We start from the raw sequence: 121,896 nt of genomic DNA on the forward strand, positions 1-121,896 counted from the left end.
AATTACAGAAAAAAGTAAATGTATATTACTTGTAAGGACCAATTCACAACCTTTTGGGCAAGAAGCTGAGAACTTAGGCATATTGCAAAAACAAACGTTTTAAACATTAGGCCAAAAAAAAAAAGTCTCCGGTTTCTGGTATGCGCGTGCGTCGCCGTAGCCATGCGTGTCGGCAAAATGAAAAAGTTTTTGATGTCTCAAAACCGCCAAACTCACTGGTTTGACTGGAATCCTGCTGCTGCACAATTTTAACGTGTTTTTGGATTGGGTTATGGTCGAGAATAAGCTTTATGTGGCCTCTCTGGACTCCCATATATTTGCACTAAGTTTAGTCGGGCACCATTTGCAGTCATCAGCCGACATTTGAAGCAAAAAAATCAGGTAAAAAAAAAAAAAAAAGCCGCGTCGCCGCACCACTTTTTGGGCAAGCTCCATACCAGAAACCGGAGACTTTTTTTTTTGGCCTTAGCTACTCGACCCAATTTTAATGAGAAAAACTGAGCGCCATTGTACCAGTATATCTATCAAGTTAGCCAGGCTTGGCCTTGGCTGTCTATATGCAGAAACCACTTGTGGAATATCAAATGGCTTCTGGTTTTGTTTTTTATATGCTGCTGGATATGCATGGCTTAGCTTTGGACATGTAAAGTGAGACAGTGAAAATAGAGATGATGATGGTAGGAGTTGAACTGTAGGGCATTTTATTGCATCTCGTTGTTGGATATGAAATTGAGAAGACTTGAAAATGTATTAACACATCCCCAGACAAAGAGAAAATGCTGTGTATGCTGTGTGCAGACTGCAGACATTAAACATTGCCTTTAAATGCCCAACAAGGCATGTGAGTCCCTTGTTCTTTTTTTAGAACTCTGAATAACTCTTAAAGATAGGTCTCCACAACCTTTAGAAATATCATATCTTTAGATTTAATAATAATAATAATAATAATAATAATAAGGGAATAAATGTGCGCTTGGGAGGTGTTAAACACTATGTTTAAGACTGGTTGGAGTCTGGAATGCTGATAATTACCCAAGGCGCGGTCCAAAAGTCAAAACAAGTCAAAAATTGAAAATTTCCAGCGAATTTGTTCAACAATTGTTTTTCAAAACACTCCTCCAGCTATATAATGGAGTGTCAAGCTCGAGAGTACGATGTAAACTCCTTTTATGGAGATTGGCACGCGTGTCGCACGTACTGCGCAATGACGCACAGATGCAGCTGTGGTTAGTGCATTGCAAATTTAGGACTATGAAATGCTGACTCACTGGTAGTATTGCGCATGCCCACGTGAGGACTGTGAACGTTCACCAATAAAACGGTAAGAGGCACTGGATTTCATAGGATTCCAAATTTCATGTGACACTGCAAAAGTGTTTAAGACCAGCCAGCAATGTCTTTATCATCCATTTAAGAGTGGCCACGTGACAGGCTCTCGACCAATGGGAAAACTGTCTAAATATCGATTTATATAGCACACGCATCAACTAAACCGGTTATCAAGGCGTGGTACAATATTATTACCCCTGCTCACCGGGCCAATGAAAACATTCCAAAGATATCTCAGCTCCCTGGGGAGTATACAGCTCAATACTGCCTTATCGGGGCAATCAGCTAAATCTAACACAAACATTTTAACCATCTCTATCCTCCCAGGTCCTCATTTACTCCTGGGTGCAGGCGGGGAGAAGCAATAAGCGACAAAGTGCCTTGCCCAAGGACACACGCACCACAACCCCAGGCTGGACTCGAACCCACAACCTGCAGAATTACCCGCAGACCACGAATTCAGTGCACCAGACCACGAGGCAATGGTACTCCTCTCAAATCATGCTTTGGCCTTCACTTTTGAAAGCTGACATTTTTTGTACGACATGACATTTGGATATGGTTGCATATTTCTGGAAGGCCTACAACCTAGTGATGAGAAATGCCAATTTGGCTTGGAAGTTCATACAATAAGCGGACAGTTCAATTTTGATTGATATTCATGGTTGAGATGCTGCAAAAAAAAGTCCCCTGTATCAAACAGGCACCAATCCTGGAGTTGCCCTTTAGGTTTTTGTTCTACTATGCAGATGGCAACTATCCAATACATAGTATCTATTACGTTCGCGCCAGTCTCTGTTAACCAGTACTTTATACTTTGTGTTCACTGATGCACAGTATTAACATATGCATCAGCATAATGCCCGCTGATACCAGTTCCAACTACCAGGATATTTTCCAAAGTCACTCCATATGCAAATATGGCTAAGTCTGCACTGCGGTTTTGCATATTTACGATCAGACACCCACAGCCAAAAAAACATATTGGCAAGAACCGCTATACCAACTGTATCTTGTAAATTCAACTATTACAAATGCAGGTTTTGTCATTAAATGTGCAGGGTGTTTTTTAATTTTTGTGAAGAAAAAGCGAAAAAGAAATGAAGATTCTATACCCAAGCCAACTGGTCCATGAATTTTGCTTGTAGATTTAGTGGGAAATATATTCAGTCGAGCTGATCTTATAATAGTAGGGCAATTCCATACATCCAACGCACGTCCGACCGAATGATGTTACATGTTCAAGGTCGTTAAGGGTGGTGGTACCTTAGTTTGGTCTGTAATTGTTTTCTACTCATTAGATGCCACATTGTTAGTGATGTACCCCTTTCACTTTTCCAACAGCAGCTCATAAACGTGTGACATGTACGTTGAATTTACTGAACTGCCCAGTATGTTGATGAAAATTACAGGCTTGAATTGTGTGTCATGTTTGGGTAATACAAAGATAAACTGGCTATGCCATACATTTGACACGCAGGTGGAGTGCTTATACAGAAACTGAAGAAGGGACGCACTGCTGGTGCACACCATATGCTACATTCAGTGTTGTTTAAGAACATATCATGACACCAGTCGTTTTACCCATTTGTCAACCGAATTCTCCTGATCTCCCTAATCAGACTGAACACTGTTGACGGACACTGCACAACCCAAATAATGATACTCTGGGATCAGTAATAAATATAAAGCCCTGAGTTTTGATAAAGATGAGGATCTTTCCGAGGAGAAATTGCAAGTCATCATCAACGTTGGATAAAATGCATTATTCACAAAATTGCGGTTGTAATACAGGATGGGCTATGCTCCTTAACCCTACCGGTAACTCCCCACTGAGTTTGACTAAGAACGGTACCAAGTCCGCCAAAATCCATCACTGACTCTGCTTCACATAATGCTTCGGGGCCAAATCCGCCAAAATCCACCACAAATCCACAAATCGATGCTATAGGTGGATTTGGATGGACTTAGTACTCATGCCTAAATAAAATCCCCCCCCCCAAATGGGGGGATGGATTTTGATGGAGTTGGGAAGGTTACAGTTATAATGCAATTGAATGTACCATACACGATCCTAGTCCAACAACAGGCATGCAACTGGGAAATTACCAAAAAAAGAGGAAAATCAAATTTTTCCCAGACTTTGTACAGTGTTTTTCTATTTTCAATGGCACACATGGGAAGTAATAAAGAGGAAATCAGCTGATCCGAGGAAAAGTTGCATGCCTGCAACAAGCGGCAAGCTCACAGCATCATGTGAGTTTGTTTATCCAAAATAATGTCCCGCAGATTCTGAACTCAAAATTGGAATCGTCACCTGTTATTTTTGAGGAATCGACCCCCCAAGGAAAGCCAATGTAAAGAACTTAAAAGCATTTTCTATGTGGATGATGATTACCTATTAGACAGATGGATTGCATTGTTTACCCCCCATTCATGATCCCTATAGGGTGCAGACCAGTAAATCGGTCCGAAATTGCCTACGCCGGCCAAATCACAATTTGCATGCCCTCAAAATCTTCAGTATTTGAGCATGCTGTGGGCCATGAACTTGAGGGTTTGTAAAAAATATGGGTGGAAGCCGTGCACAGGACTGGGAGCTTGCAGTTCTGTGTAATTTGGATGTACTTTGGACCCTAAAAGCGCTCTATTTTGCAATGGAGTGTAGGCATCATTTTTCAAAATGGCGATGGGCTTCAGGACTATTTTCAGAGGTGATCATCTTCAGATGGAAATTTCTCCTAAAAGTCATCAGTTGACCCCCCCCGAAAATTGAAAAGAAAATGAAAGATAATGAAATAAGCTTTAATTTGATGTGTGTCTCGAACACCTTGGAGAGTTGTGAGTATTTTTCCTGAATTTCTGAAGTAAGTGGGAGCATTTACCATTGGGGTCTATGGAAGTTTATTTACTGGTCTGCTACCCTAAGCATTTTATTCATGATGTTGTAGAGGTTTTCCCCAATGCTGTTTTGCTGTGTCAAAAATCGATTCATAAAGTCATGCAGTTGCTCAATGTATGTGGGAAACATGGGTCGATGGAATCTCGGTCAAAAAACTGTGACCCCAAGGCTTTAGTCACGCACTGGTGCACAGACAATGCGGCGCTCGAATAAAATAATTGCAACCAGTAGGTTTTTCAGGGTAAACGTAGAGTTGATTGTGGACAGGATCAAAAAATCAATTCACAAAAACGGTTGCAGCTGCATGCTCAAGCCTAGTAGAAAAGGTAAATTGAAAACATGGATCAAAAGAGTCTCAGACAAAAATTGGGGCCTCTGGGTTTGTAGTCACGCACTGGTAAACAAGTTGTGCAGCACTCGATTACTTGCAACCAGTATGTTTCTCTCCATTTATGGACACAATGCGCACAGATGATTGGAAAAAACAACAACAATAAAATGGGTTGGAGCAAAACCGTTTCGATGTTTCCAAAGATTTATTGAGTCAAAAAGCCACGCTGCACACACCACCAGCATATCTTCAACTGGCAATCAATATATATTTCTGGAAGCTGTATGGCAGACCAATTTGCATATTCATAGGTGGAGAAATGCCAGTCAATATATTAACGCAAGTTGGATGGACAACAAAATTAGCATATTCATAGACGAGTGGTGGGTCACATGTACATGATGCAGGTGGGCTATTTCATAACCCTTTGTGTTAGTTCTAAGGATTGGTGTCCCATTCTCTCATGCAACGTATGGCCATAAAATATGTACATACATTCTATTTTATTAAGTAGTGGACCGTACAAGATTAAAGCACCGACTTTGTACATAATGAGGCTTTGTCCCACAACGTAATTCTACACGCACTGTCTATTCAGTGCCATCCGAGAGCTTGCACGAAAAAAACCAACAAGCTCGCTCAGGTGGGACTCGAACCCACAACCTCCGATCCCTTCGATCCCTGGCGGTACAACGATGGGTCGTGTTGCAGCAGCCTAAGGCGCCTTTACATGCCTTCGGCTCGACCACGTTGTAGCCGCGTCTTTCACAATTTAGCTTCTCATCTGCGAGTAAGGACGTTTAGGCCCCCCTCCCCCCCCCCCCCCTTTACTAACGTAGGCATCTATTAGAGCATTAGACCACGAAGCTGACCAGTTGGTTGGCCAGTTTGAACCTGATATAGCAGCCGGAAACGCATTCAATATCTATGTTATAAAATTTGCATCATTCATTTATACATCTCCCAACTCAATATTCCATGAAACAAAATATCCATAGTTTGATTCCTGAATGGCAATTCCATTCTAAATTAAAAAGGGATGTCTCTTTATCCTCCATTTCTTCAAATCTAGTCCTAGGTTCAACTAAACTTTTTTAGAGCACTGTCACTATTACTGTAGATGAAGCTTGACCCTTTAGCTTCTGGTCTCCACTGTATTAAGTTGTTTCACCGATGAATTAAAAAAAAAACGACAAGTATTCGAGTGGTGTTGTTCCCTACAGGGAGCACATGTAATAGGCAGGGCGGTTTGGGGTGGTACAGTGAATAACAGGCTAAATGTCTTTATACAACGCCTGAATGAATCCCCGTCATCTGATTGGAGGGTCGTTGATCATGTGTCATTTAACTATTCGTCCCAACACGCGGTGCGGCCACACAGCAAAAATAGAAGTTCCATTTCACGGTGAATGGAAGTGTCATTGTACGGTCACACTTTTGGTGGCTCTGACCAATAAGATGACAAGGATTTATTTAGGTGTTGTAACAAACCACTAATTAATGTCTCATATTTGTGCAATGGAAAGAGTAATTTCATTCGGTGACAGATGGATTGTTCCATTCTATGAGGTCACTTTCCATTTGTCACCTCATGAAATTATTCTTACCATTGCACTCATAAACATTCACTATTTGTGTACTATTACGCCATTGGGTTGGGTTACTACACAGCCACATCTGTGTCTTAAACTCCCAAGAAAAAAAAACTGACCATGGCATATAAAGTTAAAGGACGTATTTTAAAACTAGGAGTAGATTGTCTTGTACTTACGCTAGTTTCCATCAAGACAGCATCCAGACATCGATGCAGGGCACTCCCCACGACCTCATCCAGTAGGAAATGAACCAATCTGAACAGATGAAACACCAAGGTGCACAAGATTGCTCAATACATGTACAAAGACATCTGTTTAGATCTGTAAATACATGACTGCCTATGATATGTGAGGCGGTCTGGCATAATGAGACGGAACTGGGCACAGGAAATAGTGGGCGTGATTTGTTTGGATATTCAGATTTATTGATATTCATCATCTTTGATATGTCTGCTACACACGTGTTAAGGAAAGAGTATACAAACTGTAGAATAAAAGTGTCTTTAAGGAAACAATATGCATTTTTCATTTTTCACAAATACAAAACATCGAAACTTTAGGGGCCTCTTTCTCAGTATTATACTTACTTGACATGTTGATAAATGCAAACTTTAAACAACTGACTCTCAAAAGAGAAGTTGGTTTTGAGTTAGTAACTTGGAAGTTTTCGTGAGTATGTTGTGAGGGTAATCAGGAAAAAAATACCTGGTATTTCTTATTCCTCTCAGAACAAAACAATTCTCTTAAATTTTCTTTTCTTTTTTGCTTCACATACTTTTACAAACTTCTCTTAAACTTTTTGGAAAACTCAAAGTATATCGTCCGTGAACAAAACTCACTTTTCATCGGACACGAAGCGCCAGAGGTACAAGTTGAGATAGTGGGTGTCCACCTGGATCTGCTGCAGGCCGTAACGGCCAAACGTCCGCAGTCTGATGCACTCTAGAAATGTCTGGGGGAAAAAGAAAAAGAAAGTGACGAACTGTAAGGAACTAATCGCCATGCAGTGACAATTAATGAAACAGTATTTGAATTACTTTTAAAACGAATTCCTCTGTACAGAAACTTTAGTTGGTGCAGTGTAGTCTACTTAAAAGAGCCAGTGTAGGACATCACAAGTCCTCACAAGTCCATTTCAAGTCAAGCACAAGTCATCGCAAGTCCATCACAAGTCAATCACAAGTCATCACAAGTCCATTTCCAGTCAATCACAAGTCCATCACAAGTCAATCACAAGTGCATTTCAAGTCAATCACAAGTAACAAAGAGTCCATATCAAGTCAATCACAAGTCATCACAAGTCAATTTCAAGTCAATCACGAGTCATCATAAGTCAATTTCAAGTCAATCACAAGTCAATCACAAGTCATCGCAAGTCCATTTCAAGCTAACCACAAGTCCATCACAAGTCAATCACAAGTCTTCACAAGTCCATCACAAGTCAATCACAAGTCATCACAAGTCCATTTCAAGTCATCGCAAGTTCTTTTCAAGTCATCACAAGTCATCACAAGTCAATTTCAGGTCAATCACAAGTCCATCAAAAGTTTATCACAAGTTCATCACAAGTTCATCACAAGTCAATCACAAGTCTATCACAAGTCCATCACAAGTGAATCACAAGTCAATCACAAGTCAATCACAAGTCAATCACAAGTCAATCACAAGTCTTCACAAGCCTATCACAAGTTTAATTCAAGTTAATCACAAGCAATTCAAATAAAGCCGTGACAGAGGTAGTTCCTAGTTATTGTTCATCTCATGTTGCTTGTGACTGGACTTGTGACGTGCTTGTGACTGGACTTGTGACGTGCTTGTGACTAGACTTTTGACAGACTCGGCTACCACACCGATGTCTTGTGCATACCTTGAGACTGATCTTGACGATGCCTGTAAGAATGGACACCTTGGAGAACTCCACACTGCTGAAGATCTCAATCCGCTCCGAGAAGAGCTTCTGGATGTTGCTCATCAAGCTGGTGTCAAAGTTGCTACTGCAAAAATACATACACACACAAAAAATATAAGCCGTATCCTCTCTGAGTGATCCCTGCTAGCTACTTCCCAGGTTTGCAGCACTGGTAATGTCGCTAGCATCGTGCCTTAGGGCAATATCCCTGGCTATGTGGTATATACGGGTTTGTGGCTGAACAACATTGACAATCTGGGGATCTGCCAAAATAGGTCTGGATAGCTCAGTTGGTAGAATACCGGTATGGTATTCCGGAGGTCGCAGGCTCAAACCCCGCTCCAGTCAATATCTCTGTTCAATTTTGTAATTAAAAAAACAATCATGAAAAAAAAGGGGACTGTTAGTGACCTCCGACGATACTTCAAATTTTATGAAAGTCCAAGCAGTAGCCAAATCAATCGTTTCTGCCGCTGATCAACTTGTTAGATCCCTCTGATCTGAATATCCAGGTCGAACACTAAAAAGTCAGTTTCCGGTGGGTGAAATTGACCGCATACCTTGATGCGTAGCTTCTCTGCATGCGCTGCTGCTGCTGCTTGGACACGCTGTAGCTCAGCGCTCTCCGGCTGGAATCGCTGCTGTGGGCCTTGCGTATCCCTTCCTCGTAGAGCGCCCCCACTTGGCTGTCGATGGTGGTGATGTCTTCCACGACACGCTTCATGACAGCGCGCACCGTGCGTGGCTCTATGGTGTTCAGCCAGTCACGTGTTTCAACACTCTTCCTGAGCATCTGTGTAAAACCCATCAAAAATAACGTATTTATCGCTACTAGGTAGTGCTGCACGCCGAACCAAACCAAACTAAAACTTAACAAGTTCGTAAAAACAATTGAAATTTTGACAAACCTGAGATATCTGGAGCCCCTGGACTTTGACGTAATGATTCAGTAGGGTCTGTGCAGCGCTCTGGGCTTCAGCACACAGTACTGAGGTCTGGGTTAAGCTACGCCGATTGTCAATAGGGAACAACTCATCCGTTAGCACTAGCTGCAAAAAGGAACGAATAAGGTTAACGGTTAGACGAAAAACCTTGTGTGTGTATCTGTGAAGTCATTCCTATGAACCATCTTGTTAAATTACAAATTCATATCAACAATGCCTCTTATCAGGAACAGTATTTCATCAAACAAAAAACTCTTTCCGCATAACACATGAACCTTTCTCTCTGCCTTACAAACAAATACTCACAACACTTGCATTTTGCATGTAAAACGACTACATAAAATCCACAATTTTAGCCCCCCACCACCACCCCTGTTTTTGAACAAAAATACACATTACCCATATTCCATTTCACTGCCACATCACTCAAATGAAAGGCCTTGTTGTCCCCTATAATCTGATACCACATTTGGAGGCTGTGATGTTTGCAGTTTAAATAAATTTAATAAATTTGTGATTTTTTCTCCATGTCTCATGGAATTGCCCATTGTAGGAAATAATAGGAGAAAAAGCGATTGTGATTGCGAATCTCAGGTGCATTTGATGTCAAGAAATGCGCCGGATTTGCTGGATTTTTTTTTTTTTTAACAGCCTTTGCTTATTAGGAACCTGCTCTAACCAATACCCAAATATAACTGAGAATCAGTGTTGCACTTTGATACACATGCAGTTGCTCACTACAAACACCTATAGATATACCATTGGGTTGTCCCATGGTAAATTATATTCATTTTCTCACCATAAGTCCATCATAAGTCTATCACAAGTCCAGTCACAAGTAACAGTGGTTGAACAATACCAAAGGAATGCCTATGTCAAAGCTCATTTGAACAGCTTACTGATTTTGAATTGGGACTGGAGGACTTGTGATGGACTTGGCAGGGCCTTGCAGGGTCTAGTGGCAGACCCGACTACATCCCCGCCCTGAACCTGTTGGAATGGAACCTTTACAAGTTGGAGAAGAGTTTAGAAACGATCGCTCAACTCACCAGCTGGCTGATAGTGGTGGATTCAAAGTCTAGCAAGAGTCTGGACAGGACTAGAATGAGCGCTGGTGCGGTGGTGGATCCTTTCTCCCCAACACCATCACACAGATCCTAAATTGCATCAACATATGAAGGGTTTACTTTGAAGTGCGATACACGCTGTTTTGTTACCTATTAGAATGCCGCCCTCGCCTGGCTGCCTGAAGTCAGTTTCGATGGGTGGTACATAATTAAAGGTAGATCATTTGTCATTTGTGCATTTTTTTCATTTTAAGCAACCAAAGTGCTCAAAATCTAAAGAAGGGTGCTTAAAAAATCTAAAGAAGGGTGCTTAACAACAACTAAGCTGACAAATTTTCAGCTCAGTGAATGCTGCATATTCCGAGAAAAACAACATTCTAGAATCTCATTTTCAATTCAAAATTTGCGTCATGTCAACGCTTGCGTGCACTCATTCACGGCTTCGCCAAATTAAAAGCGGACTACGAACGGAAATTTCCAGAAATGCGTCTTTAGACCTTTTATTGTTTTCTTTTCCAAAATAATAGCATGCCAGAAAAAATAATTTCACAGAAAGTTTAGTATCATTGCCATCTTTAAACCAAGTATGCTTTTCAACAATAATTTCGTCAGTTACTTTTCGGAAAGCTGAAAATGATGTACTCTACCTTTCAACACAATTTTAGAATACAATCAATCGAAAATGAAGTTTAGAAACAGTTTTTTCTTTTCTTTTTTTTCTTTAAAGATTTATAACCCTGCAAATTTTTCACTTTTTTTTTAAATGGATATATCACTTGAAATAAACCTTCCAAATACAACAGGTATGTTATCAAGGATGAACAGGAAAAAAGTATACCATCTGAGAAACAAATGCCATCATTTCTATTTTTTAGTTTCGGTAACACTTCTGAGCACATCATCATAAGGCAAGTCAAGACCACTCACACGCGAAGCTGAATACATGTGCCTGAAGAAAGCAACAAGAAGCCCCTCCCTGACGTCATCTTGACAGAAGGGACCCCGGAAATATGGCGTCTGGGAGAACGTGATGTCGCTGGCTATGAAGGCCTAAGACAACAAATAGAGGCGAGAAAACATGTATGATATCCCGTAGTGAATTCCACTTTTTTCCTGTCCCTGTTACATCTGACATCGAGGATTTTATAATTCTGATGCACTCCTTATAACTGCAGTCATCGTCCAAGAGTGATAATGAAAAGCAAACTACCTACTCAACAAATAAAAAATTATTTGAAGCCATTATTGATGGCAAATTACTAAGTACAAAGGTAACAGGGACAGGAAAAAATGTCACACGGTGGACTAAATTTATAGAATGGCCACCCCAGATAAGCAGTTGAAAGGACTGCTACGCTTAATTTGGAAGGGATCCGCAGTACCTTGAGGTTAGTGAGAATGACTTTGAGTTGTTCTACGACCGATGTGGTTGTTGTGTTGAGTAGGTCCACCATGTCCGGCTTATCCTTCTTGCCTGCTATTCTTGGCGCACACAGAGTCTGGCGTATGTCCGTCATGCACTCTGAAAGTCAAACAAATAGACAAATAATGTCTCCTCAATTTTTAGGCATCTGCCTCTGAAATAACGTAAACTTGGTTTTTTTAGACCACTCTGTATAGAAAATATTTCACTGTCATGCGTGACTGGGCCCAATTCTATGGAGCTTGTGTAGAAATTTGCTACGCACCTGAAAAGTGACGCTTGAGACCATCAAAGTAGAACAGCGCCCTCTCATGGCCACACTGAGCTATGATAGCCGAGGCGCGCTCGATGATCTTGAGCTGTGGGACAAGGCGGTCGGTAGCGAGGAGCCGTCGGTAGAAGCGGTCAAGCGCCCGGACCAGGAGGGAGTTGTCTACTGTGCTTTTCTGCGTGATAAGGATGACGACTCAGTATTATCATCAATAATTCTTAAATTTGTCTAAACATTAGCCAAATTACAATGAAAATAGAGGAATTGCCAAATTACCGAAAAGAAGTACATGTCGGCATGTACATGAGGCAAATGCTCCTCTCGGGTGTTAAAAAAGTCATATCCAACATGACACAAAGTCAACAGTTGTAAACTTTCCATTTATCAGGAGTTGACTTACTTCTGTTTTGATCCTCTCGTCTACATGTGTGAAGTACTGCTGCATGCGTGAGTTGACAAACTCAGCCAGCTTGGCATGGGCAACCTCTACCAGCTTCTCCTGCTCCTGGGAGCTGTGACCACAATCAAAGCATTCAATCGGTTACTATGCGAGGGGTTTTAGTTTAGAAAGGAGATGCACTGTAGTCAAGTGGCTTAAATCCATGGTGCTTTGGGGACCAGTTGGTCACGATTTCGACCACTAGCCACCTGACTACTGCTAATTGGCTTCCACGAACCAGTCACAATCTCGAAGAGAGTCCAACTTGTCCCTCCCCAGAAAGGTCTAAATAATTGCCAAAAATTTTCTAAAAAATGATCCAGCACATCACGTTTCCAAATACTGGATTAAGGCTGCTTAACCTCACAAACAACTGATACAATACTCTTCCAGAAACTCTGAAAGTCTCCTTTTATATGAGCAATCCACATTTTTTAATCGATCTGTGCATTCGTATTTTTTTTATCCAATAAATCCCTCTTTTACAAACAATAAGGAGATGTATCTATGAGGCTCCTTAATGTATGTATTTGTATTGACGAATCCTGGTCAGTGATCACTGTACATTCATGAGGCCCCCTTCAATGGAGAAACCACTGTGTATGCTATTGTACAAAGCAACTGCCCCATGACAAATTATCTGAACAATAGCTAGCACAGTGCATTCGCCATTGAAGGGGGCCTTCGTGATAGATTTGATTGTGAGCCCGGATCGATGTATAATGATTATTATCTGCAAAAAAGTATGCAGGGCAAGTTAACAAGTTGAGAAATGGTCACAGCGCCATTCAAGGTCAACTGTGGGTGGTGCAATGAATTTATGAGTTCCCTGATATGCACCACTAGCTGTGTTAACTGTGTGATCTGTGCTTACTCTGTGGCTTGCCTGTCCACGAACAACTCCTTGTAAGACGCAATGAGGAGGCTGATGTTACTCAGAAAACTGTTGCAACTGCTGTCTATAAACTCTAAGATATCCTGTGGAGAAAATCAAAGAAAGAGGAACCATTTCAAGACTTTATGATTTCAAAACTTACATCCAAGTAGGGCTGTGCATTGGAACCAGGTACCCGAGTATCCGACCGATGATGTCAGGAACCGTTCCAGGTTATAGGATCGGGTAATCGTAACAAACTTTACATATTACTTAGTAACTTCTCGGACAATGAAAAAGAAAGGTTTTAAATGTCATTTGTGGAGAATTTTCAAAATGAAAAACAGGCTACATGGAAAAACAAACGGATTCACGTTTATGACACTCGCGAAAATGCAGTCTACACCGTAAAGGCTACATGTATCAAGCTCGCTGTACACACTTGTATCTTGCTGTATGGACTCACCGATGTGGTAGTATTATCGTGAGGACCTTTATGAACAATCTGTACAGCAACTTCTGAGATTTAAAGTTTGGGGTTAGGTTTCTTTAACAGGTACTTGATACCCGTTTTGTTTTTTTTCACTTGGGTGCCTGATCGCCATACTACCTGTAAATGCACACCCCTACATCCATGTACAGAATTACTGCCTTTTTTGACCTACCATGTACAGAATTACTGCCTTTTTTGACCTACCATGCACAGAATTACTGCCTTTTTTGACCTACCATGCACAGAATTACTGCCTTTTTTGACCTACCATGCACAGAATTACTGCCTTTTTTGACCTACCATGCACAGAATTACTGCCTTTTTTGACCTACCATGCACAGAATTACTGCCTTTTTTGACCTACCATGTACAGAATTACTGCCTTTTTTGACCTACCATGTACAGAATTACTGCCTTTTTTGACCTACCATGTACAGAATTACTGCCTTTTTTTAACCTACCATCGGTATATTCCGCATCAGCTTCTCGGCAGGTCTGGTCTCATCGGTACCCTCCATGGCAGCGGTGCTATCAGGCTGCTGGGTACCAACTAGGGCGGGGTCCACTTGGGAGGCAATTTCAGCCAAGTCCTCATCCAGCTTCTCCTTAGCGCTGCACAGGGTGGAAAAAAAGGTAGTTGTTCTGAAATGCTTCGCCCCCAATGAGTTGAGAAAATATGTAAAACAGGTTTCCAATAACATTCCCCTGCTAAAGGTACAAAGGATCATTTGCTTTTTGTTCATTGCTTTTCGTGTGGCAAGACTGTAGTATCCAGACGCCACTTCTTTGGTTGTGTACGAAGCCTATGGAGGGTCAAGTGGATTTTCAAAGTATTTTCTAACAAAATTGGAAATGTTTCTCAGTCCCAGATTCACGTCTTTTCAACTTTTTTTTGCAATGAGTGACCTTCATTGAGATAAAATATAATTAAAAAAAGTGGCTTCAGGATGCAAACTTTATCCTTCCTATTTTTTGAAGCAGAAACATTGCTCAAAATCCTAAGAATGGATGCATAACAACCAACTTGCTGAAGTTTCAGCTCACGAGCAACTTTCAAACAACGCATAACAGATTTTTCTATTGGTTGAAAAACGACACGTGGCTGGTTTTTCATTTTATTTTATATTTCATTTTATGTTCCAACACAAAGATTTATTTTTCTGGCCTGCGAAGAGATGAAATGCCGGATTTCCCCCCAAAAAACACACAAACGTTGGAATTCCACCTAAAGCCGGAAAACTGCCATCCCTGAATATTACTACAACTTGTTCATACAAAAAGGATACAAATTGTGAAAACAAAACAGAAATTTGAATTTCATCAGCACATGCGAAGGTTCTCAGATTCAATCACAAAATTGTTGGCTTACTGCGAAAGAAATTCGTCGCAGAGTTCGTCTGGCGGCTCTTTAAGCTGAAGTAGCAGATCCACACTCTCTGCCAGCTGCTTTGCGCTAGACTGCATCAACAAATACAAACAAAACAGGCCAAAAAGAAAATTGGTGGCAATATTTTTTGTGCAATGAGATTTCACAAGGCCCTTTGTCCAAAAAAAAGGCAAAAAGGGCATTGTATTGGAACCTTTTACAAACGCCTGCTTTTGTTGCTCCAAAGGAATGCCAAGTTTTGCAAGGACAGCAGTCAGAGCAATTATCCACATCAAAAACCATTTACCATTCAGGAAAATGACAAGATATGTGTAGACGAAAAGTTCAAGTCTCCACGTAAAAACTCAGCCCAATTTCATCAGCTCAACCTCATCTTTTTAAGTTCAATGATTGTGTTGTTGCATACCTCTCTGTTGCTGAACTGTTCCCTCAGTATCATGCGTAGGTCATTGACTATCTCGTTGCAGTCTTGCTGGATGCCGTGGAAGGATGTCATGTGTTGGTACTGGAGCAGTACAGCCCGGGCTTTCACATAGTACCTGGAAATAAAAGTGTACATATGAAGACTTGAAGGTTTGCATGGTGGAAAGATACTAAGACAAGATAAGTTTGTGGTTGCACCATGTGAATAAATCTCTTTTGTGAGTATAAGTGGTTCTAAAAAGAACCGGAGGGACTCAACGTTTTGAACAGTATGCTCTGCCCGTCGTCAGGAGAACGGGATTTTGTTACTTTTTAGAACCCCCCCTTCCCCTGGTTGCCCAAAATCAGTTTCAACAGGTTGAATGTAGTTAACTTAATATAAATTGAGTAAAAAAAAAACCCAGTTGATCGTCCCCGCCCACATCCTGTTTTGAAGCCGCATCCTTTTTTTTTTTTTTTTTTTTTTTTTTCACCTCCAAAATGTAACTTTTTCTTGCATTTATTTTGCTGTAATAAAATACATAGAACATGGTTAACATGAATATTTGCGGTCAAAGCTTGCGGTCACTTTGAACCGAAGTTGGCAGCCATTTTGAATTTAAATACTTGCCTGCCATCTTCAAAAAAAAAAAAATATGGCAAATTTTAAAATATCTTAGGAGGTCTGGTAGAGACTACATCTAACAGAAAAATTACTTAAACAACAAAATTGTATGCGCGGAATGCAGGTATTTATAGATGTTGACAATAATTGGATACCTGACTGCTTGGCTGTACGCTTTCATCTCAATGCACTTCTTCAGTCTGGCCGGAAGTTCAAACAAGAACTGAAGCTGTGGACAAAAGCAAAACAAATCAAAATACAACAGGTTCATAAACCTAATACCAACATTGCAATGTCCGTACTGGTTGATAAGACTACTGTTGGCAACTAATACGCATTTTGTCATGAGTTTAGCCTGAGCCACACTGTACTCAACCCTTGGATTAATTTTAAGGAGTTACTACATGTGTGGAGTGCCATGAACTCATGCTCTGGAGCTCAAAGTCTGTGGGTAATTTTGCAAATTGTGGGTTCGAGTCCAGCCTGGGGTTGTGGTGCGTGTGTCCTTGGGCAAGGCACTTTGTCACTCATTGCCCTCCCCACCCAGGAGTAAATGGGTAGCTGCGAGGGCAGAGATGGTTATTATGGTTTATTTAGCTGCTTTGCGCTGAATTGGCAGCATCGAGCTGTATACTCCCCGGGGTGCTGAGATTGTCTTTGGAATGTTTCATTGGCCCAATGAGCAGGGTAATAATGATGTAGCGTCTTGAGCACCAGTACTGGTGGATATATGCACTTTATAAAAACACATTATTATCATTCATGGGAATACTTCTTGGTCATCCAAATTACAAGCCAAAGTATTATGTAATGTTCCCGACTGCTTCTCAGCTGATTTTTGTCCAGTTCATAAACCTTGCTAAGCGATATCTTCTGCTTAGCAGAGACGGGGTCTTGTAACACACCTTCTTGAGTAGCATATGAACGCTGCTTAGTTTGGTTATCTGCTCTCGTCTGTCCTGCAGTGTACCGCTGATCTTAGCGCTGAAGTCGGTGATGGCGTCCATGTTGGTTGCTAGGCGATCCATCTCTTCTTCCATCTTCTTGAAGTCGGTTTTCATCTGAGAAAATAAATATAACAAATATAAATGAATTTGACTTTACATGGGATCTCACTTTTTTGGCAGAAACTTTGGAGATATACAAGACAAGCATACGCTACCAATATGTTATCTCAAATTTAAAAAAAAGATATTTTGTCACTTTCCAGAGGACTAGCATCCCTGTTCTCTGGCAACAAATAAAATCATGAAGGTTAACGTCACCGGGCCGTCACCGCGTTATGAGTAAGTTTTTTTTATTGTTAGGCAAATTAGGACCGAGTTATGGGGACTTTCTGCTGTCCCCACAGCGTCTGCAGTCCCCATAGTACCATGGGACAACTCGTGTGTAGTCCCCACAACTACGGAGCAAGTATGTGTGTACTGGTTCACGCGTGTATGGAGATAAGTTTCGCACAGCTAATTTTATTCCGAGTGTGCTAAACCGGTTGCATATTCTCATAGGCGTCATCAGCAATGCGTTGGATGTCTCTCCAAGTGGTCTCCTTCAGCTCTCTCTTTGCTTCCAGCTATAGGCTGCCTACCAGGGGTAGTCAATTTGCTTAGCGGTTCTTTCTCGACCTCGGCTCGAGTCCCGCCTGGGCCATAATAATGATTACAAGTTTTACACACCTTCCTTATTGTGTCAGTTGCACTGATAAACTTGTTGTAGTTCTCATAGACCAGAGTCTGCATGTCACTGTCGAGGGAACGGATCTCTGCAAAGAATAAAGTCAAACGTGTTACAGTGAGATTAAGTTCCAAATTATTCCTACATTATTAGAAATGTTCCGCTATGCTTTGACTGTAGGAGATTGACAAGCCAGCTGTGCCTACCAGTCGCCGGCTTTTGTCTGTTGATGGAATTTGACTGTCACAGTGCCTACAAAGAAGATGATCTGACTGGTGGTGACTAGCGTGTGTAAAGAGCATGGTTGGGGAACAGGATTGAAAAGAGGGTTAATAGAGACATCAGAACATACGTTTGACCATGTCCACCTCCCGGTCCACTAACTCAGTCAATCTCTTCTCCCTCATGAGTCTGGCCAAGTAGACGTCAGGGTCAAAGTGCGCCCCGTCGATGTCGATGGGGTCTGTGGTGGCCTCTTTGCCTGCCTCATCATCCAGGCCATAGTACATCTTCAGCATCCCGTGCTTACGCCTCCGTCGCTGCTCGCTATCCATGTCTGAAATATAACAGATAGGAATGGCATTCGTTTTATATTGAACTGCTTTTTTTCCCCCAGTTGATGCCATGCACATCTGTGCACTTTTGTGCATTCAATGTGCATTGTGTGGCACTATTGCCATAGCCATCTTCATTTTGATGTTGTGTTTTGGGGATTTTTTTGGTCTCTGTCAAAATTTTATTTTATTTTGGAAAGAATTCCATATGGCCATCACTTATTGGTACTTGGTACTTGGTTAGGTTCCTCCTGAAACATCCTCTAGGGATCTTGACTAGGAGGTCATTTATTGTTCCCGGCAATCACCTATCAACCTTCATAAAGCGATAACAATGTCCTAAGGCCCCCCCCCCCCCCCAAAAAAAATAGTTTTCCTATATTTCAGACAAGTCTCATAGTCTAGAGTTTGTTTCTGCATTCAATAGAGGACGTTAAACAATAGAGGACAATCATGATGGCGATCGTGTACAAAACATACAGGAGTTTAGGACTTTTTAGGACGATTGTGAAGTGTAGGGCCCCTGTTTGTTTTGATCAAATTGTTATTTATTGCTCAAAAATCACCTTTACAATCAAAAGCAGACTTTTTCAATTCTAACGACACCCGTTTTGCAATTTTGAACAGATTCTTGGGGTAGAAATCACGATTTTCCTGCGTGGTTTGTGCCTTATGATTCTGCGCGCCGTGCGTGCTCACGGTATAGTCGGACTCCCTATTATCGCGGCATCCCTATTATCGCGGCATGGGAAATTTCTCTTTTTACAGTGTCAAAACTCCTTCAAGTGGCAATTTTTATCCAGTTCACCAGTCATCAAGGATTTTCTACCGAGTTGTATAAAAAGGACGATTAAAAAATGTTGTGTCTTTCGGGACTTTTAAACGATTTTAATAAATATTAACGTTTTCCAAAACTTGCAAAATTTTCCCTCACCGTGTCTGCTAAAAGGTACCGTTTGTATTTTAACATAAATCTTTAACTGCGCTCTGTCCATGAAAGTTCCATTGTCTGGTTCCCATTCTTCAGCTGCAAATGTAAAATGAAGTCGAACGACGATATTTGCAGCGCGAAATCTTAACAACTTTTACGGGATCAAAATAAGCACCGCGCGTTAGCGAAAATAAAACGGCACACCGTGTAAAGTGAATGGCGCCCTCAATCGCCGATCAGTAGACTTGCCTCAGGGATTTGTGTTCTCCTTTCGGGGAAAGGGCAGGGTCTTAAGAAATCATCCTGCAGACATTTTGTCTTTAATCAACTTGAACGTTACAGGGAAAATATCAGACTTTATTCAGGGGTGTTTTGGTCAAACATAAACTATGAACAAAAAAGTTGGGATCATTATAAAAACCACTTCCCGCATACCGCGATAATAGGGAGTCCACCTCCGTTCGCACACGCCGCGCATGTCTATTTTCACAAGCATCGTACACGGAATAAACCACACCACCCGTCAGATTTTTTTATATTAATTTAAAAAGGAAGAGTTATACTACACATAAGACAGGACAATTCTGGAAGGTTAGTGGGCAATCTCTATTCCGAACGAGAAACGTGATAAGTACCGCGATAATACGGCGTTCCATCCTACATTGCGCAGTGATCGCCATCTTTGTTTTCGGGTCGCGTGTTGTCGCCGCGCTATCATCGTCATTTTACCCCCAAATTTCCCTCAAAAATGAAAACCCTGACCTCTATCTATGACATACCACTTACCAGTTTATTGAGAATGTCACCAACTAGTTTGGTAGGTCAAATAATTTTAAAATGGATTTTGTTCCCTAATAGGAACCGGGCCCTACACTACACGATCGACCTTTTTTTTTTGGAAGTTTTCTTAAAAAGTGTAGCCTACAAAAAGTACAACTGTACAATAAACAAACGAAAGAGGGACGAATGGGGTCGCCGATTGCAGGCAAATACACACTTATATGGGTTTGTGCACAGGGTGTCAAGTGATGTCTAGGTATGGAATTTCGTTCCCCTTGAATTCATATACTAACAACAACAAAAACAATACAGAAATTCATAAAATGATATTGTTTTTAACTAGAGTTAAAAATCCATTACCATCTCTGCTGGGAGCCGCCATGTTGTATGAAAAGCGCCCTCGTGCGTTCCATTTTGTGGGCGTGGTCCAAAAGCAACTTTGTAAACCAAGCGATAATAAGAACAAACCTACGGTCTTAATATCGCTTATAGGCGTGCGTAAACATTTAACACATCACTAAATTATATCAGAACACATTCTGAGATATTTGCAAGTGTATAATAACTATCAAAAAAATGTTGAGCTCTTCAGTGTTTAAAAAAAAAAGGTCAGAAAGTGAGAAGGCTCAACTACATGAAACTGAACATATATTTTTTTTTTTTTCAAATTGAAAAATTTAAATAGCCATTCAATTTTCAGGGACTACTCACACTTATTTTGGTAATTCAAAAATGTCATTGACCTCACTATTTTGTTTAGGGGAGGGGGGGGGGGCAAGAAATGGTATAAATTCTTTTTTTTTTCAATTATTCCAATGCACCTTATTAATAAAACAAAGACTCTGATATTCCAAGAGTTTGATATTCCAATTGGATTTATTTATTGGCGACATAATTAAAATGTACAGTTATATTTATTTACAAGATGTGACTAATTTGGGAGCTATGAAACAATTGGAATTACAGCAGTTTCTGAATAATGGTCGATAGAACATTAACAAGATCACTTAACTGATCAAGAAATTATCACTATGTTTGTGGAAGCATTAAGGCGAGTATTTCATTATAAACAAGATTTAAGTTGTTTTTTTTTCAAAATATTTTACAAATAACTTTATATGTGCGATTATCCTGTTGTACTTTTATGAAGACTATTGACATTTGTACCATTTTTTTTAGCTCAAAGGTTGGAAAGAAAATGGCAACAGATTTTTTTGGGAAAAGAAATTTCCCATAAATTTCTTTCAATAACAGAAATCTATTAGTGACCTGGTCAGAATTATAGTTTTTGTACAAAACAAAAATGGAAAATAATTAAGTGTACAATAATTGTTTATATCATGCATTCAATTGAAAAAAAAAATTAATAGCTAAAGTTGATAAACCAAAATAAACATAGACTTTTAATTAATTTGGATTTTAATATGATTTATCACATATTTAATTACTTAAGAAACTGCCTTTATCATTTTTGTTTTTGTTATTTTCACAAGTGTCTTCACAAGTACTTTGCTAAGGCCAAAAAAAAAAGTCTCCGGTTTCTGGTATGCGTGCACGTCGCCGTAGCCATGCGCGTCGACAAAATGAACAAGTTTTTTTTTCAATGAAAGATCATGTCTCAAAACCGCCAAACTCACTGGTTTGACTGGAATCCTGCTGCTGCACAATTTTAACATGTTTTTAGATGGGGTTATGAATAAGCTTTATGTGGCCTCTCTGGACTCCCATATATTTGCACTAAGTTTAGTCGGGCACCATTTGCAGTCATCAGCCGACATTTGAGGCAAAAAAAATCAGGTAAAAAAAAAAAAGCCACGTCGCCGCACCACTTTTTGGGCAAGCTCCATACCAGAAACCAGAGACTTTTTTTTTGGCCTAATAAAGTGTGAACAACATTTGTATACAATATCACTAGGTAAGATTTCAAGATTCAAACAAAATAATACCAAAACTTAACAGTTAAATTATGTTTAATCACTTAAATTCAAATTTTGCAAGTTCTGTAAGTTCAAAATCATAAATGTTATTATCTGTTTCACCAATGGGCATTATCATTTTGCAAATATATTCAAATATTTAAGCATTGAAACTCGGCAGCAATACTGAGTTGAATACAGCTGTATGACAATGACAAAATGTCCCCTGTTTCATTTGGGGGGGGGGGGGGGAGATAAAAAAGAATCTAATAAAAAAATTAATAACAACAATTAAAAAAAATTCTACAGGCTTCCTGTATCTGAATCATCACAAAATTATAATTGTTGGTAAATTCAAAACCAGTTTCATTACAAACACAATTTATAGGGAGTCAGGTTGGCGTAGCGGTACTTTCCTCGCCTTCCACCGCCGTGACCTAGGCTCGAATCCCGCCTGGGCCAATATGTGGACTGGGTTTTCAGTCCTCGGCCAATGTTGTCAAAATTATGACAATTATTCTTTAAGAAAAAAATGTAAAGTGAAATGCTATTATGCCATAGAAAGGTTATGTCAAAAATAATGATTCTGTGGAAAAGAAATTTCTAACAAAAGCAAAATGCAAAATATTTACAATTTATTTTTAGGTTCTATGATTTACTTGGAAGAAAAGCCAATAAAACCTGAAACACTTTATCCAAATAAAAAGAAAAATCGCAAAATGGTACTCAATTTTGGTATTTTCAAAGCCACTAATTTCCATTTTCTGTATGTGTCTCGCGGTTCAAAGATTATGCAATATTCTCACAACAAAATTTCCAAACGATAAATGAAACATAACTACAAAAAACCAGGAAATGCACAAATTAATTAAAAACTGATACAATTTAAGGACAGCAAATTTGTCTTTAGCAAAGTCTGGTAATCTTAATTAGGTGATGCATATGGTGTCCAAGTGGTGCCTGGCCATTTAGCTTCAGCAAATGGACTCGCTATGCAGTGAAGTAACAATGAAATCCCCCCACCCCTTGCACTCCCCCCTCCCCCTTCCAACCCCCCCCCCCCTCCATCCCCACATGTGTCTGTGGTGACTGAAGAGCATTAGTAATCGGGCTTCATGGCACACCATGAAAATTAAAGAAGAAAACAAAAAATATACTGAGATCCTTTTGCTCGTCAATCGTTCAACACAATCTGTGAGTACTCAGCGTTAAGCTGTACGGCGGATCCTGCTTGCGATTTGGAAACTGGAATTTTCAGGGCAACTAATTCAGAATGAGTTCAAGTAAAGGAAAAGTATGGGCAAACCTATTTTAATGGATTCACAGCATGTGATAAATCACACCAAAAAAATACAAACTTCTTGCAGTTTAGCCTCTCGGTTGAAAAAAAGTTTCTTACATTCTGTTGTTTCAACTTTTTGTCTATAAATTCTTTCTCGGGGAAAACCAGCCCTAGTTAAGTTTTAATGGAATGAGAAACAAAATCATTACACCGTAGAAGATGAACATTTTGGATTTTCCAGATGTCATGTTAAAAATTTGCAATTCAGTAATTGAATAGCTAGGCTGGGCTCAAACCTTTTCATTTCATCTTAGTTTCTGAATCCTTCTGATTGTCCTTTTCCTTAATTTTGCAATCACCTACAGCGAGCTTGCGTAATTTTCCGGTTGACAGCTATTTCTTGGGGGAAAAAGCAAACAAACAACCAAACAAAAACATGAACTAAACCAAGATAAGTCCCTAGTGTCCAATAGGAGAATTGGATAACATTTCCTGAAGCCCCTGAATGTAAACATCGAGTTGGAAAGGTCTTTTTGTTTGTTTTTGTTTTTGCTTATGATGGGACAAGCACAATGAGCACTCTTCCTATCATCACAAAACAATCAACATTTGTGATGCGATCAAGCTAAATGAGTCGTTTATCAGGAACTTTCACTTGGAGATTTCACTTCATCACGTCTCTTGGTGTGCCGACTTCCATAATTTTTGAACAAAAAATAGTATCAGCATGTGGTTTTCACAGCAGTAATGCTGAGATTGTGCTCTTTTCCAAACTGTAAGAATTTTTTTTTACCAGGGTCGACAAACGACTCACTTAGCTTGATGGCATCACATTTGTAGTTTGGGCAGATCACTCATTAGTCATTGGCACTGTTACAAAAAGTCTAAAAGTGTGAATCTAAATTGATCAAAGTCCTCCATTCCCACAATTTTTCGATTACTCGTTTTCACCTCTGTGGTGCAATTTCATAAGACATTGGTGTAACTGTGATTCTTACTGAACGGTCATGTGACACGAGTCAGGTGACTGCGTCAGGTGACTGGCTAGCAGGCACAATCCGCTTTTTTCGGCTTGTCAGTCAAGTTAAGAGTCTTCGGGACTTCAGGCGCTACAAGAAAGGTAAAAAGGAAAACAAAAACAAAAGAAAATGTACGTGATGTTTTTAGCCGACGACACGGGGTTGAAACGTTCAAAACTCTTATTGCTCAAAATGGATTAACCCTTAACCAGAGCCCTCACATAGGGGCGGTGGGATAAGCGAAGCAAATACTTTTCTCAATATCAAGAAAAAATTGGACTTTCATACAAGTACAATGAGGTGTTGGGGTCAAGCTCAGATCCAAAACTAAATATACTTTGCATGAACTTGATTAAAGACGTTTCAAATTTAGGTCAACTTTATTTTAGATCAGAAAGACATGTGATGTTTAATTTTTAATATTAAAGGTGAAATGCAAGGCATGTCTAAACATTTTGTGAAATTGTCAATTCTCATAGTAATATGAATTTTTGAATTATGCCAAAAATGTGAATTGCTGTCTTTTTTGCTGAGAAGTATTTGATTTGTTGTAACCAAACAATTCTGAGTACTTACCTGCATCATTATTCCTAGGTTCTTTGACGTAATCTTGAGCTATTTTAAAGAATAGTTCTTCTGCAATTAGAAAAAAAAACAAAAAAACACTTCAGTAAAAACAGCCTCAATCCTCCAAAATCATTCATTATTTTGTGAATTTCTTCAGTGGAGGGATGACTACTGCCTCAATAAACCTCTGTACTGATGATGCCAGACGTTGTTTACATGTAAGCCAGTGGGGGCCCACGGTCCACTGAGCGTCATAGGAAACACACGTAAACAAAGTGTGACATCATCAGTACAGAGGCTTATTCTTCAAAATCTTCCTATTATAGTGGCGCGGATGATATCTAGAAGCAGTGCAGAACTGCAGATAATGTCTAGCATAATGAAGGCTGGACATAAAAGTGCAGGGAACAGCTTAAGATATTGACACAATGCATCCTCCAAAATCATCCGACACTTTTCTTGGCACACGGTCTCAATCTCCCAAAATCCTCCAAAACCACCTGGCTGATTTTGGAGGATCGAGGAGGCCGAAAAAAAGTGTTAAAGGGAAAATACATCATTTGCTTTTGCTGTAATTTTCAGAAATGGATGGAATTGGGGGGTTGGAAATATATAGCAAATATAGTTACACTGACTTTTTTGAGGTTTTGGGTTCGAAAATGCAATAAAAACCAAGAAAAACAATCATTTTCCTGTAGTCTGGTTCCCCGACTCCATATAAGAAGAAACAGAGCAATTTACATACATTGGGGAATTGTAAGGTCAGGGAACCAGTCTAGCTGGCTCGTACCCGTTCATATGTTTGTAATCAATTGCAAACAAGTGCGATGGTCAATTGGGGCCAGTATTTGAAAAAAACAGTTTTTTCCAACGCTGATCGGCCGATCAGCGTTGGAAATTGATACAAAAATACCAGCTTTCTTGAAAATGACAGTACACCAGGTGCCATGATTTTACAGGATGCTTTACACTGTCATTCACTAACAGTCCAGCAAGGTATTTCAAAATGATTTGGTAGTTTTATTTTTTGATGTTTGCAAATGTTGTATTTTCCCTTTAATAAAATATTGCTATGAGACAATACTTACTGATTTGGTGACCAGTTTTACTTGATGTTTCAAAAACTTCCGCCTTGAGTTCTGTGCAAAAAAAAAATGAATTCCTAAATTAGTGCATAATGTTGTAGACAAAAAATACTTTGTTGGCAATACTTGTTTTGGCACACAAAGTAAAAAGATTTCTTCATTCTCTGGATGATCCCAAACACCAACAAGAATTTGACCCAACACAAAATAAGTCAAAACGAGTCTCCAAAACTGTTTTTGATGCAAGAGACCCCCCCAAACAAAAACAAAAACAAAAAAAATCACAAATAAAGCCAAGCACATAATGTCCATATTCATCCGATGTCAGACTAAGTGATATATCACAATCTAAGTATGCTCCATTGATAAACAATTACATAAAACATTAAAAACTGTTCCTAGTTAATACTCATATTGTGGTACCTGATCACACCCTGTATGAACACATCACGATGTAACATTTTTAACTATTGCTCTAGCAAACGAGGTCAAAAAGCCCACCACATGGGAAGGGGTTAGCCAAGTATTGAAATACCTTCTGCATAATCCGTTACACTGTGATAATCCACCTGTCGCCTGCTCTTGTCATTCTCCACGAGGTCAAACTTGTTACCGGATAAATAAATCTTGCAGAACTGGAAACAAAAAAATAAAATTGAAAATTAATAGTCACAACCAAGCCCAAATTTACTGGTTAGCTAAATACCAGTGTCCATTTTAACACTGATGTAGGATCAGTTAAATATAAAAAAACGTGCAATAAAAAAGTAATAAAGTAGTTACACACTAATTAACTATTTTTCTTGACCCTCAGATTTTGACCAATCCATGGGCATCTACTGTCAGTGACTCTGGCACCTGACAGCAATCAACCAATCAGCAGCCTTGTCAGTTCTCAGGAACAACTCTGATTGGATGTCGTGCAGGGTTGGAAAACTTTACTTTACAAACCACTGTCAAGTTTACAAACAATGTATAAACTTTAAAAAAAAAAAAAGTATTACCTCTTCGTTCCTTTTCAGCTCTTCTACCCAGAACTTTGCCCTGTCAAAACTTGTTCCATCTGTTAAATCTGAAAAAGTAAAGCATACAAATTACTTTAACATCAACGACGAAGGATTGCCAATATAGGACCAGATTAATATACTAGCAATTTGGTAGGAAAAGCGCTGATGTTGTTTTCCTAAGGTCAAAACCTTTAATGCCATTTCAATCTGTTATTTTTGTTCAAACAAACTGACTGGTGGTGAACAGGAAAAACTAAAAAGATTTAGCATTTTAATAAAATGGAACAAATAGGAAACAGTCAGTAGACGGTTGTCCACAACGGCAAGTCAAGGAACATTATCTTTGAAAAAAAATATATAGAGAGAGAGCTTTAGGGGTTAGAAAACTACTGATTATTCAAAACGTTCATCTGCGTAACAAAATTAATTTGGTATTGTGAAATTTGGTATTGTGAAGCATGTTAATTTGTTTTGAAAATGTAACAAAGCACTAAAGAATTCAAGCAGTCATTTCACTGTGTTGAAAAAGAGCCAAAAAATTCCCAGAACAAGTTTTTCAATTTTTGTTTATCCTATCTCCCTCCACAATTCTGTTTGCCAGAAGCATTCGGCTAGGTAGCTATACCGTGCAGTAAAAAGAACGACACATTCTTTGTATTCAAACAAATATTTGAACCTCAAGGGTTATGGGGGGCCGGGGCCCAATTTCATCACGTTCATGGATTTGCTAACCACAGAATTCTAAGCTTATCGTCACAATTCTGTGTTAATAGCGCCAGCAATAAATTCTGTGTTAATAGCGCCAGCAATAAATTATGTGCTAACCAAAAGCACAGGTAGTTACGCAATGTAGGCATATAAGCCAAAATCCCTCGCTAACCTGTGAAATATGCTAACCGTAAGCACCGAATCGTCTGTTACAGAAAGCAAGGATTTTTTTGCTTATTACGGTAAGCAGAACCACGGAATTCAGATCAGGCTGCACAATCTTGAATTTACCAAAACATTCGGAAACTAGAAATATGATTCTGGTATTTGCAGGTGAAAAAGGGTTCAGCAAAATTGCTTAAGGAGGTGGGTAATTCTTTAAATAAACCCAGACAAGGCTTTTGGAACTTTGCACAACTACACTTTACTGACCTTTGTTCCCATAATTGCATGCACATGCATACAATAGTATTGACTTGGGAACAGCGACAACGAACAAGGTTATCAAACCATTTGATTAATATCATGTTATAGTTTCATATTTTTCAAACAAATTATGAATCATTCCTTCATGTTACTTATTCATAAAAAGGTTTTTTTTTAGATTATCATGGTAGTTTCATATTTTTCAAACAAATTATGAATCATTCCTTCATGTTACTTATTCATAAAAAGGCTTTTTTTTTTTAGATTATCATGGTAGTTTCACAAGTAGTTTCAAGTGTATTTTGAACAAATTGTTTCATTTTGCATTTGCTATTTCCTCCTTGTCCAGTAGTTGACATTTTTTTTGCGAAGAAACCGTATAGATGCCATCACCGTTGTGCAAACAAGCACTTATTATCATGTTTAATCTTGTACAAAAGCATAGATACATGTACATGTATATGTCATTATGCTACCATCTTCAGTCAACACAGTCCTTTCAAATGTTTTAATGACTACATGTACACGAACATGAGAATTTTGTTATTGTTCTCTTTTCAAATTATTAAAGAAAATGCATTTATCGGTACTGGGTTGTTTTTGTAAGTTTTTAGTGTTTTAAAATTTGTAAACTGCAACGAAGAGAAATACAAACTTTTGTTCCAAGATGTTCTTGCCCCTTATCAAGTTTTCTATTGACTTATTTGATTCACTGTTTCTTTATACTTTGTAAGTATGAAAATGCTGATCCAATATTCAACACAACTTGCTTTCACTAGGTTTGATTTTCTCTGCATTTCAATGGAACAGCTATACATATGAGCAGGGAAAGGGAACATGTGGAACTAGTTATTTTCTTCCAACTGGTACCAATATCCATTATCCCATTAATCAAAGTGATCTGATTCCATTACTGCTGATGGATGTCACGAACCTATAAGTTTTAAAGGAAAGATTAAACGCGACTCCATCTCACATTTATTTTTGGAGGGGGAGGGGGGAGGGATGCAGTCACTTACCATAACATACTATGGCAGCCTTTGCTCCTCGGTAGTAAATTCTACTCATGGCTTCGTAGCGTTCTGATCCGGCTGTGTCCTGATAATACAGAAAATACGGGAAAGAAATTCAGAAATCCCAAATGATTTCGCAGATTATATTCAATACTGCCCCCTACATGAATCAAATGCTGACTTCGTGAATTCACAGCACACTGTACAATAAACACAAATTATCACATGTAATAAATTAACACATTAGATTTCATACATTTTTAGATCATAAGGACAGCTCTTGCACACGCTTTTGCTTTGTTTGCTTTTACTTTGAGATTTATTACGTAAGGTTCTGTTATTTTTGTCCTGCTGGTCTGACAGCCCTGGTCTGTGTAATCCATGCATCACAATGCATTTGTGAACTACGTGAAGTTAAGGAGATCCAACTTCCTGTCAAAAAGGAAATATTCAACCATCAGGATGTTCACACAGTATTTTATCCAATTAGAAAAATCAACCTTGGCTTGGGAAATGTAAATTTTTCCCAATAAAAGGAAATGTGATAAAAAAAATACAAAGGATTTTGATAGGTACAATACAATCTGAAACGGACATAAATATGCGTCTGTGTATCTGGGGCTGTTTTTTTGTCAGTTGAATGGCTTGCTGAAAGTTACTCTCCTTTGCTGTTTTTGAGTTTTACACCGAAAAAAAAACCCTTTAATTGCTATTTTTCTAGCAATACAAAAGTAATTCGCTCTGAATGCAACATGAAACAAAACAAAATCAGCTACAGTTTAGTTATGGAATATTTACTTCATAAATTTCAAATTATTTGTGACCCGATGATAATTCAGGTGTACCTTTTTGTGCAAAAGCAACCCAAATTAAAAACATATTTTCAGAGGGTTGAAAATGCTCAAAATAGATAGAAACAAAAAGCTTTTTCCGTTTAAATAAATTATAAAAATTGAAGTTTCTTTAAGAGAAAAAAAATTGAACAAGTTGGAAAGCAAGTAAAGAGATTTTGTAACATAAAGAGAATAACTCACTAAAATAAATTCTAATAATGACATAAACCGTTAAAGAAAACTTGAATTACAAACATGACATATTGACAGTACATTGTATAATTTATTTATCAGCCAATGAGTATCAAGGGGGAGGGGCTGGGGAAGTTCCTCCTCCCCTCCTAAGCTCCTCCCCTTTCCATCTCCTTTCATCTCCACCCTCCTTTATAGGACCAGAACTTACCCATATTCCCATGGTAACTGTTCTGCTGTCCACCTCAATTTTCTTAGCACCGAATGCTGCACCAATTGTCTGTGATAAAAAGATACTTGTTAGCAACACGTTCACATACCGAAATATTAAACTTGAGAATAATGAACAGTCTTCTTAGAACAAAACAGCGGGCTTGAGGACAGAGGAGGAAAGGGTTTTTTATTCGTTTGGAATCGAAATTAAACAAGATATCCAAGAAAGAATGCAGACTAAACAAAAATTTGCTGGGACGTTTAGAATGCAAACTTTTCCCACTCTTTTCAATGAGCCAAATATATTGAGTGCCATAATAAAATCATAAATATATCTTCAAAAACCAAATTTACGGTTGAGCAAAGAAAGTGATGGAAGCCAAAATCTGAAATTTGAATATTCATAGCACAATGAACATTGTTCAGTTGGTAGAACAATAAGTATGATGTTCCAGAGTTGGCAAATTTAAATTTCATTCCGGACGATTTTCAGGAATTGTAAGTTTCCCTATGTAATTTATTTTACATTCAAAAGAAGATGGAATATGGCGATTTTGAATTATAGCAACTTCCGCTGGTATTAAAAGGAGGCAAATGGATGAGAAAGAGACTTGTATGTGCAGTAAGTGACACAGCTCTTTGGGGAAAATCTCATTGGGAAAAAGCTCCTTAGGAACAATCTCATTAGGAAAAATCTCATTGGGGAAAATCTCCTAAGGAAAAAAATCCCATTGGGCAAAATCTCTTTAGGAAACATTGAGAAAATCTCAATGGGGAAAATCTCCTTAGCAACTTCCACTGGTATTAAACGGAGGCAAATGGATGAGAAAGTGACTTGTATGTGCAGTAAGTGACACAGCTCTTTGGGGAAAATCTCATTGGAAAAAAGCTCCTTAGGAACAATCTTATTGGGAACAAAATCTCATAGGGAAAAAATCTCATAGAGAAATATCTCATTGGGCAAAATCTCCGCAGGAAAACCTCACTGGAAAAAATCTCCTCAGGAACAGTCTCATTAGAAAAAAAATTTGGGAAAAAATCCTTGGGAAAAATTTCATTAGGAAAAATATCAAGCGGAAAAAAATCTTCCTTAAACATGCAATTTTAGTCTTGGTTCAAAGGCGGGATTTTGATTTTGCTACCCTTACTGCAGCTGGTGTCAAGTAAGTGTGGTCAAGCCGCTGTGGCAGTACAAGGCATTATCAACAAGATGAATCAAATTCTGTGCTGGGATTTTGGGCTCCCGCTCCCAAGATATTGCACCCATTATATTGCGTGCGTGTGTGTGGGTACGGGTCCAAGTGCCAAAGTTCCCAAGACTTGTTTTGCAAAGGACTGGGACCTTCTGCATGATGATGGGAAAAATAAAATTCCAGTCTTGAAACAAGACTACATATAATGCAATCCCTGCTTTACAACCATTCTATCTGTCAGTTGAAAACATTGAAAAGTTAGCCATGCTTTTGTCAAATTTGCTTGTTATGGTGAGGGGGGGGGGGAGGAAGGGGGCAGGAACACAGACTTCCTCATATGCATGTTTTGAAGACGTGAGCACTATTCCTAATATGACTAAGCTTTGACAGTGCACTTATCTGGAGTTGAATTCAAACAGAAAGATTACAACCCATATTATAGAATTAGAGTAGAAGTACATTGTACTTGGGGTCAGTTTGGCATTCTTGGCTGATACTTTATATTTGTAATGAGAAAGAGGAACTACATGTCCAAAAAACCACCCCCACAAGCTCAATAAAATGCAATAACATGTGAAAACAAACAACTTCAAAACAGAAATGAAACAAACAAAAAAGAAGGCCAAATAACGACAGTTCATCAACAAAACTTGTTTAAAAAAATGACTTTGTACAGGAGGATTGATATGCAGAATCTTTCTGCAAGTCCAACTTTATTCAATTTCTTTCTAACTATCCCAAATCCTTCAAAATCAAACATTGGTTGTGTAGTATTTTGATGGACTGAGAACTTGCAGCATTTCAAGAACAAAATATACATGGGCCGTGATGCATGTGCTCAATAGTACCCTTGGTTAGCTTGCATGTAGCTGCAGTGTAGGATTTTGAAGAATTTCAGAATCCCCTGCCAAAATTGCCTTGGGGGGATTTCAAATTTTGCAAAATCCTACTTTGTGAAAGAAATGTTCAGTCTTCTTGTTTGCTGGTACACATTTTCAATGAATCCAACCAACATTTCACAATTGATGATCTCAAGAAACAGTGGTGCTTTGGATAAACTCCACTAATCCGTTTACTGTACATGAAACCCTATAAGCTGTGCAAGGCAAGAAGAAAACAAAATCATGTCTCCCTTTCATGCTAATTGGCACACTTACTGGTGTATAAAATGGCCTTCCTTTGGAAGTTCTCTACAAATCAAAAGATAATAAATGACGTCAGTGACAAGAAAGCCTATGAGAAAACTTCTCACAGGATTCGTTCCAAGTGCTGTGAGCATTATACATGTAGTTCTGTATTACAGAAATTTTTTTTTTTGGTGATACAAGTTGTACTAACTCCCTGCTTATGTCCTATAGTTTTGTCAATCTTTATTTTCTTGAAATTAACACATGGTGTTTTCAGAGCTGAAATTGTTTTAGTTTTCTTTTGTTTGCACAAACAACAAGCATACAATGTATGTGAGAAAAATTAAATTCAGTTAAAATAATGCCCAGACTCCAAACAATGAACACACTATTTCTAAGCATGGTAATGATTTAAGATGGCACTTTCTCAATCAATTGTGACATCATGCAACTTACTACATGTATATGAATATACTTATTAATTTCAATCCAACATGCAAATCTGTCTTCAGACAGGGCTACCTGAAGTCAGTGTGCAGTGTGAAAGCATGCCAGACGATACATTCAAATAAAGTAGACGTGCTTTACAGCTCATACACTATTGGTTTTGAATTGGATTAGTCCTTCTGTTTTAGGCCAATTTCACACAAATGTCCAGAATTAGTGCAAAACAAAGTATACCAACAAAATATCTATAATCTAGGCTGTCTTTTGGACATCAATGAAAATTAGCACACTTTTGCAGTCTAGGCCGGTGAAAGCTACAGTGCTGTAGAGGCTACAACTAGTTTGCAATAACCAGGCATTGGCCTTGGGCAAGTGTGGAGAATAGACTTTATTCATGACTCAGCCATATTCAATTGAAAGCGAGGTGACTTCTTCATTTCTGGAACAAGCGAGCAGAAACAAAAGCAATGAAACAAAGGATCATTTACAAATTAATACCACTCTGCTCTGTCAATAATGTAAAATTTGCGATTAATCATACCCTAATGTTTTAAGCCACATTCAAAAATAAATTGAAGGTGAGGCTTGGAACGCACTCCACTCATACAATAGTCTGTCACCATCCCATTCAACAGCTTAAAATTCATAAAATAGATTCAGAGAACACGATCAAAAATGGCCTCCTCATGAGTAAGGTCTATTGGAGGTGGTTTAGGGATAATTTACTTACATTTTGGTAAGGAACATCTCCGTGGAATCTGTCGTGGAGATATCTCTCCACCAAACTTGTCTTCCCTCCATACTCTTTGCCGAGTAGCACGACTTTCAAATCCACACGACTTCCACTCATTCTGGCCACTTCTCTTGCTTGAATCCAGACCAAAATAAAACTATGTCGTCTTGTTCATACATGTAGTTCATAAAATGCACACTTGTTGGAATGCTTTTGAAGTTCAACTCAACTCAGTTGGATGTCTTCTGCCGATTGATCTGAATTTTTTTTTGCTGTCAACAGTGGTCAGGTATCTTCAATGTGACAACACGAACAGGCAAATATTGAGAATTCAGTTGGTGAACTTGATGTTAAGTTTGTTAAATTACTGTTCAGACATGGTGAATGTTTTCCTACTTTTAATTTCCATTTTTAAGTTTTAATTCCAGCGTTCAGTTCTCATAGGCATGATAGGTTTTGCACGTCACAGCAATCATATGGCATGTCAGGTGACAAGAATTAATCTAAATGGCACTTTACTTTTTTTCAGGCTTAATTGTTACTTGAGAAAAAAACCTATGGGATAAAAAAAACACTGTAATTCATACGTGCAACAAGAGTTGTTTGATGAGTCATCACCATGCACACACCAACTTGTACGGAATTACGAAAATCCGAGTGACAACTGTTCGTTCATCTGTCTACGCATTCACGTGTCGAAACGAGAGATTATTTCTTGCCTTTTTCTGAGTCGGTTGACAATTCCAAGTGGCTTTCAAGATGGTAAGGGGTCTCTGCTCTTTCCTTCAGCCATATTATGAGAGTCAAAAGAGTGGCAATTTGTTCTGAAAACGTAGCATTTCTGTGAAAGTTTCGCATCAGACCGACGACTCGCCCTCTTTGCTCGTGTCAAAGTTCAATTGGCAAAGTTACCCAAATGCGCAAGCGCAAGCGCATGCAAAGGTCGTTGTAATAAGTAGGTGAAAGGTGAATGAACTCTCCGTTGTAAACAAACTGCATTTAAGTCTGGCCCTTTGGTCCATGAAAATTAGCCGTCACCGCAGTGCATGGTTAAGTCCAGAAAGCAGACTTCATGTGTGTAAAGCATGGTGGTGGTTGGTTTAGCACTGCGGTTGTGATCCACTCGGTCTTCGGCTACTGTGTGGAAAAGGGAACAGTGAAGTGTGTTTCATCGGGCCCCAGAAAGAGAACGTTGAGTCATGGCCAAAAGCAAGTTCGAGTACGTCCGTCAGTTCGAGGAGGTTGACAAGCTGCTACCGAATTGTTGGATTGTGATGCGTCTCGATGGCAGAGGTTTTCACAAGTAATTTTGTTTGGACCATAGAAATGATGGATGGTAATGATAGATGGTCACATGGTCACATTGATCAACTGTCACACTAGTGATCAATTAACATGATTAATGATTAAACTCAGTTGTCTCGTAGTAGTAGATCCATGCGAGAACAAGAGAGGGCGCTTATTTACCACATTCGAGAGCACCGTGGATGGCCATGCATGACGGGACACACCGCGAAGTACGCACGACTGATTTTATTCTGACTGTGCACAAAGCCATAACATCTTTGCGTGAGCGTCAGACGTCATCAACAGAGCGTTCGAATGTCACTCCAAAATGGTCTCCAACTAACTTCCTTATCATTGTCGAGAGGGTACTTGTGTACGGAGCAGATAGGTTTTTCAATGGAGGGGCAGAGTTGAGAATGAAATGGAGAAAAAATATTGCATCAAAAATAAACTTTATTTTATATGGGCCCTTCGCCAATGTATTTTATAAACACTGTTTACTCAGTGATGTCCGAGGGCTTGCGAGAAAAATTCACAAGCTTACTTGGGTGAGACTCGAACCCACGATCTCCTGCTTACTAGAGCAGAGGTCTTACTACTGGACCGCTAAACTTGCCAGGGTCGGTTGGCCGGTTCGATTCTGATGTAGCAGCAGGAACCGCAAAACGTGATCTTTTCAGTTTTCCAACATTACTGATGTCATCCCCATTTTTTAAAATGTGGCTAAACTTTGAATCCTTTTTGTTTTCTAGATTTGCTGATGCCCATCATTTCACCAAGCCGAACGACACCAGGGGACTGGGGCTGATGAACTTCTGTGCAGCATGTGTGATGGAGGAATTCAAGGACGTCGTCCTTGCCTATGGGCAGAGTGATGAGTATAGCTTTGTGTTCCGCAGAGAAACAACACAGTTCAGCAGGAGAGCAAGGTCAAGACTTCATCCCAGTCTCATTTTAACTCTTTTTCTGGTGCTTTTTCTTATTTGTCATTTGAAGGTTGAGTAGATCATTTCTCATTTGTGCATTTGTTTTTTTTTGAAGCAACAAAAGTGCTATTTGGGGGTTAACACCCAACCTGATGAAGTTTTAACTCTGTGAATTCTGTATATTGCGAGAAAACAATATTCTGGGATCTAATTTCAGGGCCGTATCATAAGTCCGACGCCTCATAGGTCCAACGCCTCATAAATTTCGGACTTATGAGACGTCTGACTTATGAGGCATAACATTTATTTATTCCGCCTCATAGGTCCGACGCCTCATAAGTCCGACGCTTCATAAGTCCGACGTCAGAAAAACGAGGCGTTTAGTTTGTCGGACCTACGAGGCGTCGGAGCTATGAGGCGTCGGACTTATGAGGCGTTGGACCTATGAGGCGTCGGACTTATGGGCCTTTATTTAGTTAGGGGATGCGATTTTGTCGGACTTATGAGGCGTCGGACCTATGAGGCGTCGGACTTATGAGCAGACCCCCTAATTTCAATGGAACAAATATATGGCAGAAAGTTTTTCCATAAGTAACTTTTTACTTTTTGATTTCCATACAGCAAGCTGATGACCAACATGGTCTCCCTCTTCTCATCTTGTTTTGTGTTCCACTGGAGTAAATATTTCCCAGACCAACAACTGCTGTATCCCCCAGCCTTCGATGGCCGCATTGTGTTGTATCCTAGCAACCAGAACCTCCGAGACTACCTCAGTTGGAGACAGGCAGATTGTGAGTGCTGCACATGTGATTTCTCATGACTGTAATTTTGTTTCATCATAGCTTAAAGGCCTCATTGATGAGCGAATGTGGGCGCAGTAAGAATGCCATAAAATTAGGAGTAAAAACAGATGTGATCTGATACACTGTGCCCTCTGGAGACATGCACACAATAGGGAACAAAAGATTGCATACGTCTCCACCAGGCAATTTCTATAGATGAATACGTCTCCACAAGGTTTTAACGAAATAGATATATGGATTTTACTCAAAAACTAGGAATTTCCAAGGTATGTTGATCCGTCGCAAATGGTAGAGTTTTAGAAAAGGGGTATTAAGTCCGAATTTCAGCCAAGGAAATTAATTCTGGTTAAAATAAGTGCATTTTGAAACTGTACTTTCCAACTCGAAAACTTTAGTACACGAGAACAAAGAAATGTCTCCACAAGGATACAAATTTTAGTATGTGTGATTTTAAGGTTGGTACAAGTTCCCTCAAAGCTGCAGCTCAGAAATTAGTTTTTGTAACAGTCTGTTGTTTTTCTTTTACCCAGATGTCATTACTGCACTCCCATTCGCTCATACTATGGCCTAATGATCACTAGAATGTTCAGACTTGAAACAAGTTTAAGTGAATATACACTTTGGGGTGCAATTTCATGTTTTTAGACTTGCTGCTAGTCTCAAACTCACCTATGTCACTCTATTCCAGGCCATATCAACAACTTGTACAACACCTGTTTCTGGAAACTGGTTCAAGAGGGCGGACTGACCAATACGCAAGCTGAGGAGAGACTTAGAGTAAGTCTAATATCACTGCATCGATGTGGTCAGAATTTTTAATTTTTATCAGACTTCTGACAGCTTTGGTTTTGTATATTTTGGAAGTTGTATATCACCTAGTTATATCACAAATTCAGATATTTCACGCATTTCTTCTGAAACTGCAAAGATATTTCAGCATCTTTTTCCTGTTTGTTGCAGTGTATTTTGCATTCCTCTGACCCTTTTTAATTTTTATTTTTTTCTTCATTTTTTCTTCATTTTTTTCCTTCAAATGACAGGGGACTTTTTCATCAGACAAGAATGAGCTTTTGTTTTCGGACTTTGGGATTAACTACAACAATGAACCTGAATGGTTCCGCAAAGGAAGCGTGCTGATTTGGAAAACAGTAAGTGTTGGGTTGGCCTGGATTTTTTTTTCAATTCACGCAAAGTGTTTTTTTTTCAGACTTTTGTGTGAAATCAGACCTTTTGAATCTGAGAGAAAGACATTATCAGTACAAAAAGCAATGCATCTTTCGGACCTTTTATCCACTTTTCAGACATTTTTTTAAAATTGACAATATCTGATCCCTGGTATGATGAAGCAGTAGACACAAGATCAAAAAGAAATGTTCACAAAGGGTACAGAATCCTGAACAGCATATTTTGAATTTGCTGGGTGGGATTCGAACCGTGGTCAATGCAAAACGTTGTCCATCGGCTTATTGTGGATTTTGCACCCGCGTCACTTGTTTGTGCAGAAATACCCTATTTACCTTGCTCTTTTAGTGTAATTTTTTGGCTAATCAACAGGATATTAACCCCATGCGCACGGGAAGCGGTCATGGCCGCGGCCGCTAATCCTCATTGGAATGCAGTTGCCAGCTGTGGTATGCCGTGGCACAGGGCTAGTGGGTAGTTCCACAGCTGCTGCTTTTGTGCAGTCCCGCTACCACACAAAGGCTGTGCAGTCATGCGGGCCACTTGCTCTATGTGTGGAGGAATGTCCCCATTATAACCCGTCCTTAAGGGGTTAATCAAATGCGATTTTCATCTGCTATTGTTAAGGCATTGCAAAAACACATTTATAATGACCAATCCAACCAGATCGTTTTGGTATTTTTGGGTAAATGCTCGACTACCATGCCTAAGGTATCGGGCTCGAATATGTGCTGTACCAAAATTTTGTTCTTTTTTTTTTCTTTAAAAAGATTCAATTAATTTGATGTTTTTAATCAAATCCTCCTTTTTATTGAAGTAGATTATATTTTCTTCTTTGTAATCCATGGCTTTGGACAATTTTTTTTTCAAAAGGAAATAAAGTCCGAGAACCCTTCGGTTGATAATCGGGTTCCATAAGTCAACGATCCTGACGTTGAGTATTTGTCAGGTCAGGGAACCAGATGGTCGACTGCCTTAGCGATAATGAGGCTCTCCTTTTACTTATGAGATGATTAGCTCGGCATTCCTTGAAATAACATCTGTTCAGTGTAAAATGGAACATGCTCCATTAAGAAATATTAAAAATGTTGTTGAGAGTGTGGAGGATCAAGTGTTGGGGCCATCATCATTTATTTCAGCTATAAAGATTAGACGTCAAACAGATGGCAAATTTCCAATTTATTTCTTTTTTCAGGTGGATGAGGTGACAGTGAATCGATGCAAGAGCAAAGAAACGGACGAGGAGATCGAACGGGAGGTTGTCCGGAAACGACGGAAAGTGGAGTTGCTTCACACTGACATCATTGGAGAGGAGTTCTGGACCGATCGCCCCGAGATTCTTGCCAAAAGTTGATGTCTGCCGGACCAATTATTACTGCTACTTGAAGATAATTCTAGAAATGAAACTAACGATGCTTCAAAAGCACCTGTGGAACTGTAGCTAGGACTGAAGAAGGCAGCCTGTGGAAAGAAGACAATTAAGAAAAGCTGGGACCAAGAGGTGGTGGAAAAGGAAAATCTCAGATAAATATTCTTTGGAAAATCATGGCATCAGGTGGAGACCGAAAATCCAACTGACATGTCGGCCTGGGTTCGAAGGATTACTTGCAAGTGTCAATATGATGTTGTACATGTAGTTCCCTGAGACCTGAAGAAATCAATGGCCTGAAGACTATGAAAAAAAATGTTCAGATTTTATAGAGGTTAGTATTTTAAGGAAACCCCGGCATTCAGTGCAAGGGACTGAAAACCCAATCCACATGTCAACCTTGGTAGGAATGAACCCAGGACATAGACTGGAAGTAAGGAAGGCAAGGAAAGATCCACTAAGCCAACCGGACTCCCAGCATGGGAAAAGTGTGAAAAATATCTCATATTCTCTGCTTCCTCAAAGTTCTTGATCTGTTCACATTTATCCAGCAACAATCATCCCAGCTTTGGCGGTGGGATTTATCAACACGTGTTCTGTCACGTCATTTCAATCACAACCAAAAGTCACGAGCAGGAACTACAAATTTGGATTTCAAATAAAAAAAGTTTCAACTTACACGTACTAGTTTTCACTGTTTTATTTCAGTGTTCTGAGACAATCCATGTATACGTATATTATACCAGGAGTTAATTTCACTTAAAGAAACAATTGCTACATTTGTACCAATACATATCAAGCAGTATTTCTAGTACTGATAATTTAGTTATACTGTAAACCAAGCTTGTGCACCTCAAGAAGCAGAAACAACTGCTTGATTTTTTTTTAAAAATAAAACCAAAGTGGTGGTGATTAATACAATTTGTACATTTGGAGTTTCGTTTGTACAACTGCATAAAATAAACTATTTGCGTTTACAGAAGTACTGTCCCTGTCCACTTTCATTGAATATTCATCATTTGAAGTCGGAAGTGTCTTGTGGTGCAACAGACGGCGTTGGTTTTGCAGTTATTTTCTTGAAAATGGCGGCTCACTGAAGGACACTGTTGTGGTTGGTGCATCACAACCGAAATGTTCGTACATGGCACGCCCAAGCACCATTGTGTTCTTTCTTGCTGGGCTTAATCCTTACCTCCAACAGGTGAAAGGCACTGATCCTTATCCTCCCAGATCCTTCAAATTCCATCAATTTTGAAGAATTTTGTAGGATGCTTAAAATATGAAACATTACAGTGTCTCCACCGAAGGGGGTAGTCATTGACCCTCATCATCCCAGAACCATCAAACTCCACCGGATTTTGATGGATTTTGTAGGATTGTGGGAGGTATTACAGCTCGGCCACTTGTACATTACATGGGGCTTGAAAGTTGAAATTTCAAAGTACAATGGATGCGACACTGGTTTTTCTGGACAGTTGAGGATTTCAAAGGCTTCAGGAAGGGTCCTAGAAGCAACGACCAGGCATTTGGGGTCAGGTTTTAAGCAACAAGTAATCTTGAAGTGACAATGGTAAAGGCAGCTCTGCTACCCTGTTGATTCTCTTGACACCGAGTAGCCTCCGGACAGCGACCCGGCAGCACTGCTGTAAACTCCTCGGCGAACTGAAGACTTCCTTGAGCCACTTGAGTTTCTCCTTGGCTCTCTCGCTGACGTCTTCGGGACACATGCCGGGTGGTCTGTCCGGGACCGGGAGGATGCAAGCTGCTCGTACGACGGCTGTCAGTAACGAGTCGTCCGCGCCGTCTTGATTATACACTTCCTGTTGGAGTAGCGTCTGTCCCTGGTAGGTGATATTGATATCGGCCCCGTACCGGATCAGGTGGACCGCGCACTGGGGTCGGCGCATAGGTCGCCTGGGGTCAGAGGTCATGAGTTTGAAGGTGCGGCTGAGGCGGAACTCGGCGGTGTGGAACGCGTGCAAGTGGATGTCCACGTCTGGATCGAAGGCTACAAGCTGAAGGGGTTTGATACCTGGGAACATAACGGGAACATAATCCAACAGTATCACAAAATTGGCACTACAAAAACCTATGGCATCTCAAAACTGGGGGGGGGGACACATTATAACCAGTTTGTCACAAGTCAATCTCAAGTCAAGGCTGTTTTAATCACATGTTCCTGTTCTGCCAAAAGAAAGAGGAACATTCAAAATTTAGAGAGCAGAGTCTATAAAAAAAATGAAAATTATGAATAAGAATTCATTTGAACTCAGTTATAAATAAACAAGTACAATAACTTGAAAATAATAACTCAAAATAAAACTGATAACTTATAATTACATGACTAGTAATATTTACTTTCACATGAATGAACTGCTCAAATGTAATGTTACAAATACAGTCGGCTCTCGTTATAACGAGGTCCGATGGACTTTCACAATACTGTCGTTATAGCCGGAACCTCGCTAAAACCGGAGCGCAGTTTTCCCCATTCGTTGTGCACAAGGTACGGTACATGTGCGTGCGTGTTTTAATCGTGTAACGCACGTCCGAAGACATGAAAAGATGGTCATTTGTTGGTATGTACGTCTGTTAATAATGTATATTAACTATTTAACTGATGGTGATGAATAAATGAAATAAATAAAATACCTTTAAGGGAACATTGTTCAATATTTGAGGACCTGAATCCGGAGGAAAAGGCATCATCGCTGAGAAGAATCAGGCAAGTAGGTCACTCGCACAAATCGTGCCGAGTGACATTTTGCTTTCATTTTGCATTTGCTGGAATCGGGCAAGAGAGGGCGCCAATACATGCATTACTTCCGGGTTTTAATGACTCCTGATCCTTAGATGCCTTTTGGTTGTTGACTTTTTGGAACAGTTGGGTATTATTGTTTCTGAAGGGATTCTTTGAAATTGTAATTATTTCGGTTAACTATAGCGCACATTCGTGCCAAGTGACATTTTGCTTTCGTTTTGCATTTGCTGGAATCGGGCAATAGAGGGCGCTAATATTACTTCCGGGTTTAAGTGTCTCCATGTGTAATTTCGCAGCAATTGGTGATTATTGTTTGTCGGGAGGGATTCTTTTAAGATAATAATAATAAATAAACAAAAGTAATAATTTTGGATTAAAATTTGTACAATGTGTATGTGGTGGGGCATTTGAAGATCTTGGAAACCTGTTTTTATTGGGATTGTTTTTTCGGCGGGGCCGGAGGGGTTCTTAATTTGTTTAAGATTTTTATTTTTTTATTCTTCGGATTCTTTTTTGGGGGTGTGAACCACTTTAAACTTTATTTTTCTAAGACAGACTGAATTATCTCTTTTTGGAAGTTGTGGTGGCTCTGAAAAGAGCCGTTTGTTTTGGGATGCTGTGTTCTTTACTTTGTATTTTTTTTTATAGCCACAAGCCAACAATAGGGAGCAATTACGCACCCGATGTTCGGGCGGTAGTACTAAAGGCTATTCCTTACAATGTTAACACTTAACTCCTGAGCGCCCCCTATTGTTAGTTAGTAATAATATAGAAACATGGTACCGCAGTCGTAAGCAAACTTCAAACCTGGTCACGCTAAGGGAAACCGCAGCGGGGGATTAGCGACTAGACCAGCGGTCCACTGCGCCGATTATCACAGTCCCATTGAATTTATTTATAAAGATCGGCGAGATGAAATAACGTTGGGTTGAAGTCTTTACAAAGGTACATTGATGGGTGAAGCTTAAGTGTGTTGCTTGAATTGGAAGACGGGAGCATGATACCCGTTTCAGGACAAAAGTTCTGTCGTTGACAAGCTGCAATGCCCGTAGTTTTGAAAAGATGTCGTTGTAAATGGGTTGAGAACAATGCTTTTCCTCGCATTGGGTCAGCCAAAATCGTCGTAATAGCCGAAGTCTCGTTATGTCTGTGCACGTAATAACCAAATATTTCCCCATAGTAATGTACACAAATTGATTGGGACTGGGAGAATGTGCTCGTTACATCCGGGTTATCGTTATGACCGAGCTCGTTATAACGGGAGTCGACTGTATATTCTGTTACAACCGATCAGTAAACTATGAATTGGATTTGATCATCGAGTCGACATTCCCAAACTGCTCTGCTGCCCTCACCTGACATTCCATGCCGTAATCGTGCAGAGCCACACGCTCCCACAGGTTGATCCACATCCAACTCGTTGGCATACGTCACTAAGGTCTCCATCATCTCTGGTGAGGAGTGCGGCGAAGGGACGGCCGCAAAGTGTAGGGCGCTGAGTCCGATGGCGTTCTGCTGGTTGACATCAGCGCCGCGTAGCAGCAGCTCTCGCACGCACTTAACGAAGCTCCGGCGCACACAGTCGTGAAGCGGGTAGTCACCTGGAGACACCATTTATTTGAATTTCAAATTCTACATTAATGCCAGGTTTTGCAGTATTTTTGACAGATTCTGGACTAAAAAAGACATAAAAACCAGTCTTCATTGCTTTATCTTATCACAAGTACAATTTTGTACCACTGGTAGATTTTGGCTAATTGAGGAAGACTCATACCCAAAACAGCTTTAAATTATGGGCTCCATGTTCCAACATGAGAGGGCTTTTTTTACACAACTTTCAAGAACCCCATGGACTGGACTCACCCACGAGCATGCTGGTCTGCGCGCGTACAGCGTGCACGACTTGCGCACAAAGTCATAGTGTCCTTGCGCGAGTGCCGGGTGTTGTCGGCGATGGGTTCAAATGTCTCTTCCAGTGGTCTCCCCCAACTCTCCCTTTCTAACCATAGAGGGGGTACTTGTGCAAGGAGCCTATAGTTTATGACTGAACATGATTTCAGGGGACCGGGGAGAGAGGTGATATGTGAACCATCATTTCCCAAATAGTTTGACGTAATTTTGGATTTTGTAATTTTGTACGACTAATACACTGACTTTTTTGGTCTAAACTCAACATGTAAAAGATACAGTTGGTCGGCTGTACCTTACTCAATCTTGACAAATTTATCAAGCTTGTGAAATATATTGGATGAGACAGAGTTAGGGTCAACGTACCCGTGCCAGCTACTGAGGTTGAGAAGATCCGTGATCCTTCAGTCAGTCGGAGTATCGTCATGACACATTCCTCACTAGCGCTCTGGGCGGCCCAGTTCAGGCAAGTGCAGCCGTACGCGTCTCGTTTGTTGTAGTCGGCCTGTCCGTGGGAGAGGAGCTCCTCGACGCATGCCACTTGACTGTCCCTCGCTGCTAGGTGGAGGGGAGTGCTTTGCCCTCGGTAGGGCTCTGTGAATTGAACAATGGAAGGGTTGTATTAATCACAAACCAATCACAAGTCAATCATAAGTACGTCACAAGCCAAGTCACTAGTCAGGTCACGAGTAAACAGGGCATTAACAATGACAAAGGAATCATGGTTGATTTGATACGAGTAGCTCGTCACTGAGACTGAGTAACTTGTGATTGACTTGTGATTGACTTGTGATTGGCTTGTGATTGGCTTGTGATTGACTCGTGATTGACTTGTGATTGACCTGTGATTGACTTGCAATTGGCTTGTGATTGGTATGTGATTGACTTTTGATTGACTTTTGATTGACTTGTGATTTACTTGTGATTATCTTGTGACTGACTTGCCATTTCCTTGTGATTGCATTGTGACTGACTTGCCATTTCCTTGTGATTTCCTTGTGATTGCATTGTGATTGACTTGTGATTTACTTGTTATTGGCTTGTGATTGACTTATGATTGGCTTGTGACTGTCATAAGATTGACTTGTGATGATTATTTGATTGCAACCTTGATCCCCCATTCAAGATTTGTAATAAATTTACACTCAATGGCCAATATCAATGGACTGTAAAGAGCCAAACAGATTATTTTTACAGAACAGTTTCAAAGTTATGTTACATTGAGTTAGAATTCAGTCAGTCAATTGATTTGAAAAGAATGTGTGACAGAATTACTTGAATTCCCTTAGGACCTTTCAGCAGTAAGCACATTAATTGAAACACTTTACTAATTTTCTTCATAAAATTGACAATTTCTTGTAGACAACACATTGAATTTGTTATCTTTCTCAAACACATATATGTCCAGGAATGGAAATTATGATCAAGGCAGCATTTAGCATTTTTTTCTTGAAATCCATATTTGTCCTTACTTCGGTAGACCCCTGGTCTGTTGTAGTCCAAGGTGCCAGCGTTGACGTTAGCTCCAGAGTCAATAAACAGCCTGACGCAATCCCTGTAGCCGTTCACGCAGGCAACATGGAGCGGAGTCACTTTGTAACGATCGCCAATGTTCACGTCAGCTGCAAGAAAAATGACATAGAAAAGTCTGGTAACTCATTTTAACCAGAGGATTAAATGCAGAGGATTAATGCAGAGGATTTAAGCAAGAAAGGAAATTCAACAAATGGAGATCTCGGCATACCAGGAAGGCAAACCCTACGTCAAACACCTCTTATGAACTGGTGAGGAGTGTCATGGCCTAGTGGTTAAGAGCACCGGGCTCTGGTATTTTAGAGGCAACAGCGGCGTTGGGCCAGCCGGGTGGACACTTGTGCCCTTAAGCAAGGCACTTAACCATTATTGCTCCATCCTTCGGATGGGACGTAGAGCCGTAGGTCCTGTGTGTTGTGTAATGCAATACACGTAAAAGAACCCAGTGACACTTATTGCTAAGAGAAGGGGTTTGCCCTGGTGTTTCTGGCCTCCTGTTAAAACTCCCACACGGAGTATTTAGAAGAAGAACCAACCAAGAACCAAGATCTGTTTCGAAAACACATCCATGGGTTTATTTGTCTCACCTCCGTTTTCCAGCAGTATGCCAGCTATCTTATGCTGATGCTTGCTGGCTTGAGCTGCCCCCATGAGTGGCGTGGTGTAGTTCTCACCAGACAGAGCCTCATGCTCAGTGAACGCTTCAGCCTCTACTGATGCTCCCTGTAAAAAGAATTTCAATGTTTCATTTTCGGATAACTCTTTGGCAGTGGATATTTGGCCAGAGCCGGCCATCTTCTGGTAAACGATATTAATATGATACCACACTGAACATGCATAGTTACTGTCTTTTTGCGGCTTACATTTTTTTACCGTGACAAATATTTAGTCTGGTTTGGCATCAACATTGTCACTGTGACTTCATATTCACGAAATGGGCATCAGACCGTACAATTTTGGACTTAAAAAAAATCCACCAGAGCCAACAATCAAAAAAACGATAATGTAATACTCTGCAATTAAACGTAAGACTAAGACTAAAAGAGTAAATTAAAAAAAATTAAAGTAAGTTGTATAATTCTTATTTTTTGGAATGAAATTTTTTATTTTTTTTTAAATGTCGAATGGGCACGAGTGGATAGGCCTATTTTTCTCTCTAGGGCGGGAACTGGGCCCATTACTACACGATCCCCCTAACCACTCCCCTAGGCCTAGACCTGCCCAGCAAAAAACAAATGGGGGACAGTTCACGGATTTGTCAAACAACATTGCCAAAAAAAACCCAAAAAAACCAAAAAACCTCATTTCATAACTCACTCAGTCATAAATCTGTACTTCTAGAATTAGAAGTAATAAATCTGTAGCTCAAACAGTAGAAAATCCACCACAGTAAAACGACTAAAATAAGGTTATAACTTCCAAATTTGTTTCAGAGGGAGTCAAAATGAGGGGGGGGGGGAAGAGGGGCGTGGGCTCGTCTCTCGGTACAATTCTTCATGCAGTGATGGCGTGTTGAAATTGAATGTGATGTTTACCTTCTGCAGCAAATCAATGACGGTGTCAATGTCGCCCTCGTTGCAAGCCTTCACCAGACATTTATCGAGAACCAGCTGCGTATTTTGGCCGTCTTTTGCGTTGAACAATTCCAGTGGGTCCCGTTTGCGAGACATTCTCGTGCAATCACTCAAAATTAGTGGAGGATAACAACAAGAAAATGCATGACTTTACAAGATTCTCCAGTTTGTTTTGCTATAGAATTGATTAGACTGGTGCCCTGAAACAAAACCGTTGGTCCAATGTTACAAGACGTTCAGGTGAGAGGTAACTGACACATGAGGGCGCTCTGGCATTTTACGGACACGTACCTTGGAGCGTGCTCCCTCCCCCCCCCCCCCCCCCCCCCCCCCCCCCGCATAGCCTTAAAAGGCATCACGTTATGCATTAAGTGCTTCATTAATTAAAACATTTTTTTTCTTCCTACGTGCTACGGCCGCCCGCGCTCCCTAAATCATTTGATAATGACAGCTGGCGCTGAGAATGTTTTTGCAATAATTGTAAGGTAGCCCGAGGTTCTTATCTTCAGTAAATGACTCGGACGGGGAAGCTAAATCCACCAAAAGAGGATCTGAAGGGATGTGGCTAAAAGAAAGCACGTTTGGCACTCAAAATGTCCCTTTTTCAGTAGTGATGTAGGGCATAGGCCTAAGCATTCAAATAGCGCCAAAATAATAATACACAAAGCAACTCTTAAAGTTGATCTCCCCGTGCTCTTCAAAAGAAGTCGACTTTTTTTCTCTCCCAACAAATCGTCAATCCGTATTTTTCATTTTGAAGGAAATGAACGATTTTCCCTGTCAATATGGGCTTTTATTTTGAGTTGCGCCTCTAACACATGGATCGGCCTGGATCAGGCATATTCATCAGGTCGCAAATAATTCCAAATTAAGAGTGAAAGACATGTATGTTAATTACTAAAAAAAACTTTTATAAACGACCACCCCTTTTCGGGATGTAACTCAAAAATAGCACAGACGCAGCTTTACATAAGGTATATAATTATTATGACAGTAAACAACACATTGGAATTCCGCAGATTTCTATTATTAATTTAATGTTGCTCTATGTACAAAACAAATGCCACAGTTTGATTTAATCAACATTAATAATATTCTGTACATCGGCTTAATTATGTAAAAATATCGAACGGTAAAGACAGCTATAGGCCTATTTAGCTCAATGGGTAAAAATTACTTCACAAAACGACTGATGCGCTCAGATAAATAAAATTAGAAAACAAACAGAAAGAAACGCCTCAGAATTATGTTTTCACTCAATGTTGATCACTCGTGGAATTTTCGGTAACTAAACTTTATGAAAGGATAATACTCATGTGGGGAACCCCTCTGACATATCGATGATAACGGACTCCAGGTGCGGATCTAAAGGGGTTGGTGGTTGCCCCCCCCCCCCTCTCAGCCGCTGACAAAATTGTTATGAAACTAGTAAAATGGGGCCAAAATATTAAATGGAACGCTGTTAGTTCCTAAATTTATTTTTGAATTGCCTTAGAATGCAGGAGAAGTCATCACAGATTTCAAAATAGCCATGGACCCCCTAGCAGGGCATGCGCGGCACGCCTTAAACTTACACCCCCTTAAGATCACCCCCCCCCCCTTCCTGAAAGCTAGACCCGCCCCTGAAAAAGTATGTCCGTTAATTTAATCAATTTTATAAACGTTTGCTCGTTTTGTTATTAATTATTTTAAAAAAATCCACGTCCGCGTACAAGTTTGTGAAATAGTACAAACAGTAATAAACTTGAAATCATATCATATCACTTTATATTTCAAATTGTGCAGTGTCCGCCCATTTCCAGATCGTAGTCATTATTATGAAAAAAATATTTTATATCAAAATATTTTTTACAGGTAATCCGTTCAACCAGTGGCATTAACTTTGGTATCCATTCCGAAATTGAAATGAAACCACCGGTTGTAAAAATAAATATTTGTAGGGCCTAGAAATAGCCGGACGCTGCATAAAGAACAATTACACACATGGCACATTACTGATTCGTCTTTATGGTAGGCTCGGTTATACCCGAATCTCAAGGTTTTTGCCTGAAATAAGGGATCTCATTAATGAACGGCCAAATGTCATACTGCTGAAACTAAATTAGATTCTTGCATCCAATCTTCAAAATGTCCCCCATGATCTTGAATGTTGTGGCTTTGTCTCTCAGTGTCACAAGAGGGCGCCGTTAGCGTAGCAAGCCTACCGTTGCCAGGCGTGTCCGGCGGGTCGGGTGTGGTCGGCGTGACAGTCGTGCCACAGGAATCACCGTCTCTGAAGAGCAAGACTTTGTTGCCGTCTGGATCGGCCGTCTGCCAGCGTTTATCACTGATGGGTATGCACACCCGCGGCAGGAGGGGGACGAGCTGACCCATGTCCCCAACTTTGAACTGCAAGATGGTGGAGTCCAGAAACTGCGGCTTGAAGCCCGGGGGAAGCTTCTTGAGGGCCAGCTGCACCTCTAGGTTCAAAGTCTGGCTGCAGAAGACCAGAAAGTAGCAGAAGTCCGCCTTCTCCACGTGCGTGGAGCGGGACAGCAGCAGGCTGTAGAAGCTGATGCTGTCCGCCCACATCTCGTTCGAGACGAAGAGCTGAAACCGGAGCCGGTCCTTGCCGAAGTGGACCTGACGCACGGCCCACAGCGCCGCATCCGGCCAGCTCGGATGAGCGTAAAAGTCTTGGTTGTTGGTGGGGTAGGGCACGTTGTTGCTGCCCACCTTCCCCCGGTGGTGCAACTCCCAGGGCTCGGTTCCCAGGTACTTCTGAGCTTCCAGGATCCTCTCCATGCCGAACTCTTCTTGCAGGAGCAGCACCACGCCGAGTGTCGGCACGCTGGCGGGTTTGTCCTGGTCCGGCCCACCGGCGGTCTCCCGCTGGTCGCGGGCGGCCGACTCGCTGCGCTCCACGAAGTTGAAGAGTTTGTGCTTGGGCACGATGGACTCAATGAGCGGGCGAAGTATCTTGCGGAGTGGGTGGGATCGGCCTGGGTCCGTGATGAAGTGTAGGGTCAATCCGTACGGGTCCTTGGTCTGTTCTGTCTCCTCTTCAGCTGTTTCGAAAATGAAAGAAAAACATTCAGAGTTATTGGTTGTGGTACTGATGCTATATGAGATTCGACCGTGTCAAGCTTGGTGGTCGAGTGGTAAGACATCTGCGGCTAGTAGTAAGCAGAAAGTCGTGGGTTAGAATCCCACCCGAGTAAACTTGTGATATTTTTCTTTTCTTGAAGGCATTAAAACAACACAGAGAAAACAGTGGTCAAGAAATTAAGTCGAAGAGCAATTTTAAACTCACTGTTGTAGCAATATACACGTAGTAGCGATGCCAATCCCCCTTTACCAAGTCTAATACAAATTTTCCACCCGCATGACTTAAAAGACATAACTAATTGTACGTTCTTCGTTTGACGTATTTAAGTCAAATGTGGAGTGAAAAAAAAGATATACAACTACAAGTAGTTCAGTGTAGTAGACTTTTTGAAAAACAACGATACTTTTGCATCTTAAGTTTTTGAGACACCTTTCAAACTTCTGAGCCTAAGTCGCTAAAAGCCTTGAATCCTGAGTCCGATCCGATCATGTAACCATCAAGAGGCAACTTAACTCAATTCGCGACTTACAACGTCTCCTAGACAACAACCCGAGGCGTGCGCGTAACCCGTCAATTTCCGATTGCATTTAAGCATTATTCAAAAGCCTTAAATATAAAAGGATTCCTCTATCTATCTACGGCTTATCCCTTCTATTTGGTGTTCATTATCTTCTATTCGCAGTGGAGCAAGAAAATCCACATACGTCTGAGCTAGCAGGATAATGATACAGAATCCTCTTATGCATGATGTCTATCGTGTTCATGGTTCAGTTAATCAGTCGGATTTTGATTGTAAGGTGATTAGAGTGTGCCGACCCATAGGTTTGTAGTTCGCGCTTAATGATGAGATTAGAAGGAAATTTGGGACCCCTCACTGACACTCGAAGTACTATAAATCACACAAAAGTAAATAGCAAATAAAGCGCCAATTAGTGGCATTGTTAACTTTAGGTAAATATGGACATATAGGCGCCGCACAAGTGAAATGACGTCAGAGAAAAAAGCCCAGTCATGTGAGATTTCTGGTTAAATATTGATTGAGAGAACAGCAATTGCTGGATGTTCTTTCCTCGTCAAAAAGATTCATCTTCTTGTAACTTATATGTCTTTCGATTGAATGAAAACCTGAAAATCTATCTGATTAAGAATTTAATTAATGAGTGTTGTGAGCAGAATTCGAATCTTTACGATTTTTGGAGTCCCCTCCCCATCAAGTTTATGGCGCTCAAAATATTCTAATACCGGAGAATTTGTGGGCACGCAAATCGTGACTGGTAGGCAATTTCGGGCCTTTTAACATGGCCTGCACCCATACGAGCCGTCTGCCACCACTTCATAATCGTACGATTACGAGACACTATTTTTTTGACCTCAGCAGAACTCACGGTCTCACAAGACGATTCACTGAGGGAGATTTACATCTTTTCTCATCAAGACCCAATTAATTTTGACAAAAGTGGGCGAGAAAATAAAGACATCAAACAGGCTGTAAAAAGTCAGAGCAAAGCAAGTAAAGAAAGAAGTTGGCCCGAATGGCCAAGTTTCCAAGAATCAATTAAATTGGTCCGGGACGGAACTATAGCACCATGGACATTTAGACAGACTGCAATAAAATGTAAAAAAGGAACTAGTTTCACTCTTAAGTGTGCAATTACACGGATGTAAACTCCAAATAAAAGCCGGATGCACAGTGAGTCTGCTAAAAAGTATCTATTGATTAGTTTCACGCGCGGTTTAAGGTGTTACCTTGCCGCAAAAAGACTTAAGTTTTGAAATCTGAAAGGTTTCGCACTCCCCTCAAAAGCACCGTTACTTACAAAGTGTCTTGGTGTTCGAAACAAGACAAAGGTAACACCTGAGCTATTGTCAGGGGACAGACCGCTTAAAAGTTCGTTATCGATCATATGCCTGCTGGCGGTGACAAATTACGGACCACCTTATTTTGTTTTGAGATGGGGTGAACAGCCAGCGTTTATTCCCCGCCTCAGGGCATTCCGTACCTGTTTGTATCTTCACCGTTCCACTTTAGACCCCTTGCATTTGTCGTCATAATATCCGAGGCAGATCATTGTTCATCTGTGATATACGCATGAGTAATGTACTTTCATTGTCAATTAATGTAACTCACGAAAACTCTTCTCAGTGATGTTGCACTGTGTGAGGGTTTATGAAATGCTAAGTGAAAAAGATGTTTGGTCTCTCAAATAGGGCTCATACTTAGCCTAATAATTGGCATAGTAACAACAAACAGAGACTCTGTTTATAATTATTACAACCCATTATTTATATAATTATTACGTGCAATAATTGTATATTTTCTTCTCCAGGCTGAAGCCTGCGCTAAAAATAATAATTACTATAAAACCTATAAAACTGAGTAGTGGCCATCTGACAATCGTTTGATGTTTTGGTAAGGATGCTTTTTCTCATCAGTATCTTTAACGTTTGGAACATTGGTAATGTGTAATTTAGTTAAGCATATTAAAACAAAACGAACTCCAGGCGCATAAGTTTCTCCCATAGAGTAAGTTTTGAAATTTTATTTCGGACACCCTTTGCAAATATTTCAAGATTTAAATCGACCGGTCAGTGAGCACCGTCATTTTTGGCAGTCGACTTGCTTAGACATCTTAGGTTAGATTCCTATCAATTATGCATGTAGTACTTAAAAACACACACCAATTGTCGAGTCTTATTATCAAGAAACTTAGGCCCAAGTGCGAATGTTTGGCGTAGCCACACCAACCACAAGGTACTTGTCTTTTCTCTGAAGAACAGTTTTAATCCGTAAAATTTTACAACTTGTTTATATCCAAATAATTTATTTGCATCAGTTCACAGAATGACCCACAATTTCACCTTTCATGTAATTCCTACAAATTCTTTTGAACTATATAGAAAGCGGTGTTTAGCTACTTATGGCATGTTTACATGAATAATCACGTAGTAATTCAGTTCTCTGCAAACAAGATTTTCGAAACGACATCATTGGTGTAACGAGTCCACAACTTTGGCAAAATGTTTCAGGATGTGTTGGGGGGAAAAGTTACAAAGTACCGGTACTCCCGATGATACCAATAAATCTCAATCCACTTAAAAGTGCATTTTACCCTCATTTTGTTTACACTATAGCGATGCATTTGCGGGGCGGTGGAGGTCGCTACTTTTACTGTTAACTATTTACAAAGATCGTGCTCTATGATTCAAATTGCAGCCCATCGACAACCGTCACTTCTTGTGTAAAAAAAAACTGTGGCAGCGTCCTTAATTAAACGAACCGAGAACATGTTTTTAAAGTATACAGATGCAACCCCGTACTCATCAAAACATGCATTTTTCTCCATGTATATTTGTGTGTTTGTTTTAACGAAGAGACTTCTTTATTCCGATTTTGGGCGTCTGCCGACCCGCCCCGCGAGAGCCAAATTATTGTCTGGCAGCTAATATTTCGATTTTTTATGAAGAAATAATTCAATAACTGAAAGTCGGTGGATTTGTTTTTCGTTCTACGTCTCATTCAAAAGTGAATATCTTTTATATTTCTATGAAAATAGCCAATTGAATTATTTTGTAAAACTTTTTTCGGGATGAATAAAAATATTCCTGATCTTGTTTTTCGTGTCAGAACCTCCTAAGTTCCGAATATAGCACAAATTGTTCGTTACTCTAGTATGTTTAATGAGTAAGTACAGTATATACTTGTAAGTTTATACATGTAATTGATGCAGGATCTTTGCTTACAATTTCGCAGCTGGTATTGCAAGTGATTTTTTTTAGGGGGACCGGAGGTGGATTTTGGTGGTTTTTTTGTATTGTTTTAATTTTTGCCTTGGACGAAAAAAAAAATTCAGCATGTCTTGCTTATAAAATGCTTCTGTTTGATTGTTTTCTCAGCTCTCCGCATTAGCACTTGTCGAATTTTAATTCTTACTTTTGAGAAGTTCTTTTGTGAGGATGAAGTTTTACAAGTTCAATATGTAATGTTGGGAGTTCAGCGTACGGGTATGGTTGAGGTTTGTGTTAATATTTATCATATTTATCATTGGTCACATGCACACCACGTTACACGTTTTGGAAATCAGTACAAAATGTACAAAATCGTCTCAATTTTTTTAAATTAGGTATGAAATGAGTCCACATTATGCTAATTTGTGCACGGTCAGATACTTCTATTACCTCTGTCTGTCGCTACGCGCACATATTTTTTTTTGTCTGACACCCAACCAATTATTTAATTACATTAATGGTTCAAGTGTTTATATTAGGAAATAAAGGGTGAATGAAAATTATGACTTACCGTTACTGCTACCTTCCCGCAAGAGTGTTAGGGCAGAGACTGGAGTCATTGGGATGAGTGGTTCACCTGTCGCAGCCCATGATGATCGCCGACGACCCCTCTTGGACAATTTGGCGAGGATGTCGGCCCTCTCTGCTGGTCCTGGCGCGGAGGACCCATCCTGGGTAGGATGTGAGATACAGATGGATTTTCTGCGAGACTGCCTGGCGGAGAAGACAAGCTTCTGGTGGTCACTCATGGGGAGGATTTTAGCGCGTGAGCCCCGTCTCCTGCGCCGGTCCATCACGATCCTCTCAGGGTCGGTAATACCGTCGTCAGAATCGTCTGGAACTCGAGGGCTAGGGGCGCGGGAGGGCCGGCGGGACAGGCCGCCCCCGCCCAGGGACGAGAATTCAGCTGTCTTGGCGGCGATGTCGGCCAGTGGGGACCCGCGACGGGATGATCGGCGGTCATGATCGGTTGGTCTGGGCGAGCGGGCCCGGTTGGGTTGCGGGGAGCTGGGCCGAGAGTGACTCGGGCCGGGTTTCAAGGAGCGTGGCACCGGTGAGCGAGATCGGGTTCGAGACGGCTTACCTGGAACACCGAGGTTAGGTCGAAGGGATGATGATGTGTTTGGGGATTCAGTTCTTGCACTCTCGGGCTCACCTGTATCACCGGTTGATAAAGAAGGTCTCCTAGATAATCTCCCTCCGTGTCTGTCTTTGGGTCTTGGAGATCGGGAACGCGCGCGCTGATGGGGCGGTACTGTGGTGGAGCTCTGATGACCGATGGACATCATATTCAAAGCAGGAGATCTTGACCGCTCTTGAGATGATACGGTTAGAGACACGGACGATGATGATGACGACGAGAAGGGCCTTGGCGATATGGATGGCGATCGCGATCGTGGTGGAGTCGTGGGTGGCGTACAGGACAAGATCATTTCGATTTCATCTCTTGGTGATAGTGATCTCTGCCGCATCAACCCCGGGGACCGAGGTCTGGGTGACAGTGGCCTGGGAGACAGCGATCTCGGTGACAGATGTCCGGATGACGAGGGGTACACGGCACGAGGAGATACCGCGCGCGGAGCGGTGATATCCTGAGGGTTGTCGCTGGCTGTGGTGCTGAGGGGCTCCGGAGACACTGGACGGAGGTGCATCGAGGAACTCGGGGGAGCATCTTGAGGTGTGACCACCCGGATGGGAGATCTGGGCCTGGAGAAAGAGGCTCTTCTGCCCGAGGGTCCGTGGTGAGGCTGTACTGCCTGGTGTGGAAACAAATGTTGGTTATTCGGTCTTGCTGTCGTGGAGAATGAACGATTTTGGGGACGGCTGTACTTTTCACCCTCTATAGACTTCAGTTTGTCCACGTGTTTTCTGCAACGGGAAGATGATTCGCAGTTCATCTTCTGAAAGCAGTTAGCGCAGGGGATGGGCAGGCCCGAGGAGGATCCACGGCGGTGTGAGAGCAGCATTCTCGTGATCTGGTCCGGAGTGGTGGCGGCTAGGGAGTGCCTGCGCCTGAAGGCGCCGCCGTTTCGGCGCATCGCCGGCAGGGTGAGTTGGGACACCTCATCGTTCGAGTCCGAAGAGGTGTCGTCGCTCGTCGAGACACAAACCTGTGGTGTCTGGAGATATTTTACTTGACGTGGTTTGAAATCCAGACTCGTCTTGTCACGAGACAACTTCCGCGCTTGGGATTCAGACTGAGATGAGTCTACGACGGTACGATGAGGAGGATTTGCTTTCGGTTTACTTTGATAACTGTCCGACTCCTCCCCGCTCACTTCGACAATAGCCGGTATGATGGACCTGAAGACACCCAGGTTGCTGGGAAATATCTGGGACTGATTTCGGTCTTCTGCTCCCGAGTTCTGATCGCCAATCATTGATTCAGAATTCTTTGGTTTGTCATCCGTGTCACGAGTCGTCATTTGGTCGGCCTCTGAATGCTTCGGGTCGTCATCGATGGACAGGACGCTGAATATGTCCCCGAAATCACCAGTGGGGTCGACCATATCAACGCCCTCCTCAAACGCCGAGTCGCAGTCGCTAAACTTGGTTGCCGGGGCGCTTCCTGGGCGGGGAACCACGTCCTTAACAGTCCCGGCGTGCGATGGCTTGTCGGTGCCCGGGGTGATGAGGACAGAACGACCCATCAATGATGTGACCGACACAGAGGACGTTGAGCCCTCTCGGAGATCTGGAGTGCTACTCGACAACATTGTCGCCACTTACTCGATGGATGCTTGTTAGTGTCTCGCGTATAAATAAAACGACCACAGAGGAGGGACGGAACAACAACCCTCTCTGGCGAAAGCTCAACAAATCGTGCTTAATACACAAAGCCCGCAATGAAAGCAGCCAACCGTAAGATGACATCAAGTGATGGTCTCCTTTCCGTAGCGAAGTCCTCACAGACTACTATTTTTGGTAGAGCTCCGTTGTCTGTCATCAGACTGATCGCATGTGATTATATTGTAGAGTTTCAATAGTTGCCACAGAATCAGTCTATTTTTAGGTGTACCAACCCGATTGGTCAACCGAACTACAAATTGCTTCAGCGTTCGATCACGTCGTAGTTTTACCCCCAACGTGGACCTATGAGGCAAAATCTCCTATGCGTATACCGGCCAGTCCCGCAAGGGCACCACCGTTTATCTGGGACGGGCGCATTTATCGATCGCATTTACCGTTATCTGCAGGAGTCAGTCCGGCCATTCTCCGGCCTGACAAAAGCCTTAATAGATGGCCGATCGAATTGCCAGCGTAAGAAGTTAAGCCCATCATGGAATCAATAGGTTTGGGGATCGGGGGGCCTGTGCGACAGTTTAATGCTACCACGCATACTTTTCCAAATTCAGTAAATAATCAATCCAAGGTCTACTTTCTGTTGGAGAAAGTTCAGAATACCAACACTATAATGACCAGGTTTTAAAGTAAAAAAATGCTTAAATCCTACAATTATTTATTGGTACTATTTTACTGAAGATTTACTGGTGCAATAGACCTTGGACATAATGGCGTCAGGCTTTCATGTGCGCTTTCCTAGGGACAAGATCCACCAAGCTCCCATATGCATTGCGAACAATAAACAACGTAATTATGTCTTTAGGTCTATTAAGCAAGGTTGTGAAAAACATTACTGAAAGCCTTTAAGGGTTTATTCCTGCATGGTCCACCCCACAACAATGCAAACTTTATTGCAAAGCTGATCAGCTCTTGTACATGCATGCAGGCATGCAGCCGAAACATAAAGCAAGTAACTCAGCCAAGCTGTCGAGCCACAATTCACTGGAAATTTGCCTGAAATTTGAAATAAAACTGGTGAAACGTTTGGTCGTTTACCACAAGACTCCAGTGGGTGCCGGTTCTATTTGTCATGGTGCGATGGGGATAATTGATCGTTTGCACTTACATCTTGGGCATTCATTGTTAATGAATTAACAAAACAAACCATCCAAGATGGCTGCTGAAATAATCAGTCTCTATACATGTAGTTGCACTGGTGCTTGATTTGCGTCTTTATGATGAACAAAATATGGCAATCGCTCTTAACAAGTGCATGCAGCTAAAACGGCACAACCACACACAATTATTGTTAATGCTCAAACGTTTTTTCTGCACATCTTCTAATGACGCCACAATACTATGACTTTGGATGTGTTGTAAAATGGCTGGCAAGACCCGACTTATCATTGGCCAAACATCCCATCTCAATAAATCCCGCGAACGTGTGAGATGTGAGCTACGTGACAACCGACTCCGATCTACAAAAATCTCCCGCGTTCGATTCCACTTTTCCCTCGGATAACTTTTCGACCTCGGCCATAATTCTAACGGTTGTTTTCTTGAGCAAGCCGACACCTTCCTGGTTACCAGAGCACAGTGCATTACACAGCATTAGCTCGTAATTCATTAGAGAATTACAATAAACTGTGACAAGCGTAATCCCAAGCTTTCTGCCTCTAATGATCGATTCAGTATATCAAAACAGGGTATTTTGACCTCCCTTCTCCAACCCCCAACCCCCAAATATATATATATTTTAAAAAACCACCTATGCATTTGCCTTGGAATGCACGGAAGCTTTATCTCCGATGGACAGAAAGAACAAAACACTACGAAAACAGGAACAGAAAAGAGAAAGAGCACCCCCTGCGCGGGGTACTTCTGGCCCAGGAGAGATGCTCACTACAAGGCCGTTTTTCTTTGTGAGACCCAAAGGTGATGGACAAGCGCATTTAGTGGAGTATCCGTGGGTCGGGAGCGCTGAAAAGCCCGGGGGAAATATGGGCTGTAATTACGGTGCTCTGTCATTCACCGGCAGACAATTAGGGTCGCTTCTTCATAATTGAAGCCGATGGCGGCCACAATGGGCCATTTATAATAGAACATGTCAGTTATCATTGCCAGACTAGCTGTTTGCACGGTTAGGGCGATTGGAGGTATCCTTGAAGGGGCGGGGCATGCTAGAAATCTGTGGGCGGGTTCAAATGTGAATGTTGGTTCGGAAAGACAAAAACTGTTTGTGATGTCCAATCTAAGATCCCTATAATACAATGCTGCATGATATCACAAAAACATAACAAAGTTGGTACCAAAATATTGCTGACACCACTCACAAAAGGTTAATGACAAACTTTTATTTGAGGCATGTCCTCCCTTCAAAAATATAAAACTGCATACAAAATTGATATATATCGTTAGCATTTCACACAAAACCTTTTTCACCGACACGTATCGACATCCTCTGCATTGTCCATCTTCAGTGCTATACACAATTAAGGCATATAGGTTTATGCTTTTGGTAAAAAACAAGTTGCACAATAATTATAAATAGGGGTTTTATACTTTGGAAAACAAAAGCAATAAAATAAACATATAAAGGATGGATAACAATTCAAGGAAAAATATAATGGAATATGCAATGTACACATGAACTTTCGAACTTGTAAAAGAAAAAACAATCCTGTCTCACTCTTCTCGTAAGCAATCCTATTTTGGCCTGATTCCGCTTTATAAATTGTGTATCTCCTCCATGTTCTCAACTAATCATCTCTAAAATATCCCCAACCGTATTATATAGATTAAGGTTTTCCCGGCTATTTTAAAAGATTTTCATTCAAATTCACCAACTCTATCATTCAATTTCATCCACAAAAAAATTCACACGCTTTCAACAATATTAGTCAATTGCCATTCAATTTTAAAGTTTGGTCACCCTCTTTAGTCACCGCGTCGAGAATATTCGTCATTACACATCAAATTCAGTAGCTGTTGCCGAATGGTAGCATTCAGAGATCGAATTCGTCTTATATAAATCAATTAGACGAATTTGAATTCTGAATAACAAGGTTTGGCGTAGACAAGAATTGAATATTCCGTAAAGAAAACGTGTGCTCATTGTTTGAATTTGCTTGAACTGACTTTGAAATTGTATGACAAAAAGACGAAATTAAACATTGGAAGTGCACTAAATCGATGTTGCTGGACAAATTTGAATACTAGAAATGGTGAATTCGAATGATAAACGTTTTAAAATAGCCGGGAAAACCTATATTATTACAGGGTATCTTTGAGGAGTGTTTTTTAATTCGAATCGTGTAACAACGAATACACAAAATGGTTTTCTCATGTGTATCACCTCAAAAAAGGCTCTATTGTATGATAATGGCCAACCCCATCACTGCTTTTGAAATTGTTTTGGTTGCAAAACACCAAATACTTATTTGACCTTCCATGTAGTCTGATTAACCTAGTTCCGCATGTATGCCTTATTAAAAGTAAGCATACGTGCGGAACGCAGTGCTTTATTTGTGTGATTTGTAGGTCATTAGAACAACAAACCTTCGCCAGAACCTGTTTCCATTATCGAATATCTAAGTGGGATACTGGGGCAGTGTTTTGGTTATTAGATGTAGTGGATAAAGTGGGGTGTCGTGGCCTCATGGTCTGGAGCACTGAATTCATGGTCTGCCGGTAATTCTGCAGGTTGTGGGTTCAAGTCCAGCCTGGGGTTATGGCGTGTGTGCCCTTGGGCAAGGCACTTTATCACTCATTGCTTCTCCCCACCCCAGGAGTAAATTGGGTACCTGTGTGGGTAGAAATGGTTATTGTGGTTGATTTTAGCTGCTTTGCACCGATATGGCAGCATCGAGCTGTATACTCCCCAGGGAGCTGAGATGGTATTTGGTACGTTTCATCATACTTTCTCTATGGTTTCATTGGCCCAACATGTGATGTAGCACCTTGAAAACAAATAAATGCTGGTGGATATGTTTCAAATGAAATTGGGCTATATAAACACACCTTATTATTTTTATTATACAGCTAGCTGCTCCTAAATAATTTCCTCCTCCCATTTTCTCCGTCAAACATCGAAAGACAAAGTTGAAGGTTGCGGTATCTTTGAAGCCTGTAACAAGCTCACATCTGCCTCCTTTGATAGATAATAGAAGTAAAGAGGAACAGCTACTGGTGGCGGCTCTGTTAAGATGAGGAGGGATGATTTTTTTACACATGATGAGGAAGTGGGTGTGATGGGTCCGAAATTTTGCCTGCAGGGTGGTTTTCTTGGGCGAGGTGAATGTCGATGTGTGTAATCACTTTGTTGCAAAAACAGTGTAAGGTTTGGCTGTTGGGTTGGTTTCCAATTCCCAAAGTGATTTGAACAGCCCACGGTAATTGAATTTGGCCCAGTTAAGAAACCCTAGTCTAAAATGGGTGTGAGATTTAGGTAGTGTTGAGATCAAAATGAGCCTTTAACTTTGTATCTACTCCTCCAGCAATTCCCCGTCCATGTCTCCGGCAGAGTTGACCCTCATGAAGCTAGACTGTGTCTCTAGCTCGTCTGACATGCCCGTCATGTCGTAACGCAGGTTGCCTTCGATACGCCTCATGCTGCGATTCTGCGCTCTCCTGTTTGGAAAAAAAATAAGAAAGAAGGGAATCAATATTAAGCCCTTAAGACACTTAAGCCCATGAAAAATTTGTCTCAAGCCATAGATTATATGTACCGTTACTGGTGTTCAATGTATAAGCCATAGCTCAATAAATCCTGATTTGGACAAGGCAAATGTCAAAGACATGACTGCTTAAGGGCATTAATCAAGAACACTGGAGTAAACCAGTTCACGTCGGATGACGTGTATACACGTAAAGGTTTCGCGGTATTCGGAATGGATAGTGGATAAACACGCAACGAGCGAGGCTGGAAATATCTGTCTGTGACCCGCTCACAGTGAGCGAGGCTGGAAATATTAGGGCGGGCTACCCGCAGATGATAGCCTGAACCCATCTGGCATTGAGGTTCGTGAAAAACAATCCCACGCCTGGGTCCAGTCAATGTCAAAATAATCCCGGTGCGAAGTGGTTAAGTGGATAAACATCAATCCAAACATCTCAAACAGCAGCTATTAGCTATATTTACAACATTATTACCATGACAAGCGAACACTTTAGATTCAGGGGTGTGAGTGACCACTGATAAAAATAGCTGAAAACAGTTGTAAAAGGTGTAAAAAAGCTGAACTTTGGAAATCTCCTATACTTTTGTACACAGCAAGTGAGGGAAAAAAGCTGAAATCCAAAACAAAAAAAGCTGAAATCAGCTTTAAAGCTGAGATTTCACACCCCTGTAGATTACAGGCTGACTTCGGTTATTATTTCCTGTCAGTTTTCTGCAACAGACCTTGCTGTGCATCCTTCAGATTTAACCAAAGAAAAGTGGAGAGAGGCAAGTGGAGTAAAGTGGCTTGCCCATGGACACAACATATTGCCAGCTGCTGGATTCGAACCCCTGACCCTCTGATCATGAGGCACCAACCCTAATCCCTCGATCACACTTCCCCATTCTCTACCATCTCCGAGTTCAGGACTGAATACGGACGGGCTGGCATGTACCTATATACCTGTCAATATTCTTGGCCAGATTCCGTAGCTTGGCTGCTGTCATTATGTCATCGGCCTCCTCTCCTTTCTGGATATTGGTTCCTTCTGTGACTGCGGCTGCTAATGAAAAGGGAAAATACAGGTGGTGGTGGAAAAAAAATCGTAAAAATAATTCTCGAAAATAGAAAGCCAGTTTGCTTTGTCAAAAGGCTTCTGGAGTTAAAAGAAGTCAGAAACTTTAATAGTTGGCAACATTATAGAATTTATGCATCTATTATTTGCGAAAGAAAATGACCTTTTAACTCCAAGTCAAAGATGCCAAAGCTGGAACGTATCTTAAATGATTTTGCTGATCAGTTACCAAAATGCAAAACAAATTTGAAGTTGGACTAAACAGGCATGATTTATTGAATTCTTCAAAAACAAAATGCCACTTGACAAAACCTTGGTTCCCTGCAGTGTACTCCGGCAAACAAAGTTAGAAGCAATTTTTGAAGTGGTGCCATCCCGCGCATGACCCACGCAATCTAACAGACGAGGCCTGGTGCCACCTCAGAAAATGGCTGTCGCGGGATTAGTCTCTATCTTCAGAACAAAGTTCAGGTACAGAAGGGTATGGCCGAGATAAAACTAAACGATTTCTTGGTTCTGATTAACTTCAACAAAACAGATACAAATTGGGGGCCCTATCCTGATCTTCTCCAATAACAGTCACATACAATAAATGACTAAACATATATTCCAAAAGATTTTTGAAGCAGCAATATTTATTTGACTATACCACAGAATTCAAGATTTGCCAAAAATAGTAGCAGATTTCTGTCAATTTGGTTTCAAAGTGCAGGTGTCATTACACAACTTTACAAAATTTGACTGTTGCATTTCACTTTAAAATCAATCAGGGCATAATCAATGCATAATCAAGCAATATTTATAAATTCTACACAATCAGTGAAATTATCAGTAAAAGGATAACAAATCAATTATTTTGTTGAACAGTGAATATTGAAGGCAGGGGTGAAATTGCAGTCTGATTGAAATATGAAAACCTCAATCTGCACACACAAAAATTACACGTCACGTCATGCCACATCAGAACAGTAGCGGGCAACAGTGACCATCGCTTCAGAGACATGTTACAAACATTTACCTATTTTTCAAAGAATGCGCAATAACTAATGCTATGCAATTAATAACTACTACGCTGCCACAAGACCCGTTTCGATCCTGCCAGTGCACATAAGCTTTCAGTGACTCTTTGTAAAACAGCACCCATGAAGGGGTAAACCCTACTCATTCAAATCTAGCCCCAAATTCAAGTTGATCTGCACTTAAAAACTCCCCTAAATTGCCAATTTTGTTGGGGACCACTTTGTCATGCTGGCTCATTAAGTGTAATCATCTATTAACCTTTCCAGAAGATCTGCAATGCCTATTAAGCCATTACATTAAAAAAATCTAATAATTTGGTGGGGAGTTGTTTACGAAGCTCTCCCAGCTTGACAAAATGACTTTATTACTCTATGATAGAGCCTCCATCTAATGAGTTACCATCTCGATGTAGTTTCAAAACAATGACTAATTACCTTTTTAACTATGCACTTTTGTCCGGAAATTGCCAAAATTCAGTGTCACATACTGTTTACTAGCCATATTTCAAAAGTTGGGTCCCAGAAAATCTATATAATATGGACCATTAGAAAATGTGTGCGTACAGGACACGTATGGGGATCTGGGAAAAGGGATGAATCACCATTTTGGGCGGTCATTTCATCTGGCACAATATGGCCAATGTGAGTGCCCCCTTAATGCTTTTTTGTCTCACTCAAAAACTACTGAGCACATCTTGCTCAAATTAGGACTGATCAGTACAGAAATCCCTTAGCAATCCAGCCATACTCTTTGTTTGGCCCAAAACAGCTATAATGTGTACCGGCACCTTACCGGTAGCTATGCATATTTACAGCAGTGAATAAAACCATCTAACACAGAGCAAACCTGTCGACATTAGTCTGGTGCCACGTACAACAAATTTGAATTCACCGTGTGACATCAGTTCCCGTGCAAGTTTCAGGCTTACAAATACAATAAAACTAGCCGAAGCACATACATTTGAAGGATTTTTATAAAAATATATTATACATATGTGATTTGAATGATGAGTAGCACATCAACGTCTCCATCTTTAAGGACCAAAAGTCTGGGCCCAAAAATTAATTCGCTTAACAACTACGAGTACTGAGATCATTCCAGATGTGAGCTTGTGAAGTTCTGAAAAGAACTGAGGGTCAATGTTTCGGAGAGTTTGCACTCTTGAAACGCTGGTTAAAATTTTGTTGGTTAAAAAAGTTGGTTACAATTTTTACCAAATTTTTGTAAAATTGTCCAATTTTGCCCAACGTTTACCCAACGTTTGGCATATTTTCCCCAACGCTGATTAAATTTACCTGAATTTAACCAGCGTTGGGTAAATGACTAATTTTAACCAACTGTTGCTTAACAGGTGAACAGCCCAACCGTTGGGCAAACAGTCAAAATTGGACAATTTTACACAACTTTGGTTAAAATTGTAACCGACTTTTTTAGCTAGCAAAATTTTTACCAGCGTTTTGAGAGTGTGCTCTGCCCGCTGCTTAGGCCCTAGCCCTCATGAGACTGAGGCGAAGGGTGGTTATGCAAGAGAACTGGAAGCGGTGAGCATTGGGGGGGGGGGGGGGGGTGAAGGATGCAACTCTGAGGACCCAAGCTGGGGGCAGGGGATGCTAGATGATCAATGAGGCGTGTCGGTGCAGAAGATGGGACGATGCGGAATCCCTCAGTCTCCTGAAGATGGGCAGAGCATACTTATACGAAACATTGAGTTTTTCCTGTTTTTTTTTCAAAACCTTGCCAACTCACAAAAGAGATCTGTGTGGTGCAACCGTGACCTTACTCGATCGTATTGCTTTCTTCACCGCACAAACTTTCACATCTTATCTGGTTAATGCTAACAGGCTCCAACCACCTAAGAACCTTTCTTTTGAACTCATAGTGGGAATTACACATTTCTTTACGCATCAATTGCATTTTCTTGATATACATGAGGTGCTCGATTCAAATACTGAGCATGTACAGAAATTTTTTTTTTCTGGCACTTACAGACATTACACAACTATGCATACTGAACATTACACCTTAAGTTTTTTTAACAATCCTACTGTTTTCTTGGTGAAATCTTGGTGAAATTGGAATTATAAACTAATCCGATCTTATATTACTCCACATGCACTCTACAACCTTCAATGCCGAAAACGTTGTGCCAAGTAATTGTACAACAGCAAATGCAACATGAGGGATTATCTGAACAATACTGACATGTTACGCCCCTATAATTTATCAGATTTATTATAAGCACAAACAATGAGTACTTATGACACCAAAAAGTGCCCTGCGTAGGTCTCATAATGTAAAATACATGTATCTGCAGCACTGAGCCAAAATATCAAGAGGTTCTAAAACGCCTGATGCACTCAAAATTAAGATTTAGGCAATTTTGTTGCTTCAAACAAAACAAAAATAATGAACAAAAATGAGATGGTAACAGGTACCTTTCAAATGAAACATACAACTTGAAAATTCATCAGGAAAAAAAAGAGAGAAAGGAAATAATTAAAGAGCAACTTTAAATATGACATCTAACACCTGAGTTTCTGAACAAGAGCTTGCCATGTGCTTTGTAGAACTTTCCTGTGTTCTTCCTGCATAAATGTCAGGAAAAGCGTACCGTACATCAACTGAAAAAGGGACACCAAAAGCAACCCCATTAAAATATCTAGGCCTGTTGCATAGCCAATTTGCCGTGTAAAGATGACAACGTTGAACATAATGGCATAAGGCAACCAGGCCAAAGTGTAAGACCCCAGGTAAAGGATGTATCTGATGGTTTTGTTGGAGCCCTGTCCTAGCTGTCGGACTCTGTTTCTGCCAATGTTTGGCAGCATGTTAAGCTCATTTTGTATTTTTCGCCGCTGTTCTCTGGCAATGCGCAACAAACCCAGCACAAACCCATCAATAATCAGTAGACCCACAACAATGATGACAGTTGAAAATATGGCAAAAATAAGATCAGGAGACATTGATCTTATGTCTTCAAAATAGGAATAGGTACCATAAGGGACATAGGTGTGTACTTCACTAGTGAAATACACAGCAGCAAAACAAGAAGAAACAATAATGGACAATACCCAGCAAGAGCCTATGAGACAGCTGCAAGTCTTATTGGTCATGAAGCCCAAATATCTCAATGGATGGGCCACTTTGAAATAGCGGTCACCAGCAACAACAGCAGAGCTGGACATAAAGGAAACCGTAACAAACACAACAGGAATAAAAAAAATGTTATGTGTCTGTAAAATTGTGGGGCTCGATAATTCAACTGAAACTGGGGACAGAAAGAGACACATTAACAATATGCAAAATGAGTTTGAAAATACAACTGATGTACACAGATTGACAAGTAAGTAATTTGACGCACTGTGCAGAGTTCTGTTGAAAATAACTGAGATAATGATATAGAAATGGATCAATAGACTTATAAAAGCCAGGGGTATAAAAAGTACTTGCAATGCATGAGATAAAGGACCCAAAGGTATATCAGGGGAATCAGTTTCATTAGTTTCCATGGTTCACTTGTTTCTTCATAATCAGTTCATTCTTTAAGTAGTGCACGTTCAGTGAGAAATGAAAACAAAAATATCACATATCAATGTCTCAAAAATCTAAAAAGAATTACAAAAAGGCCATGTGACTTTGTGAATATTGCACAATGGCAAATCGCTGAAAATCAACCAACCAGTTTACTCGTTGAGTTTCTATCATGAAAACCTTCAAGTTTTTGGAGGTTATTTTTTTTACAGCTGTGATGGTTCAGGCAGACATTATTTTCCAATCTTCACTAGGTCCTATGCAATTCTGCATGGAGGAACAAAAGTGCTCAAAAATGACATTTGCAATCGCAATGGCAGCTGCACGGTCATTGTGAGAGACTGCCGGGAAACTGCACGACATCTGTCATTAAAAGTCTTGTGAAGTACCAGTACACCTCTGTTTGAAGTACTGCCGTTACAGAGAAGATACTGATACAGCAAATGAGACTACATCTCATAGAGAACCAGTATGGTAGGTGGTCCAAACTTCCTGGTCCAAGTTTGTGATCAGTGGATCTAGCTTTCTTCATTCATCATACACTCGGCCTCAATCCAAGTGAAGAAGATCAACTGGTGCACAGCGCTGTAAACCTGTCAGGAAGTGTAGAGGTTCTGGGTGTGCCAACTTGTCTGCTTGTCCACAGGAAAATCAAGAAAATTAAACTGCAGTAGAAAGAAATTCAATCGCTCATTGAAATGGTCATTGTTCTAGAGGAGACGCCACTGCAGAACAACTGTACCAAGCATGCCAAGTGTCAACACATTAAAAATGTTCTTGTTGCTCAACTACATGTATGTACAATATGTAGACAACTTTTTCCGAGCAACCTGATGGCTCAGCTGACAGACACGTAAGCTGAAGGCTTACAAATACATGTACATGACATCCTCAAAGACTAGAAGATGACTGATGAAGTTTTTCTCAGACTTTCCTCTCCAGAATACTTGTTTGATTTGTAGAACATGAATCACAATGAATTCAAACGAAGTGTTCATCAGCACTTTGATGACAACATTCATGCTTGTGCCCTCTATGGGTGCACAATGCTGTATATTTTCAGCCGCTACATGGAATGCGAATCAGCCAGCCACCACTGACAAGCTCTGTACGTAGTTGAGCTGAGACATCTCAACCAGTAAGCAGGAGGTTGTTGGTTCAAGTCCAGCCTAAGCAAGCTATTTTATCACAAGCTGTCAGAGTGTACAGTGCTTACAAAGTAACGACGGTGAAGGGCAAAATGCAATATTAAATTGTTGTTCATTGACAGAGTCACAACAACTGGTACCAAAAAGCGTAGATAACAAGCAATTACAATGATAAGAGAAAAGTTCTGATTTTTCCTGCGCAGCGGAAAACATTCTCTCTTCTACGAAATCTCAGTCCCGCAAACTGAGCAATCCTGCCACAACTAGGCATTAATAAACGGCCTTCATTTTGAATGTGTAGCACAGCCATCATTTGTTGTATACACAATGCTTCTACCTAAATTGATGCAGCAACTGACAAAGTCAGAGTGGGGGAAGTCGACTGTCAAATTCATCTTCATTAGTCCCACAGAGCTAATGAGGGAATAAATTTTCCTGCTGTCAACAAGAGAGAGGGCGTATTCTCTAGGAAACTAAATTTTGTGTCCAGGCCATTTGCCATCTGACAAACTGGTTCTAGTCTCATTGTAATTTCCCACTCAATTCCTATTCACTAGTTCTGATGCCTCAAATGCCAGAGATAATTCTAAAAACTTTATCAACTATGGTGACAGTGGTATACAATATTAATTGTGATATCAAACAAGGAGGTAAAATTAATTTAAAGTACTATATTAACTTGTAGTTTAGATCTTTGTCAGAGCAGGGAGTTGGGGTGGGGGAGGGTTAACTCAGGTTGGTGGAGGCTTGGATGAAAACTAATCCAAACTAGGACCATACCACTTTGATGATAGCAACACGGTCAGAATGTTACTTCTTCGAAATGAACAACCCTCAAACAAACCTACATTATAATACCAATTATTATGAGAAAATCTTGCTCAAAGGAAAGAAAGAACTTGAACCAAATACCTTGTGAAGTTACCCACCTAAAATAGCATCATTCCAAAGAAAACAATGACGAAATGGGGCTTTGAAAAGTATGCCAACAGGCACACTTATATTTGACAAACCCTCCCTTTGCTTGAGAGGTCACCAATGGTCAAAATTTTCTTCCTCACCTCCTGGCCTACTGTGTACAAACCAATGGGGGTCTTGACCAATATTGACCCAAGTAATAAGCAGGCTGACAATGCATGTTACCATAGGAGGGTTAACCGACTGAATGAGAATTTTGTCCCGCGAGCTGATTTGGGGTTTGCATGTACATGGGAGATCTAACATCTAACACTTCAGTTTTTGAACAAGAGCTTGACATGTGCTTTGCAGAACTTTCCTGTGTTCTTCCTGCATAAATGTCAGGAAAAGCGTACCGTACATCAACTGGAAAAGTGTCACCAAAAGTAACCCCATTAAAATACCAATGCTTGTTCCCAAGTCAATCTTTGAGAAGATGACCATGTTGAACATAATGGCACAAGGTAACCAGGCCAAAGTGTAAGACCCCAGGTAAAGGATGTATCTGATGGTTTTGTTGGAGCCCTGTCCTAGCTGTCGGACTCTGTTTGCGCCAATGTTTGGCAGCATGTTGAGTTCGTTTTGTATTTTTCGCCGCTGTTCTCTGGCAATGCGCAACAAACCCAGCACAAACCCATCAATAATCAGTAGACCCAGGACAATGATGACAGTTGAAAATATGGCAAAAATATGATTAGGAGGGCTCGATCTTATGGCTTCAATATAGTATGTGGTACTATTAGCCACAGAGACATTTACTTCACTAGTGAGAAACACAGCAGCAAAACATGAAGAAACAATAACGGACAGAACCCAGCAAGCACCTATGAGACAGCTGCAAGTCTTATTGGTCATGAAGCCCAAATATCTCAATGGATGGGCCACTTTGACAAAGCGGTCACCGGCAACAACGGTGGAACTGGACATAAAGGAAATCAAAACAAACACGATAGGAATAAAATAAATGTAATGTGTCTGTAAAATTGTGGTGCTCGAAAATTCAGTATATACTGGGGACAGAAAGAGAAACATAAAAAATATGCATAATGAGTTTGAAAATACAACTGATGTACAAAGATTGGCAAGTAAGTAATTTGACGCACTGTGCAGAGTTCTGTTGAAAATAACTGAGAAAATGATATAGCAATGGATCAATAGACTAATAAAAGCCAGAGGTATAAAGATTACTAGCAATGCATGAGATAAAGGACCCAAAGGTATGTCAAAGGAATCAGTTCCATTAGTTTCCATGGTTCACTGTTTCTTCATAATCAGTTCATTTTTTAAAGTAGCGCACGTTCAGTGAGAAATGAAAGCAAAAATATCACATATCAATGTCTCACAAATCCAAAAAGAAATACAAAAAGGCTTTGTGAATTTGTGAATATTGCACAATGGCAAATCGGTGAAATTACACCAACCAGCAAAAAAAAGAGAATCAAAAGTGCATGGTCATTGTGAAAAACTGCCGGGAAACTGCATGACATATTCTGTCCTTTGTAGCCTTGTAAAGTACACCTCTGCTTGAAGTACTGCTGTTACATAGAAGATACTGATACAGCAAACGATGGTAGGTCATATAGAGAAACAGTATGGTGGGTGGTCCAAATTTCCTTGGTCTGAATTTGGGATCAGTGGATCTAGCTTTCTTCATTCATCATAAACTCAGCCTCATTCCAAGTGAAGAAGATCAACTGGTGTACATCACTGTAAACCTGTCAGAAGGTGTAGAGGTTCTGGGTGTGCCAACTTGTCTGCTTGTCCACAGGAGAATCAAGTGAATTAAACTGCAGTAGAAAGAAATTCAATCGCTCATTGAAATGGTCATTGTTCTAGAAGAAAAGCCACTGCAGAACAACTGTACCAAGCATGCCAAGTGTCAACACATTAAAAATGTTCTTGTTGCTCAACTACATGTATGTACAATATGTAGACAACTTTTTCCGAGCAACCTGATGGCTCAGCTGACAGACACGTAAGCTGAAAGTTAACAAATACATGTACATGACATCCTCAAAAACTAGAAGATGACTGATGAAGTTTTTCTCAGACTTTCCTCTCCAGAATACTTGTTTGATTTGTAGAACATGAATCACAATGAATTCAAACGAAGTGTTCATCAGCACTTTGATGACAACATTCATGCTTGTGCCCTCTATGGGTGCACAATGCTGTATATTTCCAGCCGCTGCATGGAATGCGAATCAGCCAGCCACCCCTGACAAGCTCTGTAGTTGAGCTGAGACATCTCAACCAGTAAGCAGGAGGTCGTTGGTTCATGTCAAGCCTAAGCAAGCAATTTCCTCACAAGTTGTCAGAGTGTACAGTGCTTACAAAGTAACATCAGAGTAACAAAGTTGTCCACTGACAAAGTCACAACGAGGTAACAAAAAGTGCAGATAACAAGCAAATACAATGATAGGAGAAAAATTCAGATTTTGCCAGCGCAGTACAGATCAGGAGCTTCCTGCACAGCAGAAAATATTCTCTCTCCTATGAAATCTCAGTTGTGCAAACTGCGCGATCCTGCCGCATCTAGACATTAATTAATGGCCTTCATTTTGAATGTGTAACACAGCCATCATTTGTTGTATACACAATGCTTCTACCTTAATTGATGCAGCAACTCACAAAGTCAAAGTGGTGGAAGTCGACTGTCAAATTCATCTTCGTTAGTCCTACAGAGCTAATGAGGGAATAAGCTTTTATGATGTCAACAAGAGAGAGGGTGTATTCTCTAGAAAACCAGATTTTGCGTCCAGGCCATTTGCCATCTGACAAACTGGTTCTAGTCTCCTTGTAATTTCCCACTCAATATCCTGTTCACTACTTCTGATGCCTCAAATGCCGGAGATAATTCCGAAAACTTTATTAACTATGGTGACAGGTATAAAATATTAATTGTGATATCAAACAAGGAGGTAAAGTTAATTTAAAGTACTATATTAACTTGTAGTTTAGATCTTTGTCAGAGCAGGGAGTTGGGGTGGGGGAGGGTTAAGTCAGGTTGGTGGAGGCTTGGATGAAAACTAATCCAAACTAGGACCATACCACTTTGATGATAGCAACACGGTCAGAATATTACTTCTTCGAAATGAACTACCCTCAAACAAACCTACATTATAATACCAATTATTATGAGAAAATCTTGCTCAAAGGAAAGAAAGAACTTGAACCAAATACCTTGTGAAGTTACCCACCTAAAATAGCATCATTCCAAAGAAAACAATGACGAAATGGGGCTTTGAAAAGTATGCCAACAGGCACACTTATATTTGACAAACCCTCCCTTTGCTTGAGAGGTCACCAATCGTCAAAATTTTCTTCCTCACCTCCTGGCCTACTGTTTACAAACCAATGGGGGTCTTGACCAATATTGACCCAAGTAATAAGCAGGCTGACAATGCATGTTACCATAGGAGGGTTAACCGACTGAATGAGAATTTTGTCCCGCGAGCTGATTTGGGGTTTGCATGTACATGGGAGATCTAACATCTAACACTTCAGTTTCTGAACAAGAACTTGCCATGTGCTCTGCAGAACTTTCCTGTGCTCTTCCTGCATAAATGTCAGGAAAAGCGTACCGTACATCAACTGGAAAAGTGTCACCAAAAGTAACCCCATTAAAATACCAATGCTTGTTCCCAAGTCAATCTTTGAGAAGATGACCATGTTGAACATAATGGCACAAGGTAACCAGGCCAAAGTGTAAGACCCCAGGTAAAGGATGTATCTGATGGTTTTGTTGGAGCCCTGTCCTAGCTGTCGGACTCTGTTTGCGCCAATGTTTGGCAGCATGTTGAGTTCGTTTTGTATTTTTCGCCGCTGTTCTCTGGCAATGCGCAACAAACCCAGCACAAACCCATCAATAATCAGTAGACCCAGGACAATGATGACAGTTGAAAATATGGCAAAAATATGATTAGGAGGGCTCGATCTTATGGCTTCAATATAGTATGTGGTACTATTAGCCACAGAGACATTTACTTCACTAGTGAGAAACACAGCAGCAAAACATGAAGAAACAATAACGGACAGAACCCAGCAAGCACCTATGAGACAGCTGCAAGTCTTATTGGTCATGAAGCCCAAATATCTCAATGGATGGGCCACTTTGAAAAAGCGGTCACCGGCAACAAGGGCGGAGCTGGACATAAAGGAAATCAAAACAAACACGATAGGAATAAAATAAATGTAATGTGTCTGTAAAATTGTGGTGCTCGAAAATTCAATATATACTGGGGACAGAAAGAGAAACATTAAAAGTATGCATAATGAGTTTGAAAATACAACTGATGTACAAAGATTGGCAAGTAAGTAATTTGACGCACTGTGCAGAGTTCTGTTGAAAATAACTGAGAAAATGATATAGAAATGGATCAATAGACTAATAAAAGCCAGAGGTATAAAGATTACTAGCAATGCATGAGATAAAGGACCCAAAGATATGTCAAAGGAATCAGTTCCATTAGTTTCCATGGTTCACTGTTTCTTCATAATCAGTTCATTTTTTAAAGTAGCGCACGTTCAGTGAAAAATGAAAGCAAAAATATCACATATCAATGTCTCACAAATCCAAAAAGAAATACAAAAAGGCTTTGTGAATTTGTGAATATTGCACAATGGCAAATCGCTGAAATTACACCAACCAGCAAAAAAAAAGAGAATCAAAAGTGCATGGTCATTGTGAAAAACTGCCGGGAAACTGCATGACATATTCTGTCCTTTGTAGCCTTGTAAAGTACACCTCTGCTTGAAGTACTGCCGTTACAGAGAAGATACTGATACAGCAAACGATGGTAGGTCATATAGAGAAACAGTATGGTGGGTGGTCCAAATTTTCTTGGTCTGAATTTAGGATCAGTGGATCTAGCTTTCTTCATTCATCATAAACTTGGCCTCAATCCAAGTGAAGAAGATCAACTGGTGTACAGCACTGTAAACCTGTCAGAAAGTGTAGAGGTTCTGGGTGTGCCAACTTGTCTGCTTGTCCACAGGAGAATGAAGTGAATTAAACTGCAGTAGAAAGACATTCAATCACTCATGGAAATGGTCACAATGTTCCAGAAGAAAGTCTACTGCAGAACAACTGTACCAAGCATGCCAAGTGCCAACACATTAGAAATGTTCTTGTTGCTCAACTACATGTATGTACAATATGTAGACAACTTTTTCCGAGCAACCTGATGGCTCAGCTGACAGACACGTAAGCTGAAAGTTTACACATGACATCCTCAAAAACTAGAAGATGACTGATGAAGTTTTTCTCAGACTTTCCTCTCCAGAATACTTGTTTGATTTGTAGAACATGAATCACAATGAATTCAAACGAAGTGTTCATCAGCACTTTGATGACAACATTCAGGCTTGTGCCCTCTATGGGTGCACAATGCTGTATATTTCCAGCCGCTGCATGGAATGCGAATCAGCCAGCCACCCCTGACAAGCTCTGTAGTTGAGCTGAGACATCTCAACCAGTAAGCAGGAGGTCGTTGGTTCATGTCAAGCCTAAGCAAGCAATTTTCTCACAAGATGTCGAGTGCTTACAAAGTTACGTCAGTGAAGGGCAAAATGCAATATTAAATTGCTGTTCACTGGTCAAGTCACAACGAGGTACCAAAAAGTGCAGATAACAAGCAATTACAATGATAAGAGAAAAGTTCTGATTTTGCCGGCGGTACAGATCGGAAGCTTCCTGCGCAGCAGAAAACATTATCTCTTCTACGAAATCTCAGTCCCGCAAACTGAGCGATCCTGCCACAACTAGACATTAATAATAAACGGCCTTCTTTGTGAATGTATAACACAGCCATCATGTGTTGTATACACAATGCTTCTACCTAAATTGATGCAGCAATTCACAAAGTCAGAGTAGGGGAAGTCGACTGTCAAATTCATCTTCATTAGTCCCACAGAGCTAATGAGGGAATAAGCTTTTATGATGTCAACAAGAAAGAGGGCGTATTCTCTAGAAAACCAAATTTTGCGTCCAGGCCATTTGCCATCTGACAAACTGGTTCTAGTCTCCTTGTAATTTCCCACTCAATATCCTGTTCACTAGTTCTGATGCCTCAAATGCCGGAGATAATTCCTAAAACTTTATTAACTATGGTGACGGTGGTATACAATATTAATTGTGATATCAAACAACGAGAGAAGTTAATTTAAAGTACCAATTTAACTTGTAGTTTAGATCTTAGTAAGATAGGAAGGATGGTGTTTCGATCAGGTTGGCAGAGACTTTGATAACAACTAATCCAAATTAAGACTATTACCACAATATTGATGATAGGGAAATGATCAGAATATTACTTCTTGGAAAAATGAATTAGTCTGTAACCAACCTACACTGTACCAATGTAATGAGAAAATCTTGCTCAAAGGAAAGAAAGAACAAGAACCAAATACCTTGTGAAGTTATCAACCTAAAATAGCATCATTCATAAGAGAACAATGATGAAAAGGGCTTTAAAAAGTGTGCCACTTATATTTGACAACACTATTAAATCATACTGCAAAGCTTACACATCCACTGGGATCTCAACGTCACCTACATTAACCGACTGAATGACAATCATGTCCCGAGAGCTGACTTGGGGATTGTACACAAGAGGATCTAACATCTAACACTTCAGTTTCTGAACAAGAGCTTGCCATGTGCTTTGCAGAGCTTTCCTGTGCTCTTCCTGCATAAATGTCAGGAAAAGCGTACCGTACATCAACTGGAAAAGGGACACCAATATGAACCCCATTGAAATATCTGTGCTTGTTCCAAAGTCAATTTGCCTTGAAAAGAAAAGGGCATTCAATATAATGGCACAAGGTAGCCAGGCCAAAGTGTAAGAACCCAGGTAAAGGATGTATCTGATGGTTTTGTTGGAGCCCTCTCCTAGCTGTCGGACTCTGTTTGCACCAATGTTTGGCAGCATGTTGAGTTCGTTTTGTATTTTTCGCCGCTGTTCTCTGGCAATGCGCAACAAACCCAGCACAAACCCATCAATAATCAGTAGACCTAGGACAATGATGACAGAGATAAATATGGCAAAAATACGATAAGGAGGGTTCAATCTAGTGGCTTCAAAATAGGCTGCGGTACCATAAGGGACATATGTACGTACTTCACTAGTGACAAACACAGCAGCAAAACATGAACAAACAATAACGGACAATACCCAGCAAGAGCCTATGAGACAGCCGCAAGTCTTATCGGTCATGAAGCCCAAATATCTCAATGGATGGGCCACTTTGACAAAGCGGTCACCGGCAACAACAGCAGAGCTGGACATAAAGAAAACCGTAACAAACACGATAGGAATACAAAAAATGTTAAGTGTCTGTAAAAGTGTGATGTTCACCAATGCAACTGGGTGCAAAAGGAGACACATTGTAACTATGGAAACTGAGTTTGAAAATACAACTGATGCACACAGATTGGCAAGTAAGTAATTTGACGCACTGTGCAGAGTTCTGTTGAAAATAACTGAGAATATGATATAGCAATGGATCAATAGACTAACAAAACACAAGGGTATAGTGGCTACCATAAATGCATGAACCACTGGACCCATAGCATACATGTCAGTTCCATTAGTTTCCATGGTTCACTGTTTCTTCGTAATTAGAAGATACATGTTCACTGGGTGGTGAAATCAAAGTATAATCTCAAATGTCTCACATATCTAAACACTGAAAGGCTTTTTGACAATGGAAAGATCCAACTGCACAATGAAATGATACAATTGCACAATGGCAGATCAAAAAGATCAACCAACAATAACAAAAAATCCAAAAATATCAACGGGAATTCAACAACGTACAGTTGGTTTTTAAGTTGTGAAATCAAAAATACGCAAACAGTTTACTAGTTGAATTTCCACCATGAAAACCTTTAACTTTTTGGAGGTTATTTCAACAGCTGTGATGTTTCAGTCCATCATAATTGTCCAATAGGTCCTGTGCAATTTTGCATGGAGAAACAGAAGTGCTCAAGAATGACATTTGCAATCGCAACGGTAGCTGCTTAGTCATTGTGTGAAGCTGGCAGGAAGCTGCATCGTATTCTGTCATTAGAAGTCTTGAAGCCAGTACTTGCTTGAGGTACTGCCGTTACAGAGAAGATACTGATACAGCAAACGAGAGTAGGTTGTATACAGAACCAGTATGGTGGGTGGTCCAAATTTCCTTGGTCTGAATGTGGGACCAGTGGATCTAGCTTTCTTCATTCATCATAAACTCAGCCTCATTCCAAATGAAGAAGATTCGCTGGTGCACAGAACTCTAAACCTGTCAGGAAGTGTAGTTATACTAACTTGTCTGCTCGTCCACTGGTGAATCAAGCAAATTAAACTGCAGCAGAAAGAAATTCAATCGTTCATGGAAATGGTCGTTGTTCTAGAAGAAAAGTCTACTGCAGAACAACTGTACCAAGCATGCCTTTGTCAACACATTAAACATGCTCTTGTTGCTCAACTGTATGCATGCACAATGTATGTAGACAACTTTTTCCGAGCAACCTGATGGCTCAGCTGACAGACACGCTAGCTGAAGGCTTACAAATACATGTACATGACATCTTCAATGACTAGAAGATGACTGATGAAGTTTTTCTCAGACTTTCCTCTCCAGAATACTTGTTTGATTTGTAGAACATGAATCACAATGAATTCAAACGAAGTGTTCATCAGCACTTTGATGACAACATTCAGGCTTGTGCCCTCTATGGGTGCACAGTGCTGTATATTTCCAGCCGCTGCATGGAATGCGAATCAGCCAGCCACCCCTGACAAGCTCTGTAGTTGAGCTGAGACATCTCAACTAGTAAGCAGGAGGTCGTTGGTTCAAGTTCAGCCTAAGCAAGCTATTTTCTCACAAGCTGTCGAGTGAGCAGTGCTTACAAAGTAACGACGGTGAAGGGCAAAATGCAATATTAAATTGTTGTTCATTGGTCAAGTCACAACGAGGTACCCACAAGTGCAGATATCAAGCAAATACAATGACAGGAGTAAAAATGCAGAGTTTGCAAGCGGTACAGATCAAAAGCCTCCTCTGCAGCAGAGAGCGTTCCTTTTTCTAATTAAAAAAACCCCAGTCCCACAAAACGCACGATGATGCTACCACTGGAGCATCAATAAACAGCCTTCATTTTGAATGTGTAACGCAGCCTCCATTTGTTGTACACACAATGCTTCTACCTAAATTGATGCAGCAAAAGTCGGTGTGTTGGGGGGGGGGGGGAAGTCGGCTGTCGCATCCATCTTCATTAATCCAAGAGAGTTAATGAGGGAATAAGCTTTTAGGCTGTTTGCAGGAGATAGGGCACGTCATTGCAATATGAGCACAGTCATGATTCTCTGGAAAACAATATTTTGTCAGTAGTCCATCGGCCATCTGACGAACCGGTAATACATGTCTATGCATGCTCCAACTAACTCGTGTTTTCCAACACAATAACCTGCTCACTGATTTTGATACCTCAATTTTCGCTGGAGATAATTTAGAAGACTTAAATATGGTGACAGTGATATGATCAATTGTCATGACATCACAGGAAGGTAAGTTTATACAGCGCTGTAAGCCTTTAGTTTAAATCTTGGTAAGGCAAGGTTGAGGGGGGGGGGCTGGAGCTCATTCAAATCAAATGATATTTAATATTATTCGTGATGCTATTTGTTGCAGCATGTTTGCTGATGGAAACACAGTTTGCGTACAGGACAATGACTTTGCCAACATAAATGAATAATGCAGTGGGGGTGTCACACCCTTCTAGCAACTCCCCTGGTGACATGCTCAGAATACTGCCTCTAGGAATAATTACGTCTCGCAGCCTTACTATAGACCTTTATCAGGATACGCCATCTTGAAAATCAAAGCCAGGCATATAACGCACACAAACATGGCGGCATAAATAGTGTGTACAGTGAATGAGTGACTCTCGCAAACTTACAGCAGATTGACACTCTTATATAAATGAATGGCATACAGCTCAAATTCCCAGAAACATCAATCAACTTTCTATAGGTACGGTAGGTCACGTCTTATTAAATTTTGAAGAATGATCTAATGAATATACAGCCCAAAACCAGTGGCCGAAATGAAGTTTCCATGTCTGAGTTTACCAGGCATCAGTAGCACCCAACTGTATCAGATCAGAGAAACGATCAAACTTTTCTATTTTCATTTTTCCATCCGCGGATTTTTCTGAGCTGAAATTGTTAGTAGGTACTTACATTAAGGGGCTTTCCGCGAACGGTAATGTACACAGGACCTGTCATTCTGCAGAAATAAGAGGAAAATTGGAGCCAGATCATGTGCGTATGCGGGAACGTGACAAATTTATTTCACTTCCCAATGTAAGCGCACTGTACCCTGACTCATTTACATGCAAAATGACACAAAAACTTCAGTTCGACCACTCAAAAGTACCTGTAAAAAGCTCTGGGGTGGCGTGTGTTAATTCTCGTTCACCAATTATGATGCCTCGAATGCTGGAGATAATTTTGAAGACTTTATTATTTACTATACAAGATCAATAGTTACATCAACATATTTTATAGTACTAAAATGAACACATAGTTCAGATCTGGGTGGGGGAGTGGTAGTCAGGTTGGTGGAGGCTTTGATACAGAAAACAGCCCTCAAATTTAGACCATACCACTTTGATGATATATTCTCGTAATCTATCAATGTTGGCTAGGCCAAATGCAACCATCTTTTAATGAAATCCGACAGTGACCTCCCTTAATTTGACTTGGAGAAGTAGTATCACTAGGCAACCTGTGAACACTGTAAACGTGTGCCGTTTTCACACCATTGGCTAACGGTAGTGTTTTGACACGACTTTGTAATCGCACAGAACCGCCAAAGCTCCATCCTCCTTAAAAAGACTTTTTAAGTGACGTAAATTACAAGATGCTTCTTAAGAAGATTGCCAAACACAAGGCAGCTGAACTCAAGGAGAGGGATGAATGTGTACGGACATCAGAAGATATCAGAAAGACCTACTGAGAAGGAAGATATCTGTTTGCTTTTCTTTCGCAGATTGTGGTTCATTTGAAAACGAGACAGACTTAATGACTCCAGATGAGGACAAAATGCAGGACATTGCAGGTAGTGAGTTCCAACACAAAACAGGATTAAAACACTGGAAGTCTTACGTCTCACTGCACTGACTCCTTTGGAAAAAAAACCCAGTAAAACCAATGCGAGGTTGTGGAAAATGTGCAGTACGACTTAGAAGGGATCAGAGAGCTTCGAACACATGCTGTGATGATGCCCGCAGGAATATAGCTGAGAAAAACGACTGAGTACCTGACCATAAGAAGTACGTGTGCTATAAGCAGCAAGCTTTTGGATTCTGTCAACTCGTAGGAGGGAAACTGCAGTCAGAACATCACCAGCCCAAAATATGACACACACGGAATTTGGCGATGCATGGTAAAGCTGTGGCCAGACAACACATGCCAAGGTGACGAGAGACTCATTTGGATGAGAGAGACTCATTTGGATGAAATGTCACAAATGTATTTCTGAAACTCTGTCAGAAATATATCACACCGCGGTTTGATTTCATGGTATCGAAGAAGGAAATGCCGTTCTGAAAGGAAAATCTTCAACCCGTTCAGCCCCATTCTCCCACAAATTGCACGTTTTTTTTTTTTACATCACTCATTGGAAAGCTGAGAAGAGAAGATGATAAGAGCAACGTTTTGATTTTGATTTGACACAAGATTTGGAGGATACAACACAACCTTCAAAAACAACACGCTCTACAAGTCTTCTGAAATTATATGGAAGAATTTTTATGAAATCAGAAAATCACAACTGTACAACTGCAAAACATAAATTCTAGGAGTTCTAAACATCTCGGTTGAGCTACATCAAAATGGGGAAAAATGATTCTTTAGTAACCCCCTCTCCTTTTGTTTTATCACTGCCAACTATACTCATAGTGCTCATGACTGTATTTGGAACGATCTTCTGTCTTATCTACTTGTGGCTTATATTCTCTATTGTTTTCTGTCGCAAACTCAGAAATCATTCCAATTATTTCCTGGTAAATTTATTTGTCACTGAATTTGTTTCTAGCCCGTTACTTCTGATTATCATCCATCAAGACACAAATTACCTTTCCCCGAAAATATCGGTGTTGCTGATAGCTAGTTTAACTGCAGTTTCCACCTACGGTTATTTGTTGTTTTCTGCTGTTGTTGCCCTTGACAGGTATTTCAAAATTGCCAAACCCATGCAGTATGTACGCCTCATGTCTAACAAAGTGTGCACATGTATTACTCTGATTGTTTGGGGTCTGTTGGCTGTTACCTTCATTGGTTTATTTGTCACTAATATGGGCAAGTTTGATTCAGATTTCATATTGATAGCTGATCTGTTTTTCAATGAAGCTTTCTTGTCACTCGTTATAGTCCTCGTGGATGTCTTTGCATTTCCTTGCTTACTTACAATCACAGTGTCCGTTGTCGCTCTGGCCTGTATTGCCAGAAATCAACAGCGCAAGATAGAAGCTGAGAGAGTCAATCTCGGAAATATTGCCACCGACCACCAACCCAATATCCCAAATCAAGGGGCACGCCCTAAAAGAAAGCATTCATCCAAATTAGCACGCTACCCAAGCATGTCCTTTAGCACAATCATTATCGCCTGGGTCCCAAACATCATCCTCGTTAATTTTGTCGCCTTTCAAGTTGTGGCCCTGACACAGGGTGTGTATATCGGGATGTTCGTTCTCAACGGTATCGCAGTAATGCAGATGGGGTTGGGGGCGCTATTTCTGGTATACATGCAGAGCGAACACAGGCAGGTGCTCTGCGATACATGGAAGGTCATCCGTAACAAGTTCACACACTAACCTTTAAAATGTATGCAATGAACACCTTCACAATAGTGAACACATGTTCACTTACAGCAAACTAGTTTGGAATATCCACACTAACTTGCAATTATTGATATTAGATTGTTTCTCACTGTTGCGTTACTCTTAAGGTACCATACCTCAGATTTCTTCATGAATGTATTTCTATAATCATACATTCAATATATGTAAGTACTCTAGCAGGCCCGTCGCAAACCCGTAACGAGCAACTGGCCCCCCAGCGTAAAAATTATATAGAAGTGTGTTTTTTTCTTGTGGTGTGCCCCCCCCCCCATTTGTACTGTGCCCCCCCCCCTCTAATGCCTGGAGTTGGCGACGGGCCTGTACTCCAGTCTAGTTAAGTATAAAAAGCAGTTTTAGTACGTGTATTACAAACAATGTAAAAAAGATATGGTGAACAAATACCAATGAATTTACAAGTAATTAAAAAAGTGGCCTTTAAAAAAACTACTAGCTAGCCCTTCTCAAAGAAAAAAAGAAGAAGAAAAAAGAAACCCTGAACCTTGTTTGCAAAAAGTGAACTGAAAAGGAGGATGGCCAAAATGATAATCTCTGGGACGGCACATCTTTAATAGTATTTATTAACAAGTTCTGATGCCGAGATCGCTGGAGATAATTGAGACTTCATTAAGTATGGAGGCAGTGACAACTTCAACTGTAACATCAAACAGAGAGAAAGTTTATAGCACTAAAACCAACAGGATTACATTTAGGTTGATGGAGGCTTTGATTAAACCTATCCAAATTACTGCTTTGATGATAGTAACATGCTCATCAATGGTGCCTCTTGCACAATCACGTCTCACAGTATTATTAACGTTGGTAATGCCGAAGACAAATGCAATCATCTTTTCAATCAAATCCGACAGTGACCTACCTTAATTTGACATTGGAGATTCACTAGGCAACCTGTAAACACTTCATTTTTCATTGGCTAACAGCAGTGCTTTGACATGACTTTGCAATCATGCCAAACTGCCATGGCATTCATCCTCCTTAAAAAGCCTTTGAGTGACGTAAATTACAAGATGCTTTTTAAGAAGATTGCCAAACACGAGGCAGCTGAACTCAAGGAGAGGTACGAATGTGTACGGACATCAGAAGATATCAGAAAGACCTATTGAGAAGGAAGATATCTGTCTACTTTTCTTAAACAGATTGTGGTTTTTAATTTGAAAATGGAAAGACTTAATGACTCCAGATGATGACAAAATGCAGGACATCGCAGGGAGTGAGTTCCAACCCACAACAGGATTAAAACACGGGAAGTCTTACGTCTCACTGCACTGACTCCTTTGGAAAAGAGACAGTAAAACCAATGCCTGATTGTGGAAAATGTGCAATGCTACTTACATGAACAGTACGGAGAACAGTACGGATCTAGAGAGCTCATGATCACACACTGTGATGATGCCTGTAGAATAAGCTGAGAAAAAGGACTGAGTACCCGGCCAAAAAAAGGACGTGTGCTATAAGCAGCAAGCTTTTGGATTCTGTCAACTCGAAGGAGGGAAACTGAAGTCGGGACATCACCAGCCCAAAATATGACACACATGGAATTTGGCGATGCATGGTAAAGCTGTGGCCAGACAACATACCCAAGATGATGAGAGACTCAATTGGACGAAATGTCACATTTTGTATTTCTGAAATGTCAGAAATATATTGAACTGAGATTTGATTTCATGGTATCGAATCACTCCAAAGTTTTTGAAACTTCAAGGCTGACCAAGAAGAAAATGCTGCTTTGAAAGGAACATTTTCAACCTGTTCAGTTCCATTCTCCCATAAAATCTTTCGATAATTACGTATCATCACTATTCGGAAGCTGAGAAGAGAAGGTGACAAGAGCAAGGTTTCGATTTTGACTTGACACAAGATTTGGTGGATATGTATGACCCAACCTTCAAGTAAAACCTAGCTGTACAAGTCTTCTGCAATTATATGGAAGAAAGACTCTGAAATCAGGAAGTCTCAACTGTATGACTGCAAAACATAAATTCTAGGAGTTCTACACATTTCGGTTGAGCTACATCAAAATGGAGAAAAATGATTCTTTAGTAACCCCCTCTCCTTTTGATCTATCACTGCCAACTATACTCATAGTGCTCATGACTGTATTTGGAACGATCTTCTGTCTTATCTACTCATGGCTTATCTTCTCTATCGTTTTCAGTCACAAACTCAGAAATCATTCCAATTATTTCCTGGTCAGTTTATTTGTCACTGAATTTCTTTCCAACCTGTTACTTCTGATTCAAATCCACGTAGACACAAATACCCTTCTCCCCAAAACATCGGTGTTGCTGGTAGCTAGTTTAACTGCAGTTTCCGCCTACGGTTATTTGTTATTTTCTGCTGTTGTTGCCCTTGACAGGTATTTCAAAATTGCCAAACCCATGCAGTATGTGCGCCTCATGTCTAACAAAGTGTGCACAGGTATTACTCTGATTGTTTGGGGTCTGTTGGCTGTTACCTTCATTGGTTTATTTGTCACTAATATGGGCAAGTTTGATTCAGATTTCATATCGATAGCTGATCTGTTTTTCAATGAAGCTTTCTTGTCACTCGTTATAGTCCTCATGGATGTCTTTGCATTTCCTTGCTTACTTACAATCACAGTGTCCGTTGTCGCTCTGGCCTGTATTGCCAGAAATCAACAGCGCAAGATAGAAGCCGAGAGAGTCAATCTCGGAAATATTGCCACCGACCGCCAACCCAATATCCCAAATCAAGGGGCACGCCCTAAAAGAAAGCATTCATCCAAATTAGCACGCTACTCAAGCATGTCCTTTAGCACAATCATTATTGTCTGGGTCCCAAACATCATCCTCGTTAATTTTGTCGCCTTTCAAGTTGTGGCCCTGACACAGGGTGTGTATGTCGCGATGTTCGTTCTCAACGGTATCGCAGTAATGCAGATGGGGTTGGGGGCGCTATTTCTGGCATACATGCAGAGCGAACACAGGCAGGTGCTCTGTGATACATGGAAGGCCATCCGTAACAAGTTCACCTGCTGAACTGAAAACTAATACATGTATATTGTATACCTATAGAAGTAACACTAGATATTGTAATTAGACAGCAAACAAAATTTGTATAAACCTGAAAGTAGCGTGGTAGGCAGTTGAGATCAGAATTTGTAGATGAGCTCTGAAGTCACTCAGTAGACTTTTGCCAAAATTTGTAGGTTTGGCAAGTTGGATTTGTTTGAAAAAGCAACCTTTGTAACATCAAGTTATGAAATGGCCAAATACATCTGGGCTGCATTCCACTTGCGCAAACGTTCCAAACGTTTGCACTCTTTGTGTGCATATCCAACGGGAATCATTTGCAAAAACTTGGCAAGCGTTTGCATTGCATGGAACATTGGTGTAGTCAAGTGGCTGTGTTACTAAGTAAATCTCTTTTTTCACCGAGGCAATAACAATGACAGCCCATGACCTGTATTCCTAATTATCCCGTTATGAGTCTCTGATCAGTCAGCTGCAAGTAATATCTCCACTGACAGCTCTGGTGCATCGTAATTGATGGATTGCAATAAATCTTGTCCCTGCAATGTTTACCAAATGTCATTGCCAATAAAAAAAAATCTAAGAATAAAGTATGATTAAAAGCCATGGGAACGGTGTTCTACTCAGTGTTTGAGGTACAATATCAATAACTAGACAACCGGACCCGAGTGTAAAGGACAGTGTCTACGCATGCTACTGAACAAGGGGTTACTGCTTCTGAAATCCCCGGTATCTGTGCTCAAGACCTGAACAAGACAGAATTTTGAGAGCGCGAATTGCACGAGAAGTGGCTGCGACCAGCAGTATAACAAGTGAGAGACCATCATACTGTCGAGTATCCATGAACAATCGATGCTAGGATCTTCAGATGAAAAAAAAACAAGAAGTGGAGATTTCCACTGTCAGTTTCTACCTAGTTTTAGCTAATCTCTTTCATCAGTTAATACAATATCAGCGACTTATTATTTGTTGTCATCCACAGCAGACTTTGTGACAACAGAAAGTGTCGCTGCAAGATAACTTGTCAGGAACTCAATTAGAGTGGAGTCAAAATGCGGAATACGTTTGTGGAAAAAAGTGCGTACAGATGAAACAGGTTCTAGAAACAAGCGATCTGCGTTAGGCTCAGTTCTGCGTGTCATGCCAGCTCCCATGTCACATTTGATTCTCGATGCTGGGATCTTCAGATGAAAAAAAAAAAGAGCGAATATTTCCACTGCCAGTTTCTATTTCGTATTAACTCATCTCTTTCTGACTACGAGATGACTGAGGCCGACTGTGAGTTAAAGTATAGCTTATGGTAGATGTGTGGCAGAAATTCGTAGAGAAGAAAGTTTCACCGCTACTGAAAGTACCTCAACTAAATTTAACTTCAGAAATGATCTACCTCTTTTTTCATTGCATTGCGGTTATGTCTCTAACTTGAAGACACTGCCATATCAGTTTCAAACAGATTAAATCCATATCTTTGAATTAAGGACCGCAAGCACTTGTGGCTAAACGGCAATCAGGTGATTTAACACACACACAAAACAGAAAAACATAACAGAAAACTGAAAAACTGTTGGATTCTTTTCAGGTGAGAACTGTTGAGGGCCAAGTCTTACTGATCTGAATCTGGACAGCCATTAGTGTGATCTCTTCGACTGTGGATCGTTACGATGTCATTGTCTGAGTAAAGGGGAACTATGGAGTTGAATGACTCGTCAGCAGATCAGCCTTCTCTCTCACTACCATTAGCGTTTCGAGTGAGTGCATCGACACTTTGCGCAGTCCTCTCTCTCGTCTACCTCTGGATCATCTTCTCTGTCGCTTTCTTTCGCCAACTCAGAAATCCCTCCAATTACTTTCTGGTCAATTTATTTGTCAATGAGTTTTGTCTTACCTTGTTGTTGGCATCATCCTTTAGCAGAAATGACATGACTACTCCTAAAAAGGCAGCACTTATGTTGTTTGAATTAGGACTATCGTGCTCTTTTTTACTTAGCTTTATCTTGAATTCCACCGTCATTTCTGCCGATAGATATTTCAAAATAGCGAAGCCCATGAAGTATATGCGCCTCATGACTACTAAATTATGGTCCTGCATTATTCTGCTCACATGGGCAGTTTCTTTAATTTCTGGCATCGGGCCGTATTTTATTAACTTTGGCAGTGTTGAGGGCAAGCTCATTTCAGCATTAGATGTTTTCAACGACCAGTACTACATGAAAGTGGCAGTTATAGTGTTTGATGTTTTGGCAGTGCCCTGCTTACTTGCAATGGCAATACTGGTAATTCAGCTGGTAGTCATTGCCAGATACCAACAGCGTAAAATAGAAGCTGAGAGAATTAACCTAGGACACATTGCCACCAACGACCCCACAAATGACAATAATCAGGTAGCACGACCCCGCCACGTGCGAACATCCAAATCCATCTGGTACTTATGTGCCTACTTTACGACTATCATCATGGCATGGCTGCCCCCCATGATGATATCTAACTTAATAACGTTCAAACTTGTAAACTTTCAGTTTGATCAGGCAAGTTACATTACCCTCGCCGTAGCTACGCTACAAATGCTCTTTGGGGCCCTTTTTCTAACGTACGTACAGAAAGACCACAGATTGGTCCTGCGTAATGCTTACAAAGCAATCGTTAACCTGTGCAAGCATCAATAAATTGCAGATTCGGTTAAGATAGAGTTGGTTCACAATTGGGAGATCAGTGAATGGGTGCGAGCGTTGACATGACGCACAAGCATGCAACCAAGTGTGTATTTGCCTGCAATCGGGGACCTATTGTTCCTCTTTTTGTTTGCACTTTGAACTTTTTAGGAAGACCTCCCATATGTTTTGTACACGAATCCAAATTGGGGACCTCTCGGGAATTGGGGACCCTATTGTCCCCTATTGTTCAACGTCCCCTATTGAATGCAGAAAAAAACTCATACCGCTCCTATTATTCGTCGATTAGTGTGTGACATCACACAGCTACAACTGGCTGAATGACAATCATGTCCTGAATCACACATGCGCCTGTGACAGCAGGTAAAGCAACTTTACATAAACACTTGTGTACTGCTAGCCACAGCCACAATACAATTTATATGGATGCAACCTGCTCTGCCCCTTAAAGGCTTTCATTGACGAGTCGGCCATATTAAATTGAAAGTGAGGCAAAATGTTCATTTTTTGGAACTTGCGACTGAAACTTAAAGCGATGATTTACAGTTAATTACAATTTAATACCAGTCTGCTCTGATGAATAATTTAAAAAATGTGATCATACCCTAATGTTTAAGCCACATTTTAAAAAAAATATTGAAATTGAATGTATAAATAGTCTGGCATCATCCCATTCAACAGTTTCTAATTTATAAAACACGTTCAGGGAACACGATCAAAAATGGCTCCCTGGTGAGTAAGGTGTATTATAGTTTATTTTTGCCGTAGTGGTTATCAATTAATTTTGTTTTTACTTACATTGGGCTTGGTTGGCGCTGGTCAATATTCTGCTGTCCTCCACTTTCTCGGCAATTTTCTGTCTCAAGAGCGGCGCAACCTGCTGCAGAAGGAGGTAGCTAGCGATATCTGGGCAAAGTGATTATTAAGGTGGAAAAACAGATTCCTGTCCAGAATTTAAAGTGACGTTCCTTGCATGAAAAACGGGTTAAAGTCAATTTTCTGATTAAATTGAAAATGGAGATTACAGAGATGTGCTTTTACTATGTTCAAAATCATTCCTCCACCCCCCCCCCCCCAAAAAAAAACAATTTAAAAATTGAAGTACACAATTAAAGGAATGATTATACCAGCAACTGTGCCAAAAACCAGAACTCGTACCGGCGTTTCAAGCCACTGGACTAGGCCTTTGGAAATATCTGCCCATCAACATCAGGGATGCCAAAACCTTGGGCATTTTCAAAGGTCTTCTAAAAGCACCTGTTTGTCAAATTTCTTGTATTGCTTTGTATTTCGCTTTGATGTTCTGTTTATTGAGTTTCATTGTTCATTGTGTAATTTATAATATATATTGCCTTGTACAGCGCTGTGTTCCTTGAAGGGCGCTTTATAAATGCCAAATTGTATTGAATTGTATCACTAAAAGACATCAAAGTGGTGGTACAACAATTTTATTAATTTTGAGACCATTATACATTTGATTCTAAAATGAAAAATCTATTCTACTTTGGAAAGAAAACTCTAAGGTGGGATTGGTTTTATTATCTGATGTTTATGTATACTTCTTATTATGCTGCTGTTGTGTACTAAAATGAATTATTATTCAAATGAAAGATCTGTGTCCTGATTAAACATGATACATATTTGCCAAATTTGTATTTGATGCTTATGCAAAGAAAATATTTTGAACTGTTTGATCAATTGTTAGCATAAAGTCTGTGTAAACTCTTTTTGAAAACTTATAAAAGAGAATGGTGACTTCTTAGTTTAAAATGATGTTTAAGGTACGGTGAACCATTTGCAGCTATCCAAAATGTAACCGACCAAATTATTCTTAAAAATCTTACTTGGTTTAAAGATATTAATGACACTTTATTCCCTGTGAAATTATTTCTTCTAGCATGCTGTCATTTTGAAGACAACAATAATAGAAGAAAATTTCAAAGATGTGTCAAGTGACACATTTTTGGAAATTTCCGTTGGTAGTTGGTTTGTAATTGGGCGAATCCGTGAATGGGTGCAAGCATTGACACGACACACACGTTTGCTCTTGTTATTAGCGATAATCGTCGGTTAAGTGTGTGACATCACGGCTGAATGAGAATCATGGCCCGAATGCTGATTTCAGGATTGTGTCATGATGAGAGGGTGCAATTCAAAATATAACTCAGCAAATTTTGAATTAAAATTGCGATTCAGAATATTGTGTTTTCTCAAAATATACAGCATTCACAGTGCTAAAACTTCATCAGGTCAATTGTTGAGCATCCGTGTTTAGATTTTGAGCACCTTTGTTGCTTCAAATGAAAAAAAATGAAAAATGACAAATGGTCCATTCTACCTTTAAAACAAAAGATCTACATTTATATTCAGATCGTATTTGCTTTTTCGATCGGTTGCACTGCATGTAGTTTGTGTAAATACTTTTGAAATGCTTGGTTACTTGTAATGGTAAACTGATATCAAAATAAAAGATGTATATTTCATGTTCAAATGTTTCTTGTGTTTCCAACTTTTGCCATTAGATTTTTCTGAACTGCACGAAATCTCACCACTTTTCTTTAGATTGTGAGATTATTCTCTTTTACAAGTGTACACTGTAAGCAAAATGAGCAGAGGGCAGGTTTTGTTCTTTAATGCTAGCTGCAAGAATGAATACAATCAAAGATAAACAAATCAATTTTTTTAAATGGTGTAAATGTTGATTTCGTTGATATTCAAATGTGAATTGATAAAAATCTGTTTTGTTAATATGTACTGACATATGTTGATCTGTAAAAAAAAAAGTTCTGTTTTGTGAAAAATAAGCTGAAATATAAAATAATTGCCAAGTTGTTATTTGACTATTAAAATATATTTCCAGATTCCTGAGCAATTTTCTTTAGTGGTAGTTAATAGTTTGAGCTACAGGTACCAACATGTTGGAATACCAATTATATTGATGTCCTGCTGCATGCTAAATGTAATAAAATAGTGTTCACCAATTAAAATATAACGACATGAGAACTGGTGTTTTTTGCCAATTTCTGACTGTAATTTTGAAAAACAAAAAAAAACGCCAAATCTGCATTGTTACAGTCTAGTGTACAAAACCCAACTCTGCTGTTACATATTTGAGTGAGGATGCCAGCAGTATGGTCCCTAGGATGGATTCGAATCGCTGATCCCTATTGTGAATATACTGACTGGATACAGCACAATGTCATTCACAAAGAAGTGAAGCTGCCAAGAGTCACTTTTTTGGCCTCCCAATATGGCCGCTGCTATAGTCAGCCCTTACAGTGTTGTGCTCTATCTCAAAGTACTGTAAAATTTGTATATATTTTAGGCCTCTCAAGATGGTGGTTTAGTAACTTCAACCAGTGATCTTGATGCACTATCCCGTCGGTACATAGAGATCGGTGAGTGAAAACTCTCCATGCAAGCCTCTACTACATTAGCAAGGATACGAGACAGACGCATGACGGCTACTTTAGGACCCTCACTACAGTGGGCCTGGGCCTCGGCAAACAGGCGATGCCGTAGTTTCTCGTTAGCGAGGGGTGACATGGCATCCACGGCCTCGCCGAATTCCTTTTCGCTCATCAGGCCTAACTCCTTGCCGGGCCTTTGTAACAACTTGCTCTCAATCTAAAAAAAAAAAGAGAGACAATTTGTTGTCCATGTCACAAATTTGTTATAAGGTTTTGTAAATTCCGAGTGGCCTAGCAAGCCTGTTGCTTCACGGCCTGAAGAGCAAGGTCAAGTCCATCACAAAGTCAAATCACAAGTCGAATCACAGATCACATCACAAGGAGATCACAAGTAAACTGGACTTGCACTTTGACAAAGGAAAGCCTTTGCTTGCAGTTCATACGATAGCTTGCAACTTAGCTAGAAACTGAGTGACTACCGATTGATTTACGACTGAATGATTTTAATCATTGAGGGGCTGTGGTCCAATGGTTACAGTGTTCGACTCGTGTGCCGTGGTACATGGGTTCGAATCCTGACGGGGAACATGGTCCTTGTAGTCTTGAGCAAGGCACTTTACCATTATTGCTTCGTCCTTTGGATAGGACATAAAGCCGTAGGTCCCGTGTGTTGTGTAATGCACGTTGAAGGACCCAGTAACACTTATCGCTAAGAGAAGGGGTTTGCCCTGGTGTTTCTGGCAGTGTGTATTTCTAGCAGTATACCCTTTATAAAGGTGCTACACATTGGGTCTTATATTTCTCATAAACTTCATTTACCTGTCTTTAAAAAAGACATAATTACCAGTGAATTGAGTACCTAATTGTTGGTAGATATGTGCACTAAATAAGACTCCGGTATTATTATTATTATTTTTTGTATTCAGACTTGTTACGTGTCGTGAGACTGGATAATTTGTGATTGACCTGTGACGACTTGACCACATCTGTTTCATAGAAGAATCCAGGCACGTGATCACTGTTCACTCACAAGGCCCCCTTCAATGGAGGAACCATTGTGCTAGCTATTGTACAAAGCAACTTCCCCGTGACGGATTATCTGAACAATAGCTAGCACAATGCATTCGCCATGGAAGGGGGCCTCCGTGACAGCAAGCCTGAATTGGTCTACAGGACACAGTTACACAATCTACTGAATTTGACAAAACAAAATTCAAACATACTTCTTGAAATCTTGGTTCTCGGTACTTGAGAATGATGTACATCAAGTATTCGTACACTAAGGCCTTGGAGACTTTGTTCTCACTGAAGGACGTGTAGCCAAGATGCAGCTGGTCTATGTCATCCTCCTGGTTACCACGGAAACCAAGAAAGAAAGGGTGGAGATTTGAGAATGACGGCAGACAAACACAATTTGATATTATGTGGTTCAAATTCTCATGACCTTGGACATTTTACACAGAATAGTTCGAAACATATTACTCTTTGTGCTGCCCTAAACCGCCAAAGCATTCTTTGGCTTTATGGAATCATCAAGAAATAAATACAATGTAAGGCCGTGTAAACAAAAATAAAAAATTCTCGTCCCCACCCACTTACTTTTTTCCCCACAAAATATATTTTGCACATATATTGTCAATGTCTTTTTGTTTGTTTCCAATAAAATAGCTATGTAGAAAGGGCTATGGCTCCCTTGGACACAATTTTGTATCAGCAAAATAGTCGAGATAATCAGAGAATCCATCCGCCATCTTTCAATGGGGAGCCCTGATAAAATCCTTCAATCAGGCACACTATATTAACTAAAAGTGTACAAATGCACCCTTCTCACGACTATTTATTTAGGGGGAGAACGTTCGCATGTACGTCACATTCTTAAATTTGCTAGTGCAATTTTGTTTTTTTTATGGAATTTTTTTTGGGGGGGTAGACAAAATTTTGGGGGCTAATAAAGCCCCCCCTAGCCCCCGTAGAACCACCACTGAGTATACATGTATGTTTGTACATCTAAGGGGAATTTTTAGAGGAATAACAATGCCTTAAAGATAAGGCCGAGTTGTCTTACATTTAAGAATGGATAGATGGCTGTGGCAAACGCCTTGAAGTCCTCTACGTACTGCCAGTCCACTCTGTCGATCAGATCACAAACGACCAGCAGATATCGGAAGACTGCAGCATCCAAGTTACCGACGAGAATCTGAGCAAAGATCTGAATTGCCTGCAAAGAGTAATGGGTGATAATGAATTCAATCGATACATCAATCAGCATGTCAATCATAACTAAGGCCAGGTGTAATACGCGTTGAAAAATGGCAGTTTTATAGTCTAGCGCTGTCCTGAATATAGCGAATATTCGAATAGTTAGTCATCAACTAAATATTCAAGTACCTTTTTGCCGGTTTGAATATTTGAAAACAAAAAAACTACGCACATACACACACAACTGTGATGCTATTTTAGCATAAAGTTGCAGCACTTTATTGTCAGGTGCCCACTTTTTTGTTAACGGCGCTTCATTGTTCACATCCTTTAAGCGGGTGAAAGCCCTGTGCAGTCATAAAATACTTACTGCCAAAAACTCCAGTGTCTTATATGGATTACTACATGCAAATTCTAAATGGCGCCCTCTTTGTGCAACTTTTTACTGGTGCGGCACGCAGTTGCAGCTGGCAGTTTCGAATATCTGAATATTCGGTCAAACACAGTTTTGAGTAATCGAATACTAAATTATTCGAAAATGGACAGCCCTATTATAGCTAAGGCAAAAAAAAAAAACGATTCTGCTTCCGATTACATGGCATTCGAAAATAGGGTAGGTAGCTAGGGAATTTTTTTTTTTTTGCCAATTTTTTTTGTGTACGATCATATGGAGGCGTCTGCGTGTAGTCAAGGGTAAAAGGTAGAAATTGATGGTTTGGGGGATATTTTTCTCATTTTTCCCATAAAAAAAATTGGGTAGGGGCTGTCAGAATAGGGTAGGTAGGGAAACCGGAAGCAGAACTATTTTTTTTTTTAGTACAAGTACAATGAGTACAAGCCCAATTTGATGGGTACATGTTTTCAAGGATTATTGCTGTCAGACTAGGCATTAAAAATATGCAAAAGCCCACCAAAAGTAAAAATCAAAAAGAGTTCTTTCCCTGTGTGTACCTTGAAAAAAGGTAAAATTCCCGCAGGAGAACATCCTCATGAGTACGAGTATGAGTACTTTGCTACGAGTATGGCTACCAGTACGAGCACAGGTATTTTTTTCTAGCAAAGATGAGCACAAGTATATTCTTATAAGTGTGAGTACGAGTTCGAGTACAAAAAACAAAAAAAATCTATAGGAATAAATGCATTTAAAAGATCAGCATTAAGAAATACAAATGGTTTTAAAAAATGAATGGATGCAAAGATCAAAAGCTTACTTTGTTGACAACAGAGTATTCCATGAGTGCAGTGATGAAATCATGGGCACACAGATACATCACATCTGGTAGAATGTAACGATCAGCCATGTAATTGTAGAAACCAGTCTGAGGAAAAAAAAGTCGAGAAAATTAAAAGAAAGCGCTATTTAAAATACGTGTTCCAACAACTAGAAACCATGCAGGAGGACAGACCAACACAAAAGAGTCAACAGTTTTGTTGGGGAAGAATTTGCCAAAAATAAAACTTATTGAATGCAATTGTCTCGACATTGGTGGCATATCAGACTAAAGTTTAAAAAAAACACACCATTTTGTATGTAAGAATATTTCCTAAGTTTATTTGATCGAAACTTAAGTTAATGAAGAAGCTCTCTTCCAGTAACCATGGCAACTCACGAGGACACCAACTATTGGCTCGTCTTCCAAAGCGTGTTCGTCTTGCCACAAGGCGTGGCCATAGAACTGGCCAATGATGGAGAGTGTCCTTTTCTGTTTTGAGGAGAACAATTCCAAAGTAAAACGATTTATCTGTTTTATAAAAAATTGCATTTTATAGCAGACAGTAATCTAACAAATGGATGCAACATGACATCTGTCAGTGAGAAAGTGCTGTTCCTTTTTTTTCAAAATCAATTGTGCATTCTGTTAATTTTTCCGGAGCTAAGGTTTATCCATTCGGTAGTCGGTCTCGGTAATTTTTAAAAAAACCAGTAGTCTTTAGGCCTTTGAAGTTTGTATTTTTTTAGGCAACCATTCTGATGCCATATGCCCAACAATTAGATTATATATCACAAGTCAATAGTAAAAATATTGGCCCAGTCAAAAGTCATCGTTTCAAAGTATTCCATGATCGACTGCTATTACATTTTACACTGGTCAATATTTGGTATTTATCTTTACATTTAATATATGCATGTTGTGCCAGTCATAATGATCAATAATGTCTGGCGTCCTTACCATGTCCAGTGGTTTGGGGATAGACCTTGTTAGACTGGTTCTCTCTTTGTAGTCATCCCACAGTGGCATAAAAGTGCTCATCTGAGAAAAGTAGTACATTACATATCATCAAAATCACAAAATCTCTTAAAAAATTACAGGCTACATGCAGCGGCATATCCAGGTTTTAGGTTGGGGGAGGGTGTGCGGAGGTAATTTTTCTTAACAGAGGCCACAAATTTTTTGTTTGTTTGAGTTTTTGTCTGACCTGTTGGTCTTGAGAATGTTGCACTTTCTCCATCCGCGTCGCGGAGGTGGGGGCGCTATCAGCTACGCCGGGGGTGACGGAATCCCCGTGGAATATATGCTGCTCGTTGTCCTTCTCCAATACAGAGTACCGGCTACGGATGCGTGTACCAGCCGGATCGCTGGCTGGCAGGTTGCCCGACTCGGACAAGGTGGAGGATAACTTTAAAGTTGGCGGTGGGTGAGGATGGAGCGCTCTGTTAAAACAAGAGACTTTCAAATTATTTTTTATTCTAGAATTGTAAGCTGGAATTGTTGCGTTTGTTGTAGTTATTAGTTTGAGATAAATAGGAAAAGTCATAGATATTACAGGTTAGAAAGAATTTTCATATTTAGATTATATGTAATATTCATCAACTCATATACCTCTTTCCAGAGAAAAGAAACCATACAAAAGGCATAATGCAATTTCCTTCGTACAGGACTTTTTTCGTTAAAAGTAAAAAATCTTTGTACTAAAAAGTACACAAATGATACTCAAATATCCTAGACAAAATGGTTAATTGTGATATTCATTATGGAGAATACGAGTGATATGAAGAATAGACTTGCTTCAAGTCTGTTAATCATTAGAAAGTAGCAGAGTCCAGATCCCGAAGTTTGGTGGCCAAAGTGGCAAATGTAGCTTTTATCTCAAAATGTCTCAGAAATCACTAATATGGACAGTTATATCAGTGAGGCGGACCCAATATTAAATTTCACAAAACACCGGCATACTATTTTTTGTACGAAAAGAACACCTATTGTTCAACAACAAAACACGATAAATTTGTTTTCAGACTTGTGAAGTCTAATTTTAACCTATAGGCGTGGGCAGGAATACGTCATGATCAGCCGCGCCGATGAAAACATCTTTTCATAAGCACGTGCGCTTTCATGTGTTACCATTCAGCATTCCGGACTCACGAACCATCGAGTTTCAAGAAAATGGATCTGGACACTAGATAAGCTGTGTAAAATATTTCAGAATGTCCGCGTCCGCCTATACATAAATAGCCTGAATAAAATTGCTGAACTTTTTTCACAGCAAATTTCTTGGGATGGCATACCTTTTGTTAGTCCTCTCCATGGGAATGCGTACCCCTGGGCGCGACAGCTTGATGTGACTGCAGTTATGTGGAAGCATGATTATTTTCTCCCCGCTGACTTTGTGCGGACATAAAACTGTCTGATGAATGAACAAATACATAAACTAAAGATGTTAAAGATCATTAAAAAACACTAAGGCTGTGATGTTATTACACTTATAGCTCCACATTTTTCTCAATATAGTAAAGTCTGTCGCGAGCCAATGTAGCTCATCATCAGGCCGCGTTTATCTCCGGTTTCAGTAGCATTAAACGACTGAGAATATTTCTGTTCCCCCCTGGATGGGATGCTAGTCCATCGCAGGTTACTCCCCAGCTAATGCCGGTACCCATTTATGCTCCTGGGTGGAGAGAGGCAAGTGGAGGTGAAGTGGCTTGCCCAAGGACACATTATATGACCAGCAGCTGGATTCGAACCCCGGACCCTCTGATCATGAGTCACAAACCCTAACCACTAGGTCACACTCCCCCAAAGGTCAATATATTGATTTTATTTTTGTCAATATTGATTAATTATTGTAATTTTATTACAAAGAAATATTTGAAAAATTATGAAAAAGATGAAAAAAAGAAGAAAAGTAATACATATTAGGGAGAAATAGCTCTCTCTTCATGGCTCCCAGATTGTTTAATTTTTGTTGTTGTCTCCAAGTTGTAATATTGCCCCCTCCCCCCTCAAAAAAATTTCCTTTCCCCCCAATTGCCCCCCAAATTTTAGAGTCTAGCGCCGCCACCGGCAGCAGCACCAGCAGCTAGTGTACCTTTTCCCCGCAGCTGGTGCAGAACTTGGCGTCTTTCAGCTCATGCCAGGTCTTCTTCTGGTTGGTGGTGGTATAGATCATGACGCTGTACTTGCTCAGGATGGACTCCTGGGGCACGAAGGGATCCATCTCGCTGCTCAGGAGGTCCACGTTCTCAAAGTTGTCGGCCACTGAGAGCGCAGACTCTGATCACAGAATGAAAACACGAATGTGTTGACTAAACACAAATGCTAGTCTCTTGCACGGGAAAGGACAGAAAGAGTCTATGATATGCGAGGAGATTTGGTGAATAATTCTGCAAAACAAGCCTACGTCTTGACCTTGAGAAAATTAGTTTTATTCTTCTGGTAACCATGCTAACTGTAAAGCAGTGACATAAGATTAGTTCAGCACCTGCTAAGCAGAAAATATTGCTTAGCATGAATTAGATGAGAACCAATCCTAAATAACATTATAATTGGATGATGTTTTGGTTGGTAACCTGTTTTTAGTAAGCAAATAATTTTCACACTCAGCAGATTTTTTGTTCAGTTACACCGGCCGCTGGTCATTCCTACCTTTTCCGTTCACGCTGGGGACCTTCTCATCTCTCCCGTACCGATACCCTCCTTCCAAGGAGCTTCCCCCGGCTGGACTGGGCTCCTTGAAGGCCACGCTGCGTGACCGGCTTGGCGTCTTGGCCTCCTGGGCCCGGGGCTTCTCCGCCTGCTGCTGGGTCTGCTGCTGGATGGCGTCCTTGTGCTGCCGGATCATGTCCAGCTCGGTGTTCAGGGCGGTGATGGTCTGCTGGAAGTGGTCTTGCGCGGTGCTCAACTAGTCATACAAAAAAATTAAAACCGGGTCACCAATTTGATTCCACCTGCACAAGGACCTTACTTTGGGATAGTAGAGGCATATTAACAACACCTGTGCCAATCACTCTGATCTTGACCAAGTGGTTCATCATTGAACACGATCTGTTGTGAGCCTGCCTTTGTGGATGCTTAAAGATCAGGCCATGTGTCGCATGTACCTCTAACGCACTGTACCTCGGAAAGCTTGGGAGTTATAGGGGTAAGTGAACCTGTCTTTGTTCTACATTCATAAATACATGTACACTTTTACCCATTCCTATTGGTCGAGAGCCTGTCATGTTGTTGGTTTAAACCGCTGATAAAACACCGGCTGGTGTTAAAACACTTTATTCCTGCACTGCTGCGTTCTGCGCCACATGGGCAGTACGAGTCCCGCGCCCACGCCAATCTCCATAAAAGGAGATTTTTAGCACTACGCGCACGAGGGACATAGCATCATCGTACAATATGTCTGCACTACTGCCCTCCCAGGTGGTCCATATTTTCACACAGCACATACCTCTGTATCCAACCTTTCGAGCTCCATCTCCTCTTCGTCATACTCTCTATCCAGCAAGCCCCCGTCGGCGGTATCCCGCAGAACCTTGTGCTGAAGCTCTGACTTGTGCGCCTCCAAGAAAGACTCGAACTCCTCGATGGTCTGGTTCTGCACCTCCAGGAGCTGCTTCTCAAGCTTCTTGGCAGCATCGAAGTTGGTGAGCAGGTGGTTCTGTCGATTGCAATGTTACAAACCAGAGTGATTATAAGAACCAATAGAGGATTGAGGATGAATGGTGTTTGAGAAACATGAGGAGTTTTGAGGATTGAGGATGAATGGTGTTTTAGCACATGAGGATTTTGGAGGATTGAGGATGACTGGTGTTTGAAGAAGAGGAGGATTTGCGAGGATTTAGGATGAATGCATTTTGAGAGGCTGGACTGCCTGACGATTTTGAAGGATTGAGGCGCTGGGTATCCTTCATTTGAACATAAGTGCACAATTTTTGAGGATTTTGGAGGATTGAGGATGGATCCTAGCGAAATGGCATTGGAATTGAGGCACCCTCAGAATGACGCTAACCCCTTCTCTGTCATTCCCTTGTCAATCAGAAATTCCCTCCTCTATAGAATCTGACCCTTCTTAACATTTGCTCTCTGACCTTTTTGTTAGCTAAGACCGATCTTCTGGATTTCCTGGACGTGTACTTGTCCTCTTCAATCTTGACATTGAAGGCTATCCAAAAAAGAAGGTAATTATTATACATTGGTCAACTAAACATTCCAATTTCTGCATCCAATCGACGAAAATCATGTTCAGTTCAAAGCCCACCATCCAACTCATCGATTTAACTCTTAAAAATTATTGAGCCTTCTTTCCCAAACAAATTGTCTTCTTGGTTATCGCTGTTATGTAATTGGAGCCTTCCACTAAAAAGAAAGCGTCTCGAAATTTAGAAATTTGGAGTGTTGAATTGAAACATCACATGGATACATTTTTTTTGGCCTTACCTTCTTGAAGGGCATCGTAACCACTCTTGTACTGGCTCAAGAATTCCGCCTCCTTCTCAAGAGCCGTCACCCTTTCTTGCAGTTTGCGCTTCTGAAACTCCAAGTTCTTTCTCTCTCTGTCAGTGTCTTCTGTCAACTCTTCCAAATCATCGTTGAGTCTTAAAAAAAAAAATGCCCCAAAAATGAACATTGATTTGTAATAAGGTTGTCAAACTTTAGATTTATCGCTGTTTCCATGGAAAAAGAACACAAGATGCTTTTGCTGCCATTTCCAAGGCATTTTTTTCCCAATTGATATTGATCGGTCCCATTTCAAGCACAACATCAAAACTTATCTTTCTACTTGAAGTACTTTTAGATTTCCTTTTCTATCCCTGCTTTGTGTAGCCCTACAGGGCCTTGTGATGTTTGACTATCTCTCTCTCAAAAAAGAATTAAAATAATTTTAATATAAAAAATAGATCAGTTAATAGAAACTAGGGCCAGAGCATTTAAGTGTGGTCAAACAGAGACACTCAAATTATGAGGTGTCTGTCATTCAAAACTGAGACCGAGTTTTAACAAGAGTGAAGTTAACAAGCAAACAAACCACAAACTTCCTTGCCAAATAAAACCTGATAAAAGTACCCCCCCCCCAAAAAAAACCCCATCTGATATCATCTTCTCACTTCTCAATCTCCACATCCCTGTCTTCGACGTCCTGCAAGGCCTTCGCGATCTCGTCTTTGAGTTCCCCGATCCGGGCGGTTTGTGATTCCACAACGGCCACGGTGTCCTCGTGCTGCTGAGTCTTGTCTGCAAGACGCTCCTCGAGGGCTTCAATCTCATCCCGTAGGTTAGCTGCCTCCTCGTGTCTACAAATTCACACAACGCGAGAGAACAAGTCTAGACTCACTTAGAAATAAATTTGACATTTTTGACGTCATTGATCCAGAATGGTCACTTGTCTAGTTTTAGTGCAAGACGTTCTGAACGTGGATTTTCAAGACCAGTGCCGGCTTTTTTTCAATTACAGAACATGTTAGATATTGTCTTAGTTGAGGGCATTGTGTTCACATACACAAACCTAAATTGTTCGAACCGCATATGTTGAATATCCCGAGATATTCTTGGGAACATCTACTGGACTAAGGTGATACCAAACATGCATACGTCAACAGGCAGGTCAAGAAAATGGGGCACTTGTGTGGTCCAATGGTTACAGTGTTCAACTCATGTGCCGTAGTGTTTGAACCCTGGTGGGGAACATGCTGCTTGTGTTCTTGGGCAAGACACTTTACTGTGAATTGCCTCTCTCCACCCAGGAGAGACCAAATTGCGCTGATCTCGAGCTGCTGCAAAAACTGGTGTCATGGCCTGATGAACAGGGGTAATAATTGTGAAGCGCTTTGAGACACTTGGTGTAAAGCGCTATATAAGCACCTCATTATTAATAGCACATGCGCACTAATGGAAATTCATGTATTTGTAATAAGCTGGCTGGCAGGTGACATTCTAAGCAATGAATGCATGCAGCATTGTGCTTTAACACAAAAATACATCCCTGTACCATAGCAGGGAGTGCAGATCACGCGAATGGGTCAAAAGTTAGCAGACAGTACGACGGCCCCCATAACACCCCCCCCCCCCCACCACCCCCGGTTATACCACTGTATAAAGAAAGATTTCCCTTCTCAAATTATCTTTATTCGAATATTACCCCATGCAACGACTCCTGGGTTGCTCAAAAGACAGACATACTTCCAGTGCCCATACCTTTCTGCATAAACTCTCTGGACCAAAGTGAAGTACGGAATCCGCTGGATAAATGTCCGATCTTCTTCCCTCCTGTCAGTGACGACGTTGGTGGCTGCGTTGTACGGCGTGTGCGTCTCCTTTGAGCTTGTGTACTGGTCACTGTAGACTGCCTCTGTAATCAAGGCATCAAGAATCAGGAATTAAAAGTGGAGTTTTTGAGTCCAAGTTGAGGCCTTGATCTTGATCTTGATTTATATACCTGAAAGCTCCTGCAGGATCATCACTCAGATTGGAAGGAGTGGACATGCTACTGATGAGTGCTGAAAGATCTGAGGGCATCACTACATTGTTTGGTGTCTCCTATCCCAGTAATATGCTGAGGGAGGTTGTTCCAATCATTAATGGTCTGTTAGAAGAATGAGTGTTTGAGTCCTTTGATATTGGTGAAGGGGACCTGCAGGTAGTTGGGCTTTGAACATCTGGTTGTTATTTGAAGTGAATGAGAATACTAAACTGTGTGAGTGACTCTACTTCCAGACCACCATGTCCTTTTTCCCCCACAATTTACAGCATCTGATTAATTCTTTACACACAGTACACCGATCTATTTGTGTGAATCCCCCTAGACAATGCACCAATATATAAATGCAACCTTGATTGTTTTTTTTTCATCTAAATTAACATTAATAAGACATTCAAACTTTGCCAATCAAATGCTCCGGATTTCATCTTTGTTAAGCTGTTCTCCAAGGTCAACTCATATTTCGGATCAGGCTTCTTTACTATCTTCGTATTCTTGGTCATTGATCTGTATTTTTATAAATTTCAAGTGAGACCTCAAACTTGACTGCTAAAGGCTTGGTCTTTTGCAAATGGAAAATCTGACGAATTTTAATGGCCAAGCAGAAAGTTACCTTTTGCCATTTTTTTTTTTTTTTTTTTTTTTTTGGCACTAAGAGTCTCTGTATGGCCTGATCTAAACAATTCTCCGAGGCCAAGTAAAAAAATAGTTTCTCTTCTGGAATGTTTGAAGAAAAGGAAGGAGGTGGTCTTTTTTTTCAACTCTGGAACATGCTGAAACATATGTGTCCTATGGAGCAGCTACCCTTTTATTTTGAAAAAAAGGACACTGGCGGGAAAATAGAAGCATGCCGGGACGAGTAACAGGTTGTTTTTTTTACTTGGCTTAAGGTCATAGGTCAGAGATGGTAGGATATTCTCACCAAATATTTCATCCCGCACCATCTTGAGAACATTTCTGAAGATCCCCAGCTGTGGTAAGACTTCATCAAACACCTCAAAGAGGACCTGGGCTCTCTCTGCTGACAGTGCCTTCTCCTCCTGTTGCTTCACCTCCAAGAGACGTGTCTCAAAGATCTTGGCTGAAAAAAGGCATCAAGCTTCTAATTTATGCGCCATGTGCCATGGTACATGGGTTCGAATTAATCCAGACAGGGAACATGGCGCTTGTGTTCTTAGGCAAGACATATTACTCATTAGGGCCTACTACAACTGCCAGTTCCCATTCAGTTATGTTGTTACAGGCTCCTGTTCAGTACCTACATAGCCTAGTATTGTATATTTTTAATATTGGTTTATCTATTCGAATTGAAAACAGCCAACTGGTTGAAAAAAGTTCAAATTTACATGATACTAGTACTAGTAGTTGTACTAGGCCTATGAATGATTGCGTGCAGTTGTGCTGATAAATTCAATCAAGGGGACCACTTTACTTACCAGGTGAATAACCATCCAAAACGGTCATTTTTCCTCCATCGGAATCCATGATTTAACGTTTGCCTTTCTCCTGATGATGTTTATTGTAAATCACTTAAACCATGGAGCTTTATAAACCCGTAATTCATCTATTAAAAAATAGACTTCCCCCCAACTTTTTAGTTGCTATAAACATTACATATGGCGCCCTCAAGAGCCAACGTACGTTACTAAAAACCTAAAGGGTTTTCTAAACGGCGGTTTCGTCTCCACTTAGGCTTCAAGCTTCTTGCGTTAGGTCAGTGACGTATGAGACACAGGCTCAGTATCGGGTCCATTTTTACACTAAATATTGAACAAAAAAGTATGCTCAATTTTTCTCGAGCAATAAACGCTTCTAAGTTCTTAAAATAACCCCAGAGCTTGTGACGGATCCTCGGCTGACGAGCATGCCGAGGTTTAAAAAAAAAAACTTCGCGTTCATTTTGCTCCCGGATGGGTCAAGAGGGGGCGCCATTTACAATTTACGGTGTTCAAGTCTAGGGTTGCAGAACAGTGACCTCAGTGATAATTACGCGAGTGATATTAAAATACAGCTCTCGAAGGTGTTTGAAACACGCATCAAGTTAAAGCTTATTATATCATCTTTCATTTTCGTTCAATTTTTTGGGGGGTTAACCTATGATTTTTGGGGGGAATTCCATTCAAAGACGATCACCCCTAAAGGCTGTCCTGAAGCCCATCGCCATTTTGAAAAGTGACGCCTACACTCCATTGAAAAATAGAGCCATTTCGTCATTTTGCCATATAGCCTCAATCCTGCAAAATTCTCCATTTCCCAAAGAAGAGTTTTGAGAATTTGGGAATGTAAGACGCCAGGCGCGGATGCGGGGGGGGGGGGGGGGGGGGGGGGACCCGGGGGGACCCCAGCTCTGACTCAATTTTTTCTTCTTCATAGAAATACATTAAAAATAGTGTACCCTCCCCCCCCCCCTGCTCTGACACCCAAAAGAAATTGTGACATTTATACTGGTAATAGTATCCGCTTGTGCACAAAATTTGGTCAGAGCCAGCTGGGTTAGGGGGGTATTTGTACACTATTCTGTAATATAGTGTTGATGATTGTCGGATTTGAACAGCGCCCCCATAATGAAAGTATGGTACGAGCCCCCCCCCCCCCCCCCCCCCCCACCTATTTATTTTACGGAGGCCCCGTCCAGAAAAACACAACTGTCTACATTTCAGCTTTGACTTGCTGACGACCCCCCCCCCCCTGCAAAAATTCCTGGATCCGCCCCTGGACGCCCGCCTTATTTAGGGAGATAAGGCGGTGTGAACTGATGGGACCAATTGGGTTGAAATGGAATGGGATGATTATTTTAAACATGAACTTTGATTGGCTAGATCTCAAACCATTTCAATCGAACTAGTTCATTCCCCGTGAAGTTTTGTCAAACCAGACGCCATGGTGACCGGCCGTTTTAGCCGATTTTCGGCTAACTTTGACAGATTTTTTTTTTAAAAACGAGTTTGATAGAAAATTTGACAGAATGGATTTTTTTGTCAGATTTCTGGCAGAATTCCGCAAAAATGGTTATTTGACAGAAAAACAACAAATTTGAACAAAAAATGGTATATTTGTTTAAGAAAGCTTCAATCGTTTCAAACAAACCCTTGCATAAAGGGACAGGTTGGCTGGTCTAGGTGCTGAGGTTCAGTGGGAAACGGACGAAGTCGTGGCCGGATCCGTGTTTTGCCGTAAATTTACGCGATAATTTCACAACATCTTTATGAGACTTAGATTGTTTATAATGTAATTTGAACCTTAATTAAGGCAAAAGTACCAATCTGCATGTGATTTTCAGTGTTTATAGAGTATTTCGAGTAATTCTGGGGAATTTGGCAGATTTTTGATAAATCTGACAGATTTTTGATGTGCATTTAGCAGAATTTGGCTCTGGCCTTACGGTCACCCTGCCAGACGCTTATCTGACATTTCGGAGCATGGCGCGCAGTGCATCTTATCCTAAGGTCATTGTTTCATCCGTTCTTTGTCAGCATTTCAGTTTACTTAGCAGATAAGTCAACCATTAGTTCGACCACGTGATCTTTAGAGTTGGACTTGATTACTTATCGAACCTCTCTCGGTGCGGAACTACTTTTAGATATAGCTGATACGTAAACAGCAGTTTATTCTTTTGTTTTTCATTGTAGTAGACGTAATAAGCTATATGCCTTTTTATGCCTATAACAATGAAACAAATGTGCATATCAGCTCTCATTATTTGTAGTTAACTGTCATGCCAGATGATATGGTCCCAGCGTGGCGCAGTGGGATCCTAACTCGAATGTTTCACTTATTAGAGACGATTTTTCAATTTTTAAACGCAGATTTTCAGACAGGGATTTATTAAAACATAAATAGTTTATGCACAGAAAACAACGGTATTATCCTACACTAAATCACAGGCACCCATAACCGTATTACATGTATTTTTATATAATATTTCCTGAATATACGTAGTGTCCTTAGATTAAGGATTCATGGTAACTTTGTACAGACATTAAAGTAATTGCAGTTACTCGGGTGAGAGTTTTAGAAAGGCTTCAATTCAACGAGCTCACAAAATGGCGGTAGATCTGAGCTCTGTAGATCAAAGTTTCATAATTATGCACCCAAGTTCTGACTTTCCACAGCGGACAGTCTATATAGCATTAGTCTCCAGACTTCCTGGTCCACTTTCAAGGGCAGCAAAAATCTTGATGGAAATGCTACGTCGTTGAAAACTTAATATTGGCGGTATTGCCCTAGACCAGCAGAGTCAGTAGCCATGCAACTACCGTTTTGACGTGTTTTTTTCTGCGATCGACAGAGGTACATGTAGTTAAATTTGAACACTTGGACAGATTGTAGTTGTACGTGTGAAAAGTTTTTCTCCTCCACGGCTGAATGTCCGATTCACGGCCCCGTGGTTGCTGTCGTCCCCCAGAGATGCTTGCTGACCCTCTGGTCTCCTGAACCGACAGCTGTACAGCTTGCGCAGGTAAACGAAGACCAAAGTTAAGAAACCGTTGAAGACAAAGGCAAAGGACCACGTGGCGACTTTAAGCAGAGTTTCGCGGGCCGTGACGTAGACTGGCACAGCCACCAGGCACACCAGCACCATGGAGTACACGCTGATTGAGATGAACCGGGACTCGTTGTAGTTGTCTGGTACCTTGCGCGCCTTGAAGGCGAAATAGCAGCACAGCAGGACCAGCACCAGGTTGTAGAAACTACTCACCAAGATGTTGTAAGTGAATGGGCAGTACAGTTCCCATGGAGACCTGGGAGGCACCGAGGGCTTGGTAGGGTTCAACACGCTGGCTACGGTTGATATAATAACCTGTGGAAATTACACGTAAAAAATAACGAAATACTTAAAAACGTTATCGTTGCCAATTTCCTACAAGTATCAGGTCTTTATACGGAATTGCACTTGTACTAGCACGAATGCACAAGAGGAAACAAAATGTGTCAATTCGAGGAAAGCGGGAGGAGGGGGCGTGGAATCCACCCACAGTTGTGAAAGAGCTGGAAATTTCTATCCGAAGTTCCCTCCTCTGTGAAGTTAACATCACTTGACGCCATCCCCCGTGAAGATCCTGATTCAGCGGGGGAAATGTAACATAGATTTGTTCTTGAGAATTTACGGAGTAGAGGGAGGCACAAGGAGACTTTTGAGACGCTTGGTGGCAGCAAACACATCGGCCCTTTCCGATTGCTTACGTCATTTTGGACATGCGTACATTAACTTAAACGTGACGTGTACAATTGAAAAGGACCGTTGTGTTTGCTGCAATCAAACGTCTCAAAAGTCTCCCATCGTTATCAAACAAATCAGTATTTCCTCTTAAATGCGTTAATGGTAAAATCTTGTTATACGGCCGTGACATCGTCAAACAATTAACCCACGTGTGTAAATATTGAGACCCGTTCCGTGATTGTCGTTTCATTTTGATCCGAACACGATCGCACCGTTGTATGACGGTAGGGGGCTTTGATTTGCGGCACGATGCACTGGTAAAATCGAGAGCATCTCCCAGCGTGCGTGCCACGGGCACACGCTCGGTCACGTTTTGTCGTCGGAGATTGAGTGGTACAAAGTTGGGATAAAAACAAGTTGTACAATGCAAAATTAAGTCTTGAATGTGCATGGCGTGATATAGTGGATGGTTACTCACGATAATACTTCCCCCAACGCAAACATCTTTAATGGTTTATATTCATCTGCAGCAATCTGCCGTTCTATTTGTTCAGGAATATGTTTCACATGTGCGTAATATTGGTATCACACGTCTAGGCCTAACCACATATATTTGAAATACATACAAATGCTGCTAACTCCTTACTGACTGGGTTGACATCAAATTATATGACCGTAAATTAATACACAAATAAAAATAGTTAGATTGCCTGATGTTTCGATCTGGCATGATCTTTTAGAATGTCTCCCTCACTCAAACCGTTCATGAGTCCTCACTCATACCAATGACATTTCACAATCTCAACCAAAAATCAATATTGTCAAGATGACACAGGGTCCAATTTACCTGAATGGCTATCAAGATCAGGGCCAGAGCTAGCTGGTATCTGGGTGAGATCAATCGGGGCTTCTTGAGGGTCTTCTGACCGGCTTCAAAGACGCGATAGATGCGGTTTGCCTTCAAGAACGACGTGGCAAACAGCATCGTGATGGAGCAGGACATCATGACTTCGGACACCGTGCAGGAGACCACGGTAGGAGTAGCGTACAGCGGGAAGGTGGTGGAGAAAGTTAGCGTGACGCCCAGGATGTTGACTACCGACAACTCACGGCTACAGGCCTTGATGAGCACGTGGTCCCAGTAATAGAGAAGCCCAGCAACGGTCACAGCGACTAGGATCAAACCTAGCACGGCGAGGATGACGGTGGTGAGAACTATCGGATGTTCCCAGTTGACACCACGAGGGATGATATCCACACAGACAGTTCGGTTCTCGCTGGGAGTCTGGCGTTCGGGACAGGTCAAGCATTCGGTGCCGTTGACGATCTGTTCCCAGAGACACGGGGTGCACCCCATGCAGCACTTGGAGGGCAGACCCACGGGGATGTATCCCGGACCGCAGTGCTCGGCACAGACCGAGCTGGGAGGCCCGTCCCAACCGTCTTCCCACTTCAGTTTGGAACGGTCAAGAGTCAGGCGTTCGTGTCTCTCGTAGATAGTGGTATCCCATTCTCCTATGTCAACCTGCGCGTACCCCTTGTTGCGATACTGAATCTGCTTGAGGAGGTAACGGCCCGTCGGCTCTCCGTCCGCGTCGAATCTAAAATGTCCCATGCCAACATCAAAGCTGACATTGTGCAGAAAATCCATCAGAATGCTCCTGTCGATCAGGCAGTCGCTCGACCCTTGGCAATTGGTATTCACGTAGGCGTCCAGGGCGTAGGCAAACGCGTAGACGCAGTGGACGATAGCCACATCGTTCCCCTCAGCGTTGACTGGACACTGGCTCAGGTTCGTACAGCCAGGGTGAGAATCCCACCACTCCTGCATCCACGGGCTGACCTCCGTGAAACGCGAATCCTTCGATGAGATGTAGTCGTGGAGACCAGGAACGTCTGCCTTGTAAAGACGCACCATGATGCTTCCAGCAACTACTGGGGCAAGCACCGGGTGGCTGGTTAGGTATGCATGCGGCCAAGCATCTGTACCGATCCAAATGATTCGCCTGTCTATGTTTGATTCTCTTACGGCTTCAAGTACTTGCAATACCACGTTAAAATTAGCAAACATGACAATAACGGACAGTTCTTTCAATTCGCGGATTTGACTCACAAGTTCGTCAAGTTGGGCGGCAGAAGGCCGAATCGAAAGGTGATACGAGAATGCGAAACACACACCTCTCGATCCAGCTCGGGTCATCAGCTCCGTGCCTCCATTGATCCCGTATGTATCCATGGAGGATATCAGAGCCGTGTAAATCCAATCGAAGGCAAGCAAGATGTCCAGAATGACCTCGACTTGGTAATTGTCCGGCGGCACGGCTCTCAAGAAGTACGGGAATCGGTTGTGATCTCCAAGCTCTACGCTAGTTCCGTAGATAGACATGACAGGCAGGTGATAGAGAGATCCCACTTTAGCTGCGTAGATGCTTCGCCTGCTATTCGCTGGCCCGACAATCCCAACTATTTGCCCAGTACCGGTGCCGTCGAGCTGCATGCTAAGGTTCCCCGTCACAGGATTCCCTTGTGCAATCTTCAGCGCGCTCCACATCGCCATTTCTTCGTCCAGACAGTCGTCACGGATGTAGAAACCCAGTTTCAAGTCAGGCAACACGTCCGTTCGTCTGTTCACCTGCTGAATAGCGAACAGCATGGTCTCCAACCACATCAAAAACTCTTCAGAGACGTTCTGTGAGCACGTCGCACCCCGAGGTCCCTGGTGGAACGAAAAGAGGCCGCCAAGTATAAAATCCCCCGGCTGGAAGTAATACTCGTCGGTTTCTTTGGATGGAACAAATTCGGGATCGGATACGAAAGTAGCAGCAGCCAAGCGAACACACAACACAGCCCAGATCATTTTTGGACATCTCAGTGATACGTCCGAGTGAGAAACAGACATGTTTGTATGCACTGTGCGCTCGGCGATTTGTCGACGATGCTAACCATCACAGCAAACCTCAATAATGCGTATTCCCATATAAGCGGCAATCATGTCTAAAGTCAAGTGCGCTCTTGTACAGGGCAATATGTTTGTAATCATTAACAACAAAACTAGCAAGTGCGCCTTTTCATGCCGTGATAAGGCTATCGTTCCTCGAGCGGGGGTGTTTGGATTACATATCTCTCGCGATTTAAAAGGGTCTTTTCAATTCATTCTCTTGGAACTATTGGGGTCACATAAATACGAAGCGGGCGAAATTAATCTTTGCAGATAAATCAAGCAAAGTAGCAATAATACAGGAACGTCTGTAGTGTTCGAAAGCCACATATTTCCATTGCGATGTAGTGTAGTGCCATCAGTCAATGGAAAGTGGCGACGTTGAGGACACATTTTTACATTAACAAGTGCTTGGTTACCGGGAAACATCACGGTGGGCCAAGATTGCCTAAACTCTTAGGGTGAGTGGATAGTCACGGGCACGATTAAGTACTCTGCAGTGGTTTTTTAGGGGATGCGGGCGAGCTATCACTCTATATCTGTATTTCTGACTTTTTGTGAGATAAATGCGGTGGAAATGATGGCATGTAAGACGATGGTTTGTCCGGTAGATGATTAACGCCTTCTAATGGAAAGAAGATTGGATGATGTTCAGCATGGGAAACTATGTTATTTTCAAAATGTCACATTATATTAGGCCTAATGATATTTTTTTTAAGACAATGAATTTCCCAGGGAAAAAAAAACAAAGCCCGTAAGGCCCCCCAAAAAAGTCTCCGGTTTCTGGTATGCGCGCGCGTCGCCGTAGCCATGCGCGTCGTCAAAATGAAAAAGTTTTTTTTTTCAATACAAGCTGATGTCTCAAAACCGCCAAACTCACTGGTTTGACTGGAATCCTGCTGCTGCACAATTTTAACGTGTTTTTAGATTGGGTTATGATCGAGAATAAACTTTATGTGGCCTCTCTGGACTCCCATATATTTGCACTAAGTTTAGTCGGGCACCATTTGCAGTCATCAGCCGACATTTGAAGCCAAAAAAAAAAAAAAAACAGGTAAAAAAAAAAAAAAGCCGCGTCGCCCCACCACTTTTGGGGCAAGCTCCATACCAGAAACCGGAGACTTTTTTTTTGGCCTAAGCCTAAAAGTTTCCAAACACGATGAAAAAAATATTGACCAAAGTGGAAAGTGAAGAGAAAAGCCCCAACGTTATAGGCCTTATAGCACTCATTAATCTAAACTTATTTTATGATAATCATAGAAAATTCAATGAAAGCTATTAATAAGTTAATTATTAAATGAGGGCGTTTTACAAACCAGGAGGTAAACATTTTGTTTGTATCAGCACATATATTGTTGCTGGGCAAGTTTGGCACAGCGTCACTCCATTTAGAAGTTTACAAAATGTGGCCAGGGGATTGGGCATTACGGTAGCCCCACTAAAATAAGAGGCTGCTTGAAAACATCTCATTGGAGGCTAGGGATGTAATATGTCTAAAAATACCCTACAACATTATCGCCAAGGCGGCCAGGTCTGATACGCTCATGATCAATGGTTCATTACTACATACCCTTGATGGGAAAAACAACGGTGATCGTTATTTTGTGTCACTGTTTAAACCTGTAACGACTCGGGCTGGCCAAGGCTAACATTCCTACATTTGTGTGCAGTCGCCAGGAAAAACAAACTATGAGAGGACTGGATGAGTTAAACGGATCGCCCGAGAATGTTGAGGTCGACTGAGAATGGCATGTGTTTCAGACTCCATAGCTTCTTAAAGGAATCGACGATGATGAAAAGCAGAAATCGTGGATCCCATTTTGTAGTGGCTTGCAAGTACAGGCGCGTTTTTGGGGAGGACACTTTGCTAGAAGGTACGTGGTTCCAATCCTGTTCAAGGTCCTGTTTGGGAAATTAATTCAAGTTTTTCGTTAATGCAGTTGCAACATGTCGAGTTTGAAAGATGTTAATATCCTGTCCAAATTTGTAGCGTAGACGTTGTTTCATTTATTAAGGGAAAATAGGGCCATTGATATTTGCGGGCCTCACTTATTCGCGTGTCAATTACCATAATAATTATATTACCGCCACCGTAGCATTTTGACGACAACTAGTCGCATCGGCTGGTGATCTGAAATATCCAATGCACTCTCGGCACCGTATATTTTGGGAAACAAACATATCAGTGATAAAACATGCAGTTTTTTGGGCGTAAAATAATATGCTGCACACTGCATCAAAAAGGCTTTGAGATCGGGCGAAAACGTTTGGTATCGACATTTACATCCAATCTCGACAGTTTGTGATCGGTAAGTTTGTCAAAAATTCTTCTAATGAACTAATTGAAATCTGTCGTTTTGTGGCTAGATCAATCGAACATGTTTTTAATGTGTTGGTTGCATAAGTATTTTTTTAGAGAAAAATAAACCCAGACAAACTAAAGTTTCTTCTTTCTACAGTAAAGGACGCTTATTGCAACTTCACAAACTTTTGAGAAAATACTAAGAAACTTAAGTTAAATTTTAATTCTGGGGGGGGACCCCTCCTCTTGTCACGCCACAGTTACTATCGGTTACAGAATTATGAGGCCAATAGACGATGATGGAACGCAAGATCTGGTTTATACATAAACACGCCATGCCCGATTTTTCATTTATTTCCCGGAATGATCACTGTGCCACAGAGAGCAATCCTTCATGGTTTTTAACGACAGCTCTCACACGCACACACACACGCACACAAATGGATATATGCATTTTGTCATGATATTGATGGCTCTCGATTCTACAGAACGGCTATGGACTTTTGTTTGGCGGTGCTATTTTCAAGTACCGGTAACCTAATAGTAACTTATATTAATGCATCAACCGGAAAACTTGTTTTGTCACCATAGATTTTATTTTTGTTATTTATAATTTGTCCCGTTGCCGTTATGGCTCCGTAAACTATCGCAAATGATACCATTTTGGAAGATACTTAAGCGGTGGTATGGGAGGTTACCTATGGGAGACATGTGGAATTAGGGAGTAAATTTTTATATCGCAAATCGGCTAGATCGATTGCCCATGGTCCAATTAGTAAAATTACCGAAATTCGTGGGGGTAGGTTTAAGGGAAATTGGCTTCAGGAAAGTCGGATTATTATTTGGGCACAAGTCTATGGGAATGTCTCTCTAATGGATACCGGGAGTGGGTCATTAGGGAGACTTTCCCATAGACTTGTGCACAAAATGTTTCAAACTTAAATGCGCCCTATACTAACCAAATATTCCCTTGTCCTTTTCCACCGAATTTCGGTATATTTACTATTAGACCACGAGCAACAAATATAGCCTACCTCATTGCGACGGTAAAATGTTGCCTCTAAAGGGGGGCTGTGCCATTAGGGAGACAGTAATGCGTCTCCCTAATGACCGGTGTCTCTCTATTATCGAAGAAATTAAGATAACGTGTCTCCCTATAATGGTACACTTAGTAATATATTACTAACAGAAGTTATTAAAAAACAAGACAAGGCATACCTAGTATTGCTGGTCCCAGAGAGCACAACAGTCCATAAAGGGGATTCAAAATGGCTAAGTATCCACTGGAAGCTTCTCATGCATCGGGTGTATACGCAATTGGACATAGTTTAGCCCAATACGGGGTAACCCTATACAATAGCACTGCCCGGCTCTCTACACAAGGCAACAACCAGGCTTATTCACAAGTGACAGTCAATCAGTCAGGTACAAAGGGGTTACAAGGCTGTAACACTAAACATATTACCCAGACTGACTTATCGAATTACAGCTACACACTATAAACACTCACCCGCGACCTGGAATAGCGAATCGCTAATTAAATCAGGTTTCACAAAAGGCAATGGCAACTGGCAAGTGTTATTAAATTAATCTATACTGTTCGATGTAGCTGGTATAGTGTCCTGTATTGATCTAAGATTTTCCATCCACACGCAGCATTCATGAATAACATACATGCACTTTACGGCGAGTAATCGTGCAGTTATTATAAGATGGAATTTTGCGTCGGGGTGATATAAATCAAATTAGGTTTTGCCCTTCACCGACGTTTTTAAAGAGGTTGTGGAATGCTCGAAAACATTTCCGTCATTTTTTGGGTATATGTAGCCTAAGGTGTGATGAAATAAAAACGACTATTGTTTCTGTCATGAAATGAGTACAAAGGGTACTTTTGAGAGCTATTTTTCAGGTCCTGTTTCGACCCGAACGTGCAATTTGTGTAAAAGTCGTCGTTGTGGGCAGCAAACAAAACACAGTAAATCGTGAGTAATAAACAGGACTCGTTTATGCTACTCTGCATCGGGAGTCCTGTTTATTACGTCACGATTTACTGTGTTTTGTTTGCTGCCCGCAACGACGACTTTTACACAAATTGCACGTTCGGGTCGAAACAGGCATGACAGGACTTGAAAAACAGCTCTTAAAAGTACCTTTTGTACTCATTTTATGACGGAAACAATAGTCGTTTTTATTTCATCACACCTTAGGCTACATAATGTCTTCGAGCATTCCACAACCTCTTTAAACACTGTTTACTCAGTGTGTTACCGTACCGTGTGTGTAATCGTGCAGTTGTCACCTCTATGTTTTACAAGTTCTGTTCATACGTCAAAACCCGGCCCTCTTTCCACAAAATTAAGTTAGATGGTATTCAACGTGGTGTCTTAGCGAACTATTTAGATGATTCCAAGCACATGATGTGGCTTTTCCTGCTTGTATCATCGCCAAATGTTTAGGTATTAGGCTAAGTCCCAAAACATTAAATGTCTTTTCGTTCTCTTACATGGGATAACGGGTTCCTAAACCACACGATTACCATACGGCGGGTGCATAATCGAATAATAATAATGATTAACTGATAATATATGATCGAGGAATAATGACATGAATGATTTGCCGACTGATAACAATGACAACCCTCCTAAACAATTGCAATTTACTGCACCGGCTGTTTCTGTTAAAACTATTTTAGCTTGTTACACAAGGCGGCAAAGGTTACTAAGTGTGACTTTAACCTTGCATGACACAAACTAGGCCAACACGGACCATCCATTATAAGGTAGACGTCATCCAGAACTACAGGCCATCAGCGATGCATGCATCATATCTCCCTCTTTACGCTTTAGACTCAGGAATCCTCTCGCTTCATATAGTGGAACACAGTGACAGATCGATAGACCTACATGCTACATTTCGGCAAGCACTAAACTAATTACGTGTATATTTTTAGTTTGTCGGGAACCAGAAAATGAATCTGTTCGCAATTTATCTCTGGACTGTGCGTAAAAAGCACTTGCAGACAACGACTTTAGAATTTAAATAGATACAAAAATTGAAAATTGAATTGTGAAAAAAATTGGAAATTGAGTAGAGATAAAAATGGAACAAAAAGGTCGAGGCCTCTAAAAATAGACCGATTCCATAAGACTCTTGTCGCGGCTTTTCTTATCTGAAATTTTACGCTTAATAAAGGAGATAAAATTGTAACCAAAAAGTCTGCATGTTCCGTCTTCCGAGCCCAAAGTTGCATCATTTGACGCAAAAGGAAATTATAGAAATTCTAAACGGCCGTTGATCGCATTTCCAATATGTAGTTATTTTGAAGTAGTATTTATATGCCTCATTTCTAAGGAACACCTGATAGAACTTGTGAACGCGTAATTGGAACACGTTATCATATCTCAGGCTAAACCAGTATTGTGTCAAGTCATGGGATTGTATTGTAATCATCCTTTGTTATGTGACCGGATTAACACCATTCGGGGGCAACGGGTTATTGCAGTTATACATTTTATCGCGTACAAGTCGGCTTCTGTTCCCTAAACAAACGATTACATCTACTGATTAATTAAGAATTCATCAACCTTTGGACCGATAAACAGAAACGAAGGACGCAATATTGTTATCGTCTTTACACCGCCAATTGGACACTCAGCCATAATTTTTTATATACTTTGTCTTTGTTACAATCTTCTGTTAGGAAATTTCTTGCCGAAAGATCTAGTTTTGAGGGACTATTTTGGACTCAAAGTTGGCCGAATGACTCCGTAATCATACGGCTGAATGGTTCGTTGATGATTGTGTAACGATCCAGGACTGAGATAAAACGAGCATCAGAACGTAAGAGACTTTATTCAACGCCAGATGGACGCGTTGTACTGTGGTTGGTTCACAGAAAATCCACCTCCGGGACTTTATTGGTCGACGGTGAGTCCATGTTTCTGAAGGTAGGTGACGGGACGAGGAGTCGTGTTCCTGGACGTGTCTGTCGTAACATTACCTGGCATGTTTTTTTTGTAAATGACTGACTGACTGACCGACTCACTGACTGACTTTCACTTGTGACTAGCCTTGTTGTTGACTGGTGAAGAGAGCCGGGCAGTGCTATCGTATAGGAATACCCCCTTATTTGGGCTAAATGCGGCCCACTGTGAACACCGGATGCATGAAAAGACTTCAAGTGAATATTCATTCTGAATCAATTGAATAGACTGTTTGTGCTCTCTGAGACCAGCTTTAACTCGGCTTGTCTTGTCTTGTTGTTCTTTGAAAAGTAGGGTGAGAGTTTGCAACAATATGGAGTGCCCGACCGTACCGTGAGCACTGTTGGAAAATGAATTTTCGGAATTCGTTTCATGTGTATACACACTTGACTCTGGCTATCCTAAAACAGCCGTTGCATAATCCGGCTACCTTCCCCTGTACATAATTCTGAAAGTACTGCCACGCAGGTTTTTTTTTTCTTATCCATCATCTGTGAGTAATTCGGCTGATGTCTTGTGCATGTTATGACACAACTTTTTTAAAATAAAGACATTATGGTAACTGACCATGATCACGCATCCAAACCCCATATTTCCGATCGGAATATAAATGCGCAGATGTATGACCACTCCACGCAGTGCAACAAAAATCTCATAAAATCTGCAGGCCTACAGCAGTGACATATAGTGATTTGAGAGAACGAATACGCGCCGGCTGTGAACAGATGAAACTAGCACATGCATATTATATAAGGATTGTCCGAAATCCAAAATAAACAATTTGAAGTACGGGCTGTGTATAATGTTAATTAAGTAAATGCTTAGAGGATCTTACCTGTACAATGACCCTTTACATGACGTTAAACATGCCCACACAAGAGTCAGTTACGTAACCCTATAATTTTGGCTGGTAGGACATTTATCAATTGAAAACAAATTTGACTTGGATATAAAGATGACAGTATCCTTTTTGTTTTGTCAGAGGAAATATTGAAATAAAGTTTAACATAACAGCCCCGAATGATCGAAGATTTTGGCTCTAACCACAGAAATAATCACAATTTCTGTTTCATTTTTGTTACAGCAATGACGCCCAAATGAGTGTGTGTAACCAAGGTGGACACTTCAACATCGGTGGTGAAAATTGCTGGTAAGTTTCATAAACGTCGTACGAATTTTGTTGCTGCTGTTATTGGTGTCAACGTCATTTCTGCTGTTGGGGTATTTGTTTGTTTGTTTGTTTATTGGGGTGTTTGTTTTGGGGTTTTTTTTTGGGGGGGGTAGTTTGTTTGTTTGTTTGTTTGTTTGTGATTGTGTTGTTCATTTGTTTGTATTTATTTGTTGTGGCTGGTTCTTGTTGGGCTTAATTGTTGTTTCGACAAGCTAGGGCCAAGTTCGCGCAAGGACTATAGTTGACCAATGGTTAACTAACGTTTGCCCGAACTCTGTCTAGTCGACGGTGGTTGACTACGCTAGTCGACTATTTGGAACCAGCCTACTGGGGCTGGTTGCATCGGTGGTAACCAACAGCCGTGCGCATTCATAACGCTAGCAGAGAGCCAGGATCCAGAAGTTTTGCGATGACATTTTGACCAGCGTTTGACTAGAGACGTTCGCACGTTGTTATCAGTGCGCAGGCGTAAGGTACGTCACAAATCAAGTACTAGTCGACTACGGGTCCTTGCCCGAACTTGCCCTAAGTTTGAGCACAAGAAGTCCCTTATATTTCATCCCAAGTGATAAACAAAATTTCATTTTCAGGTTGAAACTGAGCATTTTGGGGGACAAGACGTCGTGTTTGTTCTAGAGACGGCATCTTGAATCGACCTCCTTGCCAACAAAAGACAACATGGATTCCCAGACAACAGAGGGCGCTACTACCGCGATGAATGACCCAACCCCATTCGATGCAATAATGCTAAAGACCGTCTACAGCATCATTGGTCTGCTTGGAATAGTAGGCAACTCACTTGTCATTTACCTGGTGGTCAAGGTTCCGTCTCTCCGATCCGTTACCAATGTACTGATCTGCAACCAGGCTCTGATAGACTTGACGAGCAGCATATTCTTCGTGTGTTTCTATCTCGTTCCTGAGCCACCTCTGCCCGAGTCGACCGCAGCAGCCAGCGTGCTGTGCAAGCTGTGGTTATCCGGCTGGCCACTCTGGGGTTTCTCAGTCAGCTCCACGGTCAACCTCGTACTTCTCACCCTCGAGAGATACTTTGCCATCATGCATCCCATCAAGTACCGGTACAGGTTCTCTATGCGACGCGCCAAGTTCCTGGCCATCATCCCCTGGTTTGTTGGTCCTCTCCACGAGCTGGGATGGGCCCTGGTACAGACAGTGGACTCGGAGGGCCAGTGCGTCCCTTTGTGGCCGTCAGTCATCCTCCAGTGTGTCCTAGGAGTGGTCTTCTTCACCGGTCACTACATGCTTCCTGTCACGCTCATGGTCTACGTCTACACCAAGATCATTTTGAAGCTTCGAAGCGACTGGCGCTCATCTACTACGTCTCCGTCACGAGATGCTCATGCGCCGAACAACAATGCCCCCGCTCTTAATGACCCCCAAAGTTCTGAATATAACAGTGATCGGAGGAACACCACAGACTGTGCGCCCAATTCCCCTGTTCCGAGGCGGAGACACTTCAGCCTCCTTGCTTCCAAAAGTGTGCTCCGCACTCTCCTAATCGTCTCGGCTTCTTACATCGTGTGCTGGGGTCCCAACGAGATCATCTACCTGCTCTTCAACCTGGGTGTCCCGGTGGAGTTCGGCGGTCTGTACCACAACCTCTCCGTCATCTTCGTCTTGTGCAACATGTGTCTGAACCCCATCGTCTACGCCTTCCACTATGAGGAACTCAAGAGGGCGCTCCGGACCACGCTGCCGACGTGTGAAATGAACGGGAAACTGAGAATGAGCTGCTGTAGCGAATGCTGCAAAAAATCTAAAACGTATGAAGTAGAGGGATCGGAACAACAACTGGCAACTGTGACGTTACAAGATGGGGCTATCACAAGACTTTGAAAAAAAAACCCACTATGCATTTAAAAAAAAAAAAATAAGAACGTCATTTCCGTGACAGAACATACAGACTTGACGTTTCATGCAAGTGCACGTAGTTACTGACAACTCAAAATTGACGAGAGGCTTTACTGTTGGTTGGAGTTTGGTTGGGCGCCCTCTATATTTTTTTGAGAGGCCCTAGTCTGGTTCACGTTAATTTCCACAACACTCGTGTCAGACGCAGTTAACTTATGGACAACACCATGCAGCGCCAGCCTTTGCATGCAGTGCATGTTCCCATAATTTAGTTATGCTTCCTCAATGATTTTATGCGCATGCCACTTTTGTTAGATGTTATGTTTTCCTTAACACTTTACAGTTCAAATAGGGGATACAGCAATATTTCTTTGCATTTTTTTCTGTTCACAGTGCACCTTTCGTAACGCACAATATCTTAAATTTTCCCTTTTAAAACACTTAATTCGGTGAATTTGTATGATAAGTATGAGGTGGGTTCATTTTTAATGATTATGTCTTTGAGGTCTTTGAAGTTTTACACACCATTACGAACTGCGAAAAAAAAGCAAAGTTGGATTAAAGTTTTAACAAGTCAATCACAAGAGATGCCCCGGTTCACATAGTTCACACATTTGTGATTTAGGTTACTCAAAATGTGCGTACTCGATGATATCCTATTGTGTCCCCATATCTCCCAAATGATTACATATCAATATAATGTACTTGCAGGCTGAGTACAAGAAACACATTCATGGCTTCTTGAACTTTTTTGAGCATGTTGTATAAATTGACCTGAAAAAGGGGACAGTACCAGTGGTTTATTCATATTCGTGGAAATGTCAAGATTTATCCTTTGATCGAATTATCATCGGTGCACATGTATCACTTTCGAGCCCGTCCCTGGGGTAACACTGTCTAGACGATAATGTTCAAACTCTTTGTGTGTGTGTATACTGCACCATGAAGTCAACTCGCTGTGTGGGGTTCATACCTGGTCGTTCAACTGACTTCGTTCAGTCAGTCTTTCATTCCCTGTAACTTCATTGTTACTTTTGTCCAATTGAACTTTTAAATATCCGGACCAGATTGACTCGGAATACGGGTTCAAAAAATTAACGGCACTTTTCCGGATCAAATGACACTTTTCTGGTTCATTTTCCCCCGAAACATTGGCAGAAAGTGTCATTTTTGACCCGGAAAAGGGTTGAGCAAAACAGTTATTCCTCCATGGTCATATAGCAACCGGTATGCATCAACGTGGTCTGCCGTGATAGGCCTGCAACGATGGGAAAAAAGTGCAAGCCTTGCAAACGTTTCACCCACACTTTTGTTTATTTTTACGGGCGACCTTAAGCTTTCTGCCTCTTTTTTCCAAGTAGCGATCTCTCAACGTCGTTTAGCCCCGTGACTACCGGCACGTCCGCTCTTTTTCTCCCCACCAGGAGGAACCAACTTCCACTCGCACCATTCATGTTCATGTTTATAACAAGTGCAACACTCCCACGTAAAAGTACCAGTTGCATCCAAGCAATGTGTGGTGCAGTGAAGTCACCAATACCGAGAATTGTATGATGAACGTCACTCCACCACCCCGAGGGCAATATGGTATTTCATCACTATTCGAGCACGACATGGTAAGTGGTACCACAACAAAAATGGCGAGACTGGCCTGGTAGCGCAATGGGTCTTCACAAATTTCTCACGAACCATTTTTGTAAGCTGTCCCTTCAAATTGCTCCCACCACCGCCTCTCCATGAGGCTGTCGTTCAAACAGTGAAATTTCGATAAGTCAAACTCTGATATTAACAAAGTATCCATTGCCTTCAGTAGTATAACAATGATACAACCCACTTCACTCAAAACTCTGCTTAAGTAAAATTTTGAAACTGTTCCCTTGAGGTTTGACTGATCACGATTTCACTTCAAACTCAGCCGACAACTCCCACCAAAACAGACACCATCAACTCATGTACTGCATGATTTTCTTTTATATCAAACTCATTTAGAACACACACACAAATCTTATTTTTTAAATTAATTTATATAGAACAATATTTCAGATAATTCCACACAAATTTTGCGGCACAATTAAAATTGATTGCTTCGGGTTGTCTGGTTTATCGTCTGGTTTAAACTTTCCTCGCTACAGGAATGTTTCGTGTTCATTTTGCGATGAAAGTGCAGAATGGTCACCAACAGAAAGTATGACATTGGCATGAGTTCTGGCGAGTTACTGGAAGTAATTTTTTTCAGCCTGCGCCTATATCTGCCATAAACAATTTAGTCGCCGAGTACCGGTAACGTCACACAAAAAACCCTCGTCAGCAGCTAAATTAACCACAAACATTAGTCCATGATAAAACATCAATGTACGATTAAGAGTCAAAGTATTTCCTTATTCAAGTTAAAAACATGGTTTCAGGTAGGAATACATTTTTTCTCTCTCAATAATTTAACACTATTAGCCAAAGTGCTTACAGGAAAAATATGATTACATTATAATAGGATGTTAACTGTTCTCTATGCAGTAGTTTTACTCCAATGA

The 121,896-nt window shown here is 40.9% G+C and overlaps 9 protein-coding genes and 1 long non-coding RNA gene across 13 annotated transcripts in view; 2 read left to right on the plus strand and 8 right to left on the minus strand.

The window, feature by feature from the left end:
* The window catches only part of LOC119739867 (vacuolar protein sorting-associated protein 51 homolog), a 23,860-nt gene extending 3,451 nt beyond the window's left edge, over positions 1-20,409 (minus strand). Inside the window, exons 1-19 of the mRNA XM_038214978.1 lie at positions 20,288-20,409; positions 18,015-18,218; positions 17,665-17,750; positions 16,897-17,052; positions 16,147-16,220; positions 15,371-15,503; positions 14,947-15,035; positions 14,039-14,189; positions 13,085-13,188; positions 12,172-12,283; positions 11,766-11,946; positions 11,460-11,599; positions 11,005-11,127; positions 10,060-10,167; positions 8,975-9,115; positions 8,627-8,859; positions 8,025-8,151; positions 6,997-7,109; positions 6,334-6,412 (exon numbers count right to left, since the gene is read on the minus strand). Of these exons, the coding sequence (XP_038070906.1) occupies positions 6,334-6,412; positions 6,997-7,109; positions 8,025-8,151; positions 8,627-8,859; positions 8,975-9,115; positions 10,060-10,167; positions 11,005-11,127; positions 11,460-11,599; positions 11,766-11,946; positions 12,172-12,283; positions 13,085-13,188; positions 14,039-14,189; positions 14,947-15,035; positions 15,371-15,503; positions 16,147-16,220; positions 16,897-17,052; positions 17,665-17,750; positions 18,015-18,218; positions 20,288-20,309 (2,376 nt within the window). The 5' untranslated portion in view covers positions 20,310-20,409. The remainder of the gene's footprint in view (positions 1-6,333; positions 6,413-6,996; positions 7,110-8,024; positions 8,152-8,626; positions 8,860-8,974; positions 9,116-10,059; positions 10,168-11,004; positions 11,128-11,459; positions 11,600-11,765; positions 11,947-12,171; positions 12,284-13,084; positions 13,189-14,038; positions 14,190-14,946; positions 15,036-15,370; positions 15,504-16,146; positions 16,221-16,896; positions 17,053-17,664; positions 17,751-18,014; positions 18,219-20,287) is intronic.
* Positions 20,410-24,027: 3,618 nt separating this feature from the next.
* LOC119739707 (ras-related protein Rab-24-like) lies at positions 24,028-34,595 on the minus strand. 2 transcript variants are annotated; one of them, XM_038214735.1, is made up of 9 exons: positions 33,686-34,595; positions 32,539-32,571; positions 30,187-30,255; positions 28,957-29,035; positions 26,801-26,868; positions 26,332-26,431; positions 25,800-25,850; positions 24,721-24,780; positions 24,028-24,234 (listed from the first exon to the last, which is right to left on the minus strand). In XM_038214735.1, exons 1-9 carry the CDS (start codon positions 33,803-33,805, stop codon positions 24,170-24,172), a joined length of 645 nt encoding a protein of 214 aa, XP_038070663.1. In that variant the 5' UTR covers positions 33,806-34,595; the 3' UTR covers positions 24,028-24,169. The 2 variants fall into 2 exon arrangements, with proteins under 2 accessions (XP_038070663.1, XP_038070664.1); XM_038214736.1 differs by lacking the exon at positions 32,539-32,571.
* A 44-nt stretch (positions 34,596-34,639) lies between these two features.
* LOC119739706 (probable tRNA(His) guanylyltransferase) lies at positions 34,640-40,136 on the plus strand. 3 transcript variants are annotated; one of them, XM_038214732.1, is made up of 6 exons: positions 34,640-34,991; positions 35,728-35,904; positions 36,523-36,692; positions 37,393-37,481; positions 37,745-37,852; positions 39,082-40,136. In XM_038214732.1, the coding sequence occupies exons 1-6, from the start codon at positions 34,888-34,890 to the stop codon at positions 39,238-39,240; spliced, it is 807 nt and encodes a 268-aa protein (XP_038070660.1). In that variant the 5' UTR covers positions 34,640-34,887; the 3' UTR covers positions 39,241-40,136. The 3 variants fall into 3 exon arrangements, with proteins under 3 accessions (XP_038070660.1, XP_038070662.1, XP_038070661.1); XM_038214734.1 differs by lacking the exon at positions 34,640-34,991 and adding an exon at positions 35,007-35,024; XM_038214733.1 differs by lacking the exon at positions 34,640-34,991 and adding an exon at positions 35,100-35,205.
* Positions 39,940-47,234, minus strand: LOC119739705 (delta-latroinsectotoxin-Lt1a-like). Its single transcript, XM_038214731.1, has 6 exons — positions 46,993-47,234; positions 46,045-46,180; positions 45,397-45,546; positions 44,291-44,518; positions 43,372-43,617; positions 39,940-41,287 (listed from the first exon to the last, which is right to left on the minus strand). The coding sequence occupies exons 1-6, from the start codon at positions 47,125-47,127 to the stop codon at positions 40,788-40,790; spliced, it is 1,395 nt and encodes a 464-aa protein (XP_038070659.1). The 5' UTR covers positions 47,128-47,234; the 3' UTR covers positions 39,940-40,787.
* Positions 47,235-48,346: 1,112 nt separating this feature from the next.
* Positions 48,347-57,250, minus strand: LOC119739862 (serine/arginine repetitive matrix protein 2-like). Its single transcript, XM_038214972.1, has 2 exons — positions 54,417-57,250; positions 48,347-50,078 (listed from the first exon to the last, which is right to left on the minus strand). The coding sequence occupies exons 1-2, from the start codon at positions 56,620-56,622 to the stop codon at positions 49,114-49,116; spliced, it is 3,171 nt and encodes a 1,056-aa protein (XP_038070900.1). The 5' UTR covers positions 56,623-57,250; the 3' UTR covers positions 48,347-49,113.
* A 2,628-nt stretch (positions 57,251-59,878) lies between these two features.
* LOC119739712 lies at positions 59,879-69,172 on the minus strand. Its single transcript, XR_005272619.1, has 3 exons — positions 69,051-69,172; positions 62,311-62,407; positions 59,879-61,318 (listed from the first exon to the last, which is right to left on the minus strand). It is a non-coding gene; the product is annotated as an uncharacterized LOC119739712 (long non-coding RNA).
* Positions 69,173-73,698: 4,526 nt separating this feature from the next.
* LOC119739713 (adenosine receptor A3-like) lies at positions 73,699-77,993 on the minus strand. Its single transcript, XM_038214743.1, has one exon. It carries the CDS (start codon positions 76,674-76,676, stop codon positions 75,702-75,704), a length of 975 nt encoding a protein of 324 aa, XP_038070671.1. The 5' UTR covers positions 76,677-77,993; the 3' UTR covers positions 73,699-75,701.
* Positions 77,994-88,436: 10,443 nt separating this feature from the next.
* Positions 88,437-103,547, minus strand: LOC119739714 (citron Rho-interacting kinase-like). Its single transcript, XM_038214744.1, has 18 exons — positions 103,378-103,547; positions 102,864-103,022; positions 101,659-101,812; positions 100,572-100,757; positions 99,904-100,061; positions 99,555-99,628; positions 98,915-99,124; positions 98,119-98,374; positions 97,562-97,746; positions 96,762-96,880; positions 95,675-95,909; positions 95,428-95,508; positions 94,867-94,959; positions 94,468-94,575; positions 93,123-93,275; positions 92,281-92,406; positions 91,094-91,274; positions 88,437-88,553 (listed from the first exon to the last, which is right to left on the minus strand). The coding sequence occupies exons 1-18, from the start codon at positions 103,424-103,426 to the stop codon at positions 88,438-88,440; spliced, it is 2,643 nt and encodes an 880-aa protein (XP_038070672.1). The 5' UTR covers positions 103,427-103,547; the 3' UTR covers position 88,437.
* Positions 103,548-106,241: 2,694 nt separating this feature from the next.
* LOC119740060 (metabotropic glutamate receptor 4-like) lies at positions 106,242-110,001 on the minus strand. The gene is made up of 2 exons (XM_038215260.1): positions 107,950-110,001; positions 106,242-106,742 (listed from the first exon to the last, which is right to left on the minus strand). The coding sequence occupies exons 1-2, from the start codon at positions 109,999-110,001 to the stop codon at positions 106,242-106,244; spliced, it is 2,553 nt and encodes an 850-aa protein (XP_038071188.1).
* Positions 110,002-115,938: 5,937 nt separating this feature from the next.
* On the plus strand, positions 115,939-119,956 carry LOC119740147 (cholecystokinin receptor-like). The gene is made up of 3 exons (XM_038215356.1): positions 115,939-116,289; positions 117,410-117,475; positions 118,087-119,956. Exon 3 carries the CDS (start codon positions 118,175-118,177, stop codon positions 119,351-119,353), a length of 1,179 nt encoding a protein of 392 aa, XP_038071284.1. The 5' UTR covers positions 115,939-116,289; positions 117,410-117,475; positions 118,087-118,174; the 3' UTR covers positions 119,354-119,956.
* Positions 119,957-121,896: the final 1,940 nt, after the last annotated feature.

This window comes from Patiria miniata, unplaced genomic scaffold (genome assembly GCF_015706575.1).
Source record: "Patiria miniata isolate m_02_andy unplaced genomic scaffold, ASM1570657v1 HiC_scaffold_4, whole genome shotgun sequence".
NCBI lineage: Eukaryota > Metazoa > Echinodermata > Asteroidea > Valvatida > Asterinidae > Patiria > Patiria miniata.

What these genes read in the sequence shown, in the direction of transcription:
- LOC119739707 (XM_038214735.1), bottom strand. Translation starts at nt 33,805, where the DNA reads ATGAGTGGAAGTCGTGTGGATTTGAAAGTCGTGCTACTCGGCAAAGAG. An exon ending in CAGTTACCATGGGAATATGG is followed by an intron (nt 29,036 to 30,186) that starts GTAAGTTCTGGT and finishes CTGTATTATCAG; the next exon opens with GACACAGCCGGATCAGAACG. An exon ending in AGCTGAAAAGGAACGAAGAG is followed by an intron (nt 26,432 to 26,800) that starts GTAATACTTTTT and finishes TTTTGTTTCCAG; the next exon opens with TTCTGCAAGATTTATTTATC.
- LOC119739706 (XM_038214732.1), top strand. Translation starts at nt 34,888, where the DNA reads ATGGCCAAAAGCAAGTTCGAGTACGTCCGTCAGTTCGAGGAGGTTGAC. An exon ending in CAGTTCAGCAGGAGAGCAAG is followed by an intron (nt 35,905 to 36,522) that starts GTCAAGACTTCA and finishes ATTTCCATACAG; the next exon opens with CAAGCTGATGACCAACATGG. An exon ending in CAGTTGGAGACAGGCAGATT is followed by an intron (nt 36,693 to 37,392) that starts GTGAGTGCTGCA and finishes ACTCTATTCCAG; the next exon opens with GCCATATCAACAACTTGTAC.
- LOC119739705 (XM_038214731.1), bottom strand. Translation starts at nt 47,127, where the DNA reads ATGTCTCGCAAACGGGACCCACTGGAATTGTTCAACGCAAAAGACGGC. An exon ending in TCATTGATTTGCTGCAGAAG is followed by an intron (nt 46,181 to 46,992) that starts GTAAACATCACA and finishes TTCTTTTTACAG; the next exon opens with GGAGCATCAGTAGAGGCTGA. An exon ending in CATACTGCTGGAAAACGGAG is followed by an intron (nt 45,547 to 46,044) that starts GTGAGACAAATA and finishes TTTTTCTTGCAG; the next exon opens with CTGACGTGAACATTGGCGAT.
- LOC119739862 (XM_038214972.1), bottom strand. Translation starts at nt 56,622, where the DNA reads ATGTTGTCGAGTAGCACTCCAGATCTCCGAGAGGGCTCAACGTCCTCT. An exon ending in GCGGGAAGGTAGCAGTAACG is followed by an intron (nt 50,079 to 54,416) that starts GTAAGTCATAAT and finishes TTTTCGAAACAG; the next exon opens with CTGAAGAGGAGACAGAACAG.
- LOC119739713 (XM_038214743.1), bottom strand. Translation starts at nt 76,676, where the DNA reads ATGGAAACTAATGGAACTGACATGTATGCTATGGGTCCAGTGGTTCAT.
- LOC119739714 (XM_038214744.1), bottom strand. Translation starts at nt 103,426, where the DNA reads ATGGATTCCGATGGAGGAAAAATGACCGTTTTGGATGGTTATTCACCT. An exon ending in AGGGATGTGGAGATTGAGAA is followed by an intron (nt 100,062 to 100,571) that starts GTGAGAAGATGA and finishes TTTTTTTTTAAG; the next exon opens with ACTCAACGATGATTTGGAAG. An exon ending in TCGAAAGGTTGGATACAGAG is followed by an intron (nt 98,375 to 98,914) that starts GTATGTGCTGTG and finishes TTGTATGACTAG; the next exon opens with TTGAGCACCGCGCAAGACCA.
- LOC119740060 (XM_038215260.1), bottom strand. Translation starts at nt 110,001, where the DNA reads ATGTCTGTTTCTCACTCGGACGTATCACTGAGATGTCCAAAAATGATC. An exon ending in TGATCTTGATAGCCATTCAG is followed by an intron (nt 106,743 to 107,949) that starts GTAAATTGGACC and finishes TAATTTCCACAG; the next exon opens with GTTATTATATCAACCGTAGC.
- LOC119740147 (XM_038215356.1), top strand. Translation starts at nt 118,175, where the DNA reads ATGGATTCCCAGACAACAGAGGGCGCTACTACCGCGATGAATGACCCA.